The sequence below is a fragment of the Crinia signifera genome, chromosome 3, assembly GCF_055691185.1.
Source record: "Crinia signifera chromosome 3, ASM5569118v1, whole genome shotgun sequence".
Classification (NCBI taxonomy): domain Eukaryota; kingdom Metazoa; phylum Chordata; class Amphibia; order Anura; family Myobatrachidae; genus Crinia; species Crinia signifera.
The window spans coordinates 46,463,951-46,608,129 of NC_139219.1; the positions used below are offsets into that span (position 1 = coordinate 46,463,951).

At 46.4% G+C, this 144,179-nt stretch overlaps 4 protein-coding genes across 7 annotated transcripts; 2 read left to right on the forward strand and 2 right to left on the reverse strand.

Moving 5' to 3' along the window:
* The first annotated feature begins 8,920 nt into the window (after positions 1–8,920).
* Positions 8,921–56,383, forward strand: RHOQ (ras homolog family member Q). Its single transcript, XM_083175734.1, has 5 exons — positions 8,921–9,439; positions 18,680–18,738; positions 34,669–34,833; positions 36,285–36,380; positions 51,324–56,383. Exons 1-5 carry the CDS (start codon positions 9,298–9,300, stop codon positions 51,477–51,479), a joined length of 618 nt encoding a protein of 205 aa, XP_083031860.1. The 5' UTR covers positions 8,921–9,297; the 3' UTR covers positions 51,480–56,383.
* PIGF (phosphatidylinositol glycan anchor biosynthesis class F) lies at positions 51,527–67,448 on the reverse strand. Of its 4 annotated transcripts, none has more exons than XM_083175730.1 (7): positions 67,342–67,448; positions 64,425–64,494; positions 62,001–62,235; positions 61,366–61,457; positions 59,734–59,850; positions 58,451–58,559; positions 51,527–51,828 (listed from the first exon to the last, which is right to left on the reverse strand). In XM_083175730.1, exons 3-7 carry the CDS (start codon positions 62,226–62,228, stop codon positions 51,715–51,717), a joined length of 660 nt encoding a protein of 219 aa, XP_083031856.1. In that variant the 5' UTR covers positions 62,229–62,235; positions 64,425–64,494; positions 67,342–67,448; the 3' UTR covers positions 51,527–51,714. The 4 variants fall into 4 exon arrangements, with proteins under 4 accessions (XP_083031856.1, XP_083031857.1, XP_083031859.1 ...); XM_083175731.1 differs by having other exon boundaries at positions 67,290–67,425; XM_083175733.1 differs by having other exon boundaries at positions 67,373–67,413.
* On the forward strand, positions 67,404–90,005 carry CRIPT (CXXC repeat containing interactor of PDZ3 domain). The gene is made up of 5 exons (XM_083175735.1): positions 67,404–67,544; positions 72,408–72,473; positions 87,083–87,137; positions 87,855–87,958; positions 89,592–90,005. Exons 1-5 carry the CDS (start codon positions 67,529–67,531, stop codon positions 89,654–89,656), a joined length of 306 nt encoding a protein of 101 aa, XP_083031861.1. The 5' UTR covers positions 67,404–67,528; the 3' UTR covers positions 89,657–90,005.
* A 12,120-nt stretch (positions 90,006–102,125) lies between these two features.
* On the reverse strand, positions 102,126–126,774 carry LOC146062478 (GTP cyclohydrolase 1-like). The gene is made up of 6 exons (XM_083174608.1): positions 126,423–126,774; positions 117,770–117,879; positions 116,166–116,221; positions 113,607–113,638; positions 112,805–112,889; positions 102,126–103,089 (listed from the first exon to the last, which is right to left on the reverse strand). Exons 1-6 carry the CDS (start codon positions 126,697–126,699, stop codon positions 102,963–102,965), a joined length of 687 nt encoding a protein of 228 aa, XP_083030734.1. The 5' UTR covers positions 126,700–126,774; the 3' UTR covers positions 102,126–102,962.
* Between the last annotated feature and the right edge of the window lie 17,405 nt (positions 126,775–144,179).

Consider the following 144,179-nt stretch of genomic DNA (forward strand, 5'->3'; position numbering starts at 1 on the left):
GAGCACGCCATCCTATTGGTACGTAAACCACCTGGTCAATATTGGACAACATTTTTCTTACCCTCCCAATGACATTCTGGAGTTGGGAGATGCCCTGCCTTCTGCTCTATTGTTCTCAATATTTATATGAAGGGGGCAGGCCGAGATGGCACAATTTGGGTTAATGTACTAACACTGGGCCTGATTCAGAGATCTGCATTATTTGCATCGCTGTTTTATCTTTGATGCAGCAGAAATATAAAAATATGCTACGGACGTAGGAGGTGTCTGAAAAAAAAAAGCCGCCTGAATCAGTCCAATTGTGTAAAGGTGGAGAACTGCTATACACCATAACACCATTAAATAATGTTTTAAAAACCTCCCAGAAGTTACAATGCGCATTTTACATTTTCGGCCGCAATTAACTCGGTTTAGAAAATTTAATTATTCATCTGTCCAGACTTGTTGCCACAGAATTAATGATTTGTGTTCCAATAACCAAGTCCCTTTACCAGAGAGATTAATTTCTCTTTGGAAAGGTCATACCAGCCAATCATATCATTCATGTTCTCGTTTGATAGACAGCTTGGAATGATGTGACCCCTTGCCTCTTATAACAGAAAATAGCGCTGAGAAAACAATTCTAGAAGCCTTAGATAAACATGCTTTTTGAAGTCTGATGGCTCATGAGTTTGTATATATTAATTACTTTTTTTTCTTTCAAAAGTTAAAAATACTTGTTATGCGAAGGGGACCCCTGCCGGACCCTAACTCCGTTGCCTCAGACAGGAGTCAGCAGCTGTGTGCAGAGCTAGACTTCACCTGGGCCCGTCTCGGCTGGGGAGCGAGTTAGGCCCGCTCCGCTCCGCTACAGGCAGGTCTTAAGGGTGGACAACACCAGCTGCTGAGGCCAGGAGAGCGCAAGGGCAAAGCTAACTACACCTACAGAAGGCAGGGGGACCCCGGACGCCTGGCGTGTACTAAACGTAACAATACGTGAAGATGGTACTAAATGTAAATGGTGAACAAGGAAGCAACAATGCTACAAAGATGGGATAATATCACAACAACTGAGGGCAACAATGCCGAAGATGGAATATAAAGATAAAAGATACAGCTGGCAGCAATGCTTCTAACCAGGTGGAATATGGAGCTAGAAAGCACTGACAACCAGGTCCTCTGATGACACTTATCTGTAGCCGGACACAGGTAAACGGGACACGGCACGAGGAACAGCACGAGGCACGACACAGAACGGGAAGGCACAGGACTGCAGAGTACTTCTGGAACCAGGAACACCAAGGCACACTAAGGTATGACCAAAGCTATAACCGGCGTCTGTTCCCAGCAGACGCCAGCTATTTATTTGAATCTGCCGCCTGTGATTGTGCTGACGTCAGCCGCGCTGACGCCGCACGCTGCTTGGAGACTCGAGAGCGTTGCCCAGCAACGCCCCGACGTCCAGCAGCCGGAACCACGGAGCCGGAAGCTCGGGGCGTTGCTAGGCAACGCCCCCGACGCTCCCCCGGCGCTCCATCTCCGCCGCCCGTCCCGGACGTGACATCACGCAGAGGCGCTCTGGGACGGCGGCGGCTGACAGTACCCCCCCCTTGAGGAGAGGTCAACCGACCTCCAAGTCCTGGCTTCAACGGATTTTGCTTATGAAATAATTGTTTTAAAGATGGAGCGTGAAGGTCCTTGTCCGGGACCCAGGACCTTTCCTCAGGTCCATAGCCCTTCCAATGGACTAGAAAGAACAAACGCCCGCGAGTGATTCTCGAATCCAGAATACTATCGATCACAAACTCCTTGATGCCTTGACGAATTACTGGGGCCGGCCTGTAAGCACGTGGCCGATGGGCAGGTTTAAGCAATGAGGCATGGAACGTGGGATTGACCTTCAGAGAGCGTGGAATCTGGAGTCGAAAGGCCACAGGATTGATCCTCCTAATGATCCTGTAGGGACCGATAAAGCGAGGACCCAACTTCTTGGATGCCTGATGGATATTAATATTCCTGGTGGATAGCCACACCCAGTCTCCGACTTTAAACGAACAAGGTCTCCTGTGACGGTCGGAGAAGCGCTTTGCGGCCGTGGTCGCAGAGAGGAGAGCCCTACGGACCATAGCCCAGATACTTCTCCTACTGGTCACCCACCTCGAATTACCTGTTCTGGCGGGAACAGGATCAAACGAATTGGCCCGAGGGTGGAAACCATAGTTACACAAAAATGGAGACATTTTGGTGGCAGAATGCCAGCCATTGTTGTAGGCAAACTCTGCGAATGGCAGATTTTCCACCCAATCCTGTTGGGACTTTGATACGTAACACCGCAGGAACTGCTCGAGTGTCTGATTCACACGTTCCGTCTGCCCATTAGATTGTGGATGATAGGCCGAAGATGGACTGAGCTTAATCTGTAACGCAGAACACATAGACTTCCAAAACTTGGCCACAAATTGAACGCCCCTATCTGAGACGATATCAGTAGGAAGACCATGCAAGCGAAAAATGTGGCATAAAAACAAAGAGGCCAACCTTTCCGCGGAAGGTAAACCAGTCAAGGGGACAAAATGTGCCATCTTACTGAATCGGTCTACCACCACCCAGATGGAATCACAACCCCTGGATAATGGTAAATCAGTTATAAAATCCATGGAAATGTGTGACCATGGCCTCCGGGATATTGACAAGGGAACCAACTGACCAATGGGCGAAGAACGGGGAGTCTTATTCCTGGCACAAACATCGCAGGCAGCTACCCATACCTTGACATCCTTCCTCATGGTGGACCACCAGACAGCTCTTGATAACAAAGATAACGTTTTATCACTGCCGGGATGACCCGCTGATTTACATTGATGAAACTCCAAAAAAATTTTTTTGCGGAGCTCAAAAGGTACAAAGAGTTTACCTTCTGGCACGGCCTTCGGAGCCGAAGCTTGTGCCAACATGACTTGATCCAAAAGGCTATGAGTAACCCCAGCAATAATACAAGAGGCAGGAATAATAGACTCTGGTTGTAAATGCGGTTCTTGGACAGCGGAAAAACTTCTAGAAAGAGCATCGGCAACGACATTTTTTGACCCTGGCCTATAAGTAATAATGAAATTAAATCGGGCAAAAAATAATGTCCACCTAGCCTGCCTCGCATTGACTCTCTTGGCTGATTGGAGATATGCCAGATTTTTATGATCTGTTATGATGGTAACCTGGAACCTGGCCCCCTCCAGCCAATGTCGCCATTCCTCTAAGGCTGCTTTGATGGCGAGAAGCTCCCGATTGCCGACATCATAATTACATTCCGCTGAGGAAAATTTCCGAGAAAAAAAAGCACAAGGATGTAAGAACCCATCCTGCCTATCCACCTGTGAGAGGACTGCCCCAATCCCTACTTCTGAGGCATCAACTTCCATGACAAAGGGTAATTCAGGATTGGGATGCCTCAGAACCCCGGCGGAAAGAAAGGCTGCCTTCAACTTACTAAAGGCGTTAACAGCGGCATCGGACCAGACTGAAGGATTGGCGTCCTTTTTGGTTAATGCAACAATGGGGGCTACAATATCAGAGAAGAATGGAATAAATCTCCTATAATAGTTAGCAAAGCCCAAGAACCTCTGAGTGGATTTGAGGTTAGATGGTTGAACCCAATCCTTAATGGCCTGGAGCTTTACTGGGTCCATTTGAAAACCCCGAGGGGAAATAATGTAACCCAGGAAAGAAATGCTCTCCACCTCGAACTCGCATTTCTCCAACTTGGCATACAAATTGTTCTCCCTCAATTTTTTTAGAACTGCGCATACATGCAAGCGGTGCTGCTCCAGTGATGGGGAGAAGATCAAAATATCATCCAGATATACTACGACAAAAATCCCCAAAAACTCCCTCAAGACGTCATTAATAAAATCCTGGAACACTGCAGGTGCATTAGCGAGACCAAAGGGCATAACCAAATACTCATAATGTCCTGAATGCGTATTAAACGCAGTTTTCCACTCATCACCGGCTTTAATGCGGATTAAATTGTACGCCCCCCTCAAATCAATTTTAGAAAAAATGGATGCCTTACGAAGCTGATCAAAGAGTACAGATATGAGTGGAAGAGGATACGAATTTTTTACTGTAATGGCATTGAGCTGTCTAAAATCAATGCACGGGCGAAGGGAGCCGTCCTTTTTCCCCACAAAAAAGAACCCGGCTCCGACGGGTGATTTTGAGGGCCTAATGAACCCTTTCTTCAGGTTTTCCTCAATATACTCCTCCATCGCCTTCTCCTCAGGAAGGGATAAGGAGTATAATCGCCCCTTGGGAAGTTTGGCCTCAGGAATGAGATTAATGGCACAATCATATGGTCTATGAGGGGGCAAGACGTCTGCTTCTTTTTTGGAAAACACATCGGAAAAAGACAAATAAGGTTCAGGTAACCCAGAAACTGAGGGAGTCACCATGCGGACTGGCAGGGCTAGACAATTATGAGAACATTGCTCCCCCCAACTTACAAGTTCCCCTGACTGCCAATCAAAATGTGGGTTGTGTAGTTTAAGCCATGGTAATCCCAGCACTACGGGTGTAACAGGACTATGAAAAATAAAAAAGGATAAGAGCTCAGAATGGGTAACCCCAACCTGGACCTGTAGGGGAACGGTGCGCTGTGTAATAACTCCATTGGGCAATCGATTGCCATCTAAGCCATACACCGAAATCTCTGGAGATACTGGTATGAGGGAAATCCCCAGTTCTTTGGCTAACTGGGAGTCCAGAAAATTACCCGCAGCCCCACAATCAATAAATGCCTGGCCATCCCACCTATGAATCTCAGAACAAATACATATGGGGATTAATAAAGAATTACTGGGAGATATAAGAGATAGGCCTGATAGGATGTCTCCCCGCATCCTCAGGCCTTGGCGTTTCCCGGGCGCTCAGGACAAGCATTTACCAAGTGTCCCCGCACCCCGCAGTATAAACAGAGGCCCTGAGCACGCCGTCTGGCCTTCTCCTGCGGAGATAAGCGAGCTGCGCCCAACTGCATAGGTTCCCCAAGGTCAACAGCAGAATCCTCGGGGACACTGGGCAATGGCATCAACCCTGCCCCTCGCTCTGAGCGTCTCTCACGGAGCCGGCGATCCACCCTGATAACCAGCTGCATGAGATCGTCCAAGGACATTGGTGTGGGATACTGCACCAAGGAATCTTTTATTTGGTCAGACAGCCCAACCCTAAATTGGGAGCGTAAAGCTGGATCATTCCACCCTGAATCATTAGCGTATCGCCGGAATTCAGAGCAATAGGCCTCTGCCACCTGGCGACCTTGTTTGAGAGATCGAAGGTGAGCTTCTGCTGCGGCTGCCTTATCTGGGTCATCATATAAAATCCCCATTGCCTGGAAAAAAGACTCCACGGACCGGAGAGCCGGACTGTCTGACTTCAGCCCAAATGCCCACGTCTGTGGATCCCCCTGGAGGAGAGAAATAACCAACCCCACTCTCTGTATTTCAGACCCGGAGGACAGGGGCCGTAACCGAAAATATAATTTACAGCTCTCTTTAAAATTAAAGAACTGATGTCTATCCCCAGTGAACCGATCAGGAAGGCTCATTTTGGGTTCTTTAACAGACATAGCCGTTGCAGGAGCTGCTCTACGAACCTCCTCCTGAGACTCAACTCTGAGAGTGAGATCCTGCAACTGCTGAGTAAGGTGGTGTAACTGTTCAGCAAAAACCTGGGCCGGAACCCCCGCATTGGGATCCATGCTAAACCAAGAGATACACAACCACTGTAAAGGTAATATGGTTGTGTTACAATATTATCTGGCCGGTTATAATGTTATGCGAAGGGGACCCCTGCCGGACCCTAACTCCGTTGCCTCAGACAGGAGTCAGCAGCTGTGTGCAGAGCTAGACTTCACCTGGGCCCGTCTCGGCTGGGGAGCGAGTTAGGCCCGCTCCGCTCCGCTACAGGCAGGTCTTAAGGGTGGACAACACCAGCTGCTGAGGCCAGGAGAGCGCAAGGGCAAAGCTAACTACACCTACAGAAGGCAGGGGGACCCCGGACGCCTGGCGTGTACTAAACGTAACAATACGTGAAGATGGTACTAAATGTAAATGGTGAACAAGGAAGCAACAATGCTACAAAGATGGGATAATATCACAACAACTGAGGGCAACAATGCCGAAGATGGAATATAAAGATAAAAGATACAGCTGGCAGCAATGCTTCTAACCAGGTGGAATATGGAGCTAGAAAGCACTGACAACCAGGTCCTCTGATGACACTTATCTGTAGCCGGACACAGGTAAACGGGACACGGCACGAGGAACAGCACGAGGCACGACACAGAACGGGAAGGCACAGGACTGCAGAGTACTTCTGGAACCAGGAACACCAAGGCACACTAAGGTATGACCAAAGCTATAACCGGCGTCTGTTCCCAGCAGACGCCAGCTATTTATTTGAATCTGCCGCCTGTGATTGTGCTGACGTCAGCCGCGCTGACGCCGCACGCTGCTTGGAGACTCGAGAGCGTTGCCCAGCAACGCCCCGACGTCCAGCAGCCGGAACCACGGAGCCGGAAGCTCGGGGCGTTGCTAGGCAACGCCCCCGACGCTCCCCCGGCGCTCCATCTCCGCCGCCCGTCCCGGACGTGACATCACGCAGAGGCGCTCTGGGACGGCGGCGGCTGACAATACTGTTATGTAATGTTAGAAAGAAATATATTCTTAGAGAATTACAGCAGCAAACATTAAAATTGCAGATCTATAGGGAAGCAATCCAGGGGGCGGATCCCCACTCTCCTAGGTGGGACAACCAGTGTTTTTGTCCAGCGTATTTTTGGAACCAGGACTGGTCCAAGAACCTGGGGGGGGGGGGGGGGGGGGGGGTGGAACTGCATTATTTTTTCAACCCTTTAAAAAAAAAAAATTTTAGACACTTTTTTGGATCGAACCATGCACAGATCTCACTGACAGGCAGATTTATTAAGCTCGGTGAAGTGATAAAGTGTCTGGTTTTAATCACCGGCCAATCAGCTCCTAACTGTGAAGTTACAGACTTGGTTTGAAAAATGACAGGTAGGAGCTGATTGGCCGGTGATAAAAACCAGACACTTTATCACTTCCCCAATCTTAATAAATCTACCCCTGATTTCTGTATGGTTTTGTCAAACTCACCAGCCTGGACCTGGTCTTTTTATTTTTTTGCAAATTTTGATAACGTTTAGGGTGCGATTTGACAATCTGCACCCTATTACATTTGCGATTTTGATGTTTTCTATGAGAAAAAATCTAAATGCAAATTTAAATGTGCGATTTTTTGGCCACGGCAAGTCATGCGATTTGTGGTAAACGTGCGATTGTATCTGTGTATTGTGTAGGCGACAGGTCCTCTTGTGCTCAGTTGGGAATATGAATTATGAATCACTGAGATATAACACAATTAAGGATAATGGCTGAAACAAGCCAATTAAAGCAATTATTATTAATGCTTAGAAATCTATGCAATAAGGTCTCCCTGTCAACAGTGCAGATTTGGCGTACCAGACATTTCAGTTTAATTACAAAATAAAAGAACTAAACAAGGATCAATTATAGACTAAAAATTTAAATATGGTGGGGTAAATGTAATAGGGAGTGTGACGCCGGAGATGCAGGACTTTGACCGAGAATGGCTGTATTTTTTAAGCAGCAATCATTTACAACCACGATACTTTTCGCACATTTCAGGAGGCGGTGAGTTGAAATATTGCGCCCGAACAGAGCAACAATTGAAATGCGTCTTCGGCACCATTTAGTGGTAGCTTTGAGGTAAAAAACGTAATCGCTGGGCCAGTGGTGGCTACAGAGGAGAGGCTGCAGCACAGTTCAAAATTCATCTGCCAGTGAGCCCATATGGAATGGCAGTTGGTGTGTCTCCCCTATTTGAATTTTGAACTGTGCTGCAGCAGGAATGGGTCGACCAATATTAGGTCGACATGCATTGGGTCGACCACTGATGGTCGACATGGCTAAGGCCGACACATGAAACAGGTCAACATACCTAAGGTTGACATGGTTGGAAGATCGACACAAGCAATAATTCGACAATGGCTAGGTCGACATTTTTTTTTTTTTTTACTTTTTCTTTGTCCCGAATGTTGACATAGTCGACATGGCCACCGTCAAAGTGTACCGCGTCCCCTTGAATGGCTCACCATGCTTCGGGCACAGAGCCTTGCTACACTCAGTACACTATTCTCCCTCCACGCACTATGGATGGTAGGGCATGAAATACCCTACCTGCTTGTGTCAACCTTCCAACCATGTCAACCTTAGGCATGTGGACCTAGTTTGTGTGTCAAAATAAGCCATTTTGACCTTTCAGTGGTCGATCTTATATGTGTTGACCTAGCGACCATATACTGCTGCAGCACCACCACCTCTGGAGTAGCCAGTGAATTGTTCCCAGAATGAGCCCCATGGTGTCCAGCGGTGGCCCCCAAACTTTGGCCTGCTCCAGCTGTTAATGACTTCCACGGCAGCTCACCTGCCCATTACATGTTACTTTTTCTGGTTCCTGTATTCCTGTGAAGTCATGAAATGCAACTGGTGGTGGCAGAAGCTTCCCCCTGGCTAGACAAAGAGCCCCCATTGCATCTGCATTTACTCCACCAGCTGTGTGCAGTAGCACGGCACAGGAAGAGGACTACATGACTCATAGGAAACAAGTTATTATGGATAAGAAGAAATATTATTTCATATAAATAAATTATTTAATGCAGGAATGAAGCAGCCTGCACATGTGCCCTGGCTGTTGGTTAGGCTACATCTGTATTACAGAAATAGGTTCTGAATATGAGGGCTTTGGCTTGTTGTAGGCATCCAGCATGTGGCTATTACAAGGCTGAGGATGCCAGCAGCAGCATTCAGGATCTATGGTAAGACACATGTGGCACTAGTAGTTCTCAATCTTCCTTGTCTGCTGCAGGAAGCGCTTTGAAGACGGTCCCTTAAGCAGCACATGAGCTGCCTGCATCTGTTCTCCCAGCCCCCCCGGGCCAAAGCTAGGCTGAGACTGCAGAGCCGGGAAGTGCCGCCGCCGCCGCCGCTGCTGCTGCTGCTGTGCCCTTACAAGTTGGGGGAGGGGGGGACAAGTGCACACACTTTGCAAGAAGAATAAGAAATAAGATTATTATCTGGTGGGGAGTATTTCGGTGGGGCCGGCGCTGAGCTGCTGCTGGGGGAGGACGCCCGGCGCCCGCAGACACTTTTAGGAGGGGATGGCAGCATGCGGTGCAGTGTGACCTGGCTTTCTCCCTGGCCCGACTCCTCAACATGAACATCCATGGCGAATGGGACTGCAAGTAGCATGCTGAAGTGCGTGGTGGTGGGTGATGGGGCGGTGGGCAAAACTTGCCTGCTCATGAGCTATGCCAATGATGCCTTCCCGGAGGAGTATGTGCCCACAGTGTTTGACCACTATGCAGGTAAGACCTTCACTTTTATGCAATATATGTGTGTGTGTGTGTGTTTGCAGCTTTCATTTGTAAAACACATCCATATACTCATCTATTATTAAATTATATGGCGCCACAAGGGATCTGCAGCGCCCAATTACAGAGCATCTATTTATCTATGGCATGACTAACATTGCAGCTGGCAACTAGTTGTACACATGAGGTTCTGCACCATCAGTAACTGCTGGTATTTGTGGAGCTGTAGCTGGCCTCTACCCCTTGTGCCCGCTGGTAAGGACAGCAACGGTTAGTGCCAGTCCTGTCTACCATGGCTGCAGAACCAGGACTATCTGGAACTGTTTCCTAGCAATCTGCAGCTGACCCTTCTTTGCCCCACATCCCACTCACACACACAATAGTTGTCTTGTCTCCTCTCTGCCCCCTCCCCATGTTTTCCTGGAAAGCATTGGAATAATCCATAGAGATTGCTATGATGCCACTTGCATCTCTGTCCTGCATTTACTGGTGCGCTGGTGGTGATGTCAGCAGATGTTTGGTTTTCTTCTCTTTGTGCTGTTAGTAATGTGTACTGTGTGTCACATGCAGTCATCCTAATGGGAAGTGGTAGCTGAGGTTATTTACACAAATGTGCTATTATTTGAACTTAATTTTAAATAATAGGGAAACACAATATTTTTCCATCACTGATGTGAAATGCCATGAGGGTGAATTGGTCATTGTGTTGCAATTATCCTAGATCATTTAGATGACTGATCAGAATACTTTTAATTGTAGTAAAAAATGTACCCTACTTAAGCTATTATACTTATACTATTATATGGGAACTTATTATTATTTCAAGGGTTTGGGATGAGAAATCTGATGAAAAAGTGCCAATTCCTGGGTGAAATTGAATAGGATGAGCTATTCAGAAAGTGAGAGATCTGGTAAGAAATCTCCAGTCTTTTTTAAAGCGGCAATCATTTACACTGCAAAACCAGTTTGAGTTTGAAGTGTAAATGATTGCCGCTTTAAAAAAAAAACCCTGGAGATTTCTTCCCAAATCTCTCACTTTCTGAATCTTTCATCCTAGTAAATTTCACCCCCTATGTGTTTTGTCTCCGATTCCGATCCGATGCGCGGTTCCGTGCACATCGCATAGGAGCCGGAGATGTCTAGTGCTGCACCTGGGTTTGTCGGAAAACATGTTGGGAGTGCACTCGATACATTGTATGCAAAAGGTCCGCATACGTTGTGCCATATGCGATCCTGCAGCCCGGGAAGGTACAGGGTGGTTTAAGGGGCATCACGTGACTTCTCCCCTCTGAGAATTTGCAGTAGTGTATGGGGGCCATAACTGTTATCTTACCAGCCTGAGCGATGGGGTATCGGCCAGGATAACTGGTAACCCTAATCGGATGCAGAGAAACCCGGGCCATGTATGTGGTCATTGTTTACGCTGTTTGATAAGGCCATTTGGACCAACCATTGTATAGTTCACGTGTACATACTGTACATCAGTGATAGGAAACAGGCAGCCATACAAGCCTTCGTTCGCAGCCTCCACTAGGAAAGAGGCAGCCCTACAAGCCTTCGCTCGCAGCCTCCACCACGTCATAGACTGTAACACTTGTTTAACGTTCCTTCCAATATGTTATTACAGTAAGGTGCTTCTTGCACTAATTATATACACATTCCTTCAACTCCATGCTAAGCTTAAGATGTATGTGCAGCTGCTGAACTGTATGGCTGTGCTGCCTAGTCACCTGTATTAAAGGTGCATACACACTGTGCAATTTTGACTCTGTACGATTTTGTCTATGTACAGTTTTGAAAATGGGCCTGGTTCAAAGTGGGTTGTAGTTTTGCAAAATTAAGAAAAACAGACTCCCGGTGATAGTCTGCGGGTGAGGCTGTAGGCACAGGGCAAGGCTGCTACTCTCGCCAGGTCTCTTCTTGCAAATATTTGCAGGCACATTGCTAAAGTGCGAGTGCTTCACTATACATGATTTTGGCTATGTACAAATGTGACACAGCTCAACCATGGGATGTAGTGGGTCCAGGGGAGCCAAGGCACCAATGCTATGACTTGAAGAGTCCCCTGCTGCATCCCAGAAGCTTCAGTTCGGTTTAGGTGCCCACAGGAGTGGGTGCATATGCTATGGGCTGCATGCAGCAGCCTATTTAGATTTAGTTAGGGTTTTCTGTTTTGTAAAATTTCCTTAGCTATTTACAGGTTCAGTGTGAAGTTTCCTAGGGAAACTTCTTGGCACTGTGTGCAGCGCTGCAGAAGCTGACAGAAGCGCTTCCCTGTCAGATTCCTGTGAGCTGGTGAGAAAGGGCTGCTTTGACCTCCCTTTTTTGGGGGGGAGAGGTCTCCTGGCTGGGCCCGTTATGGCGCTGCCATTTTGCTGGGCTTGCTGGCGCACTCCATCATGGAGGACAAGCCAGTTACAGGAGCCCTGCACAGAAGGGCACTCCAGGGTGATCCCTTTTCAGGGGGAGACATTGGGAGGCAGAGGAAACAACAGATGGGAGTGGCTTAAGGGGGAGGGCACAAAACGCATTCCCTCCCCGCTGAAGCAGAGACTTGGTCTCTTCCGTGCTGTGGTCTGGCGCTGTTTTTCCCCATACCTTGCGGAGCTTAAAGGAGTTTTACTTTCTGCAGACTACAGTGAAGTTTCCTCTGGGCAGTGCCTTTTCCTGTGTCCACTGATGGTCAGCGACAACAGCAGCTATTGGATAAGTACACTGGTTACATTACTCTGTATAGCGCCTGACATTTGGCGCTGTTTTAGCGGGGCGCTGCGACCTGCCCGTTTTTTTTTTTTAAAGGGTAAAATGCGCTGTGCCCCTCTAGCAACGCCCGGCTAAAAGAGCCTGGTGCCTGCCCCGACAGTGTGCACGAGGAAGCCCAGCGCTGCCGTAGACGGCGATGCCCGGCGCTTCCCCGGCAGCACAGCAACTTCGTCGGTGACGGCGGTGCCCGGTCCGCCCCCCTTGCGCTGCCCCCGTGCAGCGGCGCCCTGCCCGCACAAAATCCTAGAAGGAACACTATGATTGTTGTAATAATGACAAAAAGGTGTAATTCTGCTGTTGAGGAGGAGGGGGCTGTTAATTGACTGCAGGTTTTGCGGTATTAAATTAACTTGTGAACAGCTGGACCAGGGGGATTTGTGCCCTGCATATGAAACTGTTCCTAGTGGGGCTCAAGCACAGATGACAGAGCAGGCTGAACCTGCGCGGGCGGTGGCCCTTGGTAGAACTATGGCTGACTTGGTACAGGCCCTGAATAGGCAGAGAGATGTTCTTAGTAGTTCCCCTAGACTCCCCCCCCCCCCCCCCCATTACAACCCTCTGTGAGCTACTCTCCACCCTCACAGGTAGATCCTGCCTTACTATAGGCTATGTAACACACGGCACAGGGTGTGCATAAGATGAGTGCATTTATGGAGCAGTTTATTAAGGTCCCTGGTGTTAACACTACCAGACACCCTTTATCTACCCCACCTCCATTCTGGGGAGGAAGAGGGTGAGAGTCCTGAGGAGAATGCTTGCTTGGTGACAGAAGGAGGATATTAAGTCCTCTGCCCCTGGGGTGGAGGATTTGATTTTGGCTGTTCGCCAGGCTTTGAAACTTGCTGAGGTTGACACTGTTCAGCAGAAAGTCAGTAGAAGCATTGGCATTAAAAGGAGAGTTCCTTTTTGGCACAGAATTGGAGGCCTTGATAAAACAGGTTACATGGGGAAAGAGTACCTTTCTACAACTTCCGGTGGCAAAACAAGGGGTGTCAAGGTTTGTAGCTTTCCATCCTTCCTTTCATTCCTCCTTTCAGGGAGCTAGCAAGGGAAGAGCCTCAAGATCCTGTTTTGGTCCCTTCGCTAAGAAACAGTTTTCCAAGTTGGATGATAAATCCTCGGCATAACTGGGTAAAGGCTCCCCGTTCTGGAATCAGAGTGGGGGGTTGACTCCTGCAGTTTCGGGACACCTGGTTCCAGTCCACTCAGGATCTTTGGGTACAGACTGTGATCTCACAGGCTTACAGAATAAACCTCAAGGGGGACCCTCCAAGTCGTTTTATTCCAACTCCTTTACCACGAGAAGCCTGAATGAGACAGGCCCTGTTGGGGGCAGTGGCATCTCTCACTCGCAATGGAGTGGTGATTCCAGTACCGCCAGGGGAACAGAGGAAGGGGTTTTATTCCACCCTGTTCTTGGTCCCCAAGCCAGACGGGTCTTTCAGACCTATCCTAAACTTAAAATCCTTGAACAAGCACTTGTGGGTGGATCATTTCAGGGTGGAGTCTCTAAGGTCAGTGTTACTGAGCATGGAGCCAGGGTAATTTTTGATGTCCATAGATATTCAGGATGCACATCTGCACGTTGCTATTTGAAGAAAACATTAATCTCTGTTTCGTTTTGCAGTTGGCTTGCAACATATTCAGTTCCAGGCCCTCTCGTTTGGGCTGTCAACTGCCCGAGGGTGTTCACAAAAGTGATGGCAGTCATGGCGGCGACTCTCAGGGAATAGTAATTATTCCATACCTGGATGACCTACTTTTTAAGGCAGGGTCGGAGGCGACGCAGTTTCTCTAGGATCACGGGTGGATACTGAACTTTAAAATGTCTCAGTTGAGCCCGACCCAAAAATTGCTAATTTTTTGGGGGGTTCTGGACACTCGCTTACATCGGGTGTTTCTACCGGAGCCCAAGGCCAGGGACATTTGGCTCTTGGTACTGTCACTCCTCTAATCCATCAGTCTGGAGGTGTCTAAAACTGTTAGGCAAGATGGTGGCCACGTTCGAGACAGGTGGCATAAGCGAGTGCTGCAGAATCAGGACCCTAATGTGGGCCATACAGCTGGGTAGGAATTCCCTGATTCCTATCTGCCAATCAGTGATTTCTCTGGAAATCTACAAAATTCCCGGTTCATGAATTCCAGTAATTTTTGCAAGAGCAAGAAGTTTGTTCTTGCTGATCAGTGATCACCCAACCCAGGCATCAGCAGAACGGGGAAATGCCCTGAGAGATGCCTGATGCATGGGGCCCCTTAGATCTTTTATTGTTCACATTACTGTAACTCTTCCATGTGTTAATGATGTTTAGGGGCCGTGGAAAACTTTTCTCTGTTACGCTTGGCTCTGCTGAAACTTCCTCTTTCTAGGCTATATTAGGATGGGACACCAGGCAAAGCCTGGCAAGCCCGTCACAGGAAAGATGAACAAGTGTATGACATTCAGCCAACGTTGTGATCGGCTCAGCATTACAGACAGGCATGCCAGCGGAGGTGTCATTTAGCATTCCGCCTGCTTCAGGGTTACATCATGGCAAAGAATAAATTAGATTATTACACAATCTGGCAAAAGAGAATACTTTTTTGTAGTAGTTCTACCACAGGGTTAGGGCTTAGACACAAATAAGGTTTACGGTTTGGGTGAAAAATATTATTATCGGATTATTGGAAATGGGCATCAGTCAATAAATAATTTATTTATTACCAGTTATTTATATAGCGCACACATGTTCCACAGCGCTTTCCAGAGAACATTAGATCATTCACATCAGTCCCTGCCCCAGTGGAGCTTACAATCTATATTCCCTACCACATGTACACGCACACACATTCATTCTAGGGTTCATTTTTGTTGGGAGCCAAATTACCTACCAGTGTGAGGAAATCCACTCAATCACGGAGAGAATATACAAACTCTGCACAGTTAGGGCCAAGGTGGGACTCGAACCCATGACCTCAATGAGGCAGTAATGCTAACCATTACACCATCCGTGCTGCCCAATACTACTGTATATGGAGCACATTTCTCACATCAAGGAGGGCTGTCTCTCCCTCTCAAGTTATTACTTCCACATCACTCTTTTTAATTTGGATCACATGTCTGCTTTCCCTAGTGTTCATCATAGCACCCTGTATTTTTCAGAACCACGCAGTTCCTTTTTACTGCCAGGGGAATCGCTTTTTGCTGTGGTGCTTCTAGCACAGTGAAGTCTGTATTTCAGTACTGCTATATAGACCAGACCTGTGAGTTCAAGTGAAACTCAGGATCAGGTGGGCGAGGTTCACATGGTTCGCACCCAGCACATGCGCATTAGGCAAACATCGCTCCCCTGCGAGTACACACAGGTGAGCGTGTAAAACCAAAATCAGGCCCAGCGTGTATTGAGCCGCAAGCAGGGAGCACACATCAGCCGCGAGTAGCAGGGATTCAGGGCTGCATACAGGGATTAAACTATCGTTGAGCCTAACGGATGATGTTAGATCCCCATACTCCTACCCTATATTAAAAAATAAATATGCCATGATACATGAGAATACATTCATATAGTTTATGTGATAGCCACGTGTGGCACTAATTTAATGTAAATAATACTTGTTCCACATAACATATGATATGAGTAGCAACCAATATGTACACCAATTAACATCCCAGCTCCCATAATAAACTTGGGATGATCCAATACAGCACTGGGTGATCAACAATAGAGGATCCATATTTATGGATAAGGACATCGTATTTCTCTATATGCTTATTAAACATTGTGAATAATGACTTATGATTAAAATATAGCTGTGTCTCGCTTGCAAAGGAAATACAATCTTTTTAGCGAGCCAATTGAAGAGTAGATATGATGCAATGAAACACATCATAGGAAGGAGAGCAAAACAACCAGAGATACTGAACAAATCCCCTCTGGCAGTTCCTGGCATAAGTAAGCTACATTAAAAAGACACTGTTGCAGAATAGTATCTAACTCAGGGTTTTTCAACCGGTGTGCCGCGGCACACTAGTGTGCCGCGGCCAACCCTCAGGTGTGCCGCGCGACAGCTGATCACGGCGACACACCCAGGTCCTCCCGCAGCCGCCCGCCCTACTCCAATGGATGTGCGCGCCAGACGTCAGTGTCAGCGCGCATCATCCATGGTGCCCTCCCCCCCACCCGCCGAGACTCACGCCGCCCGCCCGCTCTACTCCAATGGATGTGTGCGCCTGACGTCAGTGTCAGCGCGCATCATCCATGGTGCCCGCCCCCCCACCCGCCGAGGCACACTCTGGACGGCTCCAGCATCATCCTATTTCCCACCCAGGCCGCGGCGCCCTCCTGTCTGAAGCGCGGCAAGCACCCCCAGGATCCACTCTCTGTCTCCTCCCTCCGCCTGCCTGCCTATTGGAGATCTCTCAGGCGAGCAGCTCCAGTTATGGGCATCTTGGTGTGGGCCATATGTTTGACGGGCATCTCTGTGTGGGCTACATGGGCATCTCTGTGTGGGCCTTATGTATAATGGGCATCTCTGTGTTGGCCTTATGTATAATGGGCATCTCTGTGTTGGCCTTATGTATATTGGGCACCTCTGTGTGGGCATTATGTATAATGGGCATTTCTGTGTGGGCCTTATGTATAATGGGCATGTCGGTGTGGGGCATATGTATAATGGGCATGTCGGTGTGGGGCATATGTATAATGGGCACCTCTGTGTTGGCCTTATGTATATTGGGCACCTCTGTGTGGGCCTTATGTATAATGGGCATCTCTGTGTGTGGCATATGTATAATAAGAGGTACAGTGTGGGGCATATGTATAATGGGCAAGTCGGTGTGGGGCATTTGTATAATGGGCATATCTGTGTGGGCCTTATGTATAATGGGCATGTCGGTGTGGGGCATATGTATAATGGACATTTCTGTGTGGGCCTTATGTATAATGGGCATGTCGGTGTGGGGCATATGTATAATGGGCATTTCTGTGTGGGCCTTATGTATAATGGGCATGTCGGTATGGGGCATATGTATAATGGGCATTTCTGTGTGGGCCTTATGTATAATGGGCATCTCGGTGTGTGGCATATGTATAATGGGCATCTCTGTGTGCGGCATATGTATAATAAGCGGTACAGTGTGGGGCATATGTATAATGGGCATGACGGTGTGGGGCATATGTATAATGTACTATGTACTATAATAAACTAATTTTAAAGGAAATAATAACAGATATCAACATATTATATATATATATATATATATATATGTCAATATTTGTTATTACTTGTCTTATATTTGATTAAAAACTGTTGGTGTGCCTTGGCAATTTTAAAGTCTTGTCTGGTGTGCCGCGGCTTGAAAAAGGTTGAAAATCACTGATCTAACTCATACTACATTAATACCCCTTTTACACCGCCACAAAAACCCGGGTCAGACTGGGTCATATGGTTGGCATGCCAACCATATGGGGCCAACATATTGATTACCTATTTTAAGTTTCTTCTCTGTCATTGCCTGAGGTGAGGAAGCAATTTTAGTTATATAGTGCTAGTACATGGGTAACTGACCACTTTTATATAAATGATTCAGTTTCTGGCTGGACAGAACACTCTGATGTATGGAGAACCTGGTGTGCAGTGCACACGGGCACAGAAGTGAAACTATTGGGGAGTGGGAGGAATCTAAGGAGGAGCGGGGAGGACAGTGAGAAGCGGTGGCTGGTGCCTCCACTCTGCGATTGTCAGTCATAGACATTGGAATGGATTGACAGCTGGTAGACTTAGGGAAAAATTCTAAATGATGTGTCCATGAAAAAGGCCCTGGGGATAACACTGGCTACTGGCCCTGCCTCTAGAGCGGTAATGGGCAACCTGCGGACCGCCAGCTGTTGTGAAACTATACATCCCAGCATGCATTGTCACAGTTTTAACATTTCCTAATAGCAATACTCTGGCAAGGCATGCTGGGCTGTGTAGTTTCACAACAGCTGGAGATCCGCAGGTTGCCTATGCCTGCTCTAGAGCAACGCACGGTCACTGTATGTTCTCCGCTGTAATCTAGTAAGCCTGCATTGTTATATTTAGGATGGTGTGGATTATTAGGTCGACAGTCAATAGGTCTAGGTCCACCACTATTGGTGGACAGGCAAAAGGTTGACACATATACAAGAAAATGGTCGACCCGAGTTTTTTACACATTTTTGGTGTTTGTGTCGACATAAGACGACCTGGGCCCCTAATTAGTGTACGCATCCCTTTGCATGGCTCGCTTGACTTGCCATGCTTCGGGCTTGGTGCCTCACTAGGATCGGCATACTATTATATTGATGGTTAAAGAAAAATTATTTAAGAAAATTACCAAAAACTCAAGTCGACCATTTTCATGTGTCGACCATTGATGCCGTTTACCTTATTTTGATGCAATGATTCTTCATTAGCCTGTGATGACATTTTACCATTTTGTGCTTAGCCTTATTCATATGTCTGTTCTTTCAGTCAGCGTTACCGTGGGCGGCAGACAGTACCTCCTCGGGCTTTACGACACTGCCGGACAAGTGAGTAAAATGGATGGTGTATATTGTATGGTCTTTTTTTTCACCTATATTATTCATGTTTCTGGCTGCGTGGCAGTAGTAATTCTGTATATGTATACAGACTTCTGTGATTTGTCTGAAAATGTTGCCTAGTACTATCATGGCTGCTTCCAATCAAGGCTATAAAAAGCCAACAGATGTGTTCTCATACATCTATTCCCCCATGCAATTCTAGTTGCGTTATATATTACACACGGGCTACGTGTGACTCTAGCAACAGGTGTCTTTTTTTCATTTTTTTTTCCTATTTGCATTTCCTTATTTGCAAAATGGAGCAAATATGACACACCAGCTTCTGCTGATTAAAATAATATGCAGCATGTCTATATTCAGCATGTGACCGCGGCTGTATAAATCCAAGATCAGCAATTTTAAAGGAAGGAGGTCCCAGGCAATAAGAAAAACAATTAAGATATGAGAAATGCAAATGTAAACAGTACTCAAATAAAGCATCAGTAGACGAGTCGAAAAATCATTTCTGGTGCCCCCGGTAAGAGTTTTCTATAGTCCCTGTAATCTCCTGGTTAACTCGATGCATTTTAACTCCTTCTGGAGTCTTTTTCAAGGCTGAATGTCCTTTCTGTGATAGGGTTATTGAAATAACCCTATCTCAGTTAGTTCTGGTACAGCTGTTAGCCGCAATATCCAATGGTGCTCCCAGTCGCATGGTCTGGTCACTCCCGGTGTTGTCATGGTGACCACCTAAATTAGAAGCCCCGCTTCCACCCAACCATATGCCCATGACAGAAGTGGGAACGGGTCTCCAGGACCTTGTAACAGGTTAGGGCCAGATGTATCAAGTTTCAAAAAATGAAAAATCGGAGAGTCATAAACAACAAGCCAATCAGCTCCTGCCTGCCATGTTGCAGGCTGGGTTTGAAAAATGACAGGTAGGAGCTGGTTGTTAAGCCAGTTTTGAAGATTGATAGGCCTTTAAGTGCCCATAGATAAGTTTTTGACCATATTAAGACCAGCTCTTAAGTTGGGAGATGCAATTTACTGCGACTAATGCCCGAAGTTTAAGCTTGGTACACTCTGGGTGATATATACTTAACGATATGGATGATATCGATATTGTTAACGATATTGTGTGCATATTGTCCAATGTGTGGGACGTTAACGCCCACCTGTAGTCTGTACATGTAGCTCAATTCTGACAATCTTGTCAGCAACTGGATGCATGGAGCGGGGTGGGGGGGGGGGATGACATCTCTGATATCCTCGGCGATATCAGTCAGGGGGCGAGATTCTCTGTTACAGAAATGCGGTAAAAACCCCGTTATCGGGGTTTTTACCGCATTTCTGTATTCTCTAATGTCCCTCCGCAGTGTCACCGCTGCGGAGGGAATCGCCAGCAAAAGCTGGCGGTTCCCTGCAGAAGCCTATGGGCTTCTTACCGCAGCGGTGTGTGAGGGATCCGTCACGGATCCCTCCCAGCATGCCCTGCGGCCGGCGCGTCAGTCTGCGCATGCGCAGACGGACTCCCGGGTCATAGACCCGGAAGTCCAGCAACGGCGCCGCATCGCAAGGGACAGCTCTTACCGCAAAAGCTGTCCCTTGCGCTTTCTGACTTGAGTCCCGAGAGCAGTGCTGTTACTTCACGCTGTAAAACTGCAACTAGGCCGAATAGTTTGTACTATCTGCCCACACATCAGGAGGGTGCGAGCAGAAGTCCGCTAGTAGTGTCCTGAAATGATGGGAACCAAAGATCAATTGAATTCTCCCTTATAATATATTCCTATTGTATTGAGCCACCCACTTTAATGGTAAAAACATTTATTTGTAGGTGAAATAAGTTGTTTTTCTCCTGGTGACAATGCCTAATGTGTCATCTGTCATTGTAGTCCCTTTAGTGAATGATTTAAGCATTTTATTATCCACTACAATGAATAATAATTTCAGCAAATGCATACAAGAATCTAATGTTCTGTAGTCATTATTCTACCCACTGAACAGCGGTTACAGCAGCGGGCAGATCACGTCGGCATAATGCATAGTCTGCTGGAAACCTAGGGGAATACGTATTGAAATGTGTTTATGTAACTGGAGTTTATAGAGTGGCAGCACTTCACTCGTGTGCATTATTCCGGGAAGTTCTGGAACTAATTCATTATCTGAACATGAATGATGTCATATGCATGGTGTAGTATGACCAAAATAATAAAGATTGATAGACTCTGAAAGTATTTTTTACTGACCTATGTATAGAGAATGACTGAATGGTATCTGGGTTTTTTTACTGACCACTTTATGTTAGAAAGTGAAAGTAATAGCACATGGAGGACACATGGGATTACACATAACCCTAATCAGATTCACAGTCATTACCGTGGTTCCTCTTGTGGACATTTTAGTAATGTCGGTTATGTCTTCTTTAAATATGGGGCATAGTTTTAATATGTGTGTGTTTGTATACATATGAGTGTGTATACACCAAGCATGTCCAACCTTGGCCCTCCAGCTGTTGTAAAATTACAAGTCCCATCATGCCTTGCCACAGGTTTCCTATTAGGGAATACCAAAACTGTTGCAAGGCATGCTGGGATGTGTAGTTTCAATACTATGCCTGGTATAATACACTCTGAAGGCCACGCGTGTTCAACCACACAAGACGTATGTATATCAGAGCTCAATTGCAGCCCCAAGAGTAGAATATTTGACTTAGAAATGAGCTCCTGTCGTAAAGAACTTGGGTGAAACAGAGTGAATATACGTTTAACTGGATAACGGCGTAAGTGGATAAAATAGGTGACCTTTTTCTGTCATAAATGCGGGTGTCAGTGATACAGGCATTCGCTGCTGTCACTGTGGGGGAGGTGGGGATGAGATGTAGTGAGTGGGAGGGAGATGCGATGTGGTCAGTGAGGCGGGGATGTGCTGCGGTCAGTGAGCAGAATCTCTGCGAGCAATGCTGTTTGCAGTTGGATGGGTTTACAGATAGTAGTGACAGTTGGTGGTAGAGCAGGTATGTGGTTACATTGGGAGATGTGCGGTCACTGGGAAATAACGCTTGTTTGAGCTAATGTATCCAGTCATGTTAATGTTAAGTTTGTCCTTATTCTACCATGCCATTTTATAAAATACTGACATGGATGCACAAACAAATGTGTGGTGGTGAAATTGCACTGGGCAGTCTTGAAATAAGGACATCTGTTCAGAGTCCTGAGGAATAGTAATCCTAGATGGGCGGTGTCTCCATAGTACACCAGCTGCTTGCTTCTCTTGGCTCCATCCCACACCTCCTGTCCTCCTTAATCCTGCCTCCTGCCTGCACCTGGAATACCAAGTCCCGGCTACCACTGCTCCTAATTAAGGGCCTGATTCAGTGCCAGTTGCAGTTTTGCATAACTGCAACTGCCAGTGTTAGGCTGCGGGCAAGCTGTTCAACACAGGGCAAGACCATCCCTCACGCCCCACAATGTGCCTGCAAAAATTTGCTGACATCACTTAAATTAATGAAGAGTACAGCAAAGAGCTCGCACATTACCGGCTGCCCACCTGTCTGGACATTCTTCTTTTTTTTTTTTTTTAAGATAAAGCCCCGTACACACAGGGCGTGCTTAAGCACGGATCGCTCAGCGCACACAGCGCTGCACACCCCAGATGCACCCGCAATGTGTACAGAGGAAGCGCTTTGCTTATCCTAATCGCCAAATCGCTGCAATCTTAACAGGATAGACCAGGCATGGCCAAACTATGGCCCTCCAGCTGTTGTGAAACTACAAGTCCCATCATGCCTTGCCACAGTTTTGCACAGGGAATGCTAAACCTATGGCAAGGCATGCTGGGATGTGTAGTTTCACAACAGCTGGAGTGCCACAGTTTGGCCATGCCTGGAATAGACACTGCATACACTTGCATGATGGTCAACATGCATTTAGGTCGACATGAGTCGGTCAACAGGGTCATTAGGTTGACATGGGTTAGGTCAAAAGGTCAACATGGGGTTTTTAAAAAACAATTTGAGCCGACATGTGCCGGCAGGAGATATTTCCTGCCCTATCATCCACTAGGGCATGGTGGGAAAATAAAATAGTGTGCCGAGCGCAGCGAGGCACCGTGCCCGAAGCACGGTGAGTGGACGTGGTGCTACGTGTCAATGTCCATGTTGACTTTGTCGACATTCGGGACAATTTGTTTTGAAAAACCCCATGCCGACCTTTTGACTGTCGACCTAATGACCCATGTCGACCTTCCTGCATATCGACCTAGACTTATGTCGTCCTAGACTTAAGTCAACCTAATGACTGTTGACCAACATATTGGTAACCTAATGATCCATACCCGCACTATCTATCACTTCGGAGGGGCAACAGAGAATTCAGAAATGCGGTAAAAACCCTGATAACGAGAGAATCCCGCCCCAAATCTAGTATTTATGTATGTCTGTATGTTCTATATATTTAATTTGCATTTTACACAGTAGATGCCTGTTTAAAAAAAAAAATGCACTTAATTATAAGGAACTGTTCCATTTTTCTAGTAGAAAATATACGCAGTTACCATTCATATTCATAAAAGCAAATCTGCTGAGGAATCGTGCTGTATGCGCAGAATACATCATCTGTAATCAGGGTGTCTGAAGTCCCCATCGACCTTGTTTCGGAACGTGGGAAATTAGATCTCGTTTGGTGCTACTTTGATTAGCATGCAGATATTTTGCTGGATGTGTAGATTTCCACTGCATTTATCCCTCTTAACGTTGTCTTGATTCCGTGATACTAATTCCTCTGTGTTCAGGTTACCCGGCATCGCAATTCAGTTACGGTTCTGCTGCGTGCCGGCATAGCCTTACACATCTCTTACTGTGAGGGCATAACCAATGAAGACATCGCTGCAAAGAAAAAAGGTTTGTTTTGCTAGTGTTCACTCTAGAAATTTTTTAGGGCAGGGTGCTGACCACAGGGAGGGCACATTTTTCTATCATGAGGGTACATTTTTCAGTCAGGAAGGCACATTTTAATTTTAAAGGGCAAAAAAGAGAGAGAGAGAGAGATCGAAGTGGAAATTTTAAAGTGGGGATAAGGAAAAGTGAAGGTCGGGGTTATGTGCGCGCCGAAGGCGCGATAGCTCCAGAAAAAAGGGGCGTAGACACCTAAAAGGGGACGTGTCCTTGAGTGTAGTGTGCCACGCCATTACCTCTTATGTACTGTACACTATGCAACACAATAGTAGACCCCCTTATACTTGCCCCATAAACATTATGCCACACGGAATCAGACAAAATTCATGTTAAGGTGCCCATACATGGAGCGATGTGCTCCATGCATTTTGAACTAGATCACATCACATCTAGTTAAAAATATATGCGATGTGCTAAAGCAGCGTGCATTTTGAACTAGATGAAATCTAGTTCAAAAAGTATGTGCAGCATCTACTTTTTGTGCTTTGCGATACGAGGGACCGCCTATCCCCTCGCAAAAAAGGATCGCTCTGTGTATGGGCACCTTTATGCCAAAATTAGAGTGCCAAAATTCACGTCATGCCACCTGGATTGAGCCAAAATTCACATCCTGGTACCCAAACTGAGGCTAAAATCCCCTTCTTGGTACCCGGACTGAGCCAAAATTCACACCTTGGTACTCGGACTGAGCCAAAATTTACATCCTGGTACACAAACTGAGCCAAAAATCCCCTTCTTGGTACCCGGACTGAGCTAAAATTCAAATCCAGGTTCCCGGACTGAGCCAAAATTCACATCCAGGTACTCTGACTAAGCCAAAATTCACATCCAGGTACCCGGACTGAGCCAAAATTCACAGCCTGGTACCCGGTCTGAGCCAAAATTCACATCATGCCACACAAAGAGCAAATATTCACGTTATACAACATATGTTGAGTCAAAATTGACATCATGCCACTAGGATTGAAACAAAATTCAAGTCAAACTACCAGGATTAAGCAAAGATGCATGTCATGCCACCCAGACTAGAACAAGAATTGTGATGCTCTGCGCTGTTGTCGATTGGTAGTAGTTATAGTCTGCTGGTCAAGAATGATGAATCCAGACACACTGTATATATTATACCATTTTTATAAAAAGTAACAATAATAAAATAACATTTCATACAGAAAAATACATGAGATAAAATATAACATATATGGCTCTAAATAGGGCTTCAATGTTAGGATAGCACTCAAAAGAATATTGAGTCTCCAGTAATAAATGGGTTAATGGTACCAAGGTAATTTTTCTTTATAGTAGCAGTTTAGCAAGCGGTGGTAGCCTCTGTGTTAGCAGGGTTAAGAAGCCGGTATATCAATATGTAGCCAGTTCCTTAGCATGTATGCGAACACGCAAAAAAAGTTGTATAGCAGGAAAGTCAATCACCGGTTAAAGCAGATAAGTTAACACAAGTGGATCATTGTATACTCACAGAGCGTAACACGCCATATAACAAATGGCTAATGCACTTTCCGCACACCCGCCGATGCCGGCAGAGATCTCACTCGCTCAGTTGTTGAGAGTGGAAAGCCGGAGGATAGATGCCGGTCAGATGTGCTCACCGCAGATGGAGGGGGATCGTCCATACTGCTGTTTGGTATCAAACACGCCGAACACCGTGCTAATCCAGACCTCGCCAAAAACCAAACAGCAGTATGGACGATCCCCCTCCATCTGTGGTGAGCACATCTGACCGGCATCTATCCTCCGGCTTTCCACTCTCAACAACTGAGCGAGTGAGATCTCTGCCGGCATCGGCGGGTGTGCGGAAAGTGCATTAGCCATTTGTTATATGGCGTGTTACGCTCTGTGAGTATACAATGATCCACTTGTGTTACCTTATCTGCTTTAACCGGTGATTGACTTTCCTGCCATACAACTTTTTTTGCGTGTTCGCATACATGCTAAGGAACTGGCTACATATTGATATACCGGCTTCTTAACCCTGCTAACACAGAGGCTACCACCGCTTGCTATACTGCTACTATAAAGAAAAATTACCTTGGTACCATTAACCCATTTATTACTGGAGACTCCATATCCTTTTGAGTGCTATCCTAACATTGAAGCCCTAGTTAGAGCCATATATGTTATATTTTATCTCATGTATTTTTCTGTATGAAATGTTATTTTATTATTGTTACTTTTTATAAAAATGGTATAATATATACAGTGTGTCTGGATTCATCATTCTTGACCAGCAGACTATAACTACTACCAATCTACAGCAGCGCAGAGCATCACAATTCTTGTTCTAGTCTTTTTGCCCTTTTTGTGAGCTCAGGTGAACTCACTAGATGCCTGCAGCAGCTGGTCTGAATTTAATCTCATGCTGCCCATACACGCTGCGATCCCGGCGTGCGTTGTGGGCTTAAATAGCATCCATCATATCGCATTGCATGCCTTGTGCATGCAATGCGATGCGATGTGATGTGATGAAAAGCAAGTACAAAAAGTATGTGCAGCACATACTTTTTGTACTGTGCGATGAGGTGCCGCGGGAGCGCGCACCTCAAAGCACACATCGCACCGCCAGGAAACGCAACGTGTATGGGCGGCTTAACACAATTTTGTTTTGCACCTAAGGGGGAAATTTACTAATATGAAAAACCTAGTTTTTCGTATTAGTATTTTCCCTACGACTGCATATGACTGTTTCAGTCGTATGCAAAGTCGTGTTCCGGAGGGAAAATTACAAAGCAGTCATATACGACTGCTTTGTAACCCTCCGATGGTGTATTCATTCGTATTAGCGGCACATATATACGGCAGCTAATACGAATTCCGAAAGGCAGTCTGCACGGATCAGTCAGATCCGTGCAGGCTTCAGTGTGAAAGAAATAAATAAATTTAAAAAAAAAACAGCGTGGGGTCCCCCCCACAGCTGTAACCAGCACCAGGCTGAAAGAGCTGGGGCCGGTAATTAAAAATCAGGGAACCCGACAAATAGGGGTTTCCCGATTTTTAACAACCAGCCCCAGGCTCCAGGTCCGGGGCTGGTTCCCAAAATACGGGGCACAAAATGACTAGGGGTCCCCCGTATTTTAAGAACCAGCCCCAGGCCCAACCAGCCAGCAGGGTAATGTCACAGCCGGGGGACACTTATGATATAAGGTCCCGCGGCCAAAACATTAACCCCCTGACCGGTCAGCCTGGCCAGGGGCCCTGTGGGAGTGGGGACCCCCCCAATAAAGGGGTCCCCCCCCCTCCAGGACTTACCTGACCAGGCTGAAGCCTGGTGCTGTCCCCGGTGACCCTGGGCTGTGGTCACCGGGCTGATAGTGGTGTAAAAAAAAATAGATGAAAAAACTATTGTTTAAAACTGTGGAACTATGAGTCCCAGCAAGCCGGGACTTGGAGAACCACAAGTCCCAGCCTGCGGGGCATTAAAGGGCCCGCTGGGTCTTGTAGTTCCACAGTTAAAACAATAGTACAATAAACACACACTGACACAATGAAAATAAAAGTTTAATACATACATTACACACATACTGATACTTACCTTTCTTGATCCCGTAGGTAGCCCTCTGTCCTGGTGTCCTGTGTCGTCCTCCAGGTCCATGTCGGCAGTCCGTGTCGTCCTCCAGGTCCATGTCGGTGTCCGGGTCCGAAGAAATCCATGTTGGAGCTGTGGAAGGAAATCCTACTCACCTGGTCCTGTGCTGAAGATGTCTTGTCTTGGTCCTCCGTAATCCAGGTAATCTTCATGCTGTCGCCGGTCCCCGCACTGTCCACATCGCACTGAGGAGAGATGCAGAGATGTTTCATACTCGGCGCCTCTCCTCAGAATGATTTCTATTGGCCGCCTAGTGGCCAATCAGGAGCCAAGAAAGTCAGCTCCTGATTGGCCGCTAGGCGGCCAATAGAAATCATTCTGAGGAGAGGCGCCGAGTATGAAACATCTCTGCATCTCTCCTCAGTGCGATGTGGACAGTGCGGGGACCGGCGACAGCATGAAGATTACCTGGATTACGGCGGACCAAGACAAGACATCTTCAGCACAGGACCAGGTGAGTAGGATTTCCTTCCACAGCTCCAACATGGATTTCTTTGGACCCGGACACCGACATGGACCTGGAGGACGACACGGACCGCCGACATGGACCTGGAGGACGACACAGGACACCGGACACCAGGACAGAGAGCTACCTACGGGATCAAGAAAGGTAAGTATCAGTATGTGTGTAATGTATGTATTAAACTTTTATTTTCATTGTGTCAGTGTGTGTTTATTGTACTATTTTTTTAACTGTGGAACTACAAGACCCAGCGGGCCCTTTAATGCCCCGCAGGCTGGGACTTGTGGTTCTCCAAGTCCCAGCTTGCGGGGGAGGCTTGCTGGGACTCATAGTTCCACAGTTTTAAACAATAGTTTTTTCATCTATTTTTTTTACACCACTATCAGCCCGGTGACCACAGCCCAGGGTCACAGGGGACAGCACCAGGCTTCAGCCTGGTCAGGTAAGTCCTGGAGGGGGGGGACCCCTTTATTGGGGGGGTCCCCACTCCCCCAGGGCCCCTGGCCAGGCTGACGGTAGGGTTAATGTTTTGGCCGCGGGACCTTATATAATAAGTGTCCCCCGGCTGTGACATTACCCTGCTGGCTGGTTGTGCCTGGGGCTGGTTCTTAAAATACAGGGGACCCCCTAGTCATTTTGTCCCCCGTTTTTTGGGAACCAGCCCCGGACCTGGAGCCTGCGGCTGGTTGTTAAAAATCGGGGAACCCCTATTTGTGGAATCGGGACATCTGTCAGAATGAACTTAGGTCTACAGTCATTAGGTCGACCCCACTAGGTCGACTGGCAGGAAGGTCGACCTGGCTTAAGGTCGACATGGGCCAAGGTCGACATGACTTAAGGTCAAATTTGCATAAAGGTCGACATGAGGAAGGTCGACTGGTCATAAGGTCGACATGGGTTTTTCACTGTTTTTTGATCCGAATGTCGACACAGTCGACATGGACACAGTTGGCAATGAGAATCGGACCCTCGCATCGCTCGCTTCGCTCGCAATGCTTCGGGCACGGTGCCTCGCTGCACTCAGCACACTATTTTATTCTCCCACCACGCCCTAGTGGATGGTAGGGCATGAAATACCGCCTGTCGGCACATGTCGGCTCAAAAAACAGTGAAAAACCCATGTCGACCTTATGACCAGTCGACCTTACTCATGTCGACCTTTATGCAAATTCGACCTTAAGTCATGTAGAGATTTGGCTCACATAGCAAGAGGTGAGCGGCGTGTCAGCGCGACAGGGGGGAGGGAACAGGCTGCTTGTAATAGCTGACTGCCGCTCACATAGCAAGAGGTGAGCGGCGTGTCAGCGCGACAGGGGGAAGGGGGCATGCTGCCCAGAAGAGCTTGTTTTATTATGCAGGACGCGCCGAGCGGAGTGTGAGTGCCGGGGACAGACAGGTATCTGCGGCGCGTATTATTATTATGCAGGGCGGGACAAAAAGGGCAGGGCGGAATTCAGCAGGTTTTAAAGGGGCAGGGCGCAGCGCCCTGTGAAAGAAGCCTAACGGGAACACTATTGCTGGTACCTGCTGATCACGAACAGGAGAAGGTCATTGACTCAGGACTGAAACGATCTTCTTACAGACACCGTGTTAGTTCTGGTACATTTCATACTTGCCGTCTGCTTTTATTATCCTTTTACGGATAAAATCTAGATTTCTGCCTGGTATTTATTTTTGGCTGCAGACGATTGTGTCACTTGCTGAACAGTCAGACTGGAATATCTTCTTCAACCACAGATGCAGCAGATGGCCTGTGACTTAAAGTTCGCAAAGGAAGACGTGACAGTTTGCAATTTAATTTGGATATTACGCCTCTCACGTTGATTGTGGTTAAATGTACAATTGGAATCGAAGGTCAAATTCACCTATTACAATCTAGAGCCTTAAACAGAGTGGAAAGGAAAGAGGGCGCATTTGCTTCTGGATTGATCATTTGTGCAAATGATTCACCTTTTAAACAGGATTCTTTATGCAGTTCTGGTGGTGTAGGTTCCGTCAACTGCACGGAACACACACTGTACGCTACAATCTGTTTCCGTCGCCTCTGATTGATGGTCGATTTAGTGTGTCCTTATTCAGAATATGCACGATGATAAAGAATGATTCCTCTAGATTTCTTTCCTGTTATTCCAGTAGCTGCAGAAACCAGAGCTGGGTTTGTCAGAATAGGCACATGCATAGGGCAGCGCTGTTCAGGGAGTGTTAGAAAATCACTATTCATTTTATTTGCTTTTTGTCTTTGGAAACTATGGGCCTGATTCAGCTTACCAAGCACCTGAGACGCCGCCTGTCAGAACAAAAACACATCCCCTTGCATTCCTATGCTGCAGCAGAAATCATTCGATGGTCGCCGAACGATAAAATTAATGCTTTTGTTTGCCTTTGAAAATAGAAGCCAGTGAAAACTGACATTGATTTGCATGCGCCTGGATGAAGATGGGGCAGGCTGGCCAAAGCAGCAGGCATTGGCCTGCCCCTGTACCCATGGAAACGCCCAGTGTTTGCATGGGGACGCCCATAAAACGCTGGGCGAGCCCCATTCCCGCCCCGCTGTCAGCCCCCCCCCCCCCCCGCAACGAACGGTTGACTCACCAAAGGCCCGTCCATTGCTGCACATGCGCAGACCTCCAAGCATCGGAACAGGGCTGAATTTGCCCTGTTCCGAGTGAACGTGAATTAGGCCCTATATTACCAATCAGCCAGGGAAGTTATGACTCACTGGTTTGAAATTTATCATCATCTGTATCGTCCAGGTCCCTACTGTCTATGATGCATTTTGTAGTCTTCATGAGTGTCCCAGTATCTCTGTTAAAATGACAGGGGGCCTGTGCGCTATAAATAATTTTAGTGCATATTCACTCTCCCTATGCTGAAACCGGACATTTGGTGGTTCCAATGGAAGGGTGTAGCAAATTTCTAAAGATTAAAATCTATGTGCATGAAATCCTTTTTTAACATTACCCATGATTAAAACTTTAAGAACCCACCCTGTTAGCTTTGAAAAATAGAACACAAATAGTACAGCTTCAGTAAAAGTCTAATTGCAATGTACAAACCACACAAACTATTCTTGGGAACACCAGCTGTAACCGAACCCGTTTCTTTATGTTTTCTGCTCTGCCAGGATGCATATAGAATTATACACCGTTGATGTGAGCAGAGGACCCTGTGACAGTAGGGTCATGTGATCATTTAATGCCAATGTCCTGGCAGGCTGCCTACAGTATGATGTTTCCCCAGATTACAGTGGGCATGCTCCTGCCAGTACGTCTTATTATTACCTAATGAATATTTATAGCTGCGCACATCATGGCTAATTTCATGTTGGCATATACAAATGTGCTTCTGTTTTACGGCAGTTTTAGGGGTTTATTTATCAAAATGTACATATAATACAGAATAAAACTTTCTGTGCTTCTTGCTATCTGCATCTCGCTATATTTAAGTACAATCCTGCTTTACAAGATGGACATAGGCGTAAGCTTGATGTGGTGCTTGCTCCAGACCTCAAATAAAGTGCAGCTCAGTGCACAGGGCCCTGTTTTTCTGCAGACTGACAGCACAGTTAAGTTTATCTTAAACCGTGTACGCACAGTGCGATTTGGGCTATCAATTTTGACTATATAGTCAAAATCGATAGCAAGTTTGCTGCATTCTTGTGCTGCGTGTTTTGCTGCATTCGATCCCGATATGCGGCCCTGCGGCAACGGAATCGAAAGTAGAAATAGACTGTGCGGCATACTGTTACTACTATCACAGAATGAGGTCCATGTTGCTCAATGCAGCATGGGCCCCCCACACACACACACACCATCCCTCCGTCCCTGCCTGCCGATGCCAGGCCCCAGTGGCTGCCAATATAGAATCGATATCTGCGGCCACCAAATCGGCCGGTGTGTACACATGATTGCTGTACTTGTATTTAGTGTTTCATCTATTTCGCAGCGAAGCAGGTTGAAATTGACTTCTCTGAAGACATCACAAAGGGATCTATTATTGAGAGTATGGTGGAACAGCATTACAGGATGTAGATCTTCAATAATAAGTAGTTAATATGAAGTGGAGGTGAATGACGTCATCATTCATGTAGTTTCACGGCGCCACCGCGCGCACAGTCTCTCATGAAACTTGGCAGCTTGCCAGACTGCCGCTCTAGATATAATGTACGTTATCAGCATAGCGCTGACAGCAGCAGCAGCGTGCGCTGACAGGCCATTGTGGTACTTGTAGTTCCACACTGGACATTACAGCACACCGCTAACAAACGGGGCTTCTAAACTAGACACGCCGGCACACCGCTATCAAAGGGGGTGTCTAGAATTAGACGCTATAGCGTCTAAATCTAGACTCCCTGCAAACCTCTAAGAAGGGGGCATCTAAATTTAGACTGCCAGCACTATGCCAGCACTATGCTGATAACGTACATTACATCTAGAGCGGCACGCACACAGTGTAAACAGAGTCTGGCAAGCTGCCAAGTTTCATGAGAGACTGTGCGCGTGGTGGCGCCGTGAAACTACACAAGTACCGTAAATTCCCCACTGTGTTTGAAAAATTATAAATAGGAGCTGATTGGTTAGTACTTCATCTCTCTCCATTTTATCACTCTCCAAGGCTTAGTACATCTGCACTATGCAAACTTGCTTTCAATTCAGCGTCAGCAGCTACTTGCATTTGTGAAGGCTTCAGGTCGGTGTAATAATCTAAGACTGGTACAATTTGTTATATAAAGGAATGAGTCAGGTGCAGACTGCTGTAATAGGCTGGCCGTATAGTGGTGTAAATATAGCAGACCCCTCCGTGGTGGGGAGGCGCTGAGCACATGTGGGCGCCGTGGTCTGCAGGGCTATCACTGAACCGCTGCTGCTTGCCTGCAATCCCGATTCCTGGTGCTCCTCCTACTGCTGCTAATGAAAAATAGCCCTAACATAATGTCCGCCCCCTTACAGCAGACAGGTTTTGAGGATGCTAGAGGAGTCGGCCTCCTCTAGCATTCTTAAAACGGTCTGCTGTTAGGGCAGCCATTTTGTTGGAGGCATTTTTCATTAACAGCAGGAAGAGCGCGCGGATGGGTAAATGAGGGTACAATTTACTGGGGGGGTGATGAGGGGAATGGGGGTCGCTGGCAAAATTTTCCGGGGGGCATATCTCTTCTAGTTACACTACTGTGGTTGTGTCATCTGTTTCCCGTGTCATTTTTAAAGCAATTAGTGGTTGTTTCTTATATCCATGTTTTTTTACTTCTATGTTGTAAATCACCATGTGTGACCCTATGTTAGTAAATGTATGCACCTATTATGGTTTAGTTGTGTGCAGATGTGCCTATAACCGGTGACTTTGCATGCACAACGTATATATACCCGGGTCAGAAGGCTCTCATTTGCGTGATGTTTGGATTGCAGAAGGCTCATCAGCCAGTCAGCCTAAATATAGTTTCCCATTCCAACAGTTTCCAGTCACTTCACATTGTTTGTCTCTTAGGCTGGTTTTCTTTACAATAGCATATCAAAGGGCTGTCCACGAAAGTGTGTTCTTTTTGTTCTGTACTTTCTGATCATTGAGGCTTTGATTGCCAGTAGATGCACATATAATTTCTGAAAACATGGCCTGGGTTCCTAGTAAGGCTGCATGATCATGAACGCTCTTGAAGTTAGGGCAGACAGGTTTAAGGAATCCTCCAGCAGAAATCCCAGAGTTTTCTTTCTCTGGCTAAGCCGTCTTTGGGAAGTTCTCTTACACCGACCTCTGTGTCCTGTTACCGGACTTGTAAGTCTGTAACCTGGTAGCTCTCTACACCATTTCCATGCAAGTACTGGTGCAACTGACGGTAAATTTTACCCCTGTCCATCCATAAAGTGAATGAGAAGAGTCCTGTAGTCACCAAAGCAAAAATGGAGGCTGGTAATCTAGTCAAGACATCCTTATTAATAGTAGGACATCGTTGGCACATATTGCACAGCACAATAGCATCTTTATGTTGGATCCACACTGCATGCCAAGCATATCTATCTCTCACGCTATACAGTGATCTAATAGAGATCGCCACCTATTCTATTCTCCCTCTATGGGGGTCGTGGATCCCCACGAGGGAGAATAGCCGGTGGCCATCTGGAACCCGTGCGTCAGTATTTTAACAGTCGGGATCCCAACTGTCAGGAACCCGTCCGGCACCCGCATCATCAGCATGTTAACAGCAGCACAGATTTCTTCACAAGTGATACAAGGCTCCTGTCATATTAAGGGCGGGATGTATTAAAATACATCGCCGCCCTTCGCGGCCCCCCCGCCGCGATGCCGCCGCATATATACTAACATATGCGGCTGGCATCGCGGTGCGGTGATGGAGGCCCCCCGCGATACCTGGAATGTGGTGTGCGGGGGGTCTCCGTCACCTCCCAGCCGGCTCCTGCATCCCTCACACGGCGTCACGCCGGGGACAGCTAAGCAAGCTGTCCCCGGCGCCTCCTCCTCCCCCCTGCAGCCGGAAGGACGTCAGGCTGCGTCACTAGGGGGAGGAGAGGTTTACCTCCCAGGGTCCAGGAGGACCCTTCAGGAAGGTAAGCCAGAGGGGGGGTCGGCGAGGCGGCGGGTTTGCGCCGGCGGCGGCGGGCGGCGAAAAGAAGCCCATAGGCTTCTATAGGGTATCGCCACCCAAAGGTGGCGATACCCTTCACTGCGGTATCATTTTTGATGCATAGGAAAATGTGGTAAAACCGGGGTTTTACCGCATTTTCCATTTGATACATCTCGCCCAAAAGCTGTACGACTAACATGTTTGGTTTTGTAACACCCTTTTCTGTAATGTTCTAGAAATGTACAGTACATAGAGATATATGTTAAACTTTGTGTGAGCTTGTTGCCAGATGATATAATCTCCGGTTTCTCTCTTTATAAAGTATCAGCTGAGCTATTACTTCTCTGTTTCAGGAAGATTACGATCGCCTAAGACCGTTGTCTTATCCCATGACCGACGTTTTCTTGATCTGTTTCTCTGTGGTAAATCCGGCCTCGTTTCAGAATGTGAAGGAGGAATGGGTCGCTGAGCTGAAGGAGTACGCCCCAAATGTACCTTTCTTACTGGTGGGCACCCAGGTATTTACTTTTTATTTTGAATTTTTTTTTGGGGGGGGGGGGGGGGGGGGGGGTGGTTTATTTTAAAATTCATCCACGGGATGATTTAAATGTACATATGTTTCCTCATACACCTATGCATATGCCTGGCGCATTTCAGTTTGAGTCTTAAGCTGGCCATACATCTAAAGATTCATTGTCCGATCTGGCTGGTTGGAGTAAAATTCTGGTAATATCTGAGTGACCGCTTTTGTCAATTTTCCAGCATTTTAAAGCAAATGTCACCTGTCCAGGTCGGACAATAAATATTTAGGTGTATGGCCAGCTTAAGTTTACATATAGGGGAAGATGATTTAACAATCATCCCTTGTTACAAATGTTAAATGGTGATCCAGCCAATCATCTTCTAACTTTAACGTGGTTTAAAAATGACAGGAGCTGATTGGCTGGAGCACTATTTACATTTGTAACAAGTAATAACAAGAACATACCTCATTTTAAATCTGCCTCATAGTGTACTAGGTACTTAATGGACCATTTATTAAGGGGTAATAAAACTCATTATGGGGCAGGTGTATTATAGCGGCGCTTAACGCACCTCTATAACACTTCCTGCTTTGCCTCATTACTGAGGCGAAGCAGGATGGGACACCAACAAGATTTATTAACATTTTGTCCGCCATCCAGCGATGTCCCTTGAGCAGACAGCACATCAGTGGGCACTGACGCCTTGTCTCTGCCTGCCTGGCCGGCTCTTCTGAGCATGCGCGAGATCTTGCTACTTACGCGAGATCTCCTGTGCAGCCCAGAGCCAGCAGTGGGGACAATGCTGTCCCTGTTTTGGGGATAGGGCATCACCACCCAGCAGTTGTCGAAGTCAATTACTGCAGGAGGTGGAACGGTCAGCGCTGAAACTTCCAACAAACCGGCATGTTTTTTTATGTTCCCGAACATGACCATAAACGCAGAGGCAACCAGTAGGATGCAGAATCCCTTTGTGCTCCTCCCCTTTCCAGCTGATGTGCCTGCCTCCAATCACATTACTTCCTGCCCGTAATATTATTACTGGTTTTCAGGATTTGACAAATGTACGATAATTTTTTGTTGTTGTAGCAACACTGTTTACTTGATATATACTCCCATTATCTCTATTATGCATTTATGCCTGTGAACACTGTAGACAACATCAAAATGTGAGCAACACTTGCGCGTATACTGGTACAATTACAGAAGACTATAGTTTGGTCTTTTGGCAGTAAAAGGGTGTTTTAGTTGGCTGAACGCCTGGTCTAGTGCCTGCGTGTCATTTTGTCTGACTGCATCAGGTACTGATTTTTGGTTCTCATTAAATGTGTTATTAAAAGAGATTTTCTCAAGAGGGCACAAGGGCGAAGGCTGTGCTATCCTTCTGTGTCTGTGCGCCGATATGTGCTTTTTTCATATAGAAACATCTTTATTTTTATGATGTGCAGATTGACCTCCGAGATGATCCCAAGACTCTGGCAAAGCTAAATGATGTGAAGGAAAAACCCATTACTGTCGAGCAAGGGCACAAGCTGGCCAAAGAGGTAAGGAGATAAAAATATTCTTCACACACTTTCTTTCCTCTGTACATTGTACTGGAAGCATTATTAAAGCAGCAGAGGCACCATTTCACTCTGCCATGGTAATCTAGTCTAAGTCTGGCATTCCTATCATTTTCTGTGACTTGTATTACCCCCAGCATTTTTTTTCCAATACATTGGCATCAATAAGTAGCCAGGACTGGTGGAGGGAACCTTTGCAAATACATTTTCGAAAACAGTGGTTCTCAAACTTGGTCCTCGGGACACAGTCCATGTTTACCAGGTCAACCGACAGGTGCACTCATTACTGATTGACACATTTTAACCCCTTACCGCCGCAGCCTGTTTTTGCCTTCCTGACAGAGCCCTTTTTTCAAATCTGACATGTATCACTTTATGTGGGGATAACTTTTTATTGCTTTTACTTATCCCAGTGATTTTGAGATTGTTTTCTCGTGACACATTGTACTTTAAGTTAGTGGTAAATTTTGGTCGATACAGTCTGTGTTTATTTGTGAAAAATACCAAAATGTCGTAAAAAAATAGAAAATTTTGCAAAATGTTAAATTTTCTGCTTGTGAGACAAATAATCATACCACTCAAAATAGTTAATAACTAGCAAAGACCATATGTCTACTTTATGTTGCCATCATTATTTCAACCTCCTTTTAATTTTTATGGACACTAGGAGGCTTAAAATATGAATAGCAAATTCTCAAATTTTCAAGAAAATTTCAAACACTGATTTTTTTAGGGACCAGTTCAGTTCTGATGTGACTTTGAGGGACTTGTATGTGAGACACCCCCATAAATGATGCCATTTCAAAAACTGCACCCCTCACAGTATTCAAAACAGCATTTTGGAAGTTTGTTAACCCTTTAGGTGTTTCACAGGAATTAAAACAAAGTGTAGGTGAAATTTCAAAATTTCATTTTTTTTAGCAGATTTTCAATTTTAATACATTTTTCTAAGGAACACAGTAGATTTTACTAGAGAAATGTGACTAAAAATTGATTCCCCCAATTCTTTTGTTTTCATAAATATCCTATATGTGGCCCTAGTGTGCACGTTGACCAAACCACAGGCTTCATAATAGAAGGAGCACCTACTTGATTTTGGAGCCTCCTTTTTATGAGATTATTTTTTAGGCACCATGTAGGTTTCTAGGCACCATAAGATGCTAAAAGTTAGGAACCTCCCCCACAAGTGACCCCATTTTGCAAACTACACCCCTCAGGGAATTCATCTAGGGGTATAGTGTACATTTCAAACCCCCAGGGGTTTCACCAATTTTGGTACAACTGGGCTGTGAAAATGAAAAATTACATTTTTTTACACAAAAATGCAGTTCTGGCTCAAAATTTTTCATTTTCACAAAGAATGAAGGAGACAAAGCACCCCAAAATCTGTGCCGCAATTTCTCCTGAGTACGGCAATGCCTCATATGTGACCAAAAAATACCATTTGGGTGCATGGCAGGACTCAGAAGGGAAGGAGTGATATTTGGATTTTGCAGCACAGATTCTGGTGGAATGAATGGTGGGTGCTATGTCGCATTAGCAAGACCCCCGAAGCACCAATACAGTGGAACCCCCCCACAAGTGACCCCATTTTGCAAACTACACCCCTCAGGGAATTCATCTAGGGGTATAGTGTACATTTCAAACCCCCAGGGGTTTCACCAATTTTGGTACAACTGGGCTGTGAAAATGAAAAATTACATTTTTTTACACAAAAATGCAGTTCTGGCTCAAAATTTTTCATTTTCACAAGGAATGAAGGAGACAAAGCACCCCAAAATCTGTGCCGCAATTTCTCCCGAGTACGGCAATGCCTCATATGTGACCAAAAAATACCATTTGGGTGCATGGCAGGACTCAGAAGGGAAGGAGTGATATTTGGATTTTGCAGCACAGATTCTGGTGGAATGAATGGTGGGTGCTATGTCGCATTAGCAAGACCCCCGAAGCACGGTGAAATGATGAACCTAATAATCCATAGATGTGTGGTATATTTTAAAACACTCCTTCATACATAGGCCGGGTTTGTCGGGGCAAGTTTCACAGTGGAAAATAGTTTGCTTTCTTATTCCCTTTTTATAGCAAACTTTGCACCTTTTTTGTGTCCTGCCCTTTTTTCCAGTGGAGGGGATTTCGTTAGGAAAATGCTGCCCTGATACAATACGGGGGCCAGTACTAGAAGTACTGGGGCCCTCTGCCTGCTGGTTCCCAAATATTAGGCCCTTTATGACTTCCTCTTGAAAGTGCATAAATGTCCCCGTCTGGCTGGTAGAACGGAATAGTACGTAAGCGTTATACAGTGCCATCTGGATGATATACACGGCCAGCTTCTTATACCATATTTTTGTTTTCCGCAGGGCACTGTACGGCTTCAGTACCTGATCTGAAAGATCCACTCCGCCCATGTACTTATTGTAATCTAGGATACAAATAGGTTTTGAGGTGTGGGTACTGGTACCTCGTACAGGGACGGACGTGGTACTGTCTCCGGAGAATTGTTGTCAGTATAACGACATCCCTCTTGTCCTTATATTTGACCAACAACATATTTTCGGTGGATTGTGCCCTGCTTTCACCCTTTCTCAGTAATTGGGCAACGTGCGTTTTTGGGAGGCCTCTTTGGTTCTTGCGCACAGTACCGCAAGCTGCTGTACCTCTTGAACCAAGGGCCTTAAACAGGGGGATGCTGGTGTAAAAGTTATCCACATAGAGGTGATAACCCTTATCCAGGAAGGGGTGCACTAAATCCCAGACAATCTTTCCACTAACACCTACGAGGGAGGGGGGGCATTCTGGCGGTTCAATTCTTGTGTCCTTCCCTTCATATACCCTAAACCTGTGGGTGTACCCTGAGGTACTTTCGCACAGCTTATACATTTTTATGCCATACCTTGCCCTCTTATTGGGAAGGTACTGGCGGAATTTAACCCTTCCTTTAAAATGTATAAGTGACTCGTCTACATAAATGAATTTTTCGGGGATGTACATCTCAGCAAATTTGGCGCTGAAATGATCAATGACCGGCCTGACTTTGAATAGCCGGTCAAAGGTGGGATCATCTCTGGGTGGGCACTGTGCATTATCGTTGTAATGCAAAAATTTAAGGATCGTCTCAAAACGAGTCCGGGTCATGGCCATACGATGAAGTGGGGTGCTGTACAGAACATCTGTACTCCAATATTGTCTAATTTCTGGCTTTTTAACTATGCCCATATGTAACACCAGACCCCAAAACGTCATCATCTCTACTGCATCTACAGGGGTCCACCTAGCAAATGATGACGTGGGGTTTTGGGCAATAAACTGCTGGGCATATAATTTACTTTGGTCCACCATTAAATTTATAAAATCATCAGAGAAAAAGACTTTGAAAAAGTAAATTTCTTTGAGGCCTGTAGTATAAAATAGGATTACTGGGTTGGCCAAAAACTCAGGAACCTGGGGCTCAAAATTGTCTGGTGGTGGGGTCCATACGGGATCAATCATTTGGGGGGGGGGGTCTCAGCTGCTCTACGGGGGCGTCTTTGAGGGGGTCCCTCATCACTAGAGGAGGAAGAGGAGCTTAAGACGAATGCAAATTCATCGCTTACATCACTGGCTGTGTCAGTGTCAGAGGCAATAAGGGCATATGCCTCCTCCGCTGAAAACAGTCTTTGGGATGATTGGGACATTTTTATTATTATTTTTGTGTTTGTGTAAGTGTAGTGTTTCAACACGTGTATAGTGTAGGGGGGGTACAAACTTTATTTCAACACGGGGGGTATGTAGTGTGTATGTAGTGCTTTAACACGTGTAAGTGCACTTAAGGGGCAGCAGCTTCAAGGCAGCTTTCGGTACAACCTTGAAGGGGTTAAAAAAAAAAAAAAAAGCTCCTGCGCCAAAAATTGAGCACAGATGTTGGTCAGTAACGTCCGTCACTGATCAGCGCTCAGCGGCCACAGGACACCCACAAAATCACCGTGGGTGTAAAAAAAATTTAAAAAAAAGACCCCACAGCACCCTCCAAAAAAAATAAAAATTAAAAAAAACTGCTGATCAGTCAAAGGCAACAGGAATTTGATCCAAAAAAAAAAAAAATTAGATCAACCCTGTGCCAAAAATGCTGATCAGTGATGTACGTCACTGATCAGCGCTCAGCGGCCACAGGACACCCACAAAATCACTGTGGGTGTAAAAAATTTTTAAAAAAAAAGACCCCACAGCACCCTCCAAAAAAATAAAAATAAAAAAAAACTGCTGATCAGTCAAAGGCAACAGGAATTTGATCCCCAAAAAAAAAATTAGATCAACCCTGTGCCAAAAATGCTGATCAGTGATGTACGTCACTGATCAGCGCTCAGCGGCCACAGGACACCCACAAAATCACCGTGGGTGTAAATTTTTTTTTTAAAAAAGACCCCACAGCACCCTCAAAAAAAAAAAAATTTAAAAAAACTGCTGATCAGTGATGCAACACTGATTAGCAGTGAGGGGTATATATACCTATATATGCAGGCGCGCAACCTGACGGGGTATATATATAAAAAAAAAAACCTGCACCCCCAAAAAGTTGCTGATCAGTTAATTTATACTGATCAGCACAAAAGGGGGGCAGCAGGGGGCAGCAGAGACAAAATTATATTACACAATGACGCTGCAGCAGCAGCAGCACAACAACCAGGAAGCACCAACAACCAGGAAGCACCAGCAGCAGGCAGCACGGATGCCACCACACCACCAACGCTGATCAGGTCAGTATAAGAGGACAGATGGGCACGGAGACCGCTCTGCACGCTGTTCCTGACCGGAATGGCGGCTGCAGGGCTGTCTCCGTTATTTTCTCTGAGGTGTAATGGCTGTGATTGGTCCGTCGGTCCGACGGACCAATCACAGCCTTGGGGGCAGGTGGGGTGACCACCAGTGACCCCTTTACACCCGGTGGTGATTGGTGCTGTACTTAACAGCACCAATCACCACCGATCCCTGTGTTACCGAGCGCCGTTATTCGCCGGTACACAGAAAACGCTGCAATTGGCTGTTCACATTTGAACAGCCAATCGCAGCGATCGCCGATGGGAGGGGGCATCGCTGCCCCCCCTGGGCAATGAGGGAAGATGTCTGCTGTCAGGGACAGCAGCCATCTCCCCTCTGTCACCGCGTCTATAGACGCAGTGACACTTTAAATGCATGACGTACATTTATGCCATGCGTCGGGAAGTACATCCCGACCATGACGTAAATGTACATCAAATGTCGGGAAGGGGTTAAAAGATCCACAGGTGAAGCTAATTATTTCACTTGATTCTGTGAGGAGATCTGCAAAACATGCACTGTGTGGGGTCCTGAGGAGCGACTTTGAGAACCTGTTCTAAAACCTTGCCTTGATTCATTTTTGGTACTTGTGTATTATAACGGTGCCCGTTACGTAGCTTGCGTAGTGTCCCTGTCAGAATCAGCATAGTGTTCCCGCGGCCAGTGTAGTCAGCGTCCCTGTCAGTATTAGCGTCGTGTCCCCGCAGCCAGCATAGTCAGTACGTTCGTGGCTAGCCGGAGCTAGCGTAGTCAGTCAGGGTTACGCAGTTAGTGTAGTCAGTCAACGATGATTACATTGTGTGGGAGCCATTGACCATTTTAACCTGCCTGACATGACAGGTGTGAATGTTTTCCTGAAACGGATTCAGTACTGAATCCCGGCGGTCGGGATCCCGGCGTTCAGAATCCTGATGCCGGAATCCCGACAGCCAAAATGCCGACAAGGGGGGGACGTGGATTGCCCCCCCTTGCGGACTCGCTGCGCTCGCCACAATTTATTCTCCCTCCAGGGGTGTCGTGGACACCCACGGAGGGAGAATGTGTCGGGATTTCGGCGGTCGGGATTCTGACCGCCGGGATTTTAACTGCATCCCCTAGAAACACCCCTACTATCCACGCCAGCCCGAAGCGTGGCGAGCAGACGCGGTACGCATCCTCCCGACCTGTTCATACCCCCACTCGCCACGTCGGCGTGGAGTTGATTTGGTACTTGTTTCCTAGCACGGCGCTTATCTCGTTGATTGTATGCCTTAACTTTAAGGTACTTAAGGCATACAATCAACGCGATGGACCCGATTTTCTGTCAATCACCAGCAGATTTGCCGGTGAAAGAGAAAATCGCTTTGATCGCGTCCATCGCGGCCCGTAATAAGGGGCCGCGATGCGACCGATGCGATCAACGCGATTTTACATAGGTGACAATGTGAAATGGCCCAATATGGCCCTGTCATGGGCCAATGGGCCAATATGCCCCTATCATTATTAACACCACCCCGCTATTGACGCCAACCCGAAGCGTGGCGAGCGCAGCGGTACGCGTCCTCTGACCTTTTCATACCCCTACTATCCACGTCGGCGTGGAGTTGATTTTATAAAGTGTGGCGAGCCACCGAGCCCGAAGCTTGGCGAGCCCCGCGAGGGGACGCGTATACCTGTGAAGTTATGCTTGGCTCGCTGCGCTCGCCACGCTTCGGGCTCGGTGGCTCGCTGCGCTCACTACACACTTTATAAATTCAACTCCACGCCGACGTGGATAGTGGGGGTATGAAAAGGTCGGAGGACGCTTACCGCCACGCTTCGGGTTGGCGTCAATAGCGGGGTTAACAATGGGGGGGGGGGGCATTTCAAACATGAGGGGGGGGGTTATATTAAAATGGGGGGTTTGGGGGCTTTTTACATTGAAATCAATGTAAAATCGGGTCTCAGGGACCATTTTACATTGATTCCAATGTAAAAATCGGGTTGATCGCGTTGATCGCATCGCATGCGATTTGGTTGGCATGCGATGCGATCGACGCAATTTTTCCGACCCGATGGATACAATCAAAATCGGTGGCGCCGTGCTAGGAAATAAGTACCGTTGATTTTATAAAGTGTGGCGAGCGCAGCGTGCGTCTCAGGCAGATGGAGGGCCTCTCCGCCAGCGCCCGCATGATCGCTTCTCCGCTGGCATCCACCAGCGCAGGGAATCTGGTGATTTGAGTGAGAGGCGCTCACTAGGCTTGCCGGGGACAGAGCTGCAGCTCGCAGGGACAGTACGGTGACTAGCTGCCTGACCGGGACACTACTCTGATTACGCAGGGCTGCCGCGGGGACACTACGCTAGGCAGCCGTTGGGCGACGCTGACAACCTAGCTTAGCCTATGCTGAAAACGTAGCATAGCCGGGCGCCGTGATAATACACAAGTACCTCATTTTTTTTTAAAGCTCCCAGACTGGTTCCAGTTGATAGGTCCACCACATGGAAAAGGTCGACTTGCAATAGATTGACATTGACAAAAGGTCTACACAAACAAAAGTAGGACATGGTAATGGTTGGCAAGATCAACGTTTTTCGTGATTTTTAAAATATTTTTTTAAAACCGACTTGTTCTTACTTCTTCATCCATGTCCGCATAGAGGGAGAATGTAATAGTGTGCCGAACATAGCGAGGCCCCAGAGCCCAATGGCAAGTGAAGCATGACACATGCCGACATAGGCATAAAAAAACCCATTATCAGCTTGTGTCGACCTTTTCTATGTCAACCGATTTCTTGTGATGACCTACTGCATGTTGACCCTTTTCATGTGTTGATAATTTAAATCGGCCAATAGTGTCAATTTATTTACTGTCTAATGATACACACCCCTCGCACATACTGTCCCCAATTGCTGTCTTGCTGATGGCTAGCCCAGATACTAAGGGGTAGATGTATGAAGCAGTGATAAGGGAGGAGAAGTGATAAACTGCCTGGTACTTTGTCACCGGCCAATCAGCTCCTGACTGTGAAGTTGCAGGCTGGGTTTAAAAAGGAAAGGCCCCCATACACTATGCGATTTGGGCGCGATTTCATCCGATTTGGATGAATCGGGCGTGAAATCGGCCCAAACCGCACTTGCAGACACCCCGTCCGATCCGATGCGCGGTCCCGTGCGCATCGGATCGGGGTCGGGAGGTCGGACGGGCTGCACATAAGATTTGCTAAATCTTATGTGCAGCCCAGCCCCGGAGCCATGCGGGGGATGACAGCGGGCGGGGGATGCCGGCTATTGAGAGCCGAGCAGGGGGTGGCTGCATAGGGAGCCGGGCAGGAGGCACTTGAAGCTGTTGTGATGGGGTGACAGCGGGAGCAGGGCGCCGGGCAGGGAGGATGACGCTGGCTGCGGCGGGAGCCGGGAGGAACACATAGAGAGGTCTCACAGCCAATCAATGGCTTGCTAGTCATCTGTATGTTTTTTTTTTCAAGTTATCTGTTCCTCCCGGGCCGGCTGCCGCCGCTGCCCGGCAGCCAGCGTCATCCTCCCTGCCTGGCGCCCTGCTCCCGCTGTCACCCCAACGCAACAGCCTCCTCCTGCCCGGCTCCCTATGCAGCCTCCCCCTGCTCGGCTCACTATTATCCGGCATCCCCCGCCCGCTGATGTCCCACTGCATGGCTCCCTCCTCCTGCAGCTCCCCGGGGACTGCATATGATAAATCCATGTGATTTATCATATGCAAACCTTGGCACATCAAGTGCCTAATCGTGTGTCCCCCTACCGGGGAGCTGCAGGGTGAAATCAGGTCCGACTTGTCCCTAGGACAAGTCGGACTAATGTTCGGGGGCCTGAACAGTCAGGAGCTGATTTGCCAGTGCTAAAGTATAGGCACTTTATCACTTCTCCTCCCTTATCACTGCTTCATACAGTACATCTACCCCTAGGTCCCTTATCTCCAGTGAAAGGTGATCTTAATGCTTCAGAAGACATTTTTGAACAATGCCATGCTTCCAACTCTGTAGAAACAGTTTGGAAAAAAAAAATATATAAATATATATATATATATATATAGCAACGAGGGTCCGGCACTCCCAGGAACGAAGGGTAACTGTGTCGGTGCCTTCACAGCCGCAGGAGTACGGCATACCTCCCAACTTTTGAAGTTGGAAGATCGGGACGTTCGCGCGGCAAAGCCGCGTACGCTCCCGAAAAGGAGGCGCGGCCTCGAGACAAGGGGGCGTGGCCTCACGGGGTGACACGAACTCCGGCCACGCCCCCGTTTTCGCCGCTCGTCGGCGCTGAATAGACGCTGTGCGCATGCGCACAGTGTCTATTCTCGGCAAACTGAGGGGCTCCCAACTGTCCCCCCCCCCACCACTGGACAATGGCGGCCCCGGGCGGGACACGGGAATGTCCCCGAATATCGAACGTTCCCGCGGTAAGCGTGACAGTTGGGAGGTATGGTACGGCACAGCCACTTAGGGGGTCCCTTCCCCGGGTGCCCGCTCAGAAAAGACACATGGACGATATATTCCTGCTTTAAATTCCATAGCAGTTTTGCCAAAGATAGAAACTATCACATTTGGCCTGGCATGTGTTTTTGGGGGCTGCTATTTGAATGATCCTGGTTCTAAAGAATCATCCAAGAATGCAATGATTCCCTGTGCTGGAGATGGGCCTTCTGCACTGTGGAGCACAGCTCCTGTCAGTGGACTTTCTGTTCCCTGCACACTGCTGATGAATTGCAGGGAGTCCAAGTATTAAAGTACTGTAGTAAAAATTGTCTCCTACAGAACACTATAAAGGACGTTAATAGAAATCTGACACCCTGCTGACATATTGGCCTGTCCTCCAGCTGTGCGTTTATTAAAACGTCACACTGCTTCTATAACACAGTGTGCGGCGTGGAATACCGTTGTGTCTGTGAACACAGCAATACAGTATGTTCATTCCAATACACTAGGGACAATGTGAGGTTATCTGGAAGTCAGACACATGTATGCATAATCTCTCCTTCCACTCTACATGTTGCACATTACTTTGCCCCAACTAGCCCTGCACCCTGTACGTGACTTTCTCCCCAGCTAGCCCTGCACCCTGTATGTGACTCCCCCCAGCTAGCCCTGCACCCTGTATGTGACTCCCCCCAGCTAGCCCTGCACCCTGTACGTGACTTCCTCCCCAGCTAGCCCTGCACCCTGTACGTGACTTCCTCCCCAGCTAGCCCTGCACCCTGTATGTGACTCCCCCCAGCTAGCCCTGCACCTTGTATGTGACTTTGCCCCAGCTAGCCCTGCACCCTGTTTTTGACTTTGCCCCCTAGCTAGCCCTGCTCCCTGTATGTGATTTTCCGAGCTAGCCCTGTATGTGACTTTCCCCACCCAGCTAGCCCTGCACCCTGTATGTGACTCCCCCCTCCCCCCCAGCTAGCCCTGCACCCTGTATGTGTCTTTGCCCCAGCTAGCCCTGCACCCTGTATGTGACTTTGCCCCCCAGCTAGCCCTGCACCCTGTATGTGACTTTGCCCCCTAGCTAGCCCTGCTCCCTGTATGTGATTTTCCGAGCTAGCCCTGTATGTGACTTTCCCCACCCAGCTAGCCCTGCACCCTGTATGTGACTCCCCCCTCCCCCCCAGCTAGCCCTGCACCCTGTATGTGACTTTGCCCCAGCTAGCCCTGCACCCTGTATGTGACTTTGCCCCCCAGCTAGCCCTGCACCCTGTATGTGACTTTGCCCCCCAGCTAGCCCTGCACCCTGTATGTGACTTCCCCCCAGCTAGCCCATGCACCCTGTATGTGACTTTCCCCCCAGCTAGCCGTGCACCCTGCATGTGACTCCTCCCCCCCAGTTAGCCCTGCACCGTTTGTGACTACCCCCCCAGCTAGCCCTGCACCCTGTATGTGACTTTACCCCCTAACTAGCCCTGCACCCTGTGACTTTACCCCCTAGCTAGCCCTGCACCCTGTATGTGACTTTTCTCAGCTAGCCCTGCACCCTGTATGTGACTTTTCCCAGCTAGCCCTTCACCCTGTATGTGACTTTTCCCAGCTAGCCCTGCACCCTGTATGTGACTTTGCCCCAGCTAGCCCTGCACCCTGTATGTGACTTTGCCCCAGCTAGCCCTGCACCCTGTATGTGACTTTGCCCCAGCTAGCCCTACTCCCTGTATGTGACTTTGCCCCAGCTAGCCCTGCACCCTGTATGTGACTTTGCCCCAGCTAGCCATGCACCCTGTATGTGACTTTGCCCCAGCTAGCCCTACACCCTGTATGTGACTTTGCCCCAGCTAGCCATGCACCCTGTATGTGACTTTGCCCCAGCTAGCCCTACACCCTGTATGTGACTTTGCCCAGCTAGCCCTGCACCCTGTATGTGACTTTCCCAGCTGTCTGTCATACAGTGAGTCTTCACACAAGGCACTGACCATGATCATCACAGAAGCATCCAAGCAGCTCTATCACTATTTGAGACCTTCTTCGTAGTCACTGGACAGCTTTCCAGCAATGATCATCTATATAAATTCCCCCAGATGCTCTTTATACCATAGACTCCCTTTTCCAGACTGACCGGCACACAACATTCCAACCTTGATTTCTTAAGGGCTGCTCTGTTTGATTAGTCACATGCCTTCAGCTGCACCAAACTGCAGAGGAAAAATACACTAAAGTCAATTCAAACAGGTAATACCCCGCTCTCACTGCTAGACAAATTCCCAGGTCAAGCATGTCGACCAAGTAATTTGCCTTTTAACACTGTTTTTTTTTTCAGTGTGAACGGTTCAACCAGTGTTTATATTCCCAGGTCTCCAACCCTGCTTTTACCCGGGTTGGAGACCTAGCAGTTAGAACAGGGGTCCGGCGCTGCATGCCGGGTAAAAGCCTGGTTGTTCTCACTGTCCATTTTCTTATCCTCCAAATGTATGACTTTCCTATTGCCAAAATATATATGCATCAATCTTTTGATGATGAATAAAAATACTTCACATCATTTTGGAAAGCAGATTCTTTGTTTACATGCTGTTTTCCTTTCTATCTGTAATTTCTCTTCTATATCCAACCTCTAAGTGAAGCGTACTGTGTACACATAGGGAATTCATAGTTAGCAATTTTTGTTGCTCACTGAGCAGGAAGATAAATTGTCTTTAGGAAAGTGGTCCCGTTTCAAGGACAGAGTATCTTTTCCAGGTAATTTAACTTTACATCCTTTTACAATAGTTATGTTGCTTGCTCTCCTGGCTGAGTGTAGTTTTCATATGTTCAACGGATACAATTGTCAGAATTTATCATTGTGGGTCTTGGGTGTGTTGTATAATAGCTTACAAATGATTGGACTCTAGTAGGGCGTTGCTGCTATAAATTGTCCTTAAACAAGCAGTTCTTTTTACCAGGTTATGTTGCACAGAAGAGGAGACCAAGTAGATTGACTACTCACTAACATTGGAGCAGATGTATTAAGCCTGGTGAAGAGATAAATAACGCACCAGCCAATCAATTCCTAACTGTAATTTTTTCAAACATAGCTGATTGGCTGGTGCGTTATCGCCTTCCACTTTATCTCTTCATCAGGCTTATTACACCTGCCCCATTAATCCTTATTTTTCCATTACGTGACTTCTGAAATTACAGAAGTCACGTAGGAAATTACAGCAACTCCATAGTGACCACAAACCTGCAAGGAAATTAATCTAGGTAACATTAATAATACAGCAATCTTATTACCCCCTTAGTGATCCCTGGAAGCATTCTTGTTACATTTGGTAGCATTCTGCCTGTTAGCAAAAAGATAACCACATGAGAAAAGGCTCTTACAGTATGTAAAATAAAAGTGTAATGATATTCCAGAGCAAATGCAAGACCCATAAAAGGCATGATATATGTATTAGGGTAAATTTACTAAAGCGTGAGTTAATAGCAGTGAGAGATGTTTTCCATGGGCAACATATCTCATTTCTAAAAACTCACCCCAATTTACAAATACAATTTCGGCTGCTTGTCCACCAGGTTTCCTGAGGGCTAGGAAACGATAACCACAATATACTCCCCAAATGGTGGTATAGCACCTAATATTCTTTTCTCAATTCACCAATCCACAGGTTCCATAATAGTTTATGAAATAAATGAGGATAATTTTCCAAAAGTGTTCTTTATTTGTTCCCTCAAAGGCAATATAAACAATGTACCAATGCGTTTCGTCGTACAAAGACTTCATCAGGGGAAACAGTTTATAATCTTTCTACAACTTCATGATTCTAGTGAATTTGCTTCTGAAAGGCTATCATGAGTATATGAATTCCTATAATTTTAGGAACACAGATAATTATCTGCCTATGGTAGTTAGAGGTAATAAAAAATAAATAAGTATTTATTCAATAAAAAAGTATTTTTATATAAGTCAACCGGATTGGTTAAAAAATAGGAATAATTCAAGTGACTATCCTGTGTATCTGATATTGGACCAGTTCTTATAAATACAAATCAAAGAACGTCCTGAATTGATGTCAGTGGGTGAAGTCTCCTATTAGAGCTTCTATCTCCTGCAGGGTCAGCCACTCGCTTATAAATGAAGCATCGGTGGCTGTGCACAGCTGAACAAAAGGACACTTGTATTATTCTGTCAGGCACCATCTAGTGGTCACTGTCTTGCAAAGCGCTTTAATTTCCCCCCATAGAGGTGAGGAGAATGCACTTGAGTTTTATAGAACACTTGCGGTAATTGTATGTGATACAGAACTGCCCCACAAAGTTGATCCCTCTCACTGGGTCAGTGGACTGTCAGCGACTCAATGAAACATGTGGCATCTAAATTGGTTGAATCATGTACAGGCGCAGATAAACAAGGACAGTTCTTTATAAAACTAATTTCCTAAAGCCACTATATATATCATGCTTCTCCCCTATGTATTACTGAGATGTCTTTTAAAAGTTGTGAGTTTCTGCAGGAAAACAATGGTTCACTTTCAATGGGAAAGATAATGCATGTTATCTGCATAAGCTAGATCACACCTGCATGACCTTAAGGTGCCCACACGCACTAGAACGATTTTTTTTTTGGCCGATTTCCGACCGTTCAGCTGAAAAATCGATCGATTTTACCGATAATCGGCTGTGCGCTGCCGTGGATCTTTTAGCAAAAGATCCATAAGAACGCACATGGGATCTTAAGAGTAATCTTTGGTAAAGATGTGCGCTTGCCTGAAATCTTTTGTCCAGGACGGACAAAAGATATCAAGGCTAATTTATGCGCACATCTTAAGATCGCTGATCTTTCTAGTGTGTGGGCACCTTAAGAGTTGTAGTTCCTCAGGAGTGCCGGCCAGGCCTGGTATAGAGCTTGGATTAGTATATGAAAAAGAATGACGGGTGTTTCATATTCTGCCTTTATCAGGCTCAATAAGCCCTGTTCTAGTATGGCTGGACGCTCACCTGATTACAAATGCGATTTTTATGTTCTGCTTAATACAGCTGTATCTGAAACATGACTTAAGTGTTTATTGAAAGTATTATCCCAGCTTTGGCTGTAAATTATTAGACAGGAGAGAAACTAAACCACTTCTATGCATAGCGTATTACTGCGCTGCAGCCAGAGGAGTCACGCCTGTCTGCTTCCATCCCATGTGCTGTATGATGACCATAATCGCACCAGTAACCCTTACTTTCAATGTGATCAACACCCACCTTAGCTTGAAAAAAATATAATTCTGGTATATACATTTATTAGTATAGGCTATGCCGCAGGTAACCGACAACATTAACAACCATCGTAGACATTGATAATTACCTAATAGGAGGCGGTCACCACGGAGAGGTAATAATTTGGTACCTGATATACCACAACAACAAATTATGGGGCAGATGTATGAAAGTGGAAGGTGACAACTGTCCTTTTTCAAACACAGCTGATTGGCTGGTGCATTCTCACCGTGCATTCTCACCTTCCACGTTATCAGGCTGAATACATCTGCCCCTATATATTTCATCATACTCTTTCTGATAGAGGTCTCATTATACCTATATTAGACAGTCCTTCCTCACCCATGGCGGCACCAGGTTATCTGAATGCACTAGGCTAACATGCCGATGTAGTTTGTCATTAAAATGTTATATTGACTGTTTAATGTCTGTATCTATAAACACTGTATCCTCATTGGTATTGTGCCTATATGCGTTTCTCATTTACAGATCGGTGCCTACTGCTACGTTGAGTGTTCTGCATTGACGCAGAAAGGACTGAAGTCTGTATTTGATGAGTCGATTATAGCTATACTAACTCCAAAGAAAAACCTTATGAAGAGGAGAATAGGCTCCAGATGTATAAACTGCTGTCTGATCACGTGAGACCACGCGCGGCTCCCGTGAGAACACATGGTACGCGTTACTCGCACCACAGCTGCACAAACATTTTATTGACTGTTTGCAAATACAACATCGGCAACAACACAATGTGGACAGGATCGCTCATTTAATTCTTCCGATGGAAAGATGGAGGTTCTCAGGTCATAAGTTTTATATAGAAACCCCATGCGTGTAGCGTGGTAACTACTCCCCAAGTCTCATTGCATCAAAGCTCCGGTCATCTGCTTTTGTATGTGAGCCGTTTCCTGTTCCAGTAAATCCATAAAGGTGTCAGCAGGAGACCCGCCAAGTACCCCAAAGTAGCGCCCAGCGAGCAGGAGATGGGCCATACCTGCAGCAAGCAAGAAAACAAGATGTTATTAGCACAATGGCAGGAATACGTTCTGCAGAAAGTGATCTGTCCTGTGCACTTATGTGAGAGGTTGCAGTGATCTACGCTTCTCATCTCAATTAAAGCAATTTAGTGGAGACTGTAAAAGGTTCTAAATGCAACCTGTTTTTTTTTTTTTTTTTTTTAATAAGCATTTATTTTTCATATTAGGAAAAAATATCCAGAAATAGAAATTGGTCTAGTTTATAATAACTAGGAACTTATACTATGTGTCAAGAAACTTATACAGTAAATATCGATTGTAATTTGGAGGGCCCGCAGGCAACAATTTCAGACTTGCCTTTCCACCATGGATCATGCTCTCTGTGGTGGTGTGCGTCTCTCACTTGCCACATGGGGGCGCCCCCCAGCTAGAGCTACAGCCACAGTACTCAGATTAATCTGTGCCAACACCATGAAGTGAAGGAGAAATCTGAAGCAATCTCTATTCACTTCTATGAATGTGTCCGCACAAAGCTATATGGATATTAGGATTATATAACAGATGCACCTATATTAACACATTAATCATATATTCTGTTGCTGCGATGTCTATTGAGAATTAGTACCAGTAAGTCAAGCAGTAAATATAATGAGCGGTGGCAGCTGAAGTTGCTACATGTGTGTGTGGTATTAATGGAAGAGAGCATAGCTGCATTTAGCCAAAGAAAATAGTTCTATACTTCTATGGGTAAAGCCACAATAACCCAATTCCTAGTTATAATACATCAAGTGATGTCTCCATGCTGGAACTATTATTTCTTTAATCCAGGGATGGGGAACCATTGCCCCCCCCCAGTTGTTGTTGAAATACACATCCCAGCATGCCCTGCAACAGGTTCAGCATGATCAAATAAGAAAACTGTAGTAGAGCATGCTGGGATGTGTATTTCAACAACAGCTGGAGGGCCAAAGGTTTCCTATTCCTGCTTTAATCCATAAACAGTCAACAATTATTTATGACCCCCGTCAATTATCACACACAATGTTATCACACATCTCTCTCTATAGGCTGCTGCTTATGTGATCTTATGGTCTTTAGGCCAAAATGGTGGTAAGTGCGGGTTCTGCAATGTATTAACCGGTCAACCTTCTCAATACTCGAGGTTAGGTTTGATGGAAATTCATAATCTACATTTAGGGCTCCACACTGAAGCTCTGTATAACAGTACATAAAGACAGATGTACTTATTATCATCTACTCCTTTAGTCTGACAGTCCATATAACAGTATTTGAATACTTTCACCCACTGTTAATATCATCCAGGGCCCAAGCCCTAACCAGTACGAATCAAAACATACAGATCTTCATCACATGAAAGTTCCACTTAACTTCCATTCCTTAGTGAGGTTTCCAAGAACAGTAATTCCAAAATAGAAGTCTAGAATAATTTGTAATGGGAGCGGTAAAGCAGTCAACATGCACAAGGTTGACACTGGGGAAAAAGGTAGATGCAAGAAAAAGGTTGACTTGGAAACAGTGGACACCTGAAACAATGATTTTTTTCCAATTGTTTTTGGTATCCATGGAGTCCACGTGGATGGTAAAGTTTGGAAAAGACAAAAAAAAAAAAATGCAAAAACCTCATGCCAACCCTTTCATATGTCAACTGTTGTCTGGTTGACCTTTTGTTTGTGTCAAACTCTTGACCATGTCGACATACTTGACTGGCGAGCTAAACATTGTGTCAGAAACCAGATAAAAAAAGCAGTAAACAATTAAAAAGGGTTAGCAGTGTAAAGGTGTGTACACACGGTGAGATTTTGTTTGCAATTCGATTAGGATTGAATCAAACGCATTAGATTGAGACTATATAGAACAGATCTGTACCTCAGTGAGGGGACTAGAGAAATGGGAGATTCTGCTACACAGAATGGATGACTCCAATGTAGGGAATGAGTACACTTTAAGGCAAATGAAGAGTGCCCACTAATCAAATACATAGAAATAAAGAAGCCATTTCAGACTTGCTCATAGATGGCCATTTAAAATCGTACTTCTAGAATGGACAAGTTGTAGCATATTGGAGTTTGTAGACCAAGATTAAATGCCATACTTCTTCCTATGTCTTGACAAGCTTCAATGTTTGTTATTTTAGTTTTACCTGCAATAACACATTAGATACCGCCACCAAATGCAAAAAGGAGTTAAGCTGGGAACACACTGGTAGATATAGCTACCGATAAGTTGATCTGCAGATAGATCTCTGGACAGTGTGTTTTCTGTAAGCAATGCCCGAACCTTTGTGATGGACATAACAACATGTGCCCACCCAGTTGCGCTGTCAATCACCACTGACTCCTGGTACGACGACGTTGACAGACAAATCAGTGACTGATGGTCTATTATAGTTGTCAAGGTTGAAAAAAGACATAGGTTGAATTTGATAGATTTAGAAGATCTCCTGCGGTGTAATGACCTGGATGGAAAAGGTTACTGCCGATCTGTTAGAAGCCAGGATCCACAACGATCCAAAATGGCAATCCTATTTACTGCTGAGTACACTATAGTACCTTATGAATTATGGTTAGAACCCTATATACTATTTTCTGCTAGAAATTTATCGGAGACTTTTTGCGTCTGCCATCATAATCTTCTTAGGCAGAGTATTCCAAAAGTTTACTGTCCTTTCTGTGTAGAAGAAACCCTTCCTCCGATGGGTGTGAAACTTCATCTCCTCTAACCTTAATGGGTAACCACGTGTCCTGTGTATCGTCCTCATGGTAAACAAATCACCTGACTGTTCTCTATATTGACCCTTTATAGATTTTAATCATATCCCCTCTTCATTGCCTTTTTTTCTAATGTAAACACATCCAGCTTGGCTAACCTTTCCTCATAACCCAATGACTCCAGACCCTTTATTAATTTAGTTGCTCTCCTCTGAACCTTTTCAAGTTCCAGAACTGTACAGCGTATACAAGATTAGGAAGTACCCATCAATACATTGGGCGTTCAATCATACGGTCAGTGTGTACCCAGCATTAGAGATGCAACATTTAGAAAGATAATCTAATGAACATAACCTACTGGAGACGGAGAATTCTTTTTGGAGGAGTAACTAGTATAGTGGGTTAGAGTAGAGCTTTTATTGTGTTGGAATCAAATATTTGCACATCCCCAGAATATCACGTTTATATACAAAGTACAGATGGAGCTCCTCATTAGAGCTGCTCCTGGCGATAGAATCACCACCGGCCGACACTCGCCAGCTGCCAGAAGAGCCCTCTGCCGCCTTCATGCTGCTCCCCCATAGCTACCAGCACCCCCCACTAATGGAGACGGGCAGGGAATCGGCTCCCCACCGCTGTGTGATGGAGAGGCGTGCGCGTGTGAGAAGCTTTCGTGTCCCCGGCAGATGGAGCGCTTCTCCGCCAGCTGCGATTCCCTGAGCTGGCTGGGAGGCGCTCCATCTGTATGACGTGAAATACAGCGTCCCTTTGTTTTGCCTAAACTAGTAGTATAGTACAAGAAAAGGGAGATGTGATGGAGTAGGAGACCTAATGGGGCCCACACACGGGGAGATGTGAGGAGCATTCAGATCAATGCTAGATCGCTCAGCACACAGCGATGTATCGGCACTGTGTGCTGTGCGATCTGTCTGAGCCAGTGTTCTCCAGTGATAACACTAGCCCAGGCATCGGTGATTTATCCAGCATGCACAATATTAATTGCCGGTCGGCACATTGCTACCGCTTTAACCCCTACACACGGAGCGATGTAGGGGCATTTTCTAAGCGATCGAGTGAGATCGCCCCATAGGAGCGGCACCAGACAGTGAGTTTACTATGGGCTTTCATATATTTACAAACATTCAAAATGCTGCGCTCTAAACATCAGAATGGGCAAAGAACTTGTATATGTGCTCAAGAAGCGTAAAGCACAGCGGTAAGTACTACAATGTGACTGTGTCCTCATGGCAGGTATGCATCCACAGTGGCACAGCACTAGAGGGGGTCATTTGGATTTACTAGGACAGTGCTAAAGATTATTAAACCAGTGTGGCTTCTTTTGTATAGCTGCATTTTATATGGTGGATACGGTCCTAATTTTCTATTGGATAACGGAAAAGGCACTTTTTATATAGTGGTTTTTACATTCAAAAGTTAAGAGACGCTATGTGATTATTTAAAGACGGCAAAACTGGTCGCCAAGAGAATGGATTTCTTTAACACTTTTCCACAGATCTGAATAACACACAAATGATATAGATGAAATAGAATATTTTGTATAGTAAAGGCTCTGAAAAGCAGCCAGCGCCAAAATGGAGGCAGTAACTTAGAGCTGAGGTATAGTACATGTCTTGTTGAAATGTGCATCACTTATATATATATATATATATATATATATATAGTACACACACAAGCAAGCGTGGCACAGCCTCCGTGCAAGCCTCTGCACAACTTGATCATGCCAATGTGCCTCAGTCGTTCTTTGGAGCCAATATTGCTGATGTGATAAGCATAGCTCATTTATCATGCCTAATAAACCTGTGTAGTATTTATTACAAGCTTCTGAATTGTGTGTTCTGGTCTTTCTTTCTGCCAAGGTATTGTAATTAGGGATGCCAATCCCGGGGCTATTTTTCAATCCCGGGATTCGGGATTGAAAAATGCCTAATCCCGGGATTCCCGGGATACCCGGGATTGAGTTCGTCAATATAATGACAAACTTTAGTCCCCCCCAAACCCAGTCTAACTCACCCGGCCATTGCTGCGGGAGCCGGGCAGTGATGTTCAGAGGCCGGCGGCTTTCATTGGGGGCCGTGTGCGGGTGGTCTGGAGGCGGGCAGATGTGCGGTAGCCGGGCAGTGGTGGTCTGGAGGCCTGCAGATGTGCGGGAGACTGACGTCGCAGTACCCGGGCAGCAGTTAATGCCTAGCGGTGAGCGTGCACGGAGCATCAGACGCGCTGCGCAGCGTGACCTATGACATCAGGTCATGCTGCACGCAGCGACAGAGCAGCTCGCCGGGGTTTGGGAGAAGCCGGGCAGCGTCTGAGCTGGTCTCAGCGCTGCCCGACATTAGATTTGCGCAGGCCAAACCCGCAATCCCGGGATTGGAACTTCCAATCCCGGGATTCAAATCCCGGCATTTTTAGGGCCAAATCCCGGGATCCCGCCGATCCCGATCCCGGGATTGGCCACCCTAATTGTAATGGTGGGTGGAGGTCCAGAATGTCATTGGCGAAGTACAACTGCAACACTTGGGTCAAAGCTGATTATTAAGCATTTTTAATAAGGTTACTATACTGTACACCAGTCATGGCTAACCTTGACACTCCATCTGTTGTTGAACTACACATCCCAGCATGCTCTGCTACAGTTTTGATATTTGGCCATGCTAAAAATGATGTATGGCATGCTGGGATGTGTAGTTCAACAACAACTGGAGTGTTGTATCTGAAATGGTCAGTAATCAGGTGGTGGATCATAGATCGACAATCAATAAGTTGACACACGTACAGAAGCTCACCCGGGTTAAAAGGTTGACATGAAGAAAACAAATAAAATTCTTATTTGTGTCATATATGGTTAAACATTACACCCTAAAAAAAAAAAATGGTGTCGACTCCCCCCCCCCCCCCCCCATTATCTAGACCACGCCCCAGTTATCAAATAAGAATCTAAATTCTTTGAAGCATGTGTCATGTGACTCACTACTTAACATATTATATTTGTCAAACTTTATGGACCTTTATGGCCGGAGGTGCGGCAGACACTGGTTCTCTGTGCGTCGTTAGTCTATATTCTCAGGAATATTAATCTTAAGCAGAGAGCACAATTTAGGGATTACAAATTCAGATCATTTCATGGTATAAAATAAGAGGATTTCTTTCCTTATATGTAACAAAGGAGACACTCTGTGGTAAAGAACCACATGCTAGAAAATTACTTTTGTTTTGATGTTAATGAGAGATAGGCACATGCGACTATAGCTATAGATTGTAAGCTTGCGAGCAGGGCCCTCCTACCTCCATGTCGGTTTGTATCTACCCAGTTTGTTTAATCACTGTTGTTTCCAATTGTAAAGCGCAACGGAATAAGCTGCGCTATATAAGAAACTGTAAATAAAATATTAGGGGTTGGCAGAAGCTACTTGCTAGCAGCAAAAATTCAAATCCCATGTAGATGTGGTCGGTGCCTCTGTCCACTGAGCCCCTGAATTGTCTCAGGACACCAATGTCATTTTAACTTCGATAACTAATTAAGAATTAAAGCCAGTATCCAATTACTTTTTCGGACCATCAAGTCGGCTTGACAGTGCGATCTTTGACCGATGGTCATTATTGCGCTATCCAGTTTTTGGTTAGTAGGGGTTGATTCAATTAGTCCTGTATTCACAGCTTTCTGTACCAGCCCTGCAAACAACAATCAGTGAGTCTGGAACCATGAATTGGTAAATGTAACGGAACATGTGGGAGGGTTTAACTAAATCGAGCCTGTATATACTAAACTCGCATACACGTTTAATTCTCCTTATATGAAACTTCCGCAACACATACTTGGACTGATGAAATCCAAACTAGTGTAAAATGTATGTACTGATTAGTCAGATATATTACTTTGGTATGAACAACTAACCTGCCAAGGCCTGTCCCAATCTAACGGTATAGGAAATGCCCCCAGCCAAGCTCCTACTATACTGCAGATCGTTGTGATCCTTAGACTCAGATCCCAGACTGACATTGCCCTGAAACAAATTAAATATGGTATTAAGTAAAACAACATTTGCATTCAATTATTTGGCATGTACAAAGAACCTGGCTTAATATTGGTCAGAACCTGAGAAAAATATTAATGAGCGGAACCAACGCAGTGCATATGTAATGAGCCGTGCATATGTAATGAGCGGGACCCGATTTGACTGGGCTGGGCAGAGTGGGACCTGCCTCTCATCATGCTGCTTTCACACCGCAAACCTGCTTTATACTTACATGCGGTGTGAAAGGGGTTAAACTTGCTCTGACCCGTTTTAACAAACATTTTAAATACCGGGTCTATGCAGGTTTTGCGGTGTGAAAGCAGCATCAGTTTATCAAACTTGTATTATGAGGAAATAAATGCACTAAGAATTTGATTTACAATATTATTAAAAGAAGACATTCAGTGAATTGAAACACCCACATCAGCATTTTAACAACCCCCTGTGTTTGTTGCGTTCACCTATATATGCGTGTTTTTATATTCGTCATTTTTTTTTTTATAAAGATTAAATTAAGTTATATTTCAGGTCAAAATTTTCTTTTAAATGCTCTTGAATTCCTTCGGTCCAGTGGTAGAACACCCCAGATGCTCCCAAAACAGATATTATCTTATAGAGCATACACACGGTGAGATATGCACTATGCACTTATAGAAGCAAAATCAAATAGAAAATCGAATGGGCATCGAATGGTTTTTCTACATTCAATGCAGATTTGATACCAATACGCGCTCCCGTCTAGTGTAATTCGAATAGAAAAATAGTCTTGGCAGACAAGACTCTATAGTGGAAATCTAATGTGTTCACTGCAGCATTCGATTCAATGTCCATCTCCTGCCTGAAGCCAGTGTTGATCTACTAGCAAATCTAATGCACATCGAATGGAAAAATCGAATATAAAATTGTAGAAATCAAAAAGGAGCAGGTCACATAGTCAATATCTAATACAAGTTAAATTGAAAACGGAATCGAACAGTGTGTATGCACCATTAGAGAGAGCAATAAGGTGGCCTATATAGATTATAGTGAATACCATCTGGTTTTGTGCGACTGACCACCCACAACCATTTCTATCACAAAGTATTTACAAAGTATACTCACAACTGTATTATACTAGACTCTTAAAAGGTAAAAAAAAAAAAAACACATATTGAAAACATACCCATCTTTACTGAACACCCTGACCCATGCGTGGAAGTTTGGTCCCAATATACAAATACAGCGAGATGTTGTGAAGGAAGATAACAGAACTGCAAATAAAAAGGTCTCTGCAAATGATCTGTAAAGAAAACAGCAATGAGAGTTTAGTGGACCAATACCAGTAAAAGTTACAATGGGGAAAATCTACTAAAGATGCGAGTTGTATTTCACATGGGATGTTGCTCTGGGCAACCAATCAAAAACTACTTCCCATTTTTCTAGCACCTTCTAGAAGATAATAGTTGCTCATAGCAACATCCCATGTGAAATACAGCTCACATCTTAGTACATTTCCCCCAACATGTCTTATTTACTTTGCAGAGAGCACTGATAATAGCTGTGTTGGCTCTCCACAACAGCTGTAAAGCCGCATACACACGGTGAGATATTGACTAATGGCTAATTTCGACTAAGCAATTTTGGCTAGATGCACTGGAGATTTTAACTAAGGGATTTTGTCTAAGCAGTGATAGTCTATGACATGGGTCTTCAAACTGCGGCCCTCCAGATGTTGTGAAGCTACAAATCCCAGCATGCCTTGCCACAGTTTTGCTATAAGGGAGTGTTAAAACAGTGGCAAGGCATTCTGGGATTTGTAGTTTCACAACATCTGGAGGGCCACAGTTTGAAGACCCATGGTCTATGATCTAGTCAAAATTGCCTTGCCTGCACAGTCAGTCAATCTATGCTAGACAATATTGACTAAGCAGCAGAAAAACTGGGAGATTTTGGCTAACCTTCTAGCCGATTTGGTCTACCTAGTCAAAATCTCCTGCCAAAATGTCACCATGTGTACACCCCTTTAGATGTTCTACTGATAGCAAGTGATGGGATTTCCCTCATCCCTGTGCTCTCCTGGCAGCATTATAATGTGGAGTCATAAAACAACATATTAGAACTTGCAGGAGAGCAATCAGAAGCAATGGCCAGCACGTGGCAGTGGTTCCAAGTATGTTACAGTCTTAAGGCCCCCAATACACTACCACGTTGTGGGCCGATTCCACCCAAAATTGGGTGCATGTGCTGTCCCCTCAGGTCTGATGCGCAGTCCCGTGATCATTGGACCTGGGTCGGAGGTCAGACAGCATGCAGGTCCAACCTTCAACCCTCCTCTCAGCGGCAGGGAACAGGGCTCGCATGCGATCCATCACATGTGAAAGGAATCACAGATACAACAGCCAATCAGTACAGAGGCGCCTAATTCACCATGGATTGTTTTTAAAAATTCTCAATCTGGCCAAACTGCGCAAAAAAACCACAACGTTCGGTAAACATAGCAGTCGCAGTTTGATTGACAGGAAGCCAGCGTTTATGGGTACTTTCTGGCACATGCCACTTTCTGGGTATGTTTGAAAAAACTCAGGCATGCCAAGGTGTTTTTGGCGTGGGTCTCTGGCGTCACTGCCTGTCTCTGTAGCAGATTAGTGGAATTGGAACATACTCTTCGATGTTGCGGGATTTGATAATGCATTGCTATTGGGCGTTTTTTCTTACTTTATGAGCTGTGGCATTTTTATTTTCTCGGATTAGCAATCCATGCTGAATTAGTCCCATAGTCAGAGTTGTGCAAAGGAGGACCTTACTTAATACTTACTCTACAAGAGGAGCGCCGTACAGAACTATAATCCCATGAAACAGCAGACAGGAAGCCAAGAAGTATTTACAGGATCTGTACAGCTTACTGACCTGCAGGAAAAATATACAGGGAATGAACCTTGGAGGAATATGTATCAGGCCATGGAGAGAGATAAAGTAATAGCCAATCAGCTCTTAACTGCTCTTCCAAAGGCTGTTTGAAAAACGACAGGAGCAGTTGGTCAGTGCTTTACTGCTCTCCAACCTTTGCTACATCTCCCCCTTGGACCAGTAATGATGTGAAAATGACTATAGCTGGAGGAAATCTCAGTCATAATGTCTGCAAAGTGGCTGAATGGAGAACAGCCGGAAAGATGCCAGGGGACACGATGGTTCACTTTGTTAGCCACAAGGTGTATTCCCCCACAAGGGAGAAAAGGCCCTGTGCACTGGGATTCCGGCTGGCTGTAATGTCAGTGGTTGGGAATGTGACCATCATGATCCCGACTGTCGGCATATTAACTATATACCGGGCAGCTAATTGCATAATGTATACCTGGCTAGTGAAGTCAAATCTTCAGAATTAACTTACAAGTAGATGATGAAAACAAATGAATTTCAATGACAAAGGTTTCAAGAACAAAGATTTATTACCTTATTTCCAAATGAGCTTCTTTTGGTTGAAGGATTTGGTTTCAGCGTCAGCAGTAATAGTAAATTAACAGCAAGGACGCAGGTGGAGCAGATTCCCATCCAAGTGAGGTGCGTTCCCAAAAGTGAGAAGTCTTCTAGGAGGAGTGGTGGGATGCACAATGAGAAGAACACCGCCAGCACACTCAGGACGTGTCCAACCGAGAGCCGCCTTAGCTCCATTTCATCCATTGTGTCTCTTAGGACCACAAAAACAAAGAGTATGACTAGAACTCACACACTGGAGCAGAGCAAAGCAGCCTGACCTAGTGAGAGATACGTATGGCTTCGCAAACACATCACAAACACCTATGTATAATGAAAACGTTCCGTGCCTTGACAGAATTTGTGTTGGATATTGTTTTTACATTAGTTGCCACTCTGTAAAGGCTGAAACCCTAAAATAGCAATCATTGCCACAGACCTTCCAGAGCACCCTTACAAGACTTAAAGAGCAGCCATTATATGGGTTGAACCAACAGCTGCAAGTAAGCAACTATACAAAAACAGGGGCAACACGCACACCTCCATCCACTCTATAACATCTGTGTGGCGGCATCATTGGTAAAGCTTATTACCGGGCTCACATCGTTAGGAGTGGCATCAGTTTGTGAGGCTTATTACCAGCTACTGAGTAGATCAGGCATTCCCAACCACGGTCCTCAAGGCACACCAACAGTGCAGGTTTTAGTGATATCCAGGTTTGAGCACATGTGACTTAATTAGTACCTGAGTGATTCTGATTAAACCATCTGTGCTGAAGCCTGGATATCACTAAAACCTGCACTGTTGGTGTGCCTTGAGGACCGATATTGGGAATGCCTGGAGAAGATGATATGATTCAGTTTAACATAATGTTGATGATCACATAACAGATGGGTCTTGGATAGGCATGTATTTTCTTTTTCTTATTAAAAAAATCGGATTACAGCATGCAAACTTTTGTGTGAGGCAATCTTTACATTACAATACTTTGCATAAAGAAAATGCCAAACATTTCAATCAAACAAAATGGGCTTACATTGAATTGTGGAAGGAAGAAACGGTTAGGAAATGTGGCTAGCATTCTTCAGAAGAGCGCAACATAAATATACTGTATAAAAGTAGTATTTTGGAACCATCATGCATGGAGTCGCAAACGAATGAGCTTTAACTCCATTCCTCCCCGTTATCCCCTTACGCTCTCCTCCTTTTGAGTTTTTGTATTAAGTCTTCCTGCTTTTTGCTCTGTCCACTTCTGTATGAGTTCTGTGTACGTGCACTGCCAGAGGACAGGCTGTTGGGGAGAAGTGAGGGGTATGGATTCCCCACCCCACTCTTCCCTAAACTTCTACATTCCTGCCCCACCCAGCACTGAATCAATAGTGTTCCCTCTATGCTTCTTTGTTAAGACCTCAAAATGCACCCTGCCCTTTTTGTGTGTGGCACTGTGCGCCCTTATGCTGCCCCCACCACGCTGACATGCCTCTTAGAGCATTCGGTGTGTGCCATCATGTCTAATGGGTATTACAGTGTATGCCATCATGTGTAATGCGTATTATGATGTGTGGTATAATGTGTAAGAGGCATTACAGTGTGTGTCATAATGTGTAATTGTCATTACGACAGAATATGTAATGAGAATAGCATAGTATGACAATGTTTAAAGGGCGTGATCCTAGTGCAGTGTGCAATTTTATATATCCGAGTAGAGAAATAAGCACTCACAAAATTCTTCCAATAGATGCTGGGGTGTCAATAAACTCAGGTGTCACACTTAGTGGTGTTAGCCATAGATATCCAATGATATAGAGCGCACTCACCAGACTTTTTCCAGAATCCTTTTTAAAATCACAAAACTTTATTGATCCATTTTAAAAGTGGTCGACGTTTCGGGTCAGCTGTGGACCCGAAACGTCGACCACTTTTAAAATGGATCAATAAAGTTTTGTGATTTTAAAAAGGATTCTGGAAAAAGTCTGGTGAGTGCGCTCTATATCATTGGATATATATATCTATATATATATAAAATATGGGGGTTTTTGTTTTGTTTCTAATGTAAATTTCTAATAAAAAATGTGCCCTCCCAATTGAAAAAAGTGCCCTGTCTGGTGTCAGCACCCTGCTCTATAAAAAAAATCCTAGAATGTACACTAAATCACCAACCCAACCTGTTCCCACCAAGGCCAGAGTCACCATGAAACAAAATCCAGTTCCACAAAGCATTGCAGTGCAGTCATTAATGTGTGTATAGCTTCAATTAAAACCCAAGGGTTATACATGTGGTAAAAAAAGACTGGCGAGGTATGTGGATGGTTGATTAGGCAAGTGGGTGGTGATAGTATCAGTGGGGACACGCAATTATTTTGACCTGAAGCATTAAGTTGCACCAAAGCCATAAATACTCACACTATAGAAGGAAAGCAATTGCTTGCATTGGTCGAGGTGTCACGTATGGATTATGTTTAGCAGGTTACATCTAGGAAATAGAGGAATTCCAAATGAAAAATAATTTTTTTTACCAGTTCAATACACGTTTACAGTACAATATATACACACACACACATGCAAATTACTGCAAGGCCAGAAGGTTGAGTACATGGGTTGTATACTAAATCACTGCAGATTAGAAGATGATAACTGCTGGGACCAGTCTGTGTATTACTGGATAGAACAATCATTTCCTGTGTTACAGCTCAGCTTCAAGCTTCAGAATTCAGCAGAAAAAGTGTGTTGGAAATTATTAGTATTCAGCAAGTTTAGGCGCAATCACCATTTATGTAGCCAAACAGAACTCAGATTCCGCTCCTCCTCTATTATATGTCCGTTTTCCAGAAACCTGATTTTTCTAAATAAATTCCGGGAATGGCTACATTAAAGTGGTTTTGGATCAGATCTGGTGTGCAGCCACATCATACATCTTACGTTTAAGATTCATTGACGTCTGTTCTCTGGCACCAGACAGATTACACTGCTTGATATGCTGAATATGTGCGTCATTTCCAGTACACCCACATAAATATTATAGTTAGAGGGACTTTATGCTGCTTCACAGGTGCATTTATGCAATTCACGCAGAGAACTGTAAAGGAGGACATTGGTGCACAAAAACCACCATTAATGTACGCCAATACCCCATCTCCGCTGCTGCTAAAACTGGTTAAAAGGGTTATTGCCATGATAACCCGGATTGTGTCTCAGTTGAATAGGGTTAATCTGGGTCCAATGACCTGGGAATCCAACATGGATAGCTTGCAGGATTAAGGGTAAACCCAGTTACATCACAGGGTGACTCACGTAGGGATGGTCAATTAATCAAATAAATGAACAGGGAGTGTCCTATTAGCTGCGGTAAATTACCACAGCTATTAAATACACCAGGGACTAGCTGTGCAATCTGGCACTTGTCAGGGATTTGGCCTCAGGCAGGTGAAGCAGGATCCCCTATGAACAGACTCAAGAGACTTCGGCCCTTATTCAGATCTGATCGCAGAGATCACATAACAGATGCTCTTGGAGATGACATCATCTCCAAGTGCGGGGACCGCGATCATCCCCACTGGGACCGGCGATCAGGGGGCAGCCCAGCACCAAGGTAAGCTGCTGGCCTGCCCCCAGCCCTCGTGCACCCCCCCATCCATCGTCCGGGAGGTGAATGGATGCTGCACACAGGTATCCATTCACCTCCTCCGCTGCTGCTGTCTGCAGAGTATAGCAGACAGCAGCGCAGGCTGTCTGTGCCCCCCCCCCCCACCCTGCGGACACTGTGGTCCACAGGTTGCACATCCCCCATTGATGTAAATGGGAGCCGGGTCGGATGACCCGGCGTACCCATTACCACCGCCCTCTACCCAGGTCCTAGCCGTGTTCTACTCAGGTCAGGACCTGGGTAGAAGTCCCGTGTAAAGGGACACGGCGTGTCCCATTTACACCGCCGCTGACCCGGGTCTGACCCACCGAAGACCCGACTGCTCAGCACAGAGCAATGCATGCTGAGCGATCTGTTACAGCAAATGTTCTCTGGTGAGAGAACACTGGTGCTGACTAGATTTATACTGAATGTAGTATAAATGTAGTCCAGAGATGGTGACATGCGGGACAGCGCATCGCCGCTGCTGGAGTGCCTACACACGGAGCGATCTGTGCTTAATTTCTAAGAAATCTCGTTTACAAATAGGGTTACAATGGCTCTGTGCGTATGCCGTATAAGTGTAGAAGGACAGGACTCACCCTTAACCTGGCGAAGGCTGGGCTCAATAGGCTAAGATAGAATAATAGGAGACAGCATTTAATAGATGTATGTCAGCATAATGTATACAGCCATGCTGCATTACAGTCTAGTTATATGTAGCACAGTCCTGATTCAGATGTGGCTGGGAATGATATAGCTGCTGCTGCTTCCTCGGTTATACAGCAGGTGTTTAATCACCTGCGACACCATCGGCTGGTTGCGGAAACATGTTGGGTGGAACAAACCAGCCCCTGCAGTTACTACCAAAAGGCCAAGAAATCTTCATCTTCCAACAGAGATCCTGCTTTAGACTGTCAGTGAGTTTTCTACTGATGACACAAACCTGTACTACATATGCGCAATACAGGTGCCGCAAGTTCAAGCACATAAGTTATGGACGCGTAACTGCACTATTATGTACAGCACATGCAGCCGTGGCGCAACAGTTGCACACATCGCATGCAGCCGTGGCGCAACAGTTGCGCACAGCGCATGCAGCCGTGGTGCAACAGATGCGCACAGCGCATGCAGCCGTGGCGCAACAGTTGCGCACAGCGCATGCAGCCGTGGCGCAACAGTTGCGCACAGCGCATGCAGCCGTGGCGCAACAGTTGCACACAGCGCATGCAGCCGTGGCGCAACAGTTGCGCACATCGCATGCAGCCGTGGCGCAACAGTTGCGCACATCGCATGCAGCCGTGGCGCAACAGTTGCGCACAGCGCATGCAGCCGTGGCGCAACAGTTGCGCACAGCGCATGCAGCCGTGGCGCAACAGTTGCGCACAGCGCATGCAGCCGTGCTACAACACAGCAGATGTACACAGCACACGCAGTAGCTACATGCATGCAGCCCTGCTGCACCACAGCACAGTCATGTGAATGCAGCCATGTCACAGCACGGTCACCTGTATAGATCATCCGAGTCATTAAGCGGATGTAATATCACACACTACATATGGGTACGCACACCATGCCAAGGTCCCGGCATAGCTCACCCCATGCGGTCGGCACAGAAGCCTGCACTACGAGTAAGGAGAGCTGACCTTGAGCAAGGCACCAAGCGTCGGGACGCCGGTAACCTGAGCGACTCCTCACCTGTCCGGTCACCTCCACCCTCCCGCCTCACCTGTACCCGAGCGGCACAGCCGGCAGCCAATCAGCTTCTCGTTTGGGAGCACGTGACACGCAGCGGCTCAGAGAGGGATGACGGAAGTGACGTCGCAGGAAGTGCCTCTTGTTTACAGATCTCAGCTGCCTAGAGAGGAGACCGGAGACTGAGAGGATGGTGTGTGACAACTGTAAGTAAAACTCATCCAGCACAGCTTGAGAAGTACTACCAGTCTCAGTATCAACGGGTCTGGGAATGCTGGGGTCAGTAGTAGAACTTTAGGAGTTAGCATTTTGCTGAAGCCTGACTGTATGTATACTAGTTTTGAGTGTAGGCAAAGCCGGTCACACACTTGGCGATAAGTTGATGACACCAGCCTATCAGGGCGAGATGTACTAATCCTTGAAAAGTGATAAAATCTAGAGTAATCAAACCCCAACAAATCAGCTCCTACCTGTCATTTTTTTAAGCACACGCTGTAGTATGACAGTTAGCAGCTGATTGGCTACTGGTTTACCGCTCTCCATTTTATCACTTTTCAAGCTGAGTACATCTGGCCCACAGTGTGTATGAACGATATGCGCGCTTGCGACAATGCTAGGATTGATGTGCAGCACTAACCACAGATCTGCTGTGTATGTAGGCTTGCTCTAGTCTTTAATGTATTCCTAGACTGGATGATATTTAGATCAGGGCTTTGTGAGACCATGTCATAACTTCCAGGACTCTGTGTTCTTCTTTATGCTGAAGAAGTTCTTAAGTGATGCGGTCATTGGGTCGACAGTGAAAAGGGCGACGCGAGGAAAAGGTCAACATGCGTTTTTATGATTTATTTATTTTCCTAAAACTGACCTTTTCATACTTTAGTATCCCATTGGGCATAGAGGCAGACTAAAGCTGGCCATACATCAGAAAGACCAGTCTTACAATCATGATTATGTCAAATTTCCCGGTACTTATGTAGTATCTGGGCGCCCGATTTTTTGATTGTATGCCTTAAGTTAAGGCATACAATCAGATGCGATGCGATATCGCATGCGACCATCGGATGCGATGCGATGACCCGATTTTTCCATAGGAATCAATGTTAAAATGGACTGAGTCCATTTTAACATGGAATTCAATGGGAAAAAGGGGTCCTTTTCATACCCCTACTATCCAAGTGTGCATGGAGTTGGGTTGAAACCTGTGGCGAGCGTAGCGAGCCACCGAGCCCGAAGTGTGGCGAGCGAACGGTATTCTGTGTCCCCTCGCGGGGCTCGCTACGCTCGCCACAGGTTTATATCCAACTCCATGCCCACTTGGATAGTAGGGGTATGAAAAGGACCCCTTTTTCCCATTGAATTCCATGTTAAAATGGACTCAGTCCATTTTAACATTGATTCCTATGGAAAAATCGGGTCTTCGCATCGCATCCGATGGTCGCATGCGATGCGATGTGCCCGATCCGACCCGATTTCTAAATCGGGCGCCCAGGTACTACATAAGTACCAATTTCCCTTCAACTCCCCGGCAGTCCTTGGTGGTTTTTGGACAAACAATGTACTCACAATCTGTCATACAATTCATCATACAATCCATCTGCTGCATGATTGTATGATTGAAGCTTCATTTAAATAGGGGGCTGACCTACTAGGATTAAAAGGACAGGAGTACTAAACATCCTGTTTTTTTAATTTATTTATTTACAGGTTGCCACAACTACCAATCTGCTCACATCTGCTGTGTTATGCCATTATTAAATAGCCCCAATGCAGCAATCCTCTGAAAACTGTTTCCAGTGTAGTGACAGAATTGTGCAAAAGGACGACCACCGCTCTCTTCAGCTGTCTGCCACTGGAAACTTCTGAGGCTCACAGCGTCTTCACTGCCGCGGGATGCCCGCAAAACTGTGCCTCTCTTCTCTGCTAGTCAGGGAGAGAGTGTCACATGAGCCATCTAAAGACAAATTGCATGTGCTTAAAAGCACATGTAATCTGCTCCCAATCCCAACTGATCTGACGTGCAGCACGTCAGATCATAGGACCAATCCTCCAATCCCCTGGGGCCGGCATTGCATGATTGTGTGCATACAATCCATTTTACAATCCATTGAGATTGTATGACTGGGTGCAATGTCTTTCAGATGTATGGGGGCCTTAAGTCAACCTATGTTGACATAGACAGCAATACATTTGAAAAACTCATGTCTACCTTTTTTTCATGTAGACCTTTTGCTTGTGTCAACTTTTGGCCATGTCTACCTAATACATGTCGACCTTTTGATTGTTGACCAATAGTGGTCCACCTTTTAACTGTCAACCTAGACACTGTTGTCCTAACAACCCATACCTATTCTTAATGACATTGGCTGTATGTAGAAGGAGCTTGTTCTGCTGCAGAATAAATTTGGAGCCAATCATATGCCTCCATGACGCCATTACATGTTGAATAAGTTCCTGTCTGTATTTCTCAGCATTGATGACACCCTTTACCCTGATGAAGAGACTAAAGGCCCCCATACATTAGGCCGACTTGTCCTAGGGACAAGTCGGACCCAATTTACCTGCGAGCTGCCCGGCAGCTCCCCGGGAGGCTCACATACAATTTGGCACTTGATGTGCCATTTTTTACATGGTATAAATCGCATGCGATTTATCCCATGTAAAAAAAACCCCGGGGAGCTGCAGGGCGGTGAGGAGTAGTGGGGGCGGGCAGCGGCAGTAGTGGGGACGGGCAGTGGCGGCGGTGGTGGGGGCAGGCGGCGGGTGCGGTGAGCGCTGCTGACCTGGCCGGGCAGTGTACTTACACATAGCAGCAGCGGGGACGGGCAGCGCAGTGGCGGCTATTAGATTTTTAAAATACTTGTCAAATGACCGGCCGCTCTCTGATTGGCCGGAGAGCTCTCAGCCAATCAGAAAGCGGCCGGTCATTTGACAAGTATTTTTAAAAATATAATAGCCGCCACTGCGCTGCCCGTCCCCGCTGCTGCTATGTGTAAGTACAATGCCCGGCCAGGTCAGTCAGCAGCACTCGCCGGCGCTCAGGGACCTGCTGCCCGCCCCACTGGTCCCCCCGGTGTCTGCATGCATATGCCTGTCAGGTGGCAGGCATATGCATACAGGGAGGTTGGACGTGATCGTATGTACAGACCGTCCGACCTCCCTGATCCGGTCCGATGCACACGGGACCGCGCATCGGATCGGATCAGATATCACACACCTACGATTTTGGGCCGATATCACCCGATTATTGGCACAAAGTGCCGAAATCGGATGAAATCGTCCCAAAATCGCATAGTGTATGGGGGCCTTAATTCAGACCTTGTATCAAATCTCAGAAAATCAACCAAACTGTGTGCTGTGGCACCCTGGGGTGCCTTGGAAGCCTTGCAGGGGTGCCTCGGTTTGGTGGTCCAGGACCAATTTAAAAGAATTATGATCAATGCAATTGGCAAAACCAGTGTTTGTGGCTGCCAGTCATAAACTGTGTGAGTAGAAGCAAATCTTGTCCCTCACTACATAATTAAACCTAAAGATTTCTTAATTTCTCAATCAGAAACTTTTGGCTTAGGGGTGCCATGTATAAAATCCTGATACTGTAGGGTGCCGTGATAAAAAAAAAAAACGGGAACCACTGCAATAGAATATATAAACTATAGATGGAGCGCCTCTCAGACAGCGCCGGCGTTCGCCAGAATGCCCCTGCTGGCAATTGTCAGCTGAGAGGCACTCTATATGACAGGGAAGCGCAAGCACCTCACGCACACACACGTCCCAGTTTTTCGATGCAAACCCTTGCCATCTCAGATTTAGGCAGATGGGCAGGGTTAGGTGGGGGGGGGGGGGGGGGAGGCAGCAGGGATGCGTGAGCGTCCCCTTCCGGCGGTTGGCGATCTGACCGCCAGACCCCCGCTGAATGACGGCAGCTCCATCTGTATATTATTGTTGTTGAGATCATTAACAATTGTCATGTCCCACAATATATGTGTTTCATCTGTTGTTAAAGTTTCTGTCAAGTTACTATTTGCATCTTGTGAAGTTTGTCCCTCCTGATTTCCTGTAGCTAGGCTCTGATGGCATTAGCCCTGCCTTTCTTCCGATCTCTAGCACATCGTGTGTCTGTCATTATAGCCTTCAATTGCTTCCTGTTAAGCTCTGGCAAATTTATTATCTTTTCACCTACTGTTTTGTGCATCATCACAAGAATATCAGCTTGAAATAAACCCTCATCTGGATTCTTCACACATGCCTCTTCAGTTGAGTTGACACTGTGTGACAAAGGTGGTTATTCTGGTAGAATTCGCAGCCTTGCGAGTCCACCAGATGCCGCCCGATGAATGCTGGTCCGCCCCCCTTGCACAGGGCTTACATTCGCACGGCCTGTGAATGGATGTTTATGTGGAAACACCCACATTATTTGATGGTTGCCGACCATCGAATAATGTGGTGAGTGCACACATATCTAAAGTGACTCTCAGGTCACCTTAGATATGCCTGCACAATCAAGAGGAAGTGGGCAGGCAGCTGACATCCGGTAATGTCAGCTGCCTGCCCCCGGCACCCACGTAATGGGGTAATTCCCATGGGAACACCCAGCGTTTCAATGGGAACGCCAATGAAACGCTGGGCGTTCCCATAGGTGCGACTACCCAACACCGCTGCACGCTCTCGCCCACAGTGTTGGGTGCATGCGCCTGGTAAACAACTTGTTCACCGTGGCCACATGCACCCTGCGTCTGCAGACGCACAACATCGATAGCCCATGCAAACCCACGGGGGATGCGAATGAAGCAGAATAACCCCTAAAGTCTCCTAGTGTAAGTACTGGTTCAATACAGACATACATAGATGATCTGTATTATAAGCCTTACACTTATGGACTGGTTATGAGTCAGAATAACAATATATCTAGTGTGTATGGGGCTTAAGTATTAGCAACCCAATAAATAAAAGTCACGTTAAGGTAAAACAAGACGTTTTGCTGTTTGACATTGCCTGTATGTAATTGGAAATGAGTTGTGTTGACTTTGACTATAGGACTCAGTTGCAACAATGTCATTATTCATTGACAGGTGAGAAGAAGTTGGGCAGAGTTATCACTCCGGATACATGGAAGACTGGTGCCAGGAATACCACAGGTATGGCGCATTTCCGGAGTATTATAAGGCGTTTGTATATAATATATATATATATATATATATATATATATATATATATATAATTAGTGTTTGTGTGTAACCGAAACACTGCCGTCTGCTGGCAGCAAGTGAAACTACATCTCTTTCACACATACATAAACTGAAACGCACACAGAGACTAACTTTCGAAGCTTTTGCTTCGAGCGGACTTAGCTAGTGAAAACATAGATCCATATTGCAAATCCTTGTTTCCTCTACCTCCCCATGGCAGCCAACTCATGGGTTAAGTCCCGAAGGGTAGTACTCTGGAAGGAAACAAAAAAGAACACTGGCCCCTATATAAGCTCCACCTCCTTAGGACTCAGTGTCTTTTTTTTTCCTTCCAGGGTAGTGGAAGGGCTTACCCTGAGCTGCAGCCCTCTCCGCTGCCTAGAGCAGTCGGGGGTGAGGCATGGATTTAAGAAAAAACGGGTCCCCGCTGTCGAGGGCAGTAAGGGGTACCTGAGGTCTGCTGGAACCGGTGGCCGGACGGGGGCTGGCGCCGGAGGTCGGGTCTGGCGTGTGGCGCATGGCGTACCAGGAAGCTCTGTAAGGTCAGGAGCAGAGACGCTGAAGCCGGGCGCCCGTCGGGCGGAAGCCTAGGTGTCCGGAGTATAGCGTCTGACGTCAGCGCGCAAGGACGTAGGAGCCGGGCGCCCGTCGGGCGCTTAGCCTGGGGGCTACGTGCGGCGGGCGTCTGACGTCACGGACGCGCCGCACGCCAGGGGGCGCGTCACTAAGGCGCGTCACTAGGCTCCAGTAACTTTAAAAACGGAGCAGTAAGCTCTCTAAAAGGGGGCCAGTAAGCCTTTAAAGCGTACCAGGAGCTCTGTAAGGCGGAAAGCGGATAGACTGCTGGGAGCAGTGGAGTGGCAGACGCACGCAGTATTCCAGCAGACGGTAAGACTCCGTTGACAGCATTAGCTGGAGGAGTTATCACCATCCTTACCCTATGTCATTGCTTTAGCTACAGGCTTTAAAGCGGCCAGTATGGATGGGGAGAAGAAGCAGCACAGAAAGTCAGGGTAAGCCAGAGATAAGCACTGGTTGGTGAAGCATTTCGGGTACTGACTGTTGTATGTGTATTTTTAGATCAGATACAAGCAAGGGGCAGGCTGAGGCAAAGGCTAAGCACAAGAAACACCACGCTGCCAAGTGCAGTTTGTGTGACAAGGCCCTGCCGGATATGTGGATAGGCTCCGCGTGTAGCGCCTGCAAACTAACCCAACAGATGGGTATGCCCCAGATGACCGAGTTGGTGTCTATGCTGAAGACAGCGTTGGCTGACACATTTATGACAAAACAGGATGTGGAAAAAATGCAGGCAAAAAGGAGCAGAGCTGAGCTCTCAGGGGGATCCCAAGACTCGGCAGAGGGGCCGGCATTGAGAGAGGAGGAAATGGAAGAGGGGGAGATAACGCAGGATAAAACAGAGGCTGACTTTAACCCAGTGTTATTGGAGAACCTGTTGGTTCTTATCAATAAGTCTCTGAAAATAGAAGAGACCCAGGAGGAAGAGAAATTGCAGGACCTGCTGTTCCAGGACAAGAAGAAAAAAGGCAAAACATTTCCATTATCAAAAGCGTTGAAGGAAATGGTGGACGAAGAATGGAGGCACCCGGATAAAAAAGTGGCGGTGCCACTTAGGGTAGCTAAGATGTATCCATTCGAGAGTGAGCAGGTGAAACACTGGGAAGAGGCCCCGAGGGTTGATGCGGCTATCGCAAGAATTTCCAAAAAAACAACGCTCCCCCTGGAAGATGCGAACAATTTTAAAGACGCGATGGAAAGGAAGATGGAGGTCAGCTTGCGGAAACAGCATGTCACCTCGGGGGCAGCTATCAAGACGGCCGCAGCCATGGCGGTAACAGCCAGGGTAATGAGGTCCTGGTGTCATGACCTAGAGTCAGACACGCTGGACGGAATTCAGAGGTCAGATCTGATAAAGACCATTCAGAACATCCAGATTGCCGTGGAGTTCATGTGTGATGCGTCTGTAGACGCGGTGAAATTAGCGGCAAGATCAAGCGCCACGATGGCAGTAGCAAGAAGAGCACTCTGGCTCAAGCCATGGGCAGCAGATACACAGTCGAAGCAGAAACTGCTGGCTCTACCATTTCAGGGACAGTATCTATTTGGCTCCAAGTTGGATGATATCATCACAAAGATCTCGGGCGGTAAGTCTGTGTGGCTGCCGCAGGATAAGGGGAAGAAACCCTTTTTCAACAGGTCGCTTAAATTCCAGTCGCCGGACTTTAAGGAGGCAAGGGCGTATAGGCCAGGGAGAAGCTTCAGAAGGTCCTGGGCAAATCGGAGCTTTTTTCGAGGCCAAAGGGGCAGAGACGGAAGGTATTCCGCAAGACACTCTAGCCAATGACGCCAGAGAGGCAGTAGGGGGCAGACTGCTGCAGTTCAAGCAGATTTGGTCCCAATCCGTCCAGGACAAATGGGTGCTGGACATAATAGAGTCGGGGTACAAAATAGAATTTGCGAAGTTTCCGGGTTACTGGAGGACGGAGTCTCCAATACCCCGGGAGCCGAGAGAAAAAGCCGCGTTACTGGACAGTCTACAAAAAATGATCAACCAGAAAGTAGTGGTCAAAGTGTCAAAGGAGCAAGAATGGAAAGGTTGCCAATCAAGATTTTTTATAGTCAGAAAGCCTTCAGGAGGCTTCAGAACGATCCTCGATTTAAGAAGAGTAAATGCGTTCATCATAACGAAAAAATTCAGGATGGAGTCACTAAGGTCTATCCTACCGGATATCGTGGAAGGGTCATTTCTGACCACAATAGACCTTCGGGACGCATATCTGCACGTACCAATATACGCAGGGCACCACAGGTATCTAAGATTTCGCCTGGGAAATGTAACATATCAATTTGTCGCCCTGCCTTTCGGCCTGGCTACGTCCCCAAGGACGTTCACAAAGGTGCTGGTGGTGTTGGTCGCCAACCTGCGGCAGCAGGGGATTTGCGTGTGGCCATACCTCGACGACTTGTTGATCATGGCCAGGACAAGGAAAGAGGCAGAGAGAAGCACGTCCCAAGTAAAGCTGTACCTGGAACAACACGGGTGGTTGATAAACCAGGAGAAGAGTCAGCTCATCCCGGCAAAAGCGGCAAAGTATCTGGGCGTCTGGATAGACACAGAACGCATGACAATCAAGCTAACAGAGGACAGAAGACAGAAGCTGAGACGCGAAGTATCTTCTCTCCAAAGCAAAAAAATCATTTCGTCAGGAGACTGCATGAAAGTGCTAGGACTCATTTCGGCGGCATTAGATGCAGTACGATGGGGCAGGTTCCATATGAGGGCTTTCCAAGGCTGCTTCCTTATGCAGTGGGACGGCGATGGAAAAAACAAGTCTCAAAGGATTGTCCTGTCAAAAAAGGCGCGTCAGGATCTAGCATGGTGGTCGGACGGACCAAGGCTAGAAGAGGGAAGAGTGTTCGCGGTGTCAGGACAAAAAGTGGTGACCACGGATGCCAGCCTGACAGGCTGGGGAGCGGTCTGTGGAGAGCAGATAGTTCAAGGGATCTGGACCCAAGAAACAAGAGTCAAGCACTCAAACGTCCGGGAGATGAGGGCAGTGCTTATGGCCTGCATACACCTACAGAAATGCCTAGTGGGAAGAGACATTATCGTGAGGTCCGACAATCAGTCGGTGGTGTCTTACCTGAACAGGCAAGGAGGGACAAAGAGCCGAGAGCTCATGTCGGAGGTATCGGAAGTAATATCTTGGGCAGAGAGCCACGTAAACAGTCTCACGGCGGTGTTTGTGGCAGGCAAGGAGAACCTGCAGGCAGACAGCCTCAGCAGGGAGATTGTGCAGCCGGGAGAATGGGAGTTGTCCCCAGAAGTGTTCGAGCAAATCGTAAAAATGTGGGGTCAACCCCAGGTGGACCTTATGGCCACAAAGAGAAATGCAAAGCTCCAGAGGTTCTTCTCAAGGCATTGGGAGCCGGGGGCAGAGAAGCAGGACGCACTGACGTCAGTGTGGGAAGCAGAATTCGTGTACGCGTTTCCACCCTTCCCAATAATAGCAAGGCTGCTGAGGAAAATTCAACAAGAAAGAGTGACCGCAATAGTGATCCTTCCGTACTGGCCAAGGAGACCGTGGTTCTCCAAACTACTGGAGATGTCGATAGCAGATCCATGGCACCTGCCGGATTTAAACAACCTAATAGGTCAGAACAGGTTATGGAAGGCACAGCCCTGTACCTGGAAACTGACGGCATGGCTGTTGAGACACGTATGTTAGAGAAGAAAGGTTTTTCCAGTAGAGTGGTAAGGACCTTGCTCAAGGCCAGGAAAGAATCTACGTCCATTACGTACCATAGAATTTGGAGGAGGTACGTGGAGTTCTGTAAGTCAAAGAACAATCAGGCAAAGGAGATAGGCGTGGTGCTGGAGTTTCTACAGCAAGGGCTAGACAAGAATTTGTCCGTGAGCTCAGTTAAGGTGCAGATCTCGGCTCTGTCAACCATGCTGGACTGGAAACTAGCAGATAATAAGTACATTCAAAGATTTATTCAAGCAGCTAAGCGGATAAAGCCGTCATTCCATAACCCGCTGTCACCTTGGGACCTCAATCTGGTCCTGAACGCGCTAGTAGAAAATCCGTTCGAGCCTTTGCAAGAAGTATCATTGAAAATGCTTACTATGAAAGTGGTGTTTTTAGTAGCTATCACATCTGCAAGAAGAGTATCGGAACTCCAGGCCCTTTGGGCAAAAGAGCCATTCTTGAACTTCTTTCCAGATAAAGTAGTCCTAAGAACGAATCCGCAGTTTCTGCCCAAGGTGGTGTCCACCTTTCATATTAATCAGGAAATCGTCCTGCCCTCGTTCTGCACGAACCCCGCTAACTCAAAGGAAGAGAGGCTACATACGCTAGACGTAGTTAGGGCGCTGAAAATATATTTAGAGAGGACAAAATCTCACAGAAAAACAGAAAGGTTGTTCGTGCTGACCGAGGGGAAGAATAAAGGGCAGGGGGCCAGCAAGACTACGATCTCAAGGTGGATCAAATCCTGTATTTTGGAGGCGTACAGAGTTAGGGGTCAAGATCCGCCGGTGGGCTTGAAGGCTCACTCAACGAGAGCAATGTCGGCCTCCTGGGCGGAAAAGGAGGCGGCATCAATTCAGGAGCTATGTAAAGCAGCGTGCTGGTCCTCAGTACATACCTTCACCAGACATTACAGAATGGATGTAGCGGCGTCAGCAGACGCCCGGTTTGGTAGGAAGGTGCTGAGCGCAGTTGTTTAAGTAAGGTGATGTAACCTTATTATTATTATTTCATTATTATTATCAGTATTGTGTTATTATGCCCACCCAGTGTGGTAACTGCTTGGGTATTACCCATGAGTTGGCTGCCATGGGGAGGTAGAGGAAAGTACAGATTCCTACCTGTTAATATGCTTTCCTCTACTCCACCATGGCAGCATTATCCCGCCCGGTTGTTGGTGGTTAAATGATTTAAGTTGATGTATAATGGTGTATATGTATGCTATTTAATCAAGACACTGAGTCCTAAGGAGGTGGAGCTTATATAGGGGCCAGTGTTCTTTTTTGTTTCCTTCCAGAGTACTACCCTTCGGGACTTAACCCATGAGTTGGCTGCCATGGTGGAGTAGAGGAAAGCATATTAACAGGTAGGAATCTGTACTTTCCAGTGCTGTGGATAACGGCTTTCTCGGGTATTTGAACACATGCAGCATGCTATTATAGCCAGCAATTTCCTTCAAATTCAAATAGTACTTGAGTGCCCCACATCACTGCAGATGTCATGCAGTCCCTGTTCCATCCACAACCGTCCTTTATCGTTCTGGTTTCAGATAGATAAGCTTACAACCCATCAGTCACTCTCTGCCTGCTCAAGTACAAAACTGGAGTTTTGGATTGACAGAACTATATATGGCGCTATGCAGCCCTGATGTTCCCAGTCCCTTTAAGTGTCACCCACACTTACAAAAACATGTGTACAAGAAAAAATTGGAACTGATATACAATACGGCGCAACAGGATAATACTTGGAAATATTTTTTTTTTTTTAATTAAGTTTTTATTTTTCTTATGCAAAAGTACAAACATAACACTTAAATACAATACATCACATATACATAAAACAACGCTTACATCCCCATGGCCGGTCACTCCCCCAACTATACAGGAAATCTCAGCACCTATATGCTATAAATACTAAGGCTGTAGACGGCACTAAATCAAGCATTCCCATCTGCTCTAGCCCATAAACGCATAAAGGAAGAGAACCAATCATCAATCAATATGAAATTATTACTCATGAATTCTCGTGCTTAAACTTATATCCCTTGTACTCCTATACTTCACACACCCCTAAAATAATTACTATCTTGTCATGATTCAACACAAGTTATCGTTATTAAACAGTGCCTAAATAATTCTCTACATATAAATAAGGCATTTATTATTGAGTGAGTCCAAATAATTTAACAAAACTATATAGTATTTAGATATCCTCCCCCCACCCCGTACCCGATAAATCTAGAGACACACCCTCGTGTAGCATACACGTTATTTCCTATAACCAGATACCCCATAATGCATATTACTAATTCATTATACTAAAAAATAAAATCAATAATAAATCCACATCCTCCTCAATCGTGCCCATAACTTATTTACCATAATCTTATAGTTGTTTCAACAAATGTTATCGTTAATAAACAGTGCAAAAAATAATTCACTTAAAATGCAAATAAGAACGTTTAGTAATAAGTGAATCAAAGTGTCTTTACAAAGCTATATAGAATTTGGATGACGTCCACCCACCCCATACCTTGTAAAATTTGGAATAACACCCTCGTGTAGCATACACATATTTTTCATGAGAACAGGTGGCATTGACTAAATTGGTCCACTCCACCACTGAAGGCCCCACCGTTGCCATCCATTTCCTTGCTATGATTACTTTAGCACATGATACTAAAATCCTGATCAATTGGGTCCAATGCCCACTTAGTTGGACGTCCACTACCCCCAAGACTAAACATATAGTACTGAAGGTTGAACCTGGGATACCCAGCTCCAGCATAATATTACAAATGGCAGACCAAAACGCTTGCACATGCACACATTCCCAGACTAAATGCCAGTGTGTACCAGGCTCCACTCCACACCTAGGGCACCCCGCACTGGCGGAGTTCCCCATATGCCTCATTCGCGCCGGAGTAAAGTATATTCGATGAAAAATATTAAATTGAACCTGCTGTACTGAAAGGGACATTGAAGATTTACTTGTGGCCGATAGAATCTCCCTCCAATCTATTAACAGGACCCGAGGGATAACCCTAGCCCACTGAGACCTCAGCTTGTCCCAGCCGCTTTCTTGATTAAAGGAGTGGATATATCTGTATATTAAATTGAACCTGCTGTACTGAGAGGGACATTGAAGATTTACTTGTGGCCGATAGAATCTCCCTCCAATCTATTAACAGGACCCGAGGGATAACCCTAGCCCACTGAGACCTCAGCTTGTCCCAGCCGCTTTCTTGATTAAAGGAGTGGATATATCTGTATATTTTGGAAAGGTGCTTCCAGGGACCCAATTTTTTCACAAATTCCTTACAGGGAGCTTCCCTAATCTTCAGGGATCCCTTCCTTATCATGCATGCTAACGCGCTCCTGACCTGGAGATAACTGAAGTACATTTTCCTAGGGAGGTCGTACCCCTGTTGTAGGTCCTCAAAGGATCGAATACCCCCATCCTGTAGCCACGCTCCAGCTTCCAGCAATCCATATGCCTCCCACACTCCCCCTCCTAAGCCCTTCAACTTTTTGACCTCTGACAAGGAAAAAACCCAGGTTTGTGGATCGATATCCTCAAAGTTTGTCATCTTTTGCACCTGTCTCCACACGCGTATGGCTTGGGCTATCAGGGGGGGTGCATTACCCCATAACTTCCCCGCCAGGAGCATTTGAAGAGGAGACACCCCAGATTGCCCATTTAACGCCAGGGTCTTGAATTCCCCAACCCCCTCGCCACCCTGTATCCATGGGCAGAGATGACATAATTGGGATGAATAGTAATAGAGTCTAAAATCCGGGAGGGCAAGACCCCCTTCTACTCTGTCCCGGGTCAAGATAGATAGTCTAATCCTCGGGCTTCTATTTTTCCACACAAATGAGGACAGAACACTGTTTAACTCATGAAAGAATTTTACGCTTACATAACACGGAGACTGAAGCAACAGGTATAAAAGTTTTGGTTGAATACACATTTTCAACAAATTGACCCTGCCAATTTGCGAAAGTGGCAGACCCACCCATCTCCAACACTTAGTTTTAATTTCGGTTAAAAGCGGCCTCAGATTGTCCGAGATATAATCCCGCGGGTTGCCGGAGATTACAACGCCCAAGTACTTGAATTTACTAGAATTTTTTAACGGGCAGGCTAGCTGGATATCAGGAGGCACGGGACCCAGGAACATTACATGAGACTTATCCCAGTTCATTTTAATACCTGACATACCCCCAAATTCATTTAGAAGGTTCACGATTATAGGGAGATCAATGCCTGGACTGTCAGAACCAATTAGGAGGTCATCGGCGTACAAAGATACCAATTTACTCCCGCAAGAATTATGACAGCCCAACTTCTGTCTAAGTAGATGAGCCAGGGGCTCCACTGCCACCGCAAACAACAACGGGGACAGCGGACACCCCTGCCTAGTACCTCTAGCCAATGGGAAGGAGTCGGAGGTGAAACCGTTAATCGATATTCGGGCCAATGGCTGTCGGTACAATAACCTTATCCATCCAATGAAACCCTCCCCGATGCCAAAGGCTCTTAACACCGGCCATAAAAACTCCCACTCAATTACGTCAAATGCCCTACTGGCATCAAACGATGCCACAGCCGCGCATTTATTACCGGAATTGATCATTTGAATAAAAGATAGGACCCTCCTCAGGTTGACCGCCGTCGACCTTCCCGGTCTAAAACCTGTCTGGTCTTGGTGTACAATTTCATCCAGCACCCTTCCCAAACGGTTGGCCAATATTTTTGCGAAAATCTTGGCGTCCGAGGACATAATGGAAATAGGTCGATAGGAATCAACCTGGGAGGGGTCCTTCCCTGCCTTGGGAATCATAACTATATATGCTTCCTCCATAGACGGAGGAAGCCTACCCTCCGCCTTGACACCACCCAACAATTCCCATAGTGGAGTGGCCAGGACATTCGAATATTTTAAATAGAATTCCCCAGGTAACCCGTCCAACCCCGGGGCCTTATTTCGGGGGAGGGCTTGAATTACAGACGTTACCTCCTCTAGAGTAATTGAAGAGTCCAACAACTCTTTTGAGTCCCCAGATATTTGCGGGAGTTCCAACGCCCCCAAGTAGTCAACAATACTATCATTACTATTCAGGGACTGAGAGGCGAACAGTTTTTTATAATATGACACGAAACTGGACACAATTACGGGGGTATCAGTCACACTGTTGCCCTTTTCATCCGCTATTTCAGAGATAAGATTAGAGGACCGCTCATTCTTGGCCATCAATGCTAGCCATTTCCCACCCCGATCCGAGTTTACATAACGCCTATGATCTCCAGTTCTCACTCTCTGACAGAAAGTGTCCTGGACGTGATCACGCCATTCATTAAGAGCAGCCTGCCACGCTACCCGGTCCACTTCCCGAACACTAGATACATAATTATTTTCTAACTCCACTGACCTAGCCTCCAGTCTTTCAGTCTCCACTCGATAGTTCTTCTTGGCAAAGGCGATCTTCTTGATAAACACCCCTCTAATGTATGCTTTAAAGGAGTCCCATAAGGTGGACCCACAGACCGAGCCGTAATTCAGTTGGAAATACTCCCCTATCATCTGTTCCACCTCCTCCGCCTCTCCCATCTGTGTAAGCCAGTAGGGCTGCAGTTTCCAACACCTATATCCAACCTGCCTTGCCAAATCCAAATCTATAGTTATCGGAGAATGATCCGAGATGCCCCGCGACCTATATTCAACCTTCTGGACTTTATTTAATAGGTCCTTCGAGAGCAGCACTAAGTCCAGTCTCGAAAAGACCCCATAAGAATCGGAGTAGCATGAATATTGTTTTCAATCAGGGTATCTTATCCGCCATGGATCCCACCAACCGACTTCCTGGATAAATTCCCTAAACTTACTACCCTCATACGTAGGCTGAACTCCAGGCCTCCACCTATCCAAACGGGAGTCTAAGACCTTATTAAAATCGCCAAGGCAAATAACAGAAGCCTGAGGATAGCCCGCCGCAAATTCCACTGCTTTCTTAATAACCTCATAGGAGAAAGGAGGGGGGATGTAAACTGATAATATACATATCTGAACTTGGTCTATACGGCCTTCAATAAAAATATACCGACCGCCTGGGTCGATTTTTTGACTACCAGGAGTAAATGCCAAGGACTTTTTGAACAATATGGACACCCCCCTAGACATGTTGGAGAAAGGGGCGTGAAAGACAGAGCCAATCCAGGGCCGCCTTAAGGACTTTGATCTTTCCCCACTAAGATGAGTCTCTTGAAGGCATATAACATCTGCCTCATACTTTCTGCATTGCCCCAAGACTGTCGCCCTCTTGACCCTGTCGTTCAGTCCCCTAACATTCCATGACAAAAAACGCACCCCCATACATATTCAACCTTATCTGGTAGATCACCCTCACAGCCAACAACTTTATTAAAGATCCCCACACAGGTTCTAAACACTCTCGGGGGTGACCGGACCATGTAAGCTCCCAAACAATACATTGACAAATACAAACACATCCCCGCCCCCCATCCCCCCTCCCTGTAGGCCCTACCCCGGGCATACCTACCCCAAATTCTCACTCCCCCCCCCCTCTTTTGAGGCTTAAATTAATTAACCACTAGGAAACATAACCCCCTCCCCCCCATCCCCCGGCCTTATCACTTACTGACCCCTACTATAACCCAGCGAGGTCCCCCGATAACCCGACAAGCATTATACCGGACTGAGACTCCCTAAACAACCAGATAGAAGGCCCCCCCGATCTACTTAGCTAGCCAAAACCTGGCGCTTCCCTGGGAAAGAGCGGTCAAGCCACTCCGCAACATCACCTGGGGAGAAAAAAATATTAGACACACCGTCTGCCACCACCTTCAATTTGGATGGGTACAACATATTGAACTGAATGTTCAATTCCCGTAACCGGGTTTTGACCAATTTGAATTTCATTCTGTCCCTCTGCACCTCGAGGGGGAAATCAGGAAAGGTGGAAATCTTCTTCCCATTATGAGCCAGATCCCCCCTGTCCCTGGCCATTCGAAGGAGGGTGTCCCTATCCTTAAAATGCAAAAACTTAGCAATAATAGTCCGCGGTGGTGCCCCCGGTGCAGGAGGTCTCCCTGGAATACGGTGGGCCCGCTCAATAGCGAACTGGGGAGAGAAGGCATTCCTTCCAAACTCTGGATCAGCCAGTCCTCTAAAAACTTTTCCGGCTCACTGCCTTCTACTCTTTCATCGAAACCTAGAAAATGGACATTGCTTCGTCGAAGCCTGCCTTCCATATCCGTGAGTTTCAATCTCATCTCGCCTACTTGTGAGGAGATGGATTTTATTTGAGTGCTTAATGGAATGGCCAGATCCTCTAACGATGAAACACGCGTCTCAACCTCTGTCATCCGTTCTCTCATCTTTTCAGCATCTTGCCGGATAAGCATAATGTCCGACTGAACTTTGCCCAACTGCTCGGCAAGGCGGGTTTCACACTTGTTAATTGCCTCTATCACCTGTAGCAGGGTTATGTCTGGGGTAGCCTGGGCCCCTTCGCTCTTACTGGGGGAAGAAACCGGGGTTGCCGTGCGTGAGCTACCCCCAGTCTGGGACTGGGCCTGGGTTCTTGCATACTTCTCAAGCCTGGCGGCCGCAGTGTTTTGGCCTGTCTTTCCCATTATTGCCAGGAGAAATAATGCCGTTACACAATGTAATACGTGATGTTCACTAGAGCACAATCCCAGACCTATTACTCCTTTAGCCAGAGATGCAGCAGCATATACGTAATTTAGAGAGTATCCCAGTCCAGGCTTGAATTAAGCCAGCCGGCTTACTGCCCCCCTCTCATCCACAGACAGGGCCACCGGAGAGCAATCACCCACTCGCAATACACTTTAATAGGGCCACTACTGTTAGTCTTCCATCTGCATAATAATTCACGGCTTGCCCCGCATGCCCAATATACAGCAGAACCAACAGAAAGTTTTGAGAGAAACAGGCTCTTTCCAGAAGGAATTAATCGGGGCACTCACAGTTCTTGCAGACGGTCCCGTACAGAGGGGGAACAGGCGGCCCCTCCGCTTGACAAAGTAGGGAGGCTGATAGCTTCAAGCTAGCTCTCCTTCCTGGCGCTGGCACCCCACCGGGAATCTCCGCTTCCACCGAGTTTCACGTGGGCTATGGGCTGCCGTACGGACTATGGTGCCAGCTGTATACACGCAGACACCGTGGGGCTGCAGGCGCCAGCCAATGACGCGCGCCCCGCACGTCTCCCGTGCGACTCCTCTCAGCAGCCCGACACCTTCACATAGGCTTACAGCCGCGCCGGCCGGACCTCCGATACTGCGCTCACAGCAGCAGGGGGAACTCCACTACCAAGCGGCCTCTACGGACGGCACCTCAGGCATCCAGGTCAGCTCCGGGCTCGGGGAGGGTCAGTGGCCACATCGGGGTTAGCTGCCGGGCATCAGGCTCGGTTACCTCGCTTCATACGTGCCGGAGGTGGGGGGAGGGGAGAGCGTGTCGCCCTACGCTACATGCGCCGTGGTCCGCCCCTCGCAGATGTCATGCAGTCCCTGTTCCATCCACAACCGTCCTTTATCGTTCTGGTTTCAGATAGATAAGCTTACAACCCATCAGTCACTCTCTGCCTGCTCAAGTACAAAACTGGAGTTTTGGATTGACAGAACTATATATGGCGCTATGCAGCCCTGATGTTCCCAGTCCCTTTAAGTGTCACCCACACTTACAAAAACATGTGTACAAGAAAAAATTGGAACTGATATACAATACGGCGCAACAGGATAATACTTGGAAATATGATGGAATATAGTCCTCCTTATCTTGACATATAATTCCAATCTGGTTCAATGTCCGTTTCAAATGGATCGATGTTCGTGATAAAGAAATAAAGTGAAAAAAGGAGAAAAAATTACTTCTTTGTGTCCCTAGTTTGCAATTATTATTGTGTCGAGTATGGATAAAGTGATTTTTAAGGTAAGCGCACCAAACTCACGTTAGAGTAAGTTGGTGCGAAGCACATCAAGGTTTCTTTAGTGTCGTGTCTTGTACTTGCTTGAAGAAGATGTGGCTTTTTATGTGAACTCCGAAGAGAAGAAAAGAAGAAAATGCAGTTTGTGTAGATGTGACGTGTATCACGTATATGAAAAAAATTATGAGGAGCTAAATTAGCATACCTCACTCACCAAAGGTGTAAAAGATATACATATATAAAGGTATCTTTAGATTTGAAATGTAGGCGTACCCCAACTCACAGGAATATAGATGGTGTCAACCTCATTAAGGTATCTTTCCTTGTTCTTTTCCTTATGTGTGTCGTCGTGGTTTGTTTCCAATTGATCTCGGAAGAAATCTGATTTCTGTGAGTTGGGGTACGCCTACATTTCAAATCTAAAGATACCTTTATATATGTATATCTTTTACACCTTTGGTGAGTGAGGTATGCTAATTTAGCTCCTCACAAATTTTTTCATATACGTGATACACGTCACATCTACACAAACTGCATTTTCTTCTTTTCTTCTCTTCGGAGTTCACATAAAAAGCCACATCTTCTTCAAGCAAGTACAAGACACGACACTAAAGAAACCTTGATGTGCTTCGCACCAACTTACTCTAACGTGAGTTTGGTACGCTTACCTTAAAAATCACTTTATCCATACTCGACACAATAATAATTGCAAACTAGGGACACAAAGAAGTAATTTTTTCTCCTTTTTTTCACTTTATTTCTTTATCACGAACATCGATCCATTTGAAACGGACATTGAACCAGATTGGAATTATATGTCAAGATAAGGAGGACTATATTCCATCATATTTCCAAGTATTATCCTGTTGCGCCGTATTGTATATCAGTTCCAATTTTTTCTTGTGCTCAAGTACAAAGCCCTTCTACCTAACATGTCAACTTGCAGCAAAGGAGTGAGAGAGCAATGGGGAACACATGTAGTTACACACAGCATTGTTTCCGGCATGTAATTGGCTCCGTGTACTCTTCCTTTGGTCATCATGGCCTGCCAATATTTAACACACACATATATAAATATTTTTAAGTTTGATAAAAAAAATATTGTGAATCCATGATATATCAAAGATGTTTAATAATAATTTATTATTAATACCGGTATAAAATTATATATAATTCTTTCAATATAGCGTGACTTATCAGTTGTGCCTGATTTATGTTTGACGATTATTAATTGTTTTTTGTTTAAAAAAAAAACTTTTATTTATTATAACTTACTGTAGTGTAATATGTGACTGTCATGCATTTTATTTAGAAAGTGGAGGCCGAAAATTGAATGAAAACAAGGCGTTGACCTCAAAGAAAGCCAGGTAATTAGCCACTATAAATTCTGTATTTTTTATGTCAAAGCAGAGGTTTTCAAGTAAGGAAAACCTTTTCATTTTATTTTTTTGTCAGCCACTTTTTTTCCTTCTTTCTCCCTTTTTTTTTTTTTAATTTTTTTTTTTTTTATCTTGGGTTTGTTAACTGTATGTATAATCTACATTGGGACTGCCCTAGACAAGGCGCTGCGTTGGACCAATAAATTGACTGAGCAATATTCTAGTAATTCATATGACTTCTATATTCTGAAAACCATAGTCTCTAAAATACTGAATACTTTTATTTTTTGCTTAACCTACCGGCTTCATCTGTAACATCTGTAACTGTCACTACTGGGGAAATAACATGTAACTGGCATTATATATGTGCAAGGACAAGATTGCTTGGCATTCAAATTCCGTGTCTGAAATAGTACATGTATAGTTTCATGTTTTAAAACCTTGTTTCATGCACAAATAAAATGTGTGTGTGTGTGTGTGTGTGTGTGTGTGTGTGTGTGTGTGTGTGTGTGTGTGTGTGTGTGTGTGTGTGCATTTCATGTGTTTGATGTGTTTATACAACTTAAATTCAAGATACCTCGTTCAAATATAAAAATATTCCAAAATACGAAATAATCCTTTATCCAAAATTCTTTCGAGCATTTTGGATAAAGGATACTCAACCTGTATTTGATAATGATCTAATCCAAGGACCTCTTATTACAGGTTCGACCCCTACGGAAAAAATCGCTTTGCAATATGCCGTATCTGCAAAAGTTCCGTCCACCAGGCTGGATCTCACTACTGCCAGGGATGTGCTTACAAGAAGGGTAAGTAGTACAAGTCAATCTAATTATTGTGTCATTATTTTTGATCCACTGATAAAGTAATTCCTAATTTTGTTCATTTGAAGATCTAGGAGCAGATATAGTAAGCCTTAAAAATAGATAAACGCCAGAGTGATATATGTCCATCCAGTCGGCTCAGAATTGTCATGTTATAGGTTGTGTTTGAAAATGACAGTTAGGGGCTGATTGGCTTAACGTTTTTGACTCTTTATTACCCTCGCGTTTATTTCTTTTTGAGGCGTTATACCTGTACACGTGCCCCCTAATTTCTTATAGGACTGATCAGTTAGTTACAGAGCTACACCCCTTACTATATAGACATTAAGGGTGAAATTTACTAAGATGTGAAATACACTTCACAGTTCATGTTGCTATGGGGCAACCAATCAGAAGCTACTTTTGCGCTACTTTTTTTTATTTACCTCCCTCTAGAAGATAGTAGACAGGATGTGATTGGTTGCCCATAGCAACATGACCTGTGAAGTGTATTTCACATCTTAGTAAATTTCACCCTAAAGGTTAATTGCTAACAAAACCTGAATAACCTATCTGAATTTTCTATTTTACCTTTGTAATTTGTTTTAGACAGAAAGAAGTGGATTGCTTATTGGTTGCTATTTGTTCAGATTTGCACATTTAGCTATCTTAGTAAATAGCTCTCATTGTTGTAAGTTTTGGAATACGTCTTTATTTTTATGCAGAGGGTGGTCTCTACTAGTATAGGATTCAGAAGTTGCGATTTGAACTGGGTTATGGGTTGCTGCGGGGTTAAAGGGATACACTACACATCCCTAAATGGCTTATACAACAACAGAAAGAAACCCTGCACAAAACCCAGCCGTATACCCAAGTGACATTCTTGCAATCAAATATAAATATAAAATAAAACAATTCCTTTTTATTCAGTATAATTTCAAATGAGCTGAAATGGAGATATTGTATGTTTATCAAGAAAGTGTTTATTATACTTTAACACACTCACATAAAGGTAAGACGCAAAAACTAATAAGGTCAGAATATGGACATATGTGATATTAAATCCCCCAAAACGGTATACAGACACGGGGTGGGTAAATACACAAACAACAAAGAAAAGAAAAGAAAATTTTATATAATAGATATACATATATATGTATAAATATATATATTTTATGTAAAAATGAATTGCCAAGGCAATTAATATAAGTAGTGACATACCATACCCCCTTAAGGCTCACTTAGAATGCTGTTGCCGATAGTCATGATAGTAATCCCATGATGCAATGCCGGCAGTGGGCTTCATGTGCTCAGACGCCATTGGTGCCATTAGCATCAATTCATATTGCTGCCTGTTTGATGCAGCAATGAAAGTAGCATCCATATATAGTTTAGGTCCAAAGCACACAGTGTTTCATGCATTATTGTCCTTATACAAACCTGTACACGAGCGTAATAATTATTATAAATAAATTAATTGTATGGTGATAAGTGTGGAGTATGGATTTCTTTTTACTCTGGATAACTAGGATTATAATATAATTGTGTATTTTGTTCTGCAGAATGTTAAAAGCAGTAACTGTCATTTTGTATTGATTCGAGATTTGGCACAGTCTGATTTATAATTTTTATATTCTAGGGATCTGTGCAATGTGTGGAAAGAAAGTCCTGGACACCAAGAATTATAAGCAAACCTCTGTGTAATCATGGCCTGGGACTTTGCCGCTTTGAACTTTTGAGTTTGTTTCTCGTGATTGTAATATATATTTTTTTTTCTGTTCTCTATTTTCATTATTCGAGTCGACACAATACAGCAAATATTTAAAAGGTGGTTATTTTCGTTTTTAAGATTTTAATACCATTTTCTTTTTTATTATATATATATTTTTTTTTTAATTTAAGACTTTGCTATTGATCACTTTTGTAAACATTAAGGTTTGTTTCTTCTTGGAATACATGCTATTCAGTAATTTATAATAGTTATGCAAGATGTGCTACACATAGCAGCTCGAGGTTCTTCATTTATGTAAATAAACTGTACGTTTCTGAATTATTTGGCATCTAAAGTCATTATGTTTTAGACTCTTTCAGAAGAATTCTCTGTTCCTAACGTTTAAATTGCAACTAATCTTAATTGTCTTTTTTTATGTTGTGTGGCTCTCCAGTCTGTGCCAATGTTTGCTGGTACTTGTAGTTCCACATGAACTGCGCAGTCACAGGGTGCCTACTTTTTATAATGAAGGGTGATTTGTTGTCAGCAGAAAAAATGTGGTTAATAATTATTTTAGTTACCTATTTGCACATGTCTACCTTGTTATATCACTGATTATCTGGTCTTGTTAGTAGACCCTTTGTTTCCAATCCCATTAATGTCTTTCCTGCTTCTAAATATATAGGGGGAAATTCACTATGGTCCCGGGATGTGGCCGATCCTGGGTACGAACTGATATGACCGGCATAGACTGTATTTCGAAGAAAATATGAATGAATAGGCAAATGTACTAATCTTCCGTATTCCCCAGATTTGTATATTCCGATTGCGTAGCCGGTCGTATCCATTCGTATTTGGCGTCCGTAAATATGGCCGCCAAATACGTACGAAGAGGCGACATTGCACGGATCAGTCAGATCCATGCAATGCTGCCCTGTGTAAAAAAATATATAAAATAAAACTGCGTGCGTTAAACTGACATTAGAGAAACAAAACTTGAATACTACAATCATTCATACAATACTTACCTATGGATTCCAATGTTGGCCCGTCCTCTTCTCCAATAGAAATCCAAGTGGGTACTTGTGGAAGGAAATTATGGGTGTGGTATGACTTCCCGACAATCGGGCTCCCGACAGTCAGTATACCAACATAGGAATCCTGACTGCCGGTGCTTCGACGGGGGCGAGCGCAAAGAAGTCCCTTGCGGGCTCACTGCGCTTACCACGCTCTGGACTCGGTGGCTCACCACAGGTTCTATTCTCCCTCTATGGGGGTCATGGACCTCAACAAGGGAGAGTAAACCCTGTCAGTCGGGATCCATCTTGTCGGATTTTACGTACCGAGGACTCCGGCATAGATCGCGTCCTCTTCGGTCCATAGTAGGCAACCTCGTGGTCAAAACAATAAACCGCACACCCGATCCATCTTACAGGAGAAACTAACTGGTTGTTTACATTTACGGCTCCTCCCCCAAACTGGGGAATTGGCCATCCCCCAGCCAATCAGGAGTGGCCTCCAGGGGAGTTGCACTCCTGATTGGCTAAGGGACAGCCAATCCAGTGATTTTAAGTAACAACCTTGGTGTGAAAAAGTGTTGTACACCAAATTGTATTTGCACAGAAAAGTACCCCTAAAAGTGCCCATACACAGTACAATTATTGTATACAATATCGCATCTCATCGCATTTGCATAGGTTTTGCAATGCAATGAGATGAGATCTAGTACAAAAAGTATGTGCAGCACTTTTTGAGCTGTGCGATGAGATGTGTGGGAGCGCACATCTCATCACACATAACAATTGTACCATGTATGGGCACCTTAAGAATTCTGGTTTTCCAAATCACCCAGCCAATGCACTGTATCACCAACTGTCACATTTAAAAATCCGCAGGTGACCTGGAAAACGTGAACTGTTGGGGGTACTTGAGGACTGTGGTTGGAAACCACTGGTTTATAGTATACGAAGTGGTCACTATAAGGTTAAACCTAAAATAATAAATACACAAACATAATAGAACCAGCACTGCACTTTCTAAGCACACATTCTCCCACCTCATGGTAAGGCTCCTGTCTCTTCTTTCTGGTAGCACTGATCAGGGCAGGATTCGCCAACCGGGACACCGGGTCCCATAGCCCTCTCGGCTGGGTCGATCTGACTCCCTTGGTCTGTCGGAAGATGCCAGCCGCGTAACTAGAGGGCACTTCTTGGTGCCACTAGCCAAGTGCAGCAGTCACATAGAAGACACAGGTGGGTGAGTGGGAACCACTTTCCTGGAGCTGCCACGGGATAGGAAAAAGCACAGTGGTGGGCATGGCCTCAACTCCCTGTGCTTCAGCCTACCGCCTCTGGACCCGGCCACTGCCCTGTGATGGTCCCAGGGTTAATGAAGCTCAGCGACAATGAGACGCAGTGTGGTAGAGAGTTGGGGGGGGGGGGGGGGTTGAGGTGGGGAAGAGAAGGAGGATAGGTGTCTGCAAGTAAGCAGGCAGGGAAGGAGATGGGGTGCTGTTTGTCAGCAGTCGAGGGGAGAGGGAGGGTGCTATGTGAGAGCAGTGGGGTGCTGTGTGTGTGAGACCATTCAGGGGGGAGAGGGAGGGTGCTGTGTGTGAGAGCAGTGAGAAGGGAAAGGGGGGTTGCTGTGTGTGAGAGAGCAGTTGGGGGGAGGGTGGGGTGCTGTGTCTGAGAGCAGTTAGGGGGAGAGGGGGATGTGTTTGAGAGCAGTTGGATGCACAAAAAAGTGCAGATGCATCTGCAGCAAAGACACAAGCAAAGTCACAGTTGTGTCCAACTCCGAAATCGCCGCAGCAGACCACATCCTCTGAAAAGACTCCAACCTATTAGGCCTGCTACCATATATTTCCCAGGCTGCTTCCATATCCCAATCCACCGTGTCACTGATTGGTAGAAAAAGCTGCTACCACTGGGCAAGTGCCGCACCTCTGCTCTGTCCCTTAAACTGCATGTGGCAGCAGCTCTAGTAATACCCCTTTTACACCAGCCAAAATAACCCGGGTTTTTCCATGGTAGCATGCAAAAACCCAGGTTTGCAGGTGGTGTAGATGCACCTATTTGAAATTTCCCACGTTGTGAGACTCGCCACTTCTACCCAAGTAGCGAAAAAAGGTTCACCCCGGCTCACTGTGCAGTGTAAACGGTTAAACCGGGTCGATGCGATGCGGTACCCGTTCACTGCAATGGAACAGCCGGCGCAGGGAGAAGCTTTCATCTACCCAAATTTTTCGACCAGGGCTGGGGAGGCTGCCATTGCGCAGGCGCCTCCCGCTGCTGACCAGCCTGCCCTCTGCCGTGGCCTGCCCGTCGCTGACAACCCTCTGCCTGTCTGCCCGTTGCTTTTGGTGGAAAAACAGTACAAATGGAGAAGGAGAAAAAGTGATTATTCATTGTGGGAAGTTTTTCAAAGCGGTCTGGTGTCTTCTGTATATTGCCTATTTGAGATGTGTGTTCTTTATGTGGGTAATTGTGATAGCCTGCAACTTGTAGACATTGGCGAGATACCTGCAAGTCTGCCTAAGATTTTAAATTGACAATTATTTAACACACTAGCCAATGAGCTCTGTAAACAATCTAACAGTATCATTGGTACTCCCGGTCAACGATACAGCGTTTACACACTGAACGATATTGTTAACGATATTATTCTGTGACGTCACCCACCCCACTGCTAGCATGCATCCTTGATGATATAGTCAACATTGTCCATGCAGCACAGATGACGATGGTGGGGGGAGGGTGTAATTGCAATACTACAACCCTTACGGAATTAGGCCCCATGAACAGTGAATATAGATATTGGGGGAATATTGATATCTACTAAGCAAAATACGGTAGGAATTGGCGTATTCGTATTCAATCGTATTCGGTCACATATTCGTATTTTTGAAACTTGTAGAAGTACGTTAGTATTTTGCCTTTTTACGGCCGATATTACCAGTAGTATTCATATTCCTGTAGTTATACTAATAAATACGCCATTGAAAGAATACCACTTGTATTTTACATTTACTCCCATGTTAATTTGAAATTTACTAACAATTCCTATTTATAATTACATATGTATATTAGGTGTAAAGTACAAATTGTAAAAAAATACGACTGAAAAATACTCCATGATTTCCAGGCGTATTTCACATTTTAAATATTTTCACATGTGAAATCGCTCAGATACTAGCCCACAGCTACTCCCATGAACAAATGTGTGCCTTATAAAAGCCCATTAAGCACACAAACACACTTCTCTGCTTGTTATAAACAGAGATGGGCACTCGTTTATACATTGAGAAGTTTTCATTGTAGGCTGTGGGCTACATGCATCGAAGAAGACGTCTGTGAAACAGAACATCAGTAGCAGCTTGTGCAGGTTCCTCCCTCCCTTAATCCTCCCCCACCATTGCACACACAAGAACAACATACAACACACTAAAAAAAAAGACAAACAAAGAACATCTCGTCTCCTTACCTCTCTCTCACACACACACACACACACACACACACACACACAAACAAACACATTTAAACTTCACTCACAAATAAAGACTTGATACAAAATTCAATTACAACCAGGGCCGGTGTCACTCACCTTGATCCAGGGGATGACCTGCTCCCAAGTGCCGCCCTCCAGTGGCCAAAAGCTGCCTAGTGGTGGCGCCGGCCTTATTACAACCCAAACCACAAGACAACTTTCAAACAAATAAACCACTCAACAATCACTAGATAACACAGCAAACTCCAACCTGTCCTGCACTCTCCACACCACGCCTATCTAACCCACTAGGAGCTAGAGAGCGTGTGTTTTTTTTTTATATGGCTGGGAAAACACTCCCAAGTTTACACCATCACTCCATCGAAAAGTACGAATTGTAAAAATACGACAGGTTAGTAAATTTGGAAAAAGGATATGACTAACAAATACAAATACAATACCAATTCCAGTCATATTCATTCGTATCCAAAATACGAATACAATACGACTGACATATAGTCGTATTCTTTGTAAATTTTGCCCATTGGCTTCTGAATCCTGGGGGGTCAATTTCTTCAGTGGATCACCGTTGCAGAGAAACCATCATATAGATAAGTTGTATTTTTATTTCGTTCACACAGAACCGTATAGATTTCTTTTAAGTCTAGTTCTAATTAAGGGCCCTTCTAAATGATAACTTTTTTTTAAAAATGGGTAGTATGTATGCTCAATGTCATTAACGATTCACGCTGCTGTGCATCATTAACGACCCCCGTCTGCTGAACATGCAGGACAGTTTTGTCTATATATAGCTAACGACCTACAGTACATGTTCAGCGGGTCCTGTTGACGCCACTGAATGCAGAGGCAGAACTACCATTGGTGCAACAGGTGCATTGCACCGGGGCCTCTGAGAACAAAGGGGCCCATTGCTGCCCAGACAAGCAGCTTACACACCTGTCACCCACTGGTGCGGGGCCTAAATTATACTTTTGCACCTGGGCCCACCACTCACTAGTTCCGCTACTGACTGAATGATATATTTTGCTGATATTGGTCTAGTTGACTCGGATGGATGCGTATTTTAGGACGGTTCTTAGCCCCGCTTACAGTACGGATCACTCACACCGCCCGAATGAGGTAAGACGCAGAGCGAACGGACCGCGAGTGTATGTTTCATGTGAACAACTTCCCCATCTATGGGAACCTCCCCCATCCTCCGATGGTCGCTCACCATCGAATGATGGACCGAGCGGTCAGACAGCTAGCTCCGAGTGCTCCAGACCACTCGGACATTTCTCTGTGCGAAAGCAGGGATATGGGCGGGAAGCTGGCATCCGGCTATGTCAGCTGTCCGCCCCCCACATGTGCGTCACGGCCGCATTACCATACGTACGCCCAGCATTTTCATGGGAACGCCCATGAAACGCAGGGCGTACGCATATGGCAATGAACCCAAACAGCCCTTCACGCCCCTCTCCACCGCCTGTTCGGATTGTTCAGACCGATCGTTTTCTGTACAGAATTCACACCGTATTCGGACGTGCGCAGCCATCCGACTCAATCAGAATAAGGGCCATTGTTCAGTGTGTATGCTCAATTTGCATGCCCATGGCAGATATAGTCAACAAGTCTGTTGTAGTGCAGATTAAGATGTTTATTTTCGTTTGTATACATAATGCAGAGGCATTTTATGGGGCACACACATGGTGCAATATGAACTACCAATATGGACTATATAGTCCATTTCACTAGAAAACTTAGTACATACAGTATGGCACCATAGGTACTTAAGGGACTTAGTGCAGGTAGTGGTGCCTGTGTCTCTGAGACAAAGGGGGTTATTCTGTTTGGTTTGGTGGGACCGTATACGGTCGGATCTGGCTTTTTTTTTCATCTGCGCATGCATATCTTTCGCAATGCGCATGTGCGGCGACTGCACACCACTCACGGGCGGATCTCTCCATGCGAAAAAAACCTGTCCGTAAGAGCACGGTCACTGTGGGCGGCATGTGGGCATTTTTATGAGAGCGGGAATAATGAGGAAAACTGGGCGTAAACATGGGCGTACACGGGGGTGTGCACACAAAATGCACGGTGCCACAACCGTCTCGATCGGCGAACGCACCGTGCATTTTGGCCCAAAAACAGGCGGACCCAAAGAGTGCTCCTGACCACCCCTAGAGATACCGTATGAGAGCGGATGCCTGGGTCTGCTAATTAACGCAGATTACTAGTCAAACACATACACCTGAATGTAATAAGCAATGCTGCAGTCTATTAAGTGAAAACCATGATTTCACTACCTGCAAGCCACACACAGCCCTCAAACACATTGGAAGCTTATCTTTCTACACTTCTCTACATGTAAAGGTTGGTTTAATTTTAGGTAATATTCATTCTAATACCTGGTTATATACAGATGGGGCCGGGCTCTTCTTTGCTGGCGAATCGCCAGAACGTCACCGCTGTCGAACCGCCAACAGCCCGGCTCGCCATCTGACAGAGACGCGCGGGGCGACGAGAACCCTGTCAGTCTCCATTTCAGGGAGACGGACAGGGTTAGGGGGGGGGGGGGGTGCGGCAGGTGGCGGGGACCCCGGGTGACTGCCAACAAGCCGGCGGTGACCCGGGGGAAGCGCTGAAAGCGGGACGTGCGCGCGCGTCACCTTCTCGCTATACAGATGACGGCTGGCGGCTGGCGTCGCCATCGCCATCCCCTGCAAAGATGAGCCATGCCCCATCTGTATGTCAGGTAGTTATTTCATAACCATCTACACCCATTCAGAAAGAGTTTTTTTTTACTTTAAAAAAAAAGTAGGACACTCAATTCACAGGAGTCGACATGTGTCAACTTTTTCACTGTAACACAAACATACCAGTTTTTTATTATGAAAAAGACACATAAACCACGTCTAAGAGCAACAATAATGTTTTTGGACTCAATTTCTACTTGCAATGGTGGAGCAATGTCCTAAGGCCATGGCCACTATTTTGCACACAATCTGTATATTTTTTTACCAAGAACATACATTATGCACTTTCATATCTGCTATGAACTTTATGTAGCTCACTCTGTATGTAAGATGCCACCAAGCACATTATTGCAATCACATATCTCTAAAGGTGCGTACACACGGGGGGAGATATATTGCTCAGTTTCTCCTTTTCATCAGCAACCAGAGATGGTCGCTGATGAGAAGGAACCTCTGCCGGGGGAGTCGCAGAGGTAATCATCTGGTCGCAGGAGCTTGCTCCTGCGACCAGCGATTAGAACAGGGCTGAAAACAGGAGCGCGCACCAGTTGATTTATCGCCGGGCACACTCCAATCACTGGCAATATGGTCGCCAGCGACCATATTTCCAGCGATTTAAGCCCTTATCGCCCCCGTGTGTACACGGCTTATTAATGGATCCCGACATCTGCCTATCACACTCTAAAGCAGTGTTTTTCAACCAGTGTGCCGTGGCACACTAGTGTGCCTTGAGCTGTTCTCAAGTGTGCCCCCAGATCTAGAGATGCCCAAACCCATTTACAGCCAACACCAGTTAAACTGTTATTTACTGGTCTCTTGTTTTCATGTAAAAGGCCAATGTATTTTATTTTTGTTACCTGTGGGGATCAGTGTGATTGTTTTTAATGTGGGGGCCAATAGGTTTTTTTTTACCTGTGGTGGCCAATGTGTTTTGCCCTTTGGGGATCTCATGGTGTGCCTCGGCAATTTTAAAGTCCTATTTAGTGTGCCGCAAGGTAAAAAGGTTGAAAATCACTGCTCTAAAGTCTTATTTTGAACAATATTAGAACATGTTTGCACACAAACCATTTTGTCATGCTTGGTCGACTGATACATCTTTAACACACCTGTACCAAGAACTATGGGGAGTCATCACTGTTTGTTTTTGGAGGACACATATGCATTCCTACACAAATGTCACTTTTCCCCCTTGTTTGCCTACCTCACCCACTCCATGAGGAACTCATTGTTCTAATTATGGACATAATTTAGTACATACACACAAACACCAACATGACTTTATTTAAAAGTTAAACCAATGTGGGGACACATAGATAGTGAGTTAAGTGCCACATTAGAACATAATAAATATACATGTAATGAGGGTTAAAATGTTGTTTTATTACGGTGTTTATTAAGGTAATCAATATAGTTAATAGAAATCAATCATGAGCTTAATTGGGACAAATTAAGGAATTGACACAATTAAGCTTGAAAGGGAATATTTGCCGGCCCATATATGTGAAGGGTACGCCACCGTACGCAGGGACATACGCTTCCTCTCATGATCGGTGACACACGCTGAGTTTTCTATTGAAAAAGGCAAGAGACCCGTCCGTGCACTGTGGCGTACGCTCAGATGTACTGTACGCCAGGTATCGGTGGCTAAGAGGGAGATCCGTCCGTGCATGGTGGCGTATGCTCAAGTGTATGCCACTCCCCATTGTCGGTGTCTGTGACCGTCCGTGTGCAACGGTTCTGTGGGCGGACTTGCGCTCACCGTGAGCGTATGGAAAACGCACGGTGTGACGGACCGTACGCACGTTTCACCGTACAAACCAGAATAACCCCCAAAGTTAGGCCACACTATGGGTCATATTCAATCTTGGCCAAGCTTTTCACCAGGTGAAAAAAACAGCACAGATTCGACTATCAGTATTCAATCACGGGCATTTTCGCCGTTTTTTTAACCAATATACGTGGTTTTCACCAATGCTGGATTTTTCACCCAGCCGAAAAATCAGCACTGGGATTGAATAGAGCGAATCGAATTCACCCAAAAAACAGGTGAAAACTGCAGATTATTCAACAGGTGAAAATTGTGGGTGGGATTGAATACATTCCTTAGTCTGTCTAGCAGCCAATGAGTTAATGCGGGGCTTGCAGTGGCCCCTACAGGCTGGGGGAGCAAGTACTCTGTACCCAGGTCCTGGCCTGTTGAAGGGGCCCACCGGAGACTGGAAAGCACTAAGTAGATTATAGAGATAGATTGTCTGAGGCACAAGTCGGCACTGATTTCTCTTGAACCCTCCTAGCAACTCCCCGGGAGTTCTTCCATCCGATTTGGCATTTTTACATGTGATTTTTCACATGCGACTTATTGCATGTTAAAGGACTCCTGGCAAACTGCCGGGGCGAGTTCAAGGGAAATCGGATGCGATAAATCACAGATGCTAAAAACCCGCCGTGCTGTGCACCTGATTTATCTTATGTGCAGCACGTCAGTCCTCCGACCCAGTGTGCACGGGACCGTGCACTGGATCGCATGGAATGTCAGACACATGCCATTTGGCCACTTTTTCACCTGATTTTTCAGCCCGATCCATCAGAATCGGGTGACAAGTGGCCAAATCGCATTAGTGTATGGACACCTTTAAAAGTAAAGGTATTTTATAGTTCTAAGGAAAATACTATTCACTAGGAAGAATCAGGCGCTTATACTGAGACTGTGTTCCCAATAAAGCTGCTGCTCATATGTGGGGGTAGTCACTCCCCACTTGTGAAAAGGAAAAAAAGGAGGGTGACAAGCCAAAGGCAAGTCGAGCAGCGCTCCAATGAAATGATGATGACAAATATTTGAAGCTGTATCACAATTTTACTCAATAAAATAGCATTTGACAATAAATACAATGTTACAATAAATAATACATAAATGGGTAAAGGAAGGGAATAAAAAGTAATTTGGAATGAATGATAAAATCAATTAGCCAAGCCTTGAGGGATGGGTGTGGTATTGGTATTGTGATATTATCACTGATGGAAAAAGAGGTAAGTACACGTTACCGAGTGATGAGTTCAATACTCTCAGGGATATCCAGGTTAATGTCCTCACGATGGTTACGGTATAAATGATAACCACTGGAGGGTCAGGGGTTAATTTTTGTGCTCACCAGAGTGTTCAGTCCTCCAATAGGGGTGAATGGATGGTAATTTGTATCACCGGAGGGATCCTGGGAACGATGTACCCCAAGAAGTAATCACTGGATGATGGTAATGAAAAGGCTTCCGTGCACAATGATCCTCATGTGAATAGGTGGAGGATGGAATCCAATAATGTTCACCTGTATTTGAGTTGTGCACAGTGTCCGCCAATGGTGAAGGATGAGAGTAATGGATGTTGGTGATAACAATGTCCACACTACAGGGAAGATCCACACACTCCAACAAGGCTGGGTACTGTCAACTAACGTGTTTCGCTGCATCCTGCAGCTTTATCAAAGCTTTATAAAGCTGCAGGACGCAGTGAAACGCGTTAGAGCCCGCGATTTTTTTACCTGCGATGCCCACGATCAAAATCGTGGGCGCCGTGCTAGGTAAAGTGTACCTTACTTTTTATTCTCTTCCTTTACCCATTTATGTATTATTTATTGTAACATTGTATTTATTGTCAAATGCTATTTTATTGAGTAAAATTGTGATACAGCTTCAAATATTTGTCATCAACATTTCATTGGAGCGCTGCTCGACTTGCCTTTGGCTTGTCACCCTCCTTTTTTTCCATTTTATAGTTCTAGTTGTTATTCACTAGGAGAATGCAGATAACACAGACCTGTGCCTTTTAGTTAGCATTAAGTATATGAAAGTGAATTATTATTTATTTATTATTTAGATGCTGTAGGTTACGTCACATTCAGGGTGAAATTTACTAAGATGTGAAATACATTTCACAGGTCATATACTGGTAGGCAAATTGGCTCCCAACAAATTAACCCTAGAGTGTCTGTGTCTTCGTGCACATGTGGTAGGGAATATAGATTGTAAGCTTCACTGGGGCAGGGACTGATGTGACTGTTCAAATATTCTCTGTAAAGCGCTGCGGAATATGTGTTCGCTATACAAATAACTGGTAATAAATAAATGTTATTCTTACTGTCAACAGTTGAAACCAAATAAGATTTTCTCATACTGTATTTGATACGTACTGAGATTTTATTCAGAATGTTGTAATAACAACAAAATTCATCTATCATATAATGCCCCTTTCCCACTGCAGCCTTAAAACGGTATATTGCCGATTTTTGAGGGCAAAATACCGTTTAAGGCTGCAGTGGGAAAGCACCAGAGTTGAAATACCGTTTAAAGTTAAACGGTATTTCAACCCGTTTTCAAAGCAGAGTCCTACACGGTTAAATAACGTTTAAGAGGCAGTGGGAATGCCTCTTAAACGTTATTTAGCCTCCAGGCAGTCCCAGTGCCTAATGAAACCTAGTAGTTCGCTCTTTGTGCATGTGTAATGTTTGCACGTGCATACTAATGAGCCGCTAATTACATATGCGCATATGTAATGAGCGGCTCATTAGTATGCACGTGCACTCATTACATATGCGAAAAGTGAGAACTACTAGGTCTCATCAGGCACTGGGACTGCCTGTACCCTGCAATGACCCCCGCTGCCTCCCCACTGCCCACAGGTAAGTACAAGGGGAGGGGAGGTGGGGGCACAGGGCAGGTACGGGGGGTTAGGCACTATTTACACTGGGGGGGGGGGGGATTAGGCACTCTTTACACTGGGGGAAGGGGGGGGTTAGGCACTCTACATTATACACGGTTCACTGCAATGGGAATGGTACTTAAATGGTATTTAAAACGGTAATCTGCTGCAGTGGGAATGCTAATACCGTTTTAAATACCATTTAAGATTACCAGTACTTTAAACTGGTCTGCAGTGGGAAAGCAGCATAAGTCTGCTTTTGGAAATGGCTGTTCCTTACTGTATTTTTCATTCATTTACATCAATTGTTCCTTGACTATAATGTTATTTTTTTTTAATGGTATACAAATTTATACTGTATAGCATAAGTCATGATATGAATCAATAAAAAAAATGTTTTAAACGAAGAAAACATTCTGGGCAACTTTTGTTAAAGAATCTTTATTTTTACATTGATTTTGTTAAATACAGTACTAGGCATTTTTGAAAATGGTTGTCCATTATTGTTTAATTCTAGACAAGGCATACATGGAGAAGATTTACTGAAAATAATAAAAAAAAAAAAGTGCAGGTGTTGCCCACAACCACTCAGATTCTTGCAATCATTTATTTGCTACAATCTAAAATGATAGCTAGATTATTATTGGTTGCTGTAATTAACACCTCCACTTTTTCTTTATTGTCGTTTTAGTAAATATAACCAACCTTTACTTTGGAAGTAAACAAAAAAAAAAAGTGCACCTGGACAAAACCATAAACCATGCTGCACTGCTGGTGGGGATGGTGTCACCTGTACATAGAGTTAGATTTGGGTGGGACGTGTCCAAACTGAAATCTAAATTGCATTTTTAAAATAAAGCTGTAAAATATTTGTGGGCTACATGCAACTGCAGCCAGTATTTACCTTGCACAGAAAATATGTAATGTATATACTCCCCTTGTAGCACCACATGGATTGTTCCAGTCACAAAGTTACTTGCTTTTTTGCTTTACTTTTGCTTACCAGTTGGTAATTAGGCCAAATGTGAAGGTGCCAATACACGCTGCGATAATTCCATGCGTTTTGGACTACATCGCATTGCATGCGATTGCGTGCAATGTGATACGATCTGAAGCTAGTTCAAGAAGTATGTGCAGAACATACTTTTGGAACTGTGCGATGGGATGTCCGCAGGAGCGCGCATCGCATCGCATCGCACCGTGTATGGGCACCTTATACATTTTTATTATACTTAAAATAATAATAACAAAAAAAAATAATAATAATAATAATTGTTGAGCACCATTGTTAAGGTATAATACATCTTGCATATTTATTGTGTTTCATACAATACTGTGCAGTTAGAATTTGAGACAAGCGGTAGTTGGTTATTGTTTGATCAGTGAGAGGAATTCTTCTCTTGTCTTGGGGTCATCTCTAAAGGCTCCGTGCATTGTGCTGGTTATAGTCCTGCTGTTCATCTTCTGCACCCCTCTCATTACCATACACATGTGCCTATAGGACAAAATAAGAAAAGAAAAGCTGTATGTCCAATTTTTTATCTTCCTTTCATTTTCACGACTGCTAGGCTGTCAGCCAGCAGTCCTACATTGACCAGGGTTCTTATACTGTGCGTAAAAGATGGGGAATAGGATTTCCCGCCTCTTTATAGACTCAGCTGTCATTCATGGCACCAAAATAACATTGTTAAATCATTACTGTGCTATTATTGTAACCCATTCCCATAGTCTTTCATTTAGTGTATTGTAAAAACTAAGAATATTAATTGTAGCTAGCTGGCCTCATTCAGTCTGCCTCTTGTCGCAGAGTTGTGGATGGGTCAGACCCCATTTGCACAGGCTGGAATAATCATTTGATGGTTCTTGAATTGTGTATGAATGTGTGACAGGAAAGCGAATAGCGATATTTTCTGCAGATGAGAAATCAGGTCTGAATCAGGCCCATTGCTAAAAAAGGCAGATACTGGAATCTCAATGAGGATGCCAGTATAGGCACTAAAAGGTGGTGGGGGGAGGGTCTTACACTAATGGGGAACGGTTAGGCCCTAAAAGGGTGTAGGCACTAAAGGGGAGGGTTGGGATTAGGCTGCAGCAGGGGGAGGGGTGGTTAGGATTGGGAAATAAAAAGTGGGGGTCAGGGTTAGGCACTAAAAAGCTGGGGATAGAGTTATTTACTAAAGGGGTAGGGTATGGCTGCAGAGAGGGAAGGTTAGGCACTAAAAATGAGGGATGGGGTTAGGCTGCAGGGGGGGGGGTTAGGGTTAGGCCTCAAGAGTTAGGAAGGGTTGTTTGGGTAGGAAGAGGGGGTAAGTATATTTACCAGCCCCTGTCGGGATTCTAATCATCAAGATGCCGCTGTCGGTCTATTCACCGCCAGCCATATGTACATGTTCCCTCTATAGGTGAGGAGAAAGTAAGACTAGTCCTTTTTTGGGGGGATTCCCATAGATATTGCTGCACTGATGAGTCTCCAACAGGTGTTCAGGTGTATGCTGCATACCTCCCAACTTGTGATAAACACAAGTGGGGACCCCCCATGAGAGACTTTCTGTGTGCCCCCCAGAATTTGGGGGTGTGGCCTATGCTTGGGATGCTCCCCTCGAGACCACATCCGGTTTTTACCACTGTAGGGGCATGGCCAGTGGCCCTGTGAGCTGCTGGACATGCCACCTGTCTCTCTCTCTCAATTCCCAGCTGCTCTGCTGAGCCCCCACTGCGGGACACTGCCACAGGCCATGGGCAGGACCATCCCAAAAAATGGGTCAGTCCCAAAAATTGGGACAGTTGACATCTATGGAGCTGAATCTAGTGCATTTTCTATTTCAAGATATTTTTTTTATATTAACGTGATGGTGGGGGATCTGTGCATGAACAGGGCAAGTCCTGTGTGCAGCCCCCCCCCCCCCATCATTAGCAGCATAATTGGCAGTGTTTGGGGCAATAGGGACCATTCTACAAAATGGTGATTAAGGATGCAGCACTGATGATGTCCTACAGACGCCTGATGCAGCATTAGCACATTAGTTGTTTGGTATTACAAAGCCACTTCCCTGCAGGCCCATAAGGGTGGAGGAGCTTACATGAAGGTAGGTGGAGTTCCCAAATTGTGGGCAGGTTTGGACTAATCAAGGGAGAGGCTAAAGCCCTGATTTTTCAAATGTCAGTGCAGTATGTACTTGAATAAAGAAACAGAAGCAGTCATTTTGTGAGCTGAACCATTTACTCATCCTATCAATTTACAAATGGGTGTGTCTCTCAAAATGGCTGCTTCATGCGAGTACACTGTAACTAGGAAGATTTGCGAAAAATGAATTAGCCTACAAAAATGGTTTGAGAATTGTACAGTCAATAAAAATAACATTGAACAAATAGCACAAGTTATTTATATAATGGGACATTTTATAAAAGTGCGTTTTGTGATTAAGTGATCCTGGGTTAGGAATGGCCTACAGGGATAGAGGAGAAACCCAGATGGGCCCCACTGGCTGAAGGCCCCACCTCCTCCTCAAAGGATCAGTTTCCAGACTGTGCACTTGAAATACAGAGTGGCTCTTATTCAGATCTGATCTCAGTACAAAATTTGTTCTCAAAATGGGCAAAATCATGTGCACTGCAGGTGGGACAGATGTAACATGTGCAAAGAGAGTTAAATTTGGGTGGGGTGTGTTGAAACTGAAATATAAATTGCAGTGTAAAAATAATGCAGCCAGTATTTACCCTGCATAGAAACAAAATAACTCACCCAAATCTAACTCTCTCTATACATGTTACATCTGCCCCACCTGCAGTGCACATGGTTTTGCCCATTTTGAGAAGGAATTTGCCTTTGTGACTGAACCAGAATAACGGCCAGTGTACTGTGGTGAATCAGGGTTAATTTCACCAGAGAGTGAGGTATTACTCTAGTTACAACAATCCTACAAAGGGTTAAGAACATAGGCGTGCGCAGGGGGGGTGCCGGAGGTGCACAGGCACCTCCTAATGACAGGCACCCCCGCACGATCGCAGCCAGGTCCGACATCACACTGTTGAATAGCCGGCTACACAGTCAGTGACAGACGCGTCAGAACTGCAGCAGGATACACTACATTGTAGAGAGGACCCTGGCTGCCTGTAGGGGGAGCTGAAGTGCACAGACAGGCAGCTCCTCTCAGGCATTACTTTACAGTGCTGGCCGAGTGGCCGGGTGAGGACTCAGGAGTCAGTGAGGACTTCCTGGTGTTTAAATGCTGCAGGTGAGCTGGAACAGGGGGGGGGGGGGGGGGGGGGGGGTTGTATGTTAAATGAGGCTATGACTTTGTTTAAGAGGGGGAGGGGGAAGGTATTGGTCTTTAATAATGCTGGCTGATTTTTTTTATTATGTCATAAAGGTGTGTGTGTGTGTGTGTGTGTAAGCTTTTTGTAAGTATACTGTGTGTGTGCACAGCATAGGGGGTCTGTGTATATGTATGCTATGTGTGTGGGAGGGGGCTCTGTGTATACTACAGTACATTGTGTGTGTGCATGCTGTGCCTGTATGTATACTATGTGTATATGTGTGGGCTGTGTATAACTGTGTATATGTATTCTGTGTGTGTATGTATGGATATATATACTGTATGTACAGTATATATTTTGTGTGCATACTGTAGGGGGGCTGTATATATGTATAATATGTGTGTGGGGGCTCTGTATGTATATGTGTTTGTGTGTGTGCATGCATAGAGGGCTGTGTATATGTATACTATGTGTGCGGGGGGGGGGGGGGGCATTTGCCCCTGGGTACTTGGGTTACAAGTGTCCTGGTCCCGCCGCAGCTTCCTTCCCTTTTCAGCCGCTGGCCGGATGCTGCCTGCCGCTGACAAGTAAAGTAGCTTCAGTGTGCGGCTGCAGCATCCGGCCAGTGGCTCAAAAGGGAAGGAGGCTGCGGCTCCTGTGGGCATCTTATAAGAAGAACACCCAGTGCTACCCGGAAGTGCGGATTCCCAGGAGCGCTGGCTTGCAGTGCGCACCCCCATCAATGAGCATGAAACTCCCCTTGTCAACGAGCATTTAACCACCCCCTTCCCAGGGAGCATGAAACCCATGGTAAGGAGCATGTGACTCCTGGCAAAGAGCAATTCACACCCCTTCCCCCCATGGCATAATCTGTAATGGCCATCACAGTGTGAGGTGTAAGGGGCATCACAGTGTGAGGCGCAATGTGTAATGGGCATTAAGGAATGTGGTATACTATGTAATGGCTGTGTGATGTGTAATATATATTACGGTGTAAATTTTTGGTAGTCCCTATTGTTCCTGTTTTTTTAAGCCCCGGCATAATGTGGAATGGCCATTACAGTGTGTGGCATGTGTGATGGGCATTTTTGTGTGTGGCATTGGGGGAAATTTACCAATATGAAAAACCTAGTTTTTCGTATTGGTATTTCTCCTACGGTTGCATACGACTGTTTAAGTCGTATGCAAACTCGTGTTCCGGAGGGTCAGTTACAAAGCAGTCAGATACGACTGCTTTGTAACCCTCCGATGGTGTAGCCATCCGTATTAGCGGCCGTATATACGGCCGCTAATACGAATTATTTCTAGCAGTCTGCACGGATCAGTCAGATCCGTGCAGGCTGCAGTGTGTAAAAAAAAATCGAAAAATAAATAAATGAAAAAAAAAAACGGCGTGGGGTCCCCCCCACAGCCGAAACCAGCACCAGGCTGAAGGAGCCGGGGCCGGTAATTAAAAATCAGGGAACCCGACAAATAGGGGATCCCCAATTTTTAACAACCAGGCTCCAGGTCCGGGGCTGGTTCCCAAAATACGGGGGACAAAATGACTAGGGGTCCCCCGTATTTTAAGAACCAGCCCCAGGCACAACCAGCCAGCAGGGTAATGTCACAGCCGGGGGACACTTATAATATAAGGTCCCGCGGCCAAAACATTAACCCTACCGACCAGTCAGCCTGGCCAGGGGCCCTGGGGGAGTGGGGACCCCCCCAATGAAGGGGTCCCCCCCTCCAGGACTTACCTGACCAGGCTGAAGCCTGGTGCTGTCCTCGATGCCCCTGGGCGGTGGGCATCGAGCTGATAAATGGTGTAAAAAAATAGATAAAACTATTGTTTTTTACTGTGGCACTACCAGTGCCAGCAAGCTGGGACTTGGAGAACCACAAGTCCCAGCCTGCTGGGCATTAAAGGGCCCGCTGGCACTTGTAGTTCCACAGTTAAAAAAAGGTACTTGTTTCCTATCTGGGCGCCCGTCGCGGGCATCGCGGGTACATTTATGTATGGCCGCGACGCGACCGACGCGATGCCCGCGATTTCCCATTGAAACCAATGTTAAACTTGGAAATCGTGTCGGTCGCGTCGCGGCCGGCCATAAATGTACCCGCGATGCCCGCGACGCGATGCTCACGATTTCCCATAGGAATCAATGTTAAAAGCCGCGATGGACCCGATTTTACTGTTAAATGCCTCAATCCACCCGATTTGGCCATAGGAATCAATGTTAAATGAGCACAGAGCCCATTAACCCTTAAATGTCCCCCCCAATTTTTGACGCCACCCCACGATCGACGCCAACCCGAAGCGTGGCGAGCGCAGCGAGCCCGCGAGGGGCGGCGGTACGCGTCCTCCGACCTTTTCATGCCCTACTATCCACTAGGGCGTGGTGTGAGAATATAATAGTGTGGCGAGCGCAGCGAGCCACCGAGCCCGAAGCGTGGCGAGCGCAGCGAGCCCCGCGAGGGGACGCGGATACCTTCACAATTATGCGCGTCCCCTTGCGGCCTTCACAGTGAAGGTATCCGCGTCCCCTCGCGGGGCTCGCTGCGCTCGCCACGCTTCGGGCTCGGTGGCTCGCTGCGCTCGCCACACTATTATATTCTCACACCACGCCCTAGTGGATAGTAGGGCATGAAAAGGTCGGAGGACGCGTACCGCCGCCCCTCGCGGGCTCGCTGCGCTCGCCACGCTTCGGGTTGGCGTCGATCGTGGGGTGGCGTCAAAAATTGGGGGGGACATTTAAGGGTTAATTGGGCCTAATTCAGGGTTAATATGGCCAAATCGGGTCAATTGAGCCATTTAACAGTGAAATCGCGGTCAATCAGCCTTTTTAACATTGTTCCCTATGGGAAAATCGCGGTGATCGCGGGCATCGCGATCATCCAATTTTACCCGCGATGCCCGCGATGACCGCGATCACCGCGATTTTTACCCCCGATGACCGCGATTTTGATCGTGGGCGCCCAGATAGGAAACAAGTACCTAAAAAAATAGTGCACAAAACACACTGACACACTTTTAAAATAAAACTTTAATACACACATTACACACATACTAATACTTACCTATCTTCTTCCCGTAGGTAGCCCTGGTCCTGATGTCCTCCGGTCCTGTGTCGGCGTTCCTCTTCATGTCGACGTCCTTCTTGAAGTCGACGTCCCTGTCGGCGATGGCGTCCGGTGTCCGGGTCCGACGAAATCCATGGAGGAAGCTGTGGAAGGAAACCATACTCACCTGTCCCAGCGCGACGTAGTCCAGGTAAGGGTCTTGGCAAAAAAACAAACCGACAGCCCGAAACCAAGCGGACACGGAGACGCACGGTGTTTGTTTACATCGTGCGGCTCCGCCTCCCGAATGCCGCTATTGCGGCCTAGCGGTTCCTGATTGGCCGCTAGGCCGCAAGGCGGCCAATAGCGGCATTCGGGAGGCGGAGCCGCACGATGTAAACACTGTGCGTCTCCGTGTCCGCTTGGTTTCGGGCTGTCGGTTTGTTTTTTTGCCAAGACCCTTACCTGGACTACGTCGCGCTGGGACAGGTGAGTATGGTTTCCTTCCACAGCTTCCTCCATGGATTTCGTCGGACCCGGACACCGGACGCCATCGCCGACAGGGACGTCGACTTCAAGAAGGACGTCGACATGAAGAGGAACGCCGACACAGGACCGGAGGACATCAGGACCAGGGCTACCTACGGGAAGAAGATAGGTAAGTATTAGTATGTGTGTAATGGATGTATTAAAGTTTTATTTTAAAAGTGTGTCAGTGTGTTTTGTGCACTATTTTTTTAACTGTGGAACTACAAGTGCCAGCGGGCCCTTTAATGCCCAGCAGGCTGGGACTTGTGGTTCTCCAAGTCCCAGCTTGCTGGCACTTGTAGTGCCACAGTAAAAAACAATAGTTTTATCTATTTTTTTACACCATTTATCAGCTCGATGCCCACCGCCCAGGGGCATCGAGGACAGCACCAGGCTTCAGCCTGGTCAGGTAAGTCCTGGAGGGGGGGGACCCCTTCATTGGGGGGGTCCCCACTCCCCCAGGGCCCCTGGCCAGGCTGACTGGTCGGTAGGGTTAATGTTTTGGCCGCGGGACCTTATATTATAAGTGTCCCCCGGCTGTGACATTACCCTGCTGGCTGGTTGTGCCTGGGGCTGGTTCTTAAAATACGGGGGGCCCCTAGTCATTTTGTCCCCCGTATTTTGGGAACCAGCCCCGGACCTGGAGCCTGGGGCTGGTTGTTAAAAATCGGGGATCCCCTATTTGTCGGGTTCCCTGATTTTTAATTACCGGCCCCGGCTCCTTCAGCCTGGTGCTGGTTACAGCTGTGGGGGGGACCCCACGCCGTTTTTTTTTTTTAATATTTAATTTTTTTTCTATTTTTTTACACTGCAGCCTGCACAGATCTGACTGATCCGTGCAGGCTAAAACGCAAATAGAACAGGAAAATGGTGTTCTATTTTCCTGTCGTATTTGCGTGGGTGTTTTACACCACTAAGCAGCCGTATTATCAGTACGGCTGCTTAGTAAATCAGAAACCACCATTCTTTTGAATGGTGATTTCTGTCGTATCCTATCGATGGTGTAGGGCATTCGTATTTGTAACTACAAATACGAATGTTCCATCTTTAGGACTACGAATTGTTGTATTTTTGGGATTGTAAATCCCGAAAATACACATTCGTAAAAAAAAGGTGTATTTCTCCCTACGAATACACCTTTTTTCTACGAATCCATTTTGGTAAATGTCCCCCATTATGTCTAATGGGCATTACAGTGTGTTGCATTATGTGTAAAAATAGGCGATGACGGACACGCCCAGTAGGTAGTGATGGACACGCCCCTCCAATGGTGCACCCCCTAAGAAAATGGGCTGCGCACGCCTATGGTTAAGAAGGAGCTGTTCCACCTCAGAGAGAGTGTTTTGCAACCAGGTAGCAGAACCTGGTTCACTGCAAAGCCAGGAATGGGGCTCGGAGGTGTGCTTGAGGGAGAGCCGAGTGGGCTCTCAAGCACACAGCTCCAATCCGGGTTTTCAGACCTGCACAGCCCCAGCTGGGAACTGAACTGGTTGCAGTAGAAGGGATTTAAACCTTCCTCAGTTTGCTGCTCATTGTGCCAATGCCAAAAAGTGGCCAGCTGGTAGTCCAAGTAATCTTGCGCCAGGGTGCTGGACTGTCAGTGCCCAAAGACACTGAGATACCATGCACATGGGGAGCAGTTGATGGTGGCAGAAGTATATGTTTCTTTGGTTTTTCATATGAAGTTTATTTACTGTAAAGTTGGTTTGTTGATTCTGTGACATTAAATACTTACACTAAAGGTGTGTACACACGGTCGACATGCTGCCGTGCGATGCGAGTCCCGACGCGATCTGATGGCATCGGGACTCGCATCGCACGGCAGCATGTCGACCGTGTGGGAGCATGTAGGAGAGAGCAGAGACATTACCTGCCGGGCCCGGGATGTCAGCGTGTGCACATCAAACAGCTGTCCCCCGCCGTGCCGTGCAGACATCAGGATATCAGGCCACACCCCCCTCCTCTTTAGGGTGACTTCTTCCGGCCGGGTCATCAGCCGCCCTGCAGCGCAGCCCCAGGACTCGTCCCTCTCCCTCTGGCCGCCGGAGGTATGGTGAGTATAAGGCACAAAGACTATATAGTGCAGATCTGCACTATATAGTCTTGCCTGCCCTCACTATGTCGCTGCCGATTTGCGCTCACTCGGGAGCGCGCATCGGCAGCGCATCGGGCTCGCAAGCCCTGAAAAGTGCACAATCGGTATGCGATATGGCTTCCGATGTGCACTATATCGGCAATATCGGAAGCCATATCGCACCCGTGTGTACACGCCATAACCCTGAAAACTGCCCGCTCTCTCCTGACTTGAATGTGACCTTGTTACAATACGTATGTTACCTCATACTGCACAAGACTTTGGTGTATTTTTTACAGTGCCTTTATATAATTAATATGGGCCCTTCATTCTGATAAATATTAGTGACCTTTTACATTTTGAATCCCTATTTTCTTATTGGGACAATTGCCAATGGGCGGATAATGATATCACAGGAGTATCCGGAGAAATGTGACCGCTTTAGGGCATATTACTCAGATTACTGTACCAAGAATCTTCCTCGAACACTGTGCCTGAAGTTCCTTGAAATTAATTATGAAAATGTAAGGAAACCTGCAGCATTCTTCAGTGATTGTCATTCATTTAAAAACCTGTTTTGCACATTTTCAGAAACGCCTATTCTTTTTAGAAAATGTAAAAAAAAAATCTGACGACATCATGTGTTGCATAAGTCAAACAAGCACAGGTTCCGATTCTCCTGCAGATGTGGTTGAATTGTCTGCATGGACATAAATGTGGATCTCTGCCGGTATTCAGCATTGGGGGCATTTCTGCCGAAGCACCATCTCAATGCATCCATCGGCGCACGTTTCCACCAGCACTACACTGGGTGCAGGTGATCTTCTGAATTCAGATTGATCTCTGTGTATGATCACCTGTGAGAGCCAACACTGCCACCTAGACAAGAATGGCCAATTTCCTCCATGTTACACCAACAAGGCCTTAAGTGGTGATACATCTATGACGGGTATGAGTCACACCTGGTTACCCAATGTTTTATATGCCCAGCTACATCGTTGCGAATAATTGCTTTTAATCACCCCTTCAGTGCCCATTTGCAGGGATCTGTTGCCATCTTAATCCTGCATCTTCCGGACTACGCTCATCCCTAAACTCATTGATGATTGAGTGATCTCATTTTTGTTGTTTAATATAGAACATCTTTAATGGCACTGGAACGGATTCAGCGATGGACGTATAGCGTTTTGTACTAATTTGCAGCTGCAAATGCATTTACAGTTATTTCTGAATCAGGCCCCCTAACCTCTGAGTATGCCACATAGATTTACATTTTCCTCTTCTTTAATACAAGAAAGATGCTACTTACGATGCTTCCATTACGACAGCCACTCCCATTGGCTCCAAGGCTTCATTAATTGCTAGGGCAATTTGTTTAGTGAGACGCTCCTGAACTGTAAGTACATAAAGTGATTTATTAATTATTTCTTAGATGGCTATTGATACAGGACATAGGGCCTAGTTCAACATGGATCGCTAATAAGAGAATTTGTAATCCGGTCAATGCTAATAAATATCTGTATGCATAGAAGTCGCAATTTGATTGACAGGAAGCCAGTGTTTACGGGCGGAAACATGGTGTTTTATGGGTGTGTTTATGAAAACACAGGCACGCCCAGGTATTTTTTGGGTTGGTCTCTGATGTCAGCGATGACTACTTCCAGCCTGGTTCTTTAGCAGCTTAGTGGAAGCCCTAGACTTTCAGATGGAAAAAACTGATTCAGTTTTTGGGAATTTATCGGCAATTGGATATATCCCGCTATATGGGATGTAATCGCAATTTTGCAAGGGCTGTTTATTGTTTCTTTGTGTGTGTGTTGGCTTTTTGATCGCAGGCAACTGCTGTTTCTCTAACCATGCTGAATTAGGATCCTTAATATGTGCAACTAACATTGATATATTATCCCTTGCGATGCTACCCGAACCACTTTAAAAAACAATTCAACATTATATTACATTACAGGGTACTTATGTATATATTAATGATTCACATTGCTCCGCGTTTCAGTACGGCTAGAAGGCTTTCCTCAGGGATAAACAACAACAATCTAATATATGTACTGTATACTATACATTTCACAAATAATAATTACAGATTCCAATGCACAAACCTTGTAGTCTCCGGCTGAAGATTTCAACAATTCTAAAGGAAAAAGAAAGGACAGTAATATTTTTGTTAACATACGGTCAGTACTGCATCAGTACATCTTTCACACTTCGTAAGGCCCTGACACTGCTTTATTACCATTCGTTCATGGGCAAAACCGTCTATGTGTGCTGATTGGGCTATGGTATTGACCTGCTTATTTTTCATTGCCGTGTAATACTAAAAAAGCAGGATGGTAAAACAATCTCGACCTTCCATAACATCTCTCCAGTATGCTGCTGGGACACCTGGTCTGTGTTCTCATAAGTTCATACGGTGGACAGGGGCGTAACTATGCTGAGGCAGCCACCGCGGTGGCTTGGGGGAGCCAGGGTCTGCGGGGCGCCTTTAAAATACCCTGCCTGCCCATGTGAGTATAATGCTGCAGCTGCGTGTGGGACAGCGGCGCCAGGTATCAGCGGCGGATGTGAAGTACAGAGAGCACGCGACGTGCTCTCTGTACTTCACATCTGCCGCTGATACCTGGTGCCGCTGTCGGTGTCACACAGGCAGCAGATCAACAGCAGGGAGCGCGACGCCTCCCTGAGTCCCTGCTTCCTCAAATAAGTAACTTCCCGAGTAACGTGCGGGAGTAGCGTCCAGCGGCGCCATATAGCCACTACAATCTGCCCGTTTTGCGGCGGGCAGGGGCAAATTTAAGGGGGGTGGTGGCAACTGTGGCACCAAGTCATTGCTGCAGCTGCCAAATACAGAGCAGCTGCAGCAGCATCGCTGGAAGCTGAGAAGCTCCGCATCCTCCCGCTCTGCAAGGTGCGTCCTTCTCCTTTCTTCCAGCATCTCTCCCAGAGCGGCAGCAGTGGCTTCTCCACAGAGACCGACAGCAGGATCCCACACAGTGAGGTGAGCGGGCACAGGGACAGTTGTGTGGCTGCAAGAGGGAGGGATTGAACGTGGCTGTGATGAATACATTTTTTAATAATTAAATCTGGGGGGGGCGCAAGAGACTTTTTTGGCTGGGGGGCGCAAAATTTCAAGCTACGCCACTGACGGTGGAGTGAACACATGTGGTTAGTGTCTTCAATGTGTCTTTCAGCAGCATGGAATGAGATGCATCTTATTTACAATTCCCACCCTGTCATCATTACTGGATGCCCTCTGTAGGTTCTATGTTCTGCCCTGGATTTTATATAGTGCTGATCTCTACTTTGAACCGTCCATCTATTTATTGCCTATGACTTATGGTATTTGATAGATTCAGCACCGATTCGACTGATGGGACGCAAAAGGTTGACATGTTTATCTTCAACACATGAAAAGGTTGAGATGAGTTTTTTTTCTGATTTTTAATATTTTTTTTTTAATACTTTGCCATACACATGGTCCATGGTCTCAGGTGTTGGCATTAACAACAATTTCCTAGCATGGCACCCACGATTTTGATTGTATAGATCGGGTCGGAAAAATCGCGTCGATCGCATCGCATGCCAACCAAATTGCATGCGATACGATTGACGTGATCGACCCGATTTTTACATTGGAATCAATGTTAAATGGTCCCTGAGACCCGATTTTACATTGATTTCAATGTAAAAAGCCCCCAAACCCCCCATTTTAATAGAAAACCCCCCTCATGTTTTAAATGCCCCCCCAATGTTAATTCCACCCCACTATTGACGTCAACCCGAAGTGTGGCGAGCGCAGTGAGCCCGCGAGGGGCGGCGGTACGTGTCCTCCGACCTTTTCATACCCCCACTATCCACGTCGGCGTGGAGTTGATCTTATAAAGTGTGGCGAGCGCAGCAAGCCACCGAGCCCCGCGAGGGGATGCGCATAACTTCACAGGTATACGCGTCCCCTCGCGGGGCTCGCCACGCTTCGGGCTCGGTGGCTCGCTGCGCTCGCCACACTTTATAAAATCAACTCCACGCCAATGTGGATAGTGGGGGTATGAAAAGGTCGGAGGACACGTACCGCCGCCCCTCGCGGGCTCACTGCGCTCGCCACGCTTCGGGTTGACGTCAATAGTGGGGTGGCGTTAACAATGGGGGGCAGTAACCATACTTTATAACCATACTCAATGAGAAATGGGCCATATTGGCCCATTTCCCATTGTCCCCTATGTAAAATCGCGTTGATCGCATCGCGGCCCATTACAATGGGCTGCGACCGACGCGATCAACCCGATTTTGACTTGAAAAATAATTTAACATTATTCTCTATGGGAAAATCGCGTTGATCGCGTCGGTCGCATCGCGGCCCATTATAATGGGCCGCGATGGACGCGATCAAAGTGATTTTCTCTTTCACCGGCAAATTAGCAGGTGATTGACAGAAAATCGGGTCCATCGCGTTGATTGTATGCCTTAAGTACCTTACACTTAAGGCATACAATCAATGAGACGGGCGGTGTGCTAGGAAATAAGTACCAATTTTTTATTTTTTTTAAACTCGTGTTGACCTTATCATGTATCAATCTTGTCAGTGTTGACATTTTATGTGTACCTTGTGGTCAAAGTATTGTTTCCATGTAGTAGTCGCCTATTTATTATCAATAATGACTTACCGTGCCAGTTTGCTCAGTCCGACAACTTTTTTATTTGGTAAATAGCCAATGTGAACCTAGGAATAAAGAATAGACAAAAATAATTAAACATGTAAAGCAATTTGTACCACTGTATATCATATATGCGGGCACTGGGAAGGAGCAGCCATGACAGCACTGGGTAAAGGGGAGGGGTGTTGTGGGATGTGAGGCTGATTAGGGGTGGAACCGGGGCCGTTACACAATGCTGAGATTACAGCCAGTGAATTATATCTGTGTCATACAAGTGGAATAATGCACGCTTACCTACATTACAATTCTCCACTATGGGAGAAGCCCAGAAAGGAAACACTGCAGAGAACTTCAGGGGGTGGAGCCAGGCTCTGACATCGTGGGAAAAAGATGCAATGCACTGGAAACGGGGCAGGGCTAAAATTAGGCAATTCTTGTATGATGCCGTTGATTACCGGTGATTGTCTGTGATTACTTTTCCATCCTGTCTGCTTCACTAGGGTGCGGGCAGGATGGAGGAAATCTTCCCGCTCCTCCAGGAGTGCTGGGGGCTACCCCAAATATCAGGAGCCTCTGGCAACTTCCAGGAGAGTAGGCAAGTATGGATTAATCAATGTGGGGCCATCCTAACTGGGATTCACACAAAAGCCATTCCATCAGAGGAGGATTGATATTATGTAATAAAACATTTAGCATAATTCTAACTTAAGTTTTGATAATAAATGCAATTCTCTTTTATATTTAATATAATATACTAATGCTTGTTTTTGTGATAGCGCTCCCCCACCCCATTGTTTGGGGTAGTCCCCCACAGCCCTGAAGGAGTAGGCAGCTCTCCCACATCCTGCCTGTTTCCTAGGGAATGGGCAGAATTGTATGTTACTCACCGACAATTGCAGGATTAGCGGGAAGGGTGGAGGAGCTAAGTGACTGGCTTGCATAATTAACTCTGCCCCTCACTGCAGACCCACAAATCTTGGGTGTTTCCCTATGTTGAGGGTGTGGCCTAATGACTGACCATTTCGCCCCACCCTCTTAAGTGTCCCGAGGTGTCTCCTCTACAGGCTTCTTAAGTATCCTGAGGTGTCTCCTCTACAGGCTTCTTATGGACAGGAGACTTAAGCCCTATGTTGGGGGTGGGGCCTAATTACTGACCATTTCCCCCCACCCTCTTAAGCGCCCTGCGGTGTCTCCTCTACAAGCTTCTTATGGAGAGCAGACTTAAGCCCCCCCTCCCTCCCCTGTACACTGGGAAATTAACCTGCAACTTGGGCTCTTTTCCTGAGATTTCGGCTATCAATCAAAGGAAAAGAGCCCAAATTGCAGGTAAATGACAGCAGGTTCAGTGCGGTGTGCAGTCCCATGCGCATTGCACCAGAACCTGTGAGTCGCATTGGTTCACAAGCAATCTCTTGGAATGCTTCTGCCCCGGCCAGGTTTGGCTGGGATCACATGAGATATATCGAATGCAATCCTGCCGGGCAGCTTAAGGAGGATCACCGGCGACTTCTCTCCTCAGAGTGTATGGCCACCTTTCCAATGTAGGCAACGATGCTTTACAGAGAGCTGTATTTCTGTATTTTTTTACCATTGCTGCATACTATTGTACATACCTTGCCAAAAAACGGCACCAAGTGGTGTTCACAGAGCGAAAAGAAATCAATATCTTTCACAATGACAATTTCATCATGGTTTTCATCAAATATGGCATTGTTGAGTATATCTAAAACCATAAAAATATAAACATATATTCATATTATATTTGTTATATTCTCAAATGATGCATCTGTTTCATAATAATCTATGCAGCTCAGTGACGTAACAATAGCCCCGCAGCCCCCCGCAGGAGGCACTGTGTAAGTGCGGGCGCTGGGGGGCTGCGGGGCTGTTGTAATGCCGCCGCCACAGACCTGCAGATTTAGGTGTATTCACTGCGGTGGTCCCGGCTCCCCTCCTGGCTTCATTCTGATGCTATGGAGATGGACCATCATAAAATGTCCGCCCCCATATAGCAGACAACTGAAACTGTCTGCTGTATGGGGGTGGACATTTCGTGATGGTCCGTTTTTCATAGCATCAGAATGAAGCCAGGAGGGGAGCCGAGACCGCCACAGCGAATACAGGTAAATCTGTGGGGGATGGGGGGGCCATAGGTGGCCATGAGGGGGGTTGCTTTATTATAGGCGGGGGCGCTTAAATTATAGTTACGCCACTGATGCAATTGTGCTATGTATGTGCCTATTTTCTCTCTATTACTTGGTGTCATGCACATGGTTTTGTCCATCTAAGAAATATTTTGTCAGAAAGAGTGAACTCGAATAAGGGCCTCAGTTCCTGCTGGAGCCTGCTGAAAAATAGCCCTGTATATATATATATTGCAGTTTAGGATATAGATCTAATGATGGCACTCACCTCATTTGCATAATGAGAGAATTTTAATTAAAGTACATCACCATTCCATAGTGTAGTCAGTCTACGTTTCGGCTACGTTTCGGTCTCAAGACAGGACATCTATCGGCGTCTTCACAGACCAATACGTATCCTGATGCTTGAGCTGTGAAGACACCGATAGATGTAGACTGACTACACTATGGAATGGTGATGTACTTTAATTAAAATTCTCTCATTATGCAAATGTGGTGAGTGCCCTCATTGGATCTATATCCTAAACTGCTATATGAATGGGACTAATGAGTGTAACCTTAGAGGTGCACCCCAGTGAAATCTCAAAGGTGGTCGTGAGTGCAGAGTCTCCAAAAACTATATAACTATATATATATATATATATATATATATATACATATACATACATACATATACACAACTAAACATCGGCATTCACCTTTCCTATACCCCTTTCACATCGCACTTTTAAAACTGTATATTGCCATTTTTTTTCCATTTTAAAACGTTTAAGGCTGCAATGTGAAAGTGCCAGAGTTGATTTACCGGTTAAAGTTAACCGGTATTTCAACACGGTTAAAAAGCAGAGTCCTACACGTTTTAAAGCCTTTTTTTGGCAGTTTGAACAGCTCTATTTCAATGGCTTGAAACGTGTCCCTTGGGGGTTAAACGGGTTGAATCTTTGAATGGTATTAAATGATTTTTAAAACGGTTTTCACCTGCAATGTGAAAGGTCTCAAGGCTCAGACCCGTTTTAAAGTCCCATTTAAGAATACCGTGTCATTACCCATTTCTGCAATGTGAAAGCAGTACTAGTTTTGGGGTGCCCTATGGCTTGTGACCACATTGTTTAAACAGACATTGTAGGGGCTCTGCACACACTAAATGAACTCATAATAAATAGTGGAGATTTGGTTCCATTAGGGCCCAACATGTCAAGTTGAACATCTAGGAATTTTTTTTACAAAAAGTAAATGAGTAACACAAAGCATAAGAGATACAATTGTACATATCTTGGTAGCACATCATAATGGCATCCAAAACCATAAGAAACAATAATAAAAATAAATATATCTTACTCTTATGCACAGGGCCTGATTAAAGGTCCCAGGTACCCAAGGCTAATACACATGTAGCTCCCCTTGTAATGTAGCTAAACACATGTGTATGGGCGCTCAGGGACCCGCCATACAACTGGCATGTATGAACTAATTCTTGTGGCATCTGAAGGAGGCTTTGGCTCTAGGCTGCCCAGCTGGCACTCTAAAATGTACATAAAGTAATGGATCCAGTGGTTTAACTATCCAGGGTGCCGGGGATGCAGCTGCTATGGCATGCACTGTACACCATATCGATAAGCCCTTCACAGGAGCTTAACACCCCCTCCCTGATTCCAACGATCCGAGCATGCCCTGCCCATCCAGCAGCCACGGCACCCTCCCTCTGGGGTGGGGGAAGCAGAGCTCAGCCTTCCTTTCCTGGGCACAGGTCCCTGGGAAGGGCTGTATGTACTACACGCCCCCTATAGTGACAGCAAACCATAAAGCCATGCCCCTTTTACAGAGGCCACACCCCTTGTAACTGCAAAAGTTGGGAGGGATGGATAAATGTTTAAAACAACACTTATTCAATGTTATTAATGCAGAATATGTTAGTTCCACCACACTATTTGCAAATTAACTTAGTAATAACCTGATAAATCACTTCAATAGTATCTGACTATACAATCTGGTTTGATTTAAGTAATAGAAATATCTTCTGAAATAAGTGTCAGGTTGTGAAAATGGAGTAGTGATCTCACATAAAAATGTCTGGAATAATAATAAAAATAATAATAATAATAATAATAATAATATAAATCATGGCATTTTTCCCTTTTTACTATGTAATTCCCCTCCCTCACGTAGGGCCTTATTCTAGTTCACTCTTTCTGACAAATTCCTTCTTAGATGGACAAAACCATGTGCATTGCAGGGGGCAGATGTAACATGTGCAGAGATAATTAGATTTGGGTGAGTTATCATAGGCGTGCGCAGCCCATTTTCTTAGGGGGTGCACCACTGGAGGGGCGTGTCATCATCGCCTACTGGGCGTGTCTATCACTGCCTACTGGGCATTAATGCAAACTAAATAGGTGACTTATTTATGTATATGGGCTTCAAAATTAATCATTCCCACCATACACCAGAAATAGGGACAGTGCGTGCTGCAAAAATTTACATGGTATTGGCAATTACACATGACGTCACACACCGCAATGCCCATTACACATGACGCCATACACTAATGCCCATTACACATGACGCCATACACTAATGCCCATTACACATGGCGCCATACCGTAATGCCCCTTACACATGACGCCATACCCCGTAATGCCTATTACACATGACACCACACACCATAATGCCCTTTACACATGACGCCACACACCGGTGATGCCTGATACATATTATGCCATATAAGTGCCACTTACCCACATGCTCATTGCTAGGAGATTCTTTCTCAATGACAGGGGCTTCATGCTTGATGCCAGGGGCTTCATGTTCGATACCAAGGGGGGTTCATGCTCCTTGCCACAGGGGATAACATGCTTGCTGCTATGTGTTCACTACTGTCTTCACTACTGCTGCCTACCGTGCGCTCTTGACTGGCATTGCCAGTGTGTGGGTGACTAGTTGTGGACTCTGGAGGCTGGAGCTTTAAAGCAGGAGACTTCCCAATGGCTGCTGAGGTGTGGGAATGGAAGAGATGGGGAGGGAGCACCAAGGTAGCCGTCATATCTCAGGAGGAAGGAGAGGGGCCTTTGCATGGGCTCACCTACAGGAGCAGGCAGCGGGTGCTGGCGGCCCTGGGCTCCCCCATAGTGATGGCACAGCAGGTGGGGTCATCCAAGGCTGCGGGAGCGATGCGGTGATGAAACGCCGCCACGGAGCTCAGTGGCCGGCCAGGTGGAGAAATCGAGGCCCCGGCTCCTTTAAGAAGGTAGGCCGCAACCGGGTAAATGGTCCCCGGCTCTGCGGCAAGTGTCGGAGGGGGCTGCTGGGAGAGAGGGAGTCGGGTGAGGCATCGGGAGGAAAGTAGGAGCCAATGGAGAGGGTGAAGTTCCACAGGGCAGGGGTATGGGCCCAGGAGCTCCTCCACTACGGCTTTACAGTTTGCTGGCAATGCCACACCCCCGAGGCTGGAGCTTTATGTGCTCTTTAAGCCTGAATCCCGGCGTGTGTCTGTTTGGAGCCCTGTCTTTGAGAAGTTACATTACGGTAATATATTTTACTTTCAATTGTAAGGGGGGGGGGGGGTGCCGGTCATTAGGAGGTGCCTGTGCACCCCTGGCACCCCCCGTGCGCACGCCTATGTGAGTTATTATGTTTCTGTGCAGGGTACATACTGGCTGCTTTATTTTTACACTGCAATATAGATCTCACTTTGAAGTAAAACCCCACCCAAATCTAATTCTCTCTGCACATGTTACATCTGCCCCACCTGCAGTGCACATGGTTGTGTCCATCTAAGAAGGATTTTGTCAAAAAAGAGTGAACTAGAATAACCCCCTTAGTTATTTAGGATAGTTTTTACTTAAAGGGCAATATTAGGTCGGTAATTAATTGGGAAATTATATATAAATAGTATTGATAAAGTGAAGGACACATTTTTAACTCATATTCTCCCTTGTATAATACAATGATTTACAAATTCTAACGGACTATTCTGTTATCTTCTTTAAAGTGTGTGTATGGTTTTAAGCAGCAACAGAATTTGTGTAAATCAGAGGTGTTCCGGATTAAAGGAATGTTATTAAAACCTACCCATACTTAACCCAATGGAGTGTCCAGCTGTTGCTATCTGTACATATATGTTGCATATCATTAATAAATAATCATGTTTCTCAATTAATTAACCTATAAATGTTCCACACTTTTATTGTTGTATTGACTTGAGTTGGTAGACAAAAAACAAAAAACAAAACATATGTTTAGGAAATGTTAATATTTACTAAAATAGGGGCAGATGCATTAAGCCTGGTGAAGAGATAAACTGGAGATAAAGTAGAAGGAGACAACGCACCAGCCAATCGGATCCCAACTGTCATATTTCAAACACAGCTGATTGGCTGGTGCATTATCTCTTCCATGTTATCTCCACTTTATCTCCAGTTAATCTTTTCTCCAGGCTTAATACATCTGCCCCATAGTGTGAAAAGGGGTGTTTACGCTCCCTTTTCACATTATATTAGCATCACCTAAATTCATTACAGGGTTTTATATCAGTTTTCATAAAAAAAAAAAAAATGCTCCAAACCCTTTAATTTGCATTTTTTTAGTAACCAGATTGCTAAAGAAAAATGGAAAAAACCCCGAAGTGAACCCTGTGATAACAATGCCAGGTTCATCTGGCGAATTCACAGGGCTGACTCCGATATACCTGCCCTGTATAGCTTTTTCTGCAAAATAATAATAATCATACTCAGTTATCTAGGGAACAGTGATCAGTGCTCTGATGAGACCTGCTGGTCATTGGTGCTACCTGCTTCTCCTGTGACCCCTTATGCAGTAAAGTGACACTGCAAAGCAGCATATCACTTTACAGCACCAGAGGTCACAGCAGCTCAGGAAGCCCTGATGACCGGCAGACCACCATTAGCTCTAATCACCTATGCAATGTAATCAATTATCGCATTGCAAATTGGGACAATGGGCCTTATTCTGGTCTGTGCGGACGGAGCCGAATATACGGCCAGGACCGTGCGTCCTAAACCCCGCCTTTCGTACGGATCGCTCACTCCGTCCGAATGCGGTAAGAAGCTATCCTAACGGACCGCAAGTGTATTTCTCATGAATACACCTCCTCCATCTCAGGGAATCTCCCCCATCATTCGATGGTCGCAGACCATCGAATGCAGGACCGAGTGGTCCACCAGCTCCCGCAACCTCAGACCACACGGGCATTTCTCCGTGCAAAAGCAGGGATCTGGGCGGGCAGCTGACATCCGGCAATGTCATATGTCCGCCCCCTACACGTGCGTCACGACCGCATTACCATACGTACGCCCAGCGTTTTCATGGGAACGCCCATGAAACGCGGGGTGTAAACATATGGTAATGAGCCCAAACAGCCCTTCACGCCCCTCTCCACCCCCTGTTCGTAGTGTACACATTTCATGCAGAATTTTGACGTGCGTCCCGTTCGTCCCGTGCACATGCGCAGACACAAAACATCGGCGGCACGAACGCACGCGGATATTACCGCACCAACCAGAATAAGGTTCAATATTATCTGTTAATGGGGATTGTGATAAATCAGCCCCATAAAATGTTTTTTTTTTTTTGTTTGTTTTGTGACAAAGGATAAATAAACTATTTTCAATTTAATTTGGAGAGATTACCTCTCCCTCTCACGAGCACGGCCCTCTCCCCTCTTATGTGCATTTTCTTCTCTTACTTAAGCATAGGCAAAACACTGCTCTGCACAGATCGCTCAGCACACATTGCAGCTACATCGCATGTACAGCGGCATTGAATCCTTGGTTACTGCCACCCTGATGCTTATTTCAGTATTATGATTGCTGTTACAGCCATGATTATTTACCATGTACTTGTCCTACACCAGTGATGGCTAACCTTGACACTGCAGCTGTTGTTGAACTACACATCGCAGCATGCCCTGCTACAGTTTTACTATTTGGCCATGCATGCAGAGAATGCTGGGATGTGTAGTTCAACAACAGCTGGAGTGTCAAGGTTAGCCATCACTGTCCTACACTGTCATACTGTAAGTTGCTGCTTTCTTGTTTTGCTCAATTGTTTATGACTTTGTTAGGTGCTGCAGAACCCTTGTAGCGCCATATAAAGTCTAACAATAAATTAGCGATTTGGATGCTTTCAGGTTTTGAAAAGAAGCTCAAACAGACCCTCCAAAAGGGCCCCTTCCTCCAGGTAAGAAATGCTCTGCTCCCAGATGTGCTTTAAAAGAGGAGAAGGCTGTGTGCAGCCTCCACTGTTTGGGCCTCCTCCTCTCTCTCCGCTTCTGTTATAGTGCTGCACTAGTGCACAGCACAGTAGTATGCTCAGACTCTACTGCGCATGTACAGAACTTCCGAAATAATGGGGCCACAGCCATCTTTTCTGTAATTCCGGCAGTGCTGCTGCCTTCATCTCGGGACTCTGGTGAGGTAAGTATTAAAAATGCAGTGTGTGCAGTGCGGGCTCCCTGGGACTCAGGGGCCCACACACTGCACCTATTGTAGGTAAGCCACTGCCCGGGATTCCATCTTAATTTATTATTGCTGTCACCTGTGCTGAACTAGTTAATTAATGGAAAAGGTGTTTATCACAGGTGATGGCAATAATAAATGAAGCTGGAAGTCGAGTAGCGGAGCGATTTGTTCCTGATATAAGGGGTAATGCTGCCCATACGATGCGCTCTGGACTAGATGCAATGCGAACCCCCCCGGGCAGTAGCTTGCGCACCCCCTCCGGGCTGCTTTGCGATTGTACCCGGGGTGGATTTCGCTGCCAATCCGCCCCTGCACCAAGGTGTAGATTTATTAAGTTCGGTGAAGTGATAAAGTGTTTGGTCTTTATCACTGACCAATCAGCTCCTACCTATCATTTTTGAAACCAAACCAGTAACTCAGGGTTGCCGACTTTCAAATGCTCCTCATTACCCGTTTGGGGGCGGGGCTTGACTGTGATGTCATTAAGCCCCACCCCCATTACGGGAAATAGAAGAAATCACTGATCTCCATGGAGGGGGCGGGGCTAAAATGACACAAGTGTGTCATTTTAGCTCCGCCCCCTCCTCTGAGACCCGCGGATTGCGGCATTTGAATGCCGCGATCGGGGGGCTCAGTGGGGTCCCCCTGATTCTGGGAGGGTTGCCCACCCTTCCGGGGGGCCGGGAGGGGGACCCGATTTTCGGGAGACTCCTGGTAATTCTGGGAGGGTCGGCAACCCTGCTGTAACTTCACAGTTAGGAGCTGATTGGCCGGTGATAAAGTACCAGCCACAATATCACTTCACCAAGCTTAATAATACCCCTTTTACACCAAGGAATAACCCAGGTTGGACCCAGGTCAGCTTTGGTGTAAAAGGGGCCAACCCAGGTCCAGTAACACTGGTCTCCTACCCAGGTCCTGACCAGGGTTGAACACTGGTTGGACCTGGGTCGTGGGTGGTGTAAATGGTCCCAACCCAGGTTGGGACATCCGGGTAGTGCTGAAAGGATACCAGAAGTGCTGGACGCCTTTCCACAGTGTGCTTCAGTGGCAAAAGACAGCAGCCAGGAAGGATACAGGCAATGCACACAAATCATAATTGGATGCAGTATTATTTATATAATCTTTTTTTTTTTGGGGGGGGGGGGGCACATGGGAGATTCGGTCTGCTGCTGCAGGGACTGAATGGGTGATGCTGCACTTTTATACCGCTATGTATGCTTGAACACTGAATAAAACTTTTTGAAAAATATTTTACAAAACAAACAAACTAACATTTTTCAATGCTAACTTGTCATGTCTTTTAATTTTTATTTTAAATCATTGAGGGAAGGTTGGCTGGCAGTTTATCAGTCCTAAAATGGACATTTTTAATGTCATCCATAGGGAAAAGCAGTGCTGACCCAAGTTCAGTGTAAACAGCGCAGACCTGGGTCCGACCTGGGTCGCAGTGCTGTGGGTATGAAGCAGGGTCTGACCCTGGAAACACCCGTGTTCAAAGACCAGGGTCTGACCAGGGTTTTTGGTGTAAAAAGGGTATAAATCTGCCCCCAAGTGACACCATAAATACAGTTTGGAAAGATGCTACACTACCTACACAAATTGTAGCACAGAATGACACATTTACTCTGCAGGAATGTACTTACCATGAATAGACTCCTTATACCCCTTGGTAAAATACTGCATAGCTTTGGCAGCCCGGAGGGGGGTCTTGAGTAACCCTTCCCTGTCTGGATTCTCCCCCAGTTCTCTGAGGATGCTGGTGTATGCAGTCACTAAAGGTGGCAGCCTGTCCTGGTCATGTTGCTCCTTATTGCATTGGTTCGTGTTTTGTTGAACCAAAGACTTTTTCATGTCCACTGTGCCGTTATTATAGCTGGTGAGGTAATTGCAGTTGATTTCTCCATTCATGTGGTTGTTCATGTTTGATACTGTTCTGCACAGCCCAAGGTTTTGATTGCAGACAGGCGGCAGGATAGCACAGACGTACCAGCGACTTGTGACAGGTTGTCAGTGGTCAGTCATCCAGGCAGTCCCCTGTATTTATACAGCACCAGATCCCGAGGCCAATCTCTGATGACATAGACTGACGTTACAGCTGTCAGGCGTTACACTAAAGTACAGTATGCTTTACCAGAAGTGTGTAAAACACACTGCCCTGAGGGCAGATGACTGAGGCACATGAATTTTAAGGAAGTGGGCTCCTGATAAACTGGTTAGTTATGCTACTCTACCGGCTGAGCCTGACCATACTGTACATACGCCTTTAATTCATTCTGTCTGTTCACAGATGCCGTAATTAGTCTGCTGATAATGTGAGCATAGCAGACAGCAGAACATTGGCAAGAACCAGACACTAACACATCTAGCAAAGTGTATGACACCAGCGCCGGGGGAAATTAACTACAAGTACTGTATCGGAGAAATAGAAAAAGCCAGATTCCCAGGACATAAGGGAGCAGAGCCGGATTAACAATGGGCCTGATGGAGCTATAGCTCCAGGCCCACTCTCCAAATAGGCCCATTTTGTAGCTGAGGGCCAGGGCTTTCCAACAAGCCCAGCCCCGCGTCACTAGCCCCCCGGGAACCGGAGATACCGCCAGGCAAACCTGGAACGTTTTCCCCATAGGATAACATGGGGCCCGCTAATTCCGACCTCCACCCGGTTCAAACGGCTGCCAGTTCCCCCTCCGGTATCACAGAAACTCGAGGCTGATTTCAGTCGAACCCAAATCGCTGGGCCTTCAATCTGATACCTGTTCCATATGGGTTCATTGGTTCTAGAGATATTGCGGGTAAAACTATTTTTTTTTTTTCATTTCTGAAATGTCATTTCATGGCTGTTCATGTTGTTTGAGGACAGATTTCTCTGTAACCAAACGGCCCAGTTTCACAGGACCAAAATCATTCGAAGGCTACATGTAAATGGGTCAGTTGGTTCCGAAGATATAGCTGGTTGTTTAAAGGGGGGCGGGGGTGGTTTTCTCTCCCCCTCACACCAGAAAATGCAGGGACTAGGCTGGTGTAAAAGGGGCCAGTCCGAGAATGTCCCTGCATGATCCTGGGACCATATTCCCTGCATTTTCTGGTATGAAAGGGGTATTATTTCAAATAGCCGGGACATGCAGTGCTCTGAATACAGCCGGGCAGCCCCCTGCTCTCTGCCCGGCTGTTAATAGCTGTCATTTCTGCCTGGCGGTGACTGTCCCCCAGTTACCGCGAGCATGCATTCCCCCTTGGCAATGAGCATGTAACCCCACATGGCAACGAGCATGGAACCCCTGGCAATGAGCATGGAACCCCTGGCAATGAGCATGGAACCCCTGGCAATGAACATGTAGGTAAGCAACACTTATGTAGCATAATTTTTAATAGGCATTATGGTGTTTGGCATAATATGTAATGGAGATTATGGTGTGAGGCTAAACATGTAATGGGCATTATGGTGTAAATTTTTAATGTGCGCCTTTGGCGTGCAATGTCCCTATTTATGAAGCATATTGTGCATTATTGCTCAATCTGTTTGGTATAGTGCAGGCATGTCCAAACTATGGCCCTCCAGCTGTGAAACTACAAATCCCATAATGCATTGCCACAGTTTTGCAATTAGGGAATGCTAAAACTATGTCAAGGCATGCTGGGACATGTAGTTTCACAACAGCTGGAGGGCCACTGTTTGGACATGCCTGGTATAGTGTGTATTTTGGCTCAATCCATGTGGCAAAATGTGAATTGTGCCTTAATCTGTGTTGCATAACTTGAATTTTGACTCAATCTGTGTGCCATAGTGTGAATTTTTGCTCAATCGGTGTGAATTTTGTCTCATTCCATGTGGCATAATGTGTAAGAAGCAAGTACAGTATAAGGGGTTACTATTGTGTTGCATGATTTGTATAAGGGGTATATGGTGTGGTAAACTTAGGTTACCACATAAAAGGTGCTGACATATTGTTTACCAAGTTTCGGTTTTCAGTATTTTTTTTTATGACTGGAGTGCCGCCTCACCCCGCAAGTATCTTAGGACATCGGCGTCCTGCGGGTGCACCTTTGGAGTGCACCCACCAATATATCTCCCTGCATTTTTCTTATGCCAGCCCCCTGCCTTTTCCAGGCATATATAATTATTTGAAAGAATTTACACAAATAGAGACACACTCATGAGCAGACCACCCAAACAGAACACTGGTCACGCCACCCACATTATTAGGTGCTGGCCGCAACCCCTATTATTGCGCATAATAGGCCCTTGATCATTTTCAGCTCCAGGCCCATTTAGACCTTTATCTGGCTCTGTAAGGGAGAAAATGGAGTTTAATATTTGGCCTAATCAGGCAATAACGGTAGCCCTGAATATACATTTGCATAGCTCTCGCCAGTAATTCATATACAAGGTTTATTTCATTTTGTGAAGATGTGAACATACTATTCACATATGCACATGTGCAGGGCCACTGTGTGGAGTCTTTCGGTGACTTGCACAGCCGCCGAGGCATTCACATGGTGAGGGGGAGTAACTATGGAGGTAGGGATGCTCATCGATGATTAGAAATCAGCTTGATTAGAAATCATCGATGGTGTATGGCCGATGTTGAATAGTTTTGCCATCGATGGAGGAGAACCAGATGGTTTTCCACCATCGATGTAAAGCTTAAATGAATAGTTTTGCTTTTGCTTTTTCCCTAAAGTGCCGGGACACGGAGCATAGCTCCGCCCGACACCCACAAAGCCCCACCCCCGGATTTTGATTGGCCCACAGGCCACTCAATCACAGAAAATGGATGACCATCGATATACAAAAACATTAATGGTAATCTATTGAATAGTTATACACTATGGCCAATTGCACTTTTGCAATCGATGGCAACCATCGATGGCAAAGGCAACGATGGCCATCCCTATATGGAGGCGGTCATGGGGTTGGTGCACGGGGACGCATCATTTCCTAGGCGTGCCCACATAAATACTGTGTGCACCCAGAGCACCCACAGAGATAATTAGAGGGGGATTTACCACAAGGCAACCTAGGAACCTGCTTAGGGCAGTTCCCAAGGGGCCCCATAAAGATTTCCTGGCCATCTAAACATTCCCAGAGGAGCATTGCACAATGATATGCAGTCAGCGGATAGACAATGTCTAGGTCGACAGTGATTAGGTCGACAAATAAAAAGAGTCGGCATACCATAGGTCGACACTGCCAACAGGTTGACCATAACTTATAGTCGACATAGGCAAGGTCGACATGAGTTTTTTTTTTAAACTTTACCATCCTAGTGGGAATAAAATAGTGCCCGCAGCATGGCGAGCGAAGCGATAGATATATACGGGTGTCCATGTCAACGTATGATAACATAGACACCAAAATAACATGAAAAACTCATGTTGACGTTTTGACTGTCGACCTTGCCTATGTCGACCATAAGTTTGTGTTGGCCTTTTGGCAATTTCAACTGATAGTATGTTGACCCTTTTTTGGTGTCAACCTAGTCACTGTGGATCAAGTGGTCGACCTAGTGACTGTCGACGTAGACAATGTCTATCATCTATACCGTAACCTGCACAACTACCGCGTGACGTCATGACATGGACATGGACTCGCCCACACTCCCAAAGACCCTTTGATACCGAACGTTTTTTGATAGGATAAAAAAAGACCATGCTGCACTGCAGGTGGGGCAGATGTAACATGTGCACAGAGCGTTAGATTTCTGTGAGTTATTTTGTTTCTGTGCAGGGTAAATACTGGCTGCATTATTTTTACACTGCAATTTAGATTTCAGTTTGAGCGCACCCCACCCAAATCTAACTCTCTCTGCACATGTTACATCTGCCCCACCTGCAGTGCACATGGTTTTGTCCATTTGAGAAAGAATTGGCTTTTTCGATCAACTCTGAATCAGGCCCCAAGTCGGCAGTCCCATCTAAAGTCATATGTCGAGGTGTTAGACAGTATAAGGTAAATAACAAAATCTAAAAAATTGACACTCCACAGACTCTGAAATAATAACTCAAACACAGTCTCCTCCATCATATTGATGTTTCATGTTTAAGTCAAAATACTGATATGATGGACTACAGGCCGATTCTGATCCCGACGCAGGGCTGCAAATTCGCAGGCCTGCTGACTATCAGAGGACCGCGCGAGCGCTCGGGACATAGTGCACACGTATTGACCCTCTGCCACAGCAAGTGACGATTGTGAACGCAGGCCGTAAGCTGGCTGATTGACAGCCAGCCAGCATTTGTAGATGACACCCCAGTGTTTTCTGGGAGTGCCACTTAAAAACTTGAGACCGTTTGGGAGAGAGGACCGTTGAGCGGTCCCGATCTCCACCAGGGTCATCTCAGCACAGAGTCAGTATAGACGTTCACGGCGCTGCACACAGTTGGGGTGAATTCACTCAATGGTGAGAGACAGGGCCGGTGCAAGGGTGTCCGGCGCCCTCCTGCAAATCATACATTTTGCGCCCTTTCACATTGCCATTGCAACAAGCTGCAGCCCGAATGTGGGAGCGTATGCAACATGCGATCCTATGGAGGATCTCGGGTGCATTTACATGTATGCATACACCATCTCAGTGCTGTGTCTGCAAATTGTTGCAGGCACTAAAGGTGCCCATACACGCTGTGAGAATCGCATACGGTATTGGCTAGATCGCATAGCATCGCACGGTGTGTGATGCGATCCGAAAGCAGTACAAAAAGTATGTGCAGCACTCGTGACTGAGGGGGAAAGGAGGGGAGGGAAGGAGGAGATGGAAGAAGAGGGAAGGAGATAGAGGGGGCGGAGTGTTGAGGACTGGCAGCGGCACTGGCACAGCACACTGAGAAGAGGGAAGAAAGGGAAGGCGGTGCTGCTGCCTGTTCGTCATTTGATTGACAGCTGACAGGCGCAGTGTGCAATGGGTAGGGGGCGGATCCGGACATGACATGTCATCCAGGCATTCACAGACAGCGCTACATGCCTCAGCGCAAGTGTCCGTGAGGAAGAGGGGGCAGGTCGCAGGAGGAGGACAGTGTGTGCGCGGTGCAGGGAGCTGCTCAGCCTCTCCATACTGCCGCCCGCTGTCAGACAGGCGCTGCGGGCGGCGTGCAGGAGGCAGTGACAGCGAGGGCTGAGGCAGCTTTAGCAGAGCAGGGAGGGAGACAGCGCCTTTTCAGCATGGCGCCTCCCTGCTTTGCAGGAGCTGCTGAGTGGGTAGCGCCGGCCCTGGTGAGAGATTGCGAATGGCTTTTCCCTCTTCGCATGGCTTCAAAGCCATTTTCGCAGCCGTACACCTGGCCCGGATTCACTCTGGTGGTTAACTGTTGCAAAAAGTTGCAGCCCTGTAATCAGGTCTGAATTAGGTCCTATGCCCGCATGTGCAAGGGGGTGTGGTTATTATGCAGTGACAGTGTGATATTCTCTAATGTAACAGAGCTAGGGATGGCCATCGTTGCCATTGCCATCCATGGTTGCCATCGATGGCAAAAGTGGCCATCGATAGTGCTAAACTATGCAATGGATGACCATCGATATTTTTACATATCGATGGTCATCCATTGTGTTTTACTGATTGGCCCACAAGCATGTGAGGGCGGGGCTTCGTGTATGTCGGGGGCGGAGCTATGCCATCGATGGAGGAAAACCATCTGGTTCTCCCACATCCATGGCAAAAGTATTCAACATCGGCCATAAACCATCAATGATTTAGAATCATTGATGGTCCATCATTAAACAGGGCAAGAATCCTTTTTGCATCTTGTACTGGTCTCGTATACCGTATATATACTGGTTATCATCAGCTATTATCAGTTTGCATGAACAAATGTAATAGTTGAGCACAGTGGTGTAAGTTCATCCAAGTTGCCCGGAGGCAAGATAAGTATTGGTGCCGCCCAAATAGCTCAATCAGTAAGGTATCTGTCTCCAGTAAGGTTATTGGATCTAATACAGGGTGTGATACTTGCAAAAATTATGTTAGAAGGAGGAGTCAGCCACATTAGCAATATCAACTGCTTTCAATTAACTGATTCAAACTTGATACGGAGGAGAGGTGCCCCCTTGGGAGCAGGAGCCCGGCGGCAGATGTCTCCATTGCCTCCCAGAGTTCTGCCTCTGGTTGAGCATCTGCTAATTAGTTTTGTGTCACAGGCTCTATGCCTTCAGCAGAGTACACTACATCCATGCTACATGTTATATTGTATTACATGACTTTTTCCTACTTAGCTGATCTTGTCCCATGTGACAAACCTTTCTAGTAACTGTCTAATACTCATTTTACTCTAAATTTCATGCAGTGCCTCTTTGGCCGGGTAATGATATCACATGCTCCTGAGTGGTAATCCACCTTTACATCACATGAATATCATCTGCCAATTTCTATAATACAGTATTTTCTGCATCCAGCCGAAGCTTCCGGTGGATCTGCACCATCCACTGTTCATTATGAGGTGAAGTTCCCCAGAAATGTAGTGATCTTGTACCAAGCTGGTACCAAATTGCTGCTTTTGGGCCAGGTGCACTAAGCTTCAATAGGTGATAAAATGGAGAGTGATAAACAGCCAGCCAATCAGCTCCTGCCTGCCACAGACTGTGTTTGAAAAAATGTCAGACAGGAGCTGATTGGTTGGTTATCACTCTCCATGTTATCACTTTTTGAAGCTTGGTGCATCTGGCCCGCCGCCCTTTGTCTTTCAAACAACCACCAGCAGTCTCAGGCCACATCTTACTGGGACTGATCAAAAGTTGGGCCAATGGTTGTGACTGGCTAGTGTGCAGCGACTGGAAAACCTTACGCACATGGTCCCATCATGTATGCTCAACTTCAGAGCCAATCAAATTGATCCATTCAAACTGGTTACAAGTATGGTTGGCAAGTTAGATGAAGCTGGGCCAGATTAAGGGGGCAATGACTGGAGCCCTCTCGTTGGAGCCTCTCCTCCCTGCTTCCAAAATCAGTGCACACAGTGTGATGCTGCTTTCAGACCACATAACTGGCTTTGACCCTGTATTTGGAAACGTTTCCAAGAACGGGTCTGCCAGGTAAAACCCCTTTCACACCGCATCTCTTAAACGGTATATTACCGTTTAAGTGCCTTTTTTTTACACTGGCAGACCCGTTTTTTGGAAACTTTCTAAATATAGGGTCAAAGCCAGTGCAGTTTTCAGCACCGGCCCCCCCCGCACAGGTTAACAACCAACCCTGGGGTTAACACATCACCCCCCCCCCCCCACATAGGTTAACAACCCCTCCTAGGGTTAACACATCACCCCCCCCTTCCCCCCTAGGGTTAACATAATTAATACTTTGGCGTTGACAGCTCATTACCTATTGGCTGCAGCGCGCTGACGCTGCCCTCCTCCTCCTGCAAGCTGCGGCTGTGTGCTCCTGCTGTTGGTGCCCTTGGTGTGAGTGCGGGCTGCTGCTAATGACCATGGAGGAGGGAGACGGGCTGCAGCAGCGGAGGCCTATCCCCCCCAGGTCATCACCGATGCGCAAACGGAGAACCCTGGTGAGGACACAGCAGCAGAGTGCCGGGGGATTTATCCAGGGCTTCCCTCTGATAATACTGCGTAGTACAGCAGTGTATACTGCGTGCGTTGTTTGGGGGGGGGGGGGGGTGGCGAGGCGGCGGGGGGGCGGCTCCAGTGCTGTGAATATTTAATGAGCGCTCATTAAATATTCACTGCGCTGAATTTAGGACCCAGCTCATTGGCTGGTTCCTAAATACCGTTTCAGACCCGATTTTGATCCCAAAATACCGGGTCTGAAACGGGTAGGACCCTCCATTTTAACCGTTTTACAAAATCGGCTTTTGTAAAACGGTAAAGTGGTCCTGCACCTTTCAGACCGCACAGATTACCGTTTTAAAACGGTTAAAAATCGTCAAAATACCGTTTTTTAAGTGCGGTCTGAAAGGGGCATCATGAGACTTGCTGTCTGTTGTCTCGCCCACTGGGCACTAGAAACCAGTGGCCCTCAATAGATGCCCCATCTGCAACACAGAGCCATTTTAACAAATGGGCTCAATGGGCAGTTGCCCAATGGTTCAACAATCAATGTAGACCATTTTTTAAGTAAAAAAAAAAAAGTCAAGCCCTTTCTTGATTCTCTTGATTTTCTTGATTCTCCTCTTATCTATCTAACGCACTTTCAGAGTTCATTTCTCTGATACTACCTCCTCTTCACTACCTCTATCAGTTACACTTCATGGCTCAGTCTTAAGGGGCCTACACATGTAGAGATACTAGATCACTCAGATTGATCAACACACAGCGCTGCACAGAACACTGACTGTGACCGTCAAATGAACAAGATTTATCCAGCATGCTTGTTCTTATTTGATTTGATAGCAATGTGCAGTGCCCCGCTTTGCTATTGCTATGTCCTCTACACATGGAGCGATGTAGGTGCAACTTCTAAGCAAGTCTAATTATGTCAGATCACTTAAAAAATCCCTGAAATCACGCTGTGTGTAGGACCCATTAGGTCCTCTGCTGTTCTCTATCTATACCACATCTCTTGGAAAACGAATCAGCTCTTTTGGATTTCAGATTCATCTGCACACGGATGATACTCATGGGGGGAAATTTACTAACTCAAAATCATAAAAAAATGGTGTATTCGTACACAGAAATACACCTATTTTTTAAACATTCATATTTTCGGGATTAACAATCCCGAAAATTCGCAAATTTGTTTTTGTATTGATGGTACATTCCTATTTGTATTTACAAATATGAATGTATTCGCCATTGGTAAATACGAATAAGAATCACCATTCAAAAGAATGGTGATTCCTTACTAAGCGGCCTTATTAAAATACGGCCACTATTTATCGGCAAACTGCCGATAATTGCCAGCCAAATACGCCAGGAAAATAGACTTCAATTTCCTGGCATATTTGGCTTTAGCCTGCACGGATAAGTCAGATCCGTGCAGGCTTCAGTGTGTAAAAAAGAAAGAAAAATAGCCCCCAAGAAGGGGTCCCCACTCCCCAAGGACCCCTGCCCAGGCTGACTGGTCGGTAGGTATGAATGCTTTGTCCGGGGGGACTTGTATAAAAAGTCTCCCCCCGGCTGTGGCATTACCCTGCTGGCTGGTTGGACCTGGGGCTGGTATTAAAAAATCAGTGGAGCCCTACGCATTTTTTTCCCCTGATTTTTTAAAACCAGCCCCGGCTCTTTGAGCCTGGTGCTGGTTATGGCCACGGGGGGGGGCCCACGCCGTTTTTTAAATTTATTTATTTTATTCCTTTTTTTTTACACACTGCAGCCTGCATGGATCTTACTGCTCCGTGCAGACTGCATATACGAATTTGTATTAGCGGCTGTACATACTGCCGCTAATACGAATTCATACATATGAATACGCCATCGGGGATTACGAGCAGTCGTATTTGATTGCTTTGTAAATTATCCCCCGGAACACGAATTTGCATACGGCTAAAACAGCCGTATGCATTCGTATTCATTCGTATTAAGAATACGAAAAATCCAATAAGTATTCTTAGTAAATTTCCCCCATGATATCTTCAAACACCTGTCATCATCTGTATTGGTTATTTCAAGGGGGAGGGGGGAATTTTGGGAGCGTACCGGTGCACAGGTCACTTACAAAATTAAAGACAGATATACAAAACATATATATAGAATTCCACAGTCTTAACAATTGGGTGCTGTATGTATAAATATAATAGCTGGTGGAGGTGCTCCCCTGAGAATATTTCCCACGGATCTGTTCACAGGCAATTATTCTTGCCCTGGACTACGATACACAAGCATAGATCCTGGAATTAGAAGAGGGTATCTTTCCCACTATTTCTCCACCTCTATCCCCCTTCTTACACTAAAAATTATCCTTACTTAAAGACCGTTTAAGAATGTTGTTTAGTCACAGAACTAGAAATATTGTATAGTATAGTAATTATTAAGGTGTGTCGCAGCACGGCAATTATACAGTGAGTACTCAAAAATACAAAAGAGCAAATTATCTTCTTGTTCTTTCACGTATAAAACATTCTGTACCACAATTTAAAGCAATTGTTTTATAATTGACCATAAGTGTACCTTAAGGTGCCTATACACGCTCCGATCCCGGTGTGTGTTCTGGGCTTAAATAGCATCCATCACATCGCATTGCATGCCTTGTGCATGCCTTGTGCATGCAATGCGATGCAATGTGATGAAAAGCAAGTACAAAAAGTATATGCAGCACATACTTTTTGTACTGTGCGATGAGGTGCCGCGGGAGCGCGCACCTCAAAGCACACATCGGACCCGCCGGGATCGGTACGTGTATGGGGACCTATAAGGTGCCCATACACGCTCCGATCCCGGCGTGCGTTCTGGGCTACAATAGCATCCATCACATCGCATTGCATGCCTTGTGCATGGCTTGTGCATGCAATACGATGCGATGTGAGGAAAAGCAAGTACAAAAAGTATGTGCAGCACATACTTTTTGTACTGTGCGATGAGGTGCCGCTGGAGCGCGCACCTCAAAGCACACATCGCACCGCCGGGAATCGGAGCGTGTATGGGCTCCTTAAGAACTCTTATTGTTCAACTTACAAATACTAAATTGCTACAATGTTTATCAACATCTAGATAAAAACATACAAAGTTACTGTCCAATTGTAGCCAATATTCAGACATGAGTCTACACCATGTAGCAAGTGTTTTATTATTAGCAATAAAGTTACAATGAAAGATCACCTTGATTGCCTATTCTAATAGTGTGTACACATGGTAAGATTTGGCTTCCGATGCTCCTGATATAGTGAACATCGGGAAGCCATATCACATGCAAATCGCATGCTTTTTTAGGGCTTGCGAGCCCGATGCGCTGCCGATGCGCGCTCCCGTGTGAGCGCAAATCGGCAGCCAGTTAGAGAGGGCAGGCAACATTATATAGTGCAGATCTGCACTATATAGTGTCAATTGTGCCCCTCTGGCATGCCGTGAGATGCGAGTCCCGATGTGATCTGATCGCGTCGGGACTCGCATCTCAGGGCAGTACCTGCCGTGTGTACACACCTTAAGACCGATTATTGCTGTTAAACCAATCTTGAATAACTGTGGTTATATAAGAAATTATCTCATATAATGCCACAGTAACTGTTTGATTGTGAGTTAAAAGGTTACTAGGGGTGATCCCCTTGATTGTTTGTTTCATGAATGATAACAGCCATTTGCCTGAATTTTGAATAAATTGTGGTTTATAAAAGAAATATATTTCGCATTGTTGCTATTAGTTACCTTTAAAATAACAGAAGATCGGTGTTATTACTTGATATTTAGAGGATAAACCCTTCTTTGAAAAGTGGAATATATGGTACATTTCTTTAGTGCTATATATCATCCTCATTTTTGTGTTTTATGTTGAGTGTGTTTCAGTGAGTCCATTTTATTCTTGAAATTCATAAATAAAATTAAAAGTTAAGTTTTAAAATAAATTTTCTAAGCAGTGCCCCCCCCCCCCCCCCCAAAAAAAAAAGAGAGTACTTTTTTCTCTTTCCTTTTAGTACCACCTGTATTGGGTCATGCCACTTAATGCCTTTCTACCATTTTATCCAGAATGTCATCTCACCACCTCGAATTGAATATTTTAAAAACAGAATTAAACTGGCCATTCATCTACACATTGATTGCCCAATCTGGCTGGTTGAAACAAAAAACTGGAAATGGATGAGAGCAAATGACAGTTGACCATTTGCTTCAAAATGTTGGAAAACTGCCAAAAACTGTCATTCAGATATCACCAGGTTTTTGTTCCAACCAGCCAGATCTGTAGATGTATGGCCAGCTTTAGTTATATTCCACCAGCAAATAGTAGTCACCAACCTAATATCTCTATCACTGTTGAGAACAAGGCAATCAACCCTACCCCTCAAGCTCACTGCCTAGTTCCTGAACTCCCTTTTGTTCCCCACATTCAATCTGTCTCAAAATCACGTTGCTTGCATCTATAAAACATATCCAAATATGCCCTTACCTTACACAAGACACTGCTAAAACTTGTATCCATGCTCTCATTATTCTCTGATAAGCAATCCATGCTGAATAAGGCTCAGAGGCAGAACTCTGGGAGGCAATGGAGTCATCTGCCGCCAGGCTCCTGGTCCCAAAGGGGCACCTCTCCCTGGAAGTTTAAATCAGTTATTTGAAAGCCAACAATATTGCTTCTGTGGCTGAGTTCTGAAATATATATACATGTTCTATCTATCGATCGATCGATCTATCTATATGCTGAACAGAATATATATATTTTATATAAGGTTATATAGGGTTGTGTGTGTACTAAGGTTATATAGGGTTGTGTGTGTACGTATATGTGTGTGTGTGTGTGTGTGTGGTGGGGGGCTCCAATATATATCTTGCCTCCGGGCAACTGGAACGAACTTACGCCACTGATAAGGCTCAAAGGTAAACTCACATTTAGGGGGTTATTCAATCACCCATAGTCATCTCCCGACAGGGGAGATAGCTGCGGGGGCCCTATTCAATGCTGTTATCCCTGACAGCATTGAACAGGGTATCTCAGCAGAATGATCTGACTTCACAAGCAGTCGGGCTAGTTCTGCCGAGAACGGCCGGGAAGTGATAAGCTCCCGGCCGCAGCTCGCCTCTTCCCGGCCGCAGCTCGCCTCTTTCCGGCCGCAGCTCCCGGCCATGCCCCCTTCTCATCCCGCTGCAGGCGGGACATTGAATCCCGCCTGCTTGTTCTCGGAAACCTTGGAAACCACGGCTAATCAGGATTTTACTACCAGTTCTAAACTGTTGTTTCAACCATTACTAAAGAACCACGAATGCTGACTAAGCACTGAGTGAGCATAAACCCCTGATGGTTCCCCAGGTTACGCTGGAAGGTCAGCTGATATGCTAATAGGATGGGCACAAGGCCTATCAGAGCTGTGGGAGGAGTATAGACAGGGAAGAAAAGGATCATACTCACAGGAAGTCTTCCTCTGTCTGAAAAAAGCTGCTGCAGGATCAGGCAAGCGCTGCTCTGCAGCAATCAATTGTAGTGTATCTTTACAAACGGAGCTTTCATTCTATATTTCTTTATTCCTGTCTTCTAGATCTGTCCCTCTCTATCTCCATCTGTCCCTCTCTACTTAGTGTAGCAGCCTACCTGCGGCCTACCTGCGCTTTGATCATGGCCTACAGGCCGCGCAGGGCTACCCGCCCGCCTGCCCGCCTCCAGGACTATGCGGAGGCGGCCTGGGAGGTCGCTGGGCCTAGCGGCGTGATCCCTGGTGGTTCTAGTGGGGACCAGAGGCGATCGCGCCGGGGTCTGGCGGCGCCTGAGCCGCCCGCACAGAATGACGCGATGGTCGCGGCGCCGGCTGATGACGCGGCCCGGCGCCGGACCTCGCGTGCAGCCGGTACAGGCCGCGGTGCGCGCGGCGGGGGCCGCAGTGTGCAAGGGGGGTCGGGCAGGGGTAGAGCCCGTGCCGCACAAGTGCGCGGAAGAGGCCTAGGCCCCCGCATATACGATGGCGCGGCTGCTAGGCCTGGATCGGGGCCTTCCGCCCGGTCCAGCGCCAGGGCCAGGTCAGCGCCAGCAAGGATGCCAAACACCCAGCTTGATGCTAGAGCCTCACACAGCCCCCGCCCCTCATCCATTCCCATCCTGGCTTCCAGGCTGACTCAAAGGGGTCTCCCATCCGGAGCCCCCTCTCCCACTACTGGTGGAGCGGGTAGAGGCCGTGGGCGAGCCAGGGGGGGGGGTCAAGGGCCGAATAGGGCCCAGATGGGGCCAGCAGCCCCTGCTGAAACCCCCAGGGGGGTTAGGGCCACAGGGATGAGGTCCTCTCTTCACATGGCGGGGCGGCAGCTGCTTAGAAGGGCCAGGCTAGTCCCAATACGCAGCGCCCAGCCCCCTGCCCCTCCTGCACCCGTACCCATTTCAATCCCCCCGCTACCTGTGGCCGCGGATGGGGGGGTGCAGCAGTTCCTGTCCCTGCTATCCAACTTTATGAGGCAGTCACCTGCGCAGGTAGGAGGGGCCCTAGACAGCGGTCCCGCTCCTCTGGCTACTCCAGTGATTCCTACCCCGGCCCTGTCAGGTGGGACAGCCCCGGCCGTGGCTGCAAGACCCACGCCCCCTCTCACGGCAAGGGATATCGTTGCCTCGGGTACCCCTCCTGTGGGTTTGGTGGAGGAGCCCTCTCAGATGAGCCTCGTACCAGTGGAAGGTACTTCAGGTGGGTCGGCGTCTAAGCGCAAGCGGCGCAGGCGTAGGGCCGCGCATACCTCCTCTTCCTCTGGCGGGTCTGATTCGGGAACGTCGGAGGAGGGGGGAGGCCGCAAATCCCGCAGGCGGCACAGGCATAGGCGCCGTAGGCATTCTAGTTCCAGCGGTAGCTCAGGGTCCCCGTTGTTTCCCAGGGGAAAGGTAGTCCAATGCGAGAACACGGCAGTGCTCAGGGGACTCAGACGCAGCGTGCAAGAACGCATTAAGGACGGGAAGTACGTCAGCTTCTTCACCATGACGGCTCAGGCGGAGAAAGAATATCGCGCGGCGAAGAGGCGAGGGGGTATTGGGGAGGAGGCCTACTGCACCTATCACCGGTGGCAGGCGGGCATGTTCATGTTCGCGGCTTGTTACCTAGAAACAAGACCGCAGGAGCACATGAACATGGTGCGTTACATGCACATGATTCATCAGATGTTCCTGTCAGAGGCCGACTCCTCATGGCGCTCATATGATGAGAATTTTCGCCGCAAGCAGTCAGGGCTGGCCATTATGGCTTTAGGGTGCAAAGACGTTGAGATCTGGATGGGGCCAAAGCCGGCGGCTGCTCCTGCAGTTGCTGCTGCGGCCACGCCAGCCTCCATCCCCGCCCCTCGCAGGCAACAACAACCCTTTCGCGGTAGGGCGGGGGGGGCCCCCGCCGGGCGTTGCTTCGCATTTAACGGAGCTGGCTGCGCGCTGGGAGCCTCTTGCAAGTTCAAGCACGCATGCTCAAAATGCTGGGGCAATCACCCATTTAGAGATTGCAGGAAGGGTAAGCAGGGAGGCACCTCCCAGGCTTCCACAGCCGGGGGCACACCTCAGTAAAGCCCCTTCTCCTGTACGGGTTGACCGCTTGGCCGGCTGGCTGGGACGGTACCCGTGTAGGGAGGAGGCGAAATTCCTAGAGCAAGGCTTCCTCCTGGGCTTCCGCCTACCAATCCAGGGGGAGGTAGTAGCACGCGCCCCCCGTAATTTAAAATCTGCAATTCAGATGCCCGGGATAGTGTTGGAAAAGGTAAACAAAGAGGTGAGCTTGGGGAGAATGGTGGGCCCTTTTACATCCCCACCTATAGAGAACCTGGTTCTCTCCCCGGTGGGCGTAGTCCCCAAAAAAGCTAGCGGTAAGTTTAGGCTTATCCAACACTTGTCCCACCCGCCGGGCGGCTCTGTTAATGACGCCATCCCTGAACACTTGTGTCGCGTACGATACCAGTCGTTTGAACAGGCCCTTGATATAGTGCGCAGCCACGGACACGGGGCCCTGCTGGCCAAGGTGGACATTGAGTCAGCCTTCCGCCTTCTCCCGCTACACCTGGAATCATTCCGGTTCATGGGATTTCGCCTACCCACGGGTTTTTACGTGGACAGGTGCTTACCTATGGGCTGTTCGATTTCCTGCGCCTACTTCGAGAGGTTTAGCAGCTTCTTGCATTGGTGCGTAGAGGCGGGTTCAGGCGAAACTAGCGTGGCCCACTACTTGGATGACTTCCTGTGTGTGGGCCCTGCCGATTCCCAGCGGTGCAAACTTCTGCTGACTTACCTGCAGAATCTGTTCGGGGAGTTTGGAGTCCCCATTGCGGAGGACAAGACAGAGGGCCCAGTGCAGCGCCTGTCCTTCTTGGGGATAGAAATAGACACAATAGCGGCCTGTTGCCGCCTCCCCCAGGACAAGCTGTCACGGCTACGCGGAGCCATTAGCCTCGCACTGGCCACGGGCAAACTTCAGTTGCGCCAGCTTCAGTCTCTCCTGGGGCTGCTTCACTTTGCTTGCAGGGTCATACCCATGGGTAGAGTTTTTTGTAGAAAGTTGGAAAGATCCATGTCAGGCGTCAGGCACCCACTCCACTACGTACGTCTCTCTGCAGAGATAAAGAGGGATTTACGCACTTGGCTCTCCTTCCTGGAGCAGTTCAACGGTGTCCTGATTTGGCCTGCCAGCCCGCGCACCAATGCGCAGTTACAATTGTATACTGACGCAGCGGGCGGGGTGGGTTTCGGAGCCTTCCTGCACGGGTCATGGTGCGCTGCGCCATGGCCAGTGGAATGGGTAGCGGAAGGGCTCACAAAAAACTTACTACTGTTGGAGCTGTTCCCCATTGTAGTGGCGCTGGAGCTATGGGCAGACAGGCTACGCGACTCCAGCATCATATTTTGGTGCGATAATTTGGGAGTGGTGCACTCCATCAACAGGCAGGGCTCAGCTTCCATGCCTGTGGTTCGCCTGCTTGCGCGGTTGGTGCTGCGATGCCTGCTGTTCAACATACAGTTTGTGGCACAACATGTTCCCGGAGTAGAGAACTCTGTGGCAGACGCATTGTCCAGGGCCGATTGGGAGAAGTTTCGGGCCCTGGCTCCTGATGCATCGATTATTGGTGAATGCTGTCCCTCTTATGTTTGGCAGATGATCAGGCCGGAATGGAGGGGCTAGCCATGCGGGCTATTGCACCACGGACGCTCCACTGCTATCAGGCTGGATGGCAAGAGTGGGAGCAGTTCAGACTGGCTGCTCCTCAAGCAGGTAAGACACCTGAAGAAGCCATGGTGGCTTTTGTTTGGAGTGCATACTCCAATGGTCGCTCTGTCGCCTCCGTGCGCAGGGTCTTGGCAGGGGTGTCGTTTTTCTCCGCATTGCAGGGTAGGGCGGACCCGTCCCGATCATTTCTGGTGTCTAGGGCGCTGCGTGGTTGGCGGCGGGCTACACCTGCACCCACGGACTGTAGGCGTCCCATTGATATGTCATTACTTCCAGCACTGCTGGACGCTCTGGGGGACATCTGCTGGCCTCACTATGAGGTACTCTTGTTCCGCACTGCGTACGTGATGGCGTACCACGGGGCCTTCAGGATTGGGGAACTGGTGGCACCGTCAAAACAAGCGCCCTCGCCTTTGACTGTGGACGACCTGGTGGTCCAAGCTGACTCGGTGCTATGTCACCTGCGACGATCCAAGACGGACCAGGCTGGGAGGGGGCGGTGGCTGTCCTTGCTGCCGTGCACGGTGGAAAAGGCGCGCCCTGTGACGTTGGTCTCGGCCTTCGCCCAGGCGCGCCCGGACCTTCCGGGTGCATGGTTGATGCACGAGGATGGGTCACCGCTCACCAAATACCAATTTTGTCACGTCTTGGGACGGGCGCTGGAGGCCACGGGTCTCGATCCTAAGGAATTTGGGTCTCATTCCTTT

Coding starts and splice junctions, on each gene's coding strand:
- PIGF (XM_083175730.1), bottom strand. CDS start 62,228: ATGGATGAAATGGAGCTAAGGCGGCTCTCGGTTGGACACGTCCTGAGT. Junction 59,851..61,365: donor TACGGCGCTCCTCTTGTAGA/GTAAGTATTAAG, acceptor TTTTCTTTACAG/ATCATTTGCAGAGACCTTTT. Junction 51,829..58,450: donor ATTGGGACAGGCCTTGGCAG/GTTAGTTGTTCA, acceptor TGCTTGCTGCAG/GTATGGCCCATCTCCTGCTC.
- CRIPT (XM_083175735.1), top strand. Junction 87,138..87,854: donor TTGACCTCAAAGAAAGCCAG/GTAATTAGCCAC, acceptor CTCTTATTACAG/GTTCGACCCCTACGGAAAAA. Junction 87,959..89,591: donor GGGATGTGCTTACAAGAAGG/GTAAGTAGTACA, acceptor TTTATATTCTAG/GGATCTGTGCAATGTGTGGA.
- LOC146062478 (XM_083174608.1), bottom strand. CDS start 126,699: ATGAACAACCACATGAATGGAGAAATCAACTGCAATTACCTCACCAGC. Junction 117,880..126,422: donor GTATAAGGAGTCTATTCATG/GTAAGTACATTC, acceptor TTATGGTTTTAG/ATATACTCAACAATGCCATA. Junction 112,890..113,606: donor CTTCAGCCGGAGACTACAAG/GTTTGTGCATTG, acceptor ATGTACTTACAG/TTCAGGAGCGTCTCACTAAA.
- RHOQ (XM_083175734.1), top strand. CDS start 9,298: ATGGCGAATGGGACTGCAAGTAGCATGCTGAAGTGCGTGGTGGTGGGT. Junction 9,440..18,679: donor AGTGTTTGACCACTATGCAG/GTAAGACCTTCA, acceptor CTGTTCTTTCAG/TCAGCGTTACCGTGGGCGGC. Junction 34,834..36,284: donor TCTTACTGGTGGGCACCCAG/GTATTTACTTTT, acceptor TATGATGTGCAG/ATTGACCTCCGAGATGATCC.